Source organism: Sinohyriopsis cumingii, chromosome 18, assembly GCF_028554795.1.
Source record: "Sinohyriopsis cumingii isolate HCF-2022 chromosome 18, ASM2855479v2, whole genome shotgun sequence".
Taxonomy (NCBI): Eukaryota; Metazoa; Mollusca; class Bivalvia; order Unionida; family Unionidae; genus Sinohyriopsis; species Sinohyriopsis cumingii.
The window spans coordinates 70725640-70866438 of NC_142978.1; the positions used below are offsets into that span (position 1 = coordinate 70725640).

At 35.9% G+C, this 140799-nt stretch overlaps 1 protein-coding gene and 1 long non-coding RNA gene across 3 annotated transcripts; one reads left to right on the forward strand and one right to left on the reverse strand.

Annotated features, from left to right (window-relative positions):
- Window positions 1–1130: 1130 nt before the first annotated feature.
- Window positions 1131–16285, reverse strand: LOC149776931 (uncharacterized). 2 transcript variants are annotated; one of them, XR_016416137.1, is made up of 3 exons: window positions 16060–16285; window positions 6470–6591; window positions 1131–2182 (listed from the first exon to the last, which is right to left on the reverse strand). It is a non-coding gene; the product is annotated as an uncharacterized LOC149776931 (long non-coding RNA). The 2 variants fall into 2 exon arrangements; XR_016416138.1 differs by having other exon boundaries at window positions 6426–6591.
- A 2410-nt stretch (window positions 16286–18695) lies between these two features.
- On the forward strand, window positions 18696–91014 carry LOC149776932 (sodium/potassium-transporting ATPase subunit beta-2-like). The gene is made up of 6 exons (XM_089941653.1): window positions 18696–18760; window positions 49443–49583; window positions 53369–53479; window positions 61002–61195; window positions 72541–72642; window positions 86159–91014. Exons 2-6 carry the CDS (start codon window positions 49502–49504, stop codon window positions 86396–86398), a joined length of 729 nt encoding a protein of 242 aa, XP_089797779.1. The 5' UTR covers window positions 18696–18760; window positions 49443–49501; the 3' UTR covers window positions 86399–91014.
- The last annotated feature ends 49785 nt before the right edge of the window (window positions 91015–140799 follow it).

The following is a 140799-nucleotide window of genomic DNA, read 5'->3' on the forward strand; positions in this document are numbered from 1 at the left end:
GACCCATATTTTTAAGATTATTGTGACTTAGCTATTATTGAGATAGAAATAAGATATTCCATTCAGATTCATCCCTTCGGATCCAGCTGAAGAATATGTAAGGTGTACTTGTCTTTAATGAGCTGTCAAACGTGTTTTGTTTATTGGAAAGTCTACTAACATGCTGACCAAATTCACGTGGATTATTCTGAAGCATCAGATAAAATATAAATTCGGGGGCTTAAAATTCGTTATGTAAATTCAATGCAGCGTTAATCACCTAGTGTCATACTCCTAAATAGATTTCACCTTTTCAGTTCTACAAGTTAGAAATGTTTTAATACACACATTTTAAGCACTGTTGGAAAAAATTTCACCATCAACATAAATCTTGTGTAATTTAGCAAACTGTGATGTGGAATAATCAATCACGTATTGGACAAGTTATGGCTATGAATAAAGCAAGTTATCAAAGCTCAGGCCATTCGTAACTTGTATGCATGTCGACTATGTTCCTACTGAAACCAATTATATTCAGTACATTGGAACAAAACCTGTATTTTATATATTACAATATTTGTAGCTCTTTTCCAATTCTGAGCAGTTGATTTAGCTTGGAAAAACAATTGGTATGGATCAAAAGATGTTTACCATTATCGTCGTATGCCAAGTACCTGTTCTGAAGAATGTAAATTACAAAGGCTCTTATTTATACTTTCTGCCTTCAGTACATGAAGGATATCATTCTCAGATACAAACTTGGAACGTATTCCAGTGTATAATATTTTACAAAGGGTTTATAACATACATTCGTATTCTTTCTCCAAAATCGGTAGGGTATTCATTTCTTTTCAGAAACCAGCTGCGTTAGAATTGATTTTGTCGAAATCGATGTTTGATCTTGAACGTAAATAACTTTCTGCAGATAAGTAAGCTTATGTTGATTTTTATAAATCCATTATTAGATGTCAATACTAAGTAAAATCTTCACAACATTTGCTTCCAATCACATATAAATTGCTATAAAGACCTTATATCACATATGCAATGACTCAGCATTAATCTTTACCATACTTTATACAAGTCGTAGGACATCGTTTGAATATTTCTCAAGTTCTTAACATATATTAACGAAAGAACCAAAGTCACGATTTTAATTGAAAGTTTTATTCGAATCAATTATGGCATAAGTGCTTTGTCAAATTGTGGGACACATAACGCATTTTGAGAACAGTTTATATCTAGATGATAGCAATATCCTGAACATTCAACAGAAAAGAAACCAGCAAGGACGTTCTCAGTTCCGATGGCGCCATGGTAGCCAATTGCTCTCTGGGATAGACATCCGTTTCTCTACCTTGCACTGGTTGTGATCCCTACAAGATGAGTGTGGGAAAAAAAATAGTTTTAACAAATTCTTGAGTCAGATTCAGATTCATTATGTTCTTGTCATGAAAATGAGGGAGTCTCAAGTTGTTACACAAACAGTATTTATTCACACACGTTCTGAGTACACATCAATAAGCTTCCATGATAAATCGCGGCGCCCCCTGCCTCCAGGAGCAGTCCCTATCTAATGTTGCAGCTACTAAGGGGAGCAGTTATTAGTTAGAACTAGCAAGTAAACTACGATATGTCACATCTCCCCTCTTTTAAGATTATCTGAACATAAGATTTTGCTTATGAGTAGATAGGAAAAACAATGAATCAATTCCGCCAATATGAAAACATTAAAAAAGTAAGCAATGAATTTACTGTCTTTGTATCTGAACTGTCCACTGAAAGAATTTAACGGAATTGATTTATATAATAGGTTACTGTAAACTTGCACAGGATAGTCCTGATTCTAATACTATAGAAAAACCTAAAAGTCCAATTCTATTGAAATAATTCAGAAATGGAATACTAAACAACGCGTTGGCACATTTATAAAAGTCACTTTCTTAGACAAAATCACTGAATCTGGCTGGTTTTCGGACGACTCTCCCACTTAACGTCCGCACTGGAGTGTTTAGACTGTTGGGCCCATTGGGTACAGCTGGCTTGCTGGGGGTTGGCTGGACTGGGTCACGCTGGGTGGTACAATCATCAGATCGTGGCACGGGCTCCATGTTATTGAGAGACTTTGTGCTGGACTCCAAATGACTCCTAACAGGACACTGTGGGGACTCTGTTGCAATGTCTGTAGACGTATTTGTCTCGACTGGAAGTAGATTCTCAGGGCTCTCAAAATATTTCCAAGGAAAAAAGAATTAATCCTTTTGAAATCTAAATGATCTAAAGAAAGTTATAACTCAAAATATGGCTACAACTAAATAACTTGACATCAGTGTAAAAAGCCCAAAACTGAGAAATCTCTCTCAAAGCATCTCTATTAAAACTAACAAATGCGTAGTAATGGAAAAACCGGAATCGCGAAATCGAAAGGGGGTCACGTGATCGTGTTTATGTCACGTACACCAAAAATGATCCTGACGAAACCAATCATTTTAAAATAAAATAGAACTTGTTTATGAAAGTTGCTACAAATTCTGAAACAAGGTCAAGATTTAGATTAACACTTGGCGTTTACGAAATAATGATTCAGGTCAACTAATATTCTGGAAAAATATCATCTCCAGTGAATAAATTTACATTATAATAGCATATAATAGAATAATAAATTTAAAACTGACAAACAATTAAATTAAAATAAATATGAATTAAATCAGATATATGTAACAAAAGTAACATTTTAAATATAAAAACAATAATTGATTATATAAACGAAACAGGATCAAAAGGTGCCATGGTACTTTTCGATCAAGAAAAAGGTTTTGACCGATTAGAACACAGCTACATACAAAAAGTACTTGAAAAATTTAGCTACGGAACAAATTTCCGTAAGTGGACTGAAATCCTCTACACGGGAATAATCTCACGTGTACAGATAAATGGGAAATGCACGAAAGAATTTGATATACAAAGATCAGTGAGGCAAGGATGCCCACTGTCAATGCTAGTCTACGTAATAGCAATTGAAATTCTAAGCCACAGTATCCGAAATAACACGTAAATACAAGGTATTCAAATACCTAATCTCAAAGAAGAATTGAAAATGCTCCAACATTCTGATGATCGCACCAACTTTATAAAAGATGATAAATCTTACGTTTATTTACAGGAAGAATTTTAAAATTTCGGTAAAGCATCTGGTTCCAAAATAAATCATGACAAAACCGAAATACTAAAAAAAGTAACTGCCGCGGAAACCACCCAGGCCTACCTCCACACCTCCTGAGAGATAAAATGAAAGCTCTAGGAGTTTTCTTTGGCAAAAATAATGAACTAGAGAACTATAAACACTTAGTAAAAAGGATTAAAGACAATGCACATATCTGGGCTCTAACGCTACTATGCATCATGGAACGTACACAAGTAGCAAAAACATATCTTTACTCAAATATAAACTAGACCAATAAATCAATTGACACGAAAAATAAAAATCTGAATAAAATCGATAACGAGATAATAGACTACATAATGAGTTATAAAATGCACTACATTATTTGAGAAACATTATATAGAGCAAACAATAGAGAGGAGGCTGGAAACTGGGGATCCCCAGGCCTCTATTATTAGAGGTTTCAAATATAATTAATAGATCTTTTTAAAAGTACAACCTGAACCCAAAACAGCTTGGGAGGCATTACATATATACTGGTTTGGTTTCACAATAAGAAACAGACCGGAGATATATATGAATAACGACCTTACAAAAAAAAAAAAAACGAAGTTCCAAGACGATTTAGATATATAACAGAAATATTATTAAAGTATAGGGATAAAATAGAACTATGGCATCTAGACACAAAGATCACTTACCAATGGATAAGAGAAGACATAACTAAAAAATTAAAATATAGAGTAGAAAAGAATAACTGGGGGATAAACTGGACTCAGACTTGAGCAAATTGGGCAAAAGTATGGTCGTTACAATAAAAACAGTCTAATTTTTAAATATTTACACAACGCCTGGCTCACGGGAGAAGAAGCTGTTTGTCGTCGCATGAGTAGAACAATACCTAAATGTCCGCTATGCAAAATAGCAAACTTTACCAAACTACAAGCGATAGCCCAATGTGATGAAACTAAAAATATTTTTTTTTTAATCATAACCATGGAAATATGCAAAAAATACAAATATCATAGAAACAATATCATATATTTAGATGTAAAATATGAAAATAAGGTAATTTTAAAAATAATAGACTACATTATTAAAACTATGCTATCATGTGGTCAGGTAATAAGAATAATAAAGTAGTTGAAGGACTCATACTATACGGGGCGGGGGGAGATGGGAAGGGGGCTTCGGTTTACTGCCCATCTAAGGGTGCGTTCCGTCAAGCACGGTCTGGAGCCTCAGTTTCATCTCTCTCCTCACGGTTAAAAAATATTAAATAAAATTTTATAATGTACAAATCCACAGCCAAACATTCTATTATTGGATTTTAAAAAAATAACTTAAAATCTTAAGTTTTAATACTTATATAAATAAATTGCCTCGGAATTGCGTTTTCAATGTTAACGAACTTTATTTTAAAACATTCTAGAATTCTTTTAGCAAATGACATTAAGTTTTCAAGATTGACCGGATGCTTCTACTTCAAGCAATGTTTTGGGTTTTGTAACAATATGATCGTAAACTATTAAATCACAATTACCTCCGGATTTTGCAAACCAATACACAAACTAAAAATATGTCAATTCCTTATAATTTATAATTCAATTAAATTACAACATTAAATGTAAAGTGTTACGAGTGGGGGTGTTGAACGGGAACGAGGGGGTTTGTGAAGAGAGGCTTCGGTTTGCTACCCATTAGGGGTGTGCCACCGCCAGAGCGCGGGCTGGAGCCCTCACCTCATCCCTCAGCTCAGACATACGGCTCCGACTCCCCTTCAAAATAACTAAACTGCTGAAAAATTATAAGAACTTAGTATTCCTCTCTCTCTCTCTCTCTCTCTCTCTCTCTCTCTCTCTCACCAACACTCTTAAAATATAAAGAGTAACTCAACAGCATAGGACTAACAAAATACAAAATAGATTTTTTTTACTATTAGGAGGGAAACAGGAGACCTTCATGTGGATAAAGTACGATGCATAGACGTCGCAGGGCTATGTCATAAGGCGCTATGCGAAGTGGACAGGCCTGCGAAAGAGTTTCAGTAAAACCCACATGAAGTAAATAATACAATGCAAAAAAACACACGGGGACTAATAAGTTACCCTCTATTAACCAACTAACAAGTCTATAAAATATTTTGGAACTTCTTTTAGATTATAAATTAAATAATGGAGAGGAGGCCTAACTTGAATCAGGAGAAACACAAATAAATAAAGAAACTACGGACCCCGACTGGAATACAGCCTGTCTCATTTTGGAAATAGACCTTAATGCGAGAAACGCCACACTATAGCCACTCAGATAAAACACTAGGTTTAATTTTAATTCAAATTGTAGTAGATCGTTCATCTCGCCGAAATTCTAAATTGCAAACAATTTAAAAAATAACTAAATTTATTCCAGGACAAACAAATGAATTTGAAAACTCCATATAAAAATATATATTAAGACTACTGGGAAAAATTTGACAAATAGTTTTGCTGTCCCTACATACAGACTATATAGCATACACACACTATAGCATTGATACACATAGCATACACGGGACATAGGAGATCCTAGGCAAAGATCACTAAATATCAAGGATAGGAAATCTGAAAATGGGGATGAGACCCATGTTTCAGACTACTACCCTTTAGAAAACACTAGGAAACAATAAATACCCCGTCAAAATTTAGTTATAAACTAAAAATTTTATCAATTTTTTTTTTAAAATTTAAACAAGCGCACACATCTTGGGGGATACAAGAATACATGAAAACACTTTTTGGGGGGGTTAAGTGTGGGGGGGGGAAGGCATCTGTCTGGTGCACCCACCCACCCCCACCCCCCAAAAATTAAAAAAATTAAGCAATGCACGGTTATCGATAGTATGCAAAACTTATTATGCATAAGGAACGAATAAGTAAGTAATTTTTCAATAGTTAAACATATAATGTCATTTAGAATTTCGAATGTGACGCAGATTGGCCATACCTCAATCTTTCTGCCATCCTCCGTACCTACCTTGATGGTTGGATATATTCCCTTGGGCACGTTAATTCTTTTTGAAATACATCTGACTCCCTAACCTGTAACACATCTACTGTAAACTCATAAGTATTGCTTGGAATAATATTTAATTGTTTTGGATTCATCTGACGATTTCGCGTGGAAGCTGCTTTATTGCGTCAAACTGTTTACCTTAACACATTATCTTAGATATGAGAGAGAGACAAATAAACAAAGTAAATATTTTCCACATGGGTTCTCCTCCATTCAGCTCTATCGCCAGTACTTTTTAAGTGAGTCTGAGTTTCTTCACATCCTGTTGTAGCCTACCACATCCATCCATCTTTTCTTTTGCCGTCCACTGCTTCATTGTCCATACACTTCTGTCTGCACGATTCTTCTGATCCTTTCCACATGACCATACCACCTTAGTCTGGCCTCACGAACTTTGCCTGCGATACAATACAAGAAATGTATACGAAAAGATACAAGTTGTTGCTGTTTTAGTGTAATGAATGTAATGTCAAAGTGAAAGATTCAATTTAAGAAGACTCGTTACTTTTCAGTGGTAACGAATGTTGATACAATAGAAACAACACAAATTCCTTTAATCGGTTAATCGTCTCCTAAATTAATTGTAATATTTACCTCCTTGTAACTATTATATTTTAAAATCTTCGAGTAAATTTTTTAATTTCATTTTAATTGTATGGTACATTAAAGGCTGCGATATTTATTAATATTATTTTCCTCTTTGATATCGGTACATCAATTAATGCTGTCATTGGTTTCTTTTAAGTAACGAGTATGAAAGGAAGTTTTGGTGTAAACATGCTCACCTTTAGTTACAGTCCTTTCATGTAAACACGTTTCTTTTGATTCTTTCCTAACATTTTCTCCACTGAAACAATTTCCACGTGTTAATTCTCTAACCTAAAATTAGAATCAAAAGTATATGCCGGACATAAGGATGACAGCTGACACAGTCTGGCACAAGGGGCTTTTCATTAAACTTGCCCTATTGGGAATTACTGACAAAGTCTTCAGTGTAATTAAGGAAGCATAGTATAATATCTCTGACACTGGAACTATAAATGACACTAAATCTGAGCCTATACTTATCAGGCAAGGTTTTCGCCAAGGTGGGGTGCTTTCCATCCTTCTCTACCTGGTATATTTCAATAATATATTCAAATTTTACAATATTCCTAATTAGGAATAACCGTAGTACCTACATAAACACACACGTATATACATGCTGTCGTAGAAACAATATTGTCATAGTTTTCCTGCGTACCTCTGTAGGAATATCTGCTTGTTAGCAATTTTAACATTTTACTTGCACACTAATTCTTTGTTTCGATGTCGTAGATCTTATTTTCAAGAATAAGTATACAAAAATATCAATACTTAAAATTATATTTTATCAATCTCCACACAAAATTACAATAATAAGGAAGCAGGTCGAGCGAAAGTCCATATTTTAAATGACAGCTTGAAAAGAAGGAAATGCTCTGTCAAACTAGGATTTGAATAATTTCTTTCAGCTCTTTTTTATCTGAATATTTAATTTTATTTGTTTCTGTTTGGGGAAACAAAAACCTTTACGACGTAAACTTTACAGAATTAGGTCTCACTGGTGTTGAAATAAATAAATAAATAAATAAATAAATAATAAATAAATAAATAAATAATACTAAGAAGAAGAAGAAGAAGAAATCAATATTATTCGACGCGGTCATCATCATCATCATCAGTAGCAGCAGCAGCATACTTATCACCATCACACAACAGGAAGAAACACAAGTAAACAATGACAGTGATTTTAAATATCAGTGTGATGATATTTAAATCTTCCGAAACGATGATTCACGGTGACGCTTTCGGTAAACTAGTTATATCCTTCTCATTAGGTAGTTACTACATCCGGTAGGTAGCCGCAGGACAAACACAATATAGCATGGTTAAAACAATAAAGCATGCACAAATAACACACACGGTACATTAGATTAATTCTTGGCCACGATCACTGAGATTTAGGGGCCAAGATAAGGAAACCAGTCAAGAAACCTAGTGCGTGAAAAGGCAAGTATATGTCATAAAAATATCCTGGGAAGGAAATCAAGGGGACCAGCTCCAGAGATCTTGTGAGTGCGACCCACCATAAAATAATAAAATGCTAATAGCAAAAAACAACCCCTAAACAAAAATAAAACTTAATTTTTTTCTTCCAAATTCTTTTTGACTCTTTACAGTAAAACAAACACCTACACTAAGGGGGATACAGAAACCCATAAAAGCCTTTAAATTTTTCGGAGGGCTGTTGAAATAATCGATCGCCATAACATATGCACAAAAGAAAATGTACAACATAAATCTCATTTATATTCGTATTCCGCCTTAGTTATATCTTTTCGCGCTCTTTGAATGAAATTAATAATAGATACACCTTTTTCCCGGTAAAAACTATTCCAGGCATATATTCTTGTACAAAGACTAATACAGATTGTGTAATAATATCATATACAAGTATGTACAACACGTGACAGACAAATCACTATCCGGCATGCAGAACAAGTTAAATTTAACACTGTAACGACCTTGCACTAAACTCAGTTATTATCTCCCTTGTAATTTCTTGTTTTCTTTTTTCCATTTTTGCGTTTTCAAATAGCGTGCGAAGTGCGAAGTCACAAAAAATAATCTGTTGGTGAATATTTTGTTTTACAAAACCTTATTCATGAATCAGGATAACAATGTTTTCTGAACTTTGTTGGAAGACATAAAATTGTGTTTCTACTGCAAGTTGTAAATGAATTACAAACGTACATAGCCTAAAATACAGAAACATACAAAATGATCGCGTCTGCCTCTATTGTTTGGGTATGCATACTAGTGAACTCTATGTCAGCAACTTCGCATGAAATGATAACTTTTGTCACCATTATCTGGCATATTTCACATTTTGTGATGGGTGATTGTCTCAAAGCGCTATTGGTGTATATTGATTTGGATGTACCAAGGAAACTTAAAAAAAAAAAAAAAAAAACAATAATAAGAACTTTTCGACTAATTACTTCCCTCAGGTTATATTTACTCGTCATCATCATTCAAGTCCTTGAGATACTAATCATAAATGTCTTGTCCGTAACATCACGAATTTTAATTTTAGAAACCAGAAAATTATTTAATCATGAAATAGAAAACGCGATTTACTATTGATTGTTCGTTAACTTATTCGTATCAAATAATACATACATGCATGCATACATACATACATACGTACATACATATAAATCAAAGAATGAATACCGTGTTTTAATTCAATGATACTGATGCATACATACATACATACATACATACATACATACATATAAATCAAAGAATGAATACCGTGTTTTAATTCAATGATACTTATGCATGCATACATACATACATACATACATACATGCACATACATACATACATATATGCATACATACATACATCAAATAATACATACATACACACACACACATGCATACATATATACATACATTCATACACACACACACACACACACACATACATACATACATACATACATACATACATACATATATACATACATACATACATTAGGAAGTCATATAGATATGCATCAGATATATAATCAATCAAGATATTTAGGTACCTGATTATCATGTGTTCTGTGCTGTTTGACATTATAATATAATTTGAGTTTGACATTATAATATAATTTGAGTTTGACATTATAATAGAATATGTTATAATGTCAAACTCAAACAGCACAGAATATGTTATAATGTCAAACTCAAACAGCACAGAATATATCATAATGTCAAACTCAAACAGCACAGAATATATCATAATGTCAAACTCAAACAGCACAGAATATGTTATAATGTCAAACTCAAACAGCACAGAATATATCATAATGTCAAACTCAAACAGCACAGAATATATCATAATGTCAAACTCAAACAGCACAGAATATATCATAATGTCAAACTCAAACAGCACAGAATATATTATAATGTCAAACTCAAACAGCACAGAATATATTATAATGTCAAACCTTTTCCAGAACTTCCATCAAAATTAATGATACCGGTTTCAACACGGTTTGTTTGTTTTGGTAATTGATCGGATACAGCGTTGTAAAATCTAGTTGTGATATTTAAATACCAGAATCAATATTTTGATCACGTCCCATGAATGTCAGGTGGTAAATCAATATTATCATGTTTGACGATGACCACAGAGAGTGTTCAAAGTATCACCTGTTTTTAAAATTTCACCTTCTACCTCAATAAATGTTTCAGCGGGTAAGAAATATCTACTTGTATCCAAAACTTGCAGTTCGATTCGTCCACGCTGATTTGGCTCTCGTGCGTCATAAGAATACTACTCTCAATATAACTTGCACAGTTTGCCTGAACTATCATCGTATCTTATATAGCAAGTATTTTCTTTTAACCCTTAAACTCTAAGGCACAACAGCATACACTTCTGTGAAATAAATTATCGTCCACTAATATAATGAAATAATCTCTAATGTAACTTGTATGACAACTAACTTAGAAATTTTTTAGATGATTTCTAGTCCGTAACTGTTTTTATATCCGTACGCACTCAGACGTAAGCTGTTTTTATTAGTCTAAATAAGACTGAAATATCCTAATACTTTAAAAAGCTGGGCAACTCAAATATCACATTATAGGTTTTTCTAAAGCTGTATGCGACATCATTATTTACTTAAATTGGTAAATAGTTTAGCATGTTCCGCTTAAATCCATAGCGGCTTTTGTCTTTCTACTATCAATACTAATTTCTTGTACTATTTAATCTTTGAAAAACTATGCGTAATGTTTCTGACAATATCACGTTGTAACGGAGAATTAAAACTGTCCAACTTTCATAGCAAAATGGCAAAGTTTAACTTTCACAGAAAAATTTCAAAAATACGTTTTTGTGTGATAAATGTTGTCAAAATGATAAAACATTGATGTTTAGCTAAATCTACTGGTAAGTGAAGAGAAGATGGTTGAATTTCCCTAATGGTCGAACTTGTTAGCAATACTCCCCCCTCTAGATTAATTATTACCTCTGGACATGTGTTTTTGAATTATGTTAGTTTTTTTCAAGAGAAATTTGCGATGGTTAGTGACATGTGTTTTGTATTAAAGTGGGTGAGGAGGTTCTTGGCATTTTTTTTATATAATAATAAGATGTTGGAATACAGTATTTGATACGAAGAAAAGACCTGTGTGTTTTGTCTTAATATCTAGTATTTTATATTAAAATTTTTACAGTCTGGATTTGTAGTTGTTTTTTTTTTAAAAATCTAATGGGTGCCAACAGATTGCTGTGGTGCGTCTACTGGTCTGTTAGAGGGTTATATATATATTGGTTGGTTAGTTGGATTATAGTGGTTTTCGTTTTTTTTGAACATGTACCACTTGTTTATTCACGCACTGCGTGATTTTTAATTACACCTGGGGGAGGGAAAAGGAGCCTCATCCCCCAGGCTTTTATGTACTCACAGAGTACTTTTTAATTTAGCCACTCAGGTGTAGGACTAACTAGTCCTTAACAACCTGACTGAAAGGCTCATAAACATGAGTGGGAATAGTCACACCACACACTCATGTTTCTTAGTTGGATTGAAATGCCCCAGGTGTCAATCCAAGCAGTATGTGACGCCCGCTACGATTGGTCGGTAGCAATGACGTCACATTAGGACACCTGGTCTTGTGGCAGGTGGAAATCGTTCCACATACTGCCACGTGTACGTTGTCCGAGCGTGGTAAAGGAAGAAAGGTACTCGGAAAGCCAGCCATGGATGTCATGTACTCCCCAAAACGCCAGCACGTACTTATTCCAAATCATGTCCAGTTTTACTAACGGACAAAATATACCAATAATGTGTTAGCCACCTCTGTAATTAATCAAATCATAAGAGTTATAAATTTTGAATAAATTTTCCGAACAAGTTTGAATTTAGTGTACATAGTGTACATACTTATTGAAATTAAAAACCAATCGGTCAAGTCTAAACGACTTATAGCAGTTGAGTAACGCATGGTAAAAGAGTGTATGAGAATGTAAACGGCGGTACCAAAACAGATCAATTCAGATGTAAGATTAGTTGATCTAGGAGGGATACCAAGCCAAAATGGATCCCTATTAGATATTTACAGGCAATTTTAGTAGCCCTAAGAAGGGCTTTTTGTTTTTAGGCAAACGTTCCCCGTCTGTCCTCTGCTTCCCTGCATAGCTGGGCTGTTTTGCTTTCTTCGTTAGTTTCCCCAGGAAAGGCATTAACCATGAAGTTTAGCAATGTATTTAGCCGCCTCGGTCAGCTGGCGCAAGGAGAACTCTGAGTAAGCTTCATAATAGAACTGGCTCAAAATTCTGACTCCATAATGCCATTGTGCCGGTCGTGGTTTCTGTGTACCAAGAGAGCGCCAATTAATGTACTGGATTGCATTGACGAATCTGTCATTGTCATGTATCAGTCTTTACGCGGACGTGAATGAAAGCACTGCCATATTTCTGTTTGTGACAATTGCGTAAAGAAAAGAAGTTTCTATTCTCATCCTCTCTCTATTCCGATTTGAGCGATTTTCTAGCATTGCTATTTGGTATCCTCTTGAATCCTTGCACCCATGCCTCATATTTGTATGGTAATATCACAGATTAAAACAGACGCAAAGTGTTTGTATATGAGGACGTGTTAATAATAGCCAAAAACGTTACATTATTAATCTTTACACATTTATACACATGATATATCGAATTATAGGTTTCTCGTACTTCTAAATCGGTCAGTACAAAAAGATTTTAAACTGGAAAACAAAAATGCTTGCATTTTCATCTTAACCCTAACTCTAACCCTTTATATATGTATGTATGTATGTATGTATGTATGTATGTATGTATGTATGTGTTTTGATACAGCTAAATAAGTCACACATATCGTAAATATTGACAGATTTTGACAAATAAAATATCGATTCATAGGTTTCTCATAGTTCCAAATCGGTTTGTGACAATAAAGTTGTGTAAAAATAGAAAATAAAAGTTTGCATTTTCAACCGTATATCTATTCCGACGTTAGTTATTAAATATCAATAATTCACAGATTTCAGAAAAACTTAAGCGATTTTTATATAATAAGATATCGCTAGATGTTTTTGATGATTTTAAAAAGGTGGGAAGTATATAAAAAAATTGAGTATGTAAAATAAAAAGTTTGCAATTACTACTAAGTGTGGACTATCGCCAAGAATATATTTGTTAAAAAATAATCAATTTTTATAAATAAGATATCGGTATATATGTTTCGCATTTTATAAACGTTTGGCTGAATCAAATTTATTAATTATTGAGAATATAGATTACTCTTGAGTTGGAATGAAATTTCTAACAATACACGTTTGTTCTGTACAGGTATTATGTAATAGCACTTAGAGACACAGTCCTATCCTCCAGGGAACCTATACGAACCTCTAACCTCTAGGTGTAACGGTAAACTGAAATTCTGGTGTTTAATTATGTGGTAGACTAGTACTCTATGTATCCAAACCATAAACGCATATAGGTAGATACACAGTAACTGTGCCTAGAGAGGAATGTAATTAAGTGCTGAAAACGCATAGAAAGATACATTATAATTATTAGGAAGGTAAGCAAAGGTAAGCAAAGAGATGAGAAGAATACAAGATTGATAATCACACCCGGCTGCTCCAATTCATATCCTGTCGACGAAGGTAGTATTATCAGTACTAAAATCTGATTTCGTGTACCTTTTGGTTAAATGAACATCTTGCCATCTCACTATTTGTACCGGTAATGTTTGCACGGTTTGTTGTTCATGATTTGGTACAGTAATTTTAATTTACCAAACGCTACCCTAGATCTTAGAGGTACATGGAGAATTTGCACCATGGAGAAATCGCCTCGGGAGAAATCACTCAGTGGAGAGCTCGCACCATGGAGAAGTCGCATCAACCTATCTGAACAAGTCGCCCCATTGTGTTATATATATATATATATATATATATATATATATATATATATATATATATATATATATATATATATATATATATATATAAACACGCCACTTTTCTGCGCAAAGATACGTCATTTCTGTAAACATTGGATCACGTGTTGCAATTGGTCCAAAATCCAAATTGTATCAAGAAAGAACGATTGTCCTTTAATTTAGGTAATATTCATAAAATCTAAAACAATATCCCACATTTCTATTCTAAATGCATATGTAAATGTAATGTCTAACTGTCAACATGAAGACCCACCCAATGACCTTCTTCAACCCAGAAAAACCTATTTAATATTTATATTTTAGAATCATCCCGATAAATAAAGTATCTAAAGGATAGAAATGTTTTATTAAAATCAATCCTGCATCTTATTCCAAGTTTCTAATTTTGCAAGACTTTGTCCCACACCTACTTTATGGTCTGCTATTTAACTTGTCAACTTGCTGCTCGAGCGAGATTGTCAAGAAATTGCCGGGTGTATATTCTGGTTAAAATTTTGCAGTGATTTTTTTTGTTATTGTCATAATCCTTTTTAACACACTACATACTATTCATTGTTGTTCCTCTTCAACTTAATAACTTATTAAATTAATAAAATTCTGAACTTGTCCATTTTTTTTTTGATTTTTTTTGTTGAGGTTGTTGTAAAACTGTTTAAGTTTGCTTAGTATATCTTGCCACTTAGTGTCATTGTTAGATTGAAATTTCTAAAAATAGCTACAAACCTGACATGCTTCCTCGTTTAAAATGCTGACGGAATGAGTCTAAAGTAATTTATTCCATTTTCATAGCCCGATGCATAACCATTACATTTTTTCAAAGACATGCGCAGAACAGGCTGACATATCGTGAGTCATGAAAACACATGTGTAGTATTTCCAGAATTAGTATTATTTTGAACAGAATGTTCTGGTGACAACAGCGCATTTCAAACCGTAAGCATGTTAATACTTTATTTTAATTAATTCTTAATAAAAGTTAATTAGGACTTTCTCCGGTTTTTACACCTCACTAAGAATTCGACACAGATGATGGAGGGAGGGGGATTATGCACGTCAGTGAAGTTAGTGGACAAACAGATGGAGTGAAGCCTTCAGATAATTCACACGTATTTCAATTATTCTAACCTAGTTTTGTTTCTATTAAAAGGTATTCGGTGATATAATTAAGTTATTACTAAAATAAGATCAAAGTTTAAATTCCATTGTAAATATTGGGTCCATTTAAAATAAATAGTTAAAATAAATAGTTACAATGAAGGATCTGTTTTTGATGGATGGAGATAAAATTTATTCGGGAAATTAGGAAACTATTAAATAGTGTGATAGAGGATGTAATAAATGGGGCTGCCATGAATTTTGTACCATCTTGGAAACCAAAGATGATTATGGTGACAGTACTAAATAGCATCAACAACAGCAAACTGCAATTCTGAGATGACCGGTAATAATGGTCCGACATATACAGGGCACGCATCAACACTTGCAATCGAAAATCTCCAACCAGGTACGTCATTTCAACTTTTTTCGGCGGGGGGGGGGGGGGCAAAACTTTATTCATGCAAATATAAACGCGCTGGCTCAGGCTGAATAACAGATTAGAGAGATAGTAATAGCAGGGATGTCATTTCAATTTTTCAGCGGGGTGCAAAACTTGACGGGGTATTTAAGTTTTGTATATAGGCTACAGCAATTTTACAGCACATGCAAATTCGGTGGCATGCCCCCCTCCCCCAATGACGTCCCTGTCTCCAACCACCATAGGGCGACTTTTCCTGACACCTGGGACGAGTTCTCCCAAGGCGAGTTCTCCACTATTCGATTATAGATACATATATAGCGACCTTACCTAACCGGAAGCTACGCCAAACAGTGGAAGTCGGGGTAGACACAATACTGTGGAGTCACCCGATGAGCGGTTGTACCGGTAACAGGCGAATCGAATATCGCATTTCATGATATACAGGTTATACGCATCAAGTTCTTTAGTACAGTGAAATGGCATCTACTGTTGGAAGCACGGCTGTCGACCCAGCGGTTCCATGGTATAAAAAACCCACGTTGAGGAGTCGGTTTGAAGACACTGGTCAACAGTGAAATCATTACTGACTTGAAAAGGCCCTAATCTGTAGTATTTTGGTGTGCCGAATACGAATATAACCGTGAAAAATTTGTATTGGCTCTCGTTTTGAAGATATTCATATACCTCATTTTCTATGTTTCACTGTGTAAATTTCTCCAGTAGGACTGCAGCAACATCCGGAATAATGATGTAACATTGCATAATACCATCATGCTCACATCATCCACAGTTGATTGCATCATTTTCTGATGCAATGCAATACTAATGCCATGCGGCTGCTGAAGTAAGTTGACGTCAGCAGTGTACTATACATGTGTAGGCCTATTATACTAATGCCAGGCGGCTGCTGAAGCTGACGTAAGCAGTGTACTACATAAAGCCCAATCAGATAGGTTCAGCATTTAAAATATTTTAGACGTTGTGCGAGACAGTTCAAGCTACTGTTACATAAAACTTATTTTTTTATCCATTTACGTACAATAAAGAACAGTAATGCCTCGAAAGTGTGTTAATACCGCGGACAATTTTTGCTATATTTGTGGGGAAGTGACATTTGCCAACCAGAAGAAAAGTATCAATTCTCAAGTGAAGAAGGCATATCATCTTTACTTCGGATGCAAGGTTGGTGACCAAGACAAGCCTTGGGCTCCGCATATATGCTGTGCTACATGTACAACACAGCTTTCACAGTGGTTGAATTGCAAAAGGTCATCAATGCCGTTTGCAGTCCCAATGGTGTGGAGAGAGCCAAGCAACCACCTAAATGACTGTTACTTCTGCTTGGTTCCTCCTCTTTCCGGCGGAATAACGAAGCGAAAGAAGTCGAGAATAGTCTACCCAAACATTCCGTCTGCATTGAGACCAGTTCCACATGGTGAGGGACTTCCTATTCCAGAACCTCCAGCAGAATATTCTCTTGATTCATCCGACGAAGACAAAGGTGAGTCGACCTGTTCTTCTCCTGGTCCATCAGCATGCAGTGATCCAGATTTTCACTGTGGTGCATCATCAACCCCACACAGAATAACACAGGAAGAACTAAATGACCTGATTCGTGATTTGGACTTAACAAAGAACAAGGCAGAATTGCTAGGATCAAGACTCCAACAATGGAATCTTCTAGAAGAAGATGTCACAATTACTGCATATCGAAAGCGCCACCAGCAATTGGAGCCTTTCTTCAGAAAGGAAAGTAATCTGATATTCTGTTCCGATATTGAGGGCCTCATGAATGCTTTAAAAATCACTCATGACCCACAAGAATGGAGACTATTTGTGGACTCTTCGAAACTGAGTCTCAAGGCTGTGCTTTTGCACAATGGAAACATTCTTCCATCTATTCCAGTAGCGTATGCTGTCCACATGAAAGAGACATACGATAACTTAAGGCAGCTACTGAATTCCATTGAGTATAACAAGTACAGCTGGCACCTCTGTGGTGATTTGAAGGTAGTTGCCCTTTTAATGGGACTGCAGCAAGGATATACAAAATACATGTGTTTCTTATGCGAGTGGGATAGCCGAGCAAGGGAAATGCACTACATGAGGAAGGAATGGACTCACAGGCAGAATGTAGCCATTGGAGAGAAGAATATCCAACACCCAGCTCTGGTTGAGGCTCAGAAAATCTTGCTACCACCCCTTCACATCAAACTAGGTTTGATGAAGAACTTCGTGAAAGCCATTGACCGGACTTTGCCAGCATTCCGATACCTGCATGAAAAATTTCCTCGACTCAGCGAAGCAAAGATTAAAGAGGGAGTTTTTGTGGGTCCTCAGATTCGAGAGCTTTTCAAAGATGACCGGTTCAACAACTTGCTGGAAGGTGACGCGAAACAAGCATGGAATGCTTTTCGCCTAGTTTCTACAAACTTCCTCGGAAATGTTAGGGCAGAAAACTATAAGGAACTAGTAGAAGACACGTTGATGAAGTATAAGAAACTTGGCTGCAATATGTCTCTAAAGATTCACTTCCTTCATTCCCATTTGGATTTCTTTCCTAGCAACTGTGGTATTGTTAGTGATGAACACGGCGAACGTTTTCATCAAGATATCGCAACAATGGAACAAAGATACCAGGGAAAATGGTCCACTACAATGCTGGCTGACTACTGCTGGACACTCCTCAGAGATGCTCCCGAACAGCTGTACAAGAGACAGGCGAAGAAATCTAAGATGTAGTCAATGACTTGATTTTTTATAGGTAGGCTATTACAGTTGACCTTTTACTATTGGAATGCATTTCGTTATGTAAACATTAATTTCTTGCAGATTACAAAAAAACTAGAGCCAATTTTGCAATTTGACTGTCATATTCGTGTTCAGCACATAAAAATTGATAAGAATTGACTAATTTTATTTCAGTAACATGACTTTTGTAAAAATTTGTTGTCCAGTGAAGATTTTTCAACGTTTCTTTTCGACCCAGAGGAAAGCACAATCCTTGGAAGAACTGCTAGAAGTTGGGGTTAGTATGAACTTTTATCTTGTATGCGCCATTAACTGAGGGTATAGATAACCGTCACGGTTCGATATAGAAGCAAATATAGACCTTTTGAGTTACAGAGGCTCGTTACGAAGAAAATTCAGAGTATCAGTCAGTGGTTTGAGGGGTGGGGAGGGAGGCTCCATCTTCTCATATAGTTACAGGTTGGATCCTCCCCCACCCCTCTATTCACTAACGGATAGTCTGAATTTTCTTTATAATGAGCCAGTGAGTTCCAGAGATGACGGGCAATATCAGTCCCTAGCGACACGTGTCTTTAATGGAGACAAACGTGAGAGTCACGCAGAGTGCAAGTGCACCAAATTTGTGACATTTTCCTATGGATAGATAAAATAGTAACATTTGTTTTCACTCCCGATTTTCCTATTTATACATTTATACATGAAGTCGTCAGAGCTGTGTGTACACGTATGTCGACATTGAATCTATGCCTGGGGCATCTGAGATAGCAAGTTAGCAATGTTATTGGTCGCAAGATAGCTCTTAGTCCATAGAAACGGCGACCTCCCTTGGAAGCCTTTCTTTTATGGCTGTTTTTTTTTTAATGCACACTGGGCGCACTAAACCAACAGATCTCCGCTTTTATTCCGCTGTCAGAAAAAAAGCGGAGACCTAACTGTTGGTCTAGGGACGCAATAGTTTTGCATAGTCACTTGTCACAATTCTAGTCACTCCAATAAACTCATTGCATTTTGTTTGTCCTTATTATATCTTTTCAATGAGTATCACATCTAAAGCACTTGGCAATCATGGTAATCCTTAGACCCGCTCAAAGATTGTCACTTTTGATGGGTTTATTTACCTTGCACATTGCAGTATGATGTTTAGAATATCTATTGACACATTATCTATTTGGTTTCATGAGAACTTTGACGTCACTATGGAGTGGCAAGCTGTTCCTGTACGTTTCTAACAATTTCATGTCTGACTTTGCAGCATTTTTAAGTGCTGATTTCTGTTTGCGCACAAGGGCTGTCTTTAATCTGTGAGGGAAATCATTAATCTGTGACGGAAAAAAAACAACTGTATCAATCATCAGAAATTTTAAAAAGTTGTTTATATATATATATATAGTTCTTACAGAACTCGCTGTTGGAAGATTCATACCACATATATATTATAGTGTAGTACAGATTAAGAGTAGGTTAATGGATGGAAAAGAATATAGACTTGTCAGAAATACAACTAATACATATGGTAATTATAAGGTTAAAAGCGTATATTTAAATACAATGTGTGTATAGTTAACTTCCAGTTGATTATTGGGATTAGGGTCAGTACAGTGAACAGACGAGCGTGTCTACGAAGAGAAATTGATGGTTGATTAAATGTTAGGCTCTGGTATATATATTGTACATCCTTCGCATGTATTGGATGTCCTTAGTCAAACATGTGAATAACAGTGCTGGTATCAGTGTATTACCTTATATAATTCTTAAGGTGAGGCGATTCTTTCAAATTAGGGGGCGATTTTGTTATTACTAGTAGCAATGTTGAATACAATGAAGTTTTTTAAAAATAGTTAACGAAATTTCGATTCGGCAAACATTCCTATTCTAAGGCAATAACAAAATCAATAAAGGTTTTATTCAGCAAAGAATTATAATAGTAGAAACAGTCCATTCAAATTAATACGTAAGTATTAATTCTCGAAGGGTGCATTGCCAATGCATAACAAATGATTAACATAGATCTATAAATGAACAGAATTGAATTAATAAAAAAGGCAAGAACAAAATCAGTACCATGTAAAAATAAAATTAAAATTAATGGTAGCGTTTTTGACGATTCGCAATTTATAAATTAAAATCATATCAACAACGATTGTACACGCTTGATAATGTCACATGTTAACAATAAATTACTAAAAATTAGAAGTTATTATAAGTAATAGTATGTAACTTAAAAATATTAGTTTCATCATCGTTAGTTTTCATGAACATGCAATCTTGGAGTAAAGTCAATTTAAAATATTTTTTTATAGCATTTTGACACAATTAACTGGAATTGCATAAACTATTTCACTTACCTTAAAAGTGCTGCCTTCGAATTTTAAGCCGTTCCAACGAAAACCCAACATTAACACATAAATTTTAATTGTTCCGCTGACCAAGCTTTCAAATCAATTTTGGCCACGTTTGCACATGAACCACGAACCCAATTGAGAGAATTTGAACACTGAATTGTCTCATTTGTGCACACCTTAATGCAAACTGAACAAAGATAGTCATCCTTGACTTGTAATAAACATTAACAGACAAATTGGGTTTGGTGCAAAAAGGTTCTTTACCAGTGAATTTATAGTCGTCGAAAAAATGATTATTTAAACAATGCACCCCCTACCCCCCACCCCCCGAGAAAGAAGAAAAAAAACAAAAAACAGTGAAGATGTTCCCAAATTGATGTTGATTGTGACTCAGTTTACTGAGTAACGAGATTAATGAAGATAATTGCGTGTCAGTCCTTACAGTAGTATTGAGCACCCCTAGTTACTAATCGAGGTGCCGACTTGACAGAAGGCGGCGGCACGTTGATTCCTTAATATAGTTCTGATTGCAATTACGTTCAAGGAGAAATTTTCGTGTTTAAAAGGAATATTTTTCACAGCTGTAGTGAATGCACCTGTTTCACAGTTTAACATGAAAGTGATGGCTGCATGTTCAGTCTGTAAAATTCCTTTGATTATGACCGCAATTTATTGAATTCAATGGAGTAAAGGAGATAAAACTTGCTGTTGTAAGGTGACATGTTTCTGGATAACTGATACATATAACAAATAAAGAACGTGGTTTATTCGTTGCTATGCTAAGTGTTTTGTTTTATTGTTTTCCTGTACATTTTTAAATTATGCTCTTTAGTTTTAAAACAATAACTGTGATTAAAACTGCTATATTTTTGTTTAAGAGTCGGCATTTTCAGCCACATTTCTTTACAGGGTATTAACACGTTATGTAAATCAAAGTTAAAAACATTGATAGGCCTAGAAACAAGAAATATTTACAAAATTATGCATTAAACCAGGTCATAAAATAACAATATTTATATTTAGAGTGGTTTCCCCCGTTTTCGGTGCTTTCGGGCGTTTTTCGGCTCTTTTGGGGAGTTTTCCGACGATTTTTGTGGTTTTCCGGTCTCTGTATGAACCGTTTTTGAATTAATACATGCCCATTTGTCCCATGTTTACCCATTCCGAAACCGCCCCATCAAAAAAAAAAAAAAACGGCTCCACTTTTCATAAAATCCCACCCACCCCATTTTAAAATCGCACCATGTCAAAAACACCCTTTTAAAAATTCGCATTCACTACAAAGATTTTCAACTTTTAAAAAAAATATAAATACACTAAATATAATTTTATTTTCACATGATGCTGATTTTGTTTCTTGCCTTTTTTGTTAGTTTAGTTATGTTGATTTATATATCTAAGGTTAATTATGCTCTTTTAGTCATCGTTTTAATGATAAGTAATGCACCCGCCAGTAATTAATATTTACTTATCATTATGGATAATTAAAATGGATTGTTTTTACTATTAGTATTATAATTCATTGCTTTGAATTAAACCTTGATTGATTTTGTTCCTGCCTTTAATCAGTTTTTGAGAACTAGAATGTTTACCGAACTGAAATTTCGGTAAGTATTTGTAATATCGACCTTCTTTACATGGTGCATATATAGACCGGAAAACGCACCCCCCACCACCACCACCACCACCCCCCCCCACACAATTGAGAAAGAGATGTTTTATTTTCTTTTCGGCCGCGTTTCGCAGCAGATGAGTATCATCACATCATGTCCATTGACTGGTCAAACTTAGAACAACGATTATCATTATACATATTGTCTGTTTACATAATCGTGCATGAAATATGACACTGTATAAGATTTAAAGGTGTTTTCCGGTATCCTTTTTCGGCTGTTTCTTTCTGCAGCATAGGAAGAACGTGTTGCGTAAATCAAATTTATAAAATGTATGCTCATCGAAATATTGGCTGTTTTCAGGATCATGCATGAAATGTGACACTTCGTAAAATTTAACGGTGTTTTCTGCATATTAGGAACAACGTGCTTACGTTGATCAAATTTATAAATTTCATGATCATTGAAATAATGGCTGTTTACGAAATCGTGCATGCAGTATGACACTTTATAAAGTTGTAATTAATGCAGAGAATGAAGCACGTGGGGCCTTATTGATTGTAATGGAGGCGATTTTGTGAAACATAGGTGCGTTTGTTTTTATTATTGGCGATTTTGCAGTGGGGGTGATTTAGTGAAAAGAGGTGACGTTTTTGGCGTGGGTGGGTGGCGAGTTTTCAGTGGAGCGTTTTGACCTGTTTTTTTTAATACCAAACAAATAAAAACATTAGAATGATTTCCGATTTTAAATTTGCTATAATCAGTATGCAGGAGACTAGAAAACCGTGCACAGTGGCGTACTAAGGGTAAATGGCGCCCGGGGCGACGGTGATGACCCAAAGATATTTTGGCTCGTCAGTACCTATAGCGCCTGTGCTTTTGGTGCCCCAAGACCTCTGGCGCCCAATGTGTACACCACTCCCCGTTATTTCGCTACAGACCATGGTAGTCCTGGTAAGGAAGTCAGCGTTACACTCTAATAATCATTAACCAGTTTTTAATGCTCAGTATTCAATGTCTTTTTAGCGCTGAAATATATGCTGCCAGTATTAATGCAAGTGCTATAACGTGCATGATCCCACAATTCGATTTCATTTTTATACGTTTGAAACCTTACTGTCGTCACGATCACTTTACAGCATTTCCTGGCATCATCTTTGCATGTTTAAAAAAATGTAAATAGTTGTTAGTCATTTGAACGTTGCACAACCAGTAAATCAGTCCGGATTAGTGTAGTTCGAAAACTAATTTAGTCGTAAAAATAAAGTTATAAGCTATAAACCTTAATTTTAGAATAATATTTATTATTTTCATTTCGCCCACCCACCCCCAATTTCAGTAGCAGTGCTATAGCATTTTTTTTACGGTTTATTCTTTCAGTAATCAATGGAAAGCCTACAATTAACTGAATTGAAAAAAGTATCTTTACAAACGTATGGTCAAGATGTAGCGGTTTAAAAATAAATTCAGTTGTTCAAGGCATATATAAAATTCAGGCAAATAATGGCTATATTTTTTTTTACAGAATTGACTGTAATTAGATAATGAAACTTGAACAGTTTCTTCTTCAATGAGTACTCTCAGGATAGATATCAAACTACATCAGATAGTGAAGATAGCTAACCGAATTCAGTCTAAGCTATGTCTACCCCTGCCCCATACATTAGTTTTGAAAATTTGACAATCAATAAATAATGCACTGATTATATAACTCTTACAAGCCGTTAGTAAGCTTATTTCCTAGGAAACTGTTAAAACCTTCATTAATGAATGATCAACATTCTTTTACAAATCATGAAACAAGTAAAGAATAGTAAATTATATATATTTAATTTCAAATATGCATACACATACAATATATCTTTTAAAACTGTCGGATTAATTTTCCATTGTCTGAAAAGAAGAAAAAAATAACAGCATTTTAAAGTGTACAATTAAAATGTTAATTAGAAGGACTTGTTAGATAAAATTGTTATTCTATTTTGTTATGAATTTAATTTAGTTTGAATAAATTGATGATGATTGGACTCCAACAAATTTCAGACAAACTGTTAACCTCAAAAAGTTTATGAAATAGTAAACATATATTTAGTGAAGGAAACATTTAAACGGTGTGATATTTACTTATTCTCAGAAATCCACAAGAGAATAAAAATGTGACATACAGTGAATTGGTAAATAACTATACCAGACGATGTTCTTGGAAAACATATTAGGTATAAGTCATAGAAAGAAATAAAAAGAAAAAAATAACAAGTTACCCATTATTAAGCTTGAATTATTCCATTGACGAACTATAAGACTAACTGTGACAAGAACTTATCACAATAAATAAAGCTTGCCAGCTGAAGTGTTTTCTATATAAAAATATCTTTATAAATAGATAACAGAGCCAGCTAGAAATATGAAGGGGTTGTTATGGTTGGGGTGGGGTGCTCCCAATATTCTATTCAAATTATTATAGAAGTCCCACCTACGCTCTATTTTGTTGGAAGGTAATTTAGGGAAAGAAAGATGTAAAGCTCCGAGCCCACGGTCAGCAATGCAGGTGGTTAGATGCTTAAATATACAAAAAGGTTTAAATTCAGTGAATAAGAATTAAAAAACAAATAATCAGATGAATCAAATTTCCAATTACACTAATCCCGCTCGACACTTTAATACCCTATTGCATCACTTGATTAGCAGTGTAAGATTAATTTCCACTTGTCATTGTATTTCTACTCTTCTTTTGTTTCCTTTCTCTCTCCTATTTCTCTCCTCTTCCTTCCCAACCTTATCCAAATTCCTTCTCCACTTTCTCCAAATTCCATCTCATCATCTACTTTCTTCTCCACCGACTCCTTTTCATCCTCCTCCACATCCTTTCCACCTTCTCTCCACCGACTAGACTTCTGTCATCTTCGACTGTTTGGCTAGTCTTAGTTCCGTCTCCACCTCTTGGAGACTCAGGACTCAATTTAACGAAAGTTCTCTGTCCCCTAAAAAGCTACCTATGAAAACACAAGAACGGTAGTCTTTTTCCTTAGCCCTCTCATCTCACACTACACACAGCCTAGTATCAGATAACGGCTATTAAAATTCTTCGGTCACGCATTCGTTCACATCGAGATACCATACGTTCTTTTATGGTAAAACAAACGTCATAATACAGCACGATATCAATTACTTCTTATACATATATCAATAAATTCTATCACATCAGTACATATTCCTAATCCAGTTACACTAAACAATATCACAATAATCAGACGCATTTCTTTACCTTACACTTTTACAAACTACACAAATATTCAAATATCTATGCTCTGATATATCCATACGTCCATAGTAACTAATCTCGCACACTTCAACCATTTTCCAAATTCACAATTCAAGCATGTGTAAATTCTAACATAACGCAATGACATATTCACTAGTTTACTACGAAGTAAAACCTAACACCGAATTACAGAATTAATTCTGGCCACAAGCTAACAACCTACATAATTCCGCCTCGCATCTAATAATTCTCTACGTATGCTCAAGCCCATTTCTCAAATACGAATGTAAATGAAACACTACAAAGGTAATTCTACATCCTAAATGATGCTAGTAATTAAGTTTACATACTACAGATAATTACAATTATAATACCGTAATATTCTGCAAAAATCGAGCAAATAACTTACTGACTTTTTTAAGCTTTGTCTCTCCTTATAATTTACCTCTATGTTTTGCCGCCAAATTACTTTTTTTAAATTTGGGGCACGAGACAGATCCCCTCCCCCACTTGCCGAAAAAAAAGAAAAGGTGTTTTATGTATGATTGTTTCCCCCATAAGTGTGTTTGTTTGTTTCTTTTTATTAAAATAGAATTTTGATCAAACATTTATTTAAAGTTAAATTTTTGATGGGGTATTTCTAGTCCCTAGTGTTTTCTATAGGGTTGTTCATCTGAGCCAGGTTTCATTCACCTAGCTCGAAATCACCTTCCCCTAAAAAGTTTTCATTGACCTATATCTATTTAGCCGCCAAATTACGAGTCGCTGTCTTGAGTAACCCTATTGCTTAGCAATCTGTCCAGGCGAATACTGACTCATTCTAAAGATTCATAAGGTATCATTCGTGTCTGAATTCTATCACGTACTCTATCTCAGATTTTGATTAGATATCTCTGTGGACCGATCCAGTCAAACTTAGCGGACATTGGTCCTCTCGCTGTCTGTCCACGTGGGGACGGATAAGAACACGTCTCGTTCACCCGTGGACTTTCCTTTTGATCATGGAGCCAACATTTAACATATAGGTGTGATATAGGCAAGTCTTTGTCAAATGATGCAAGCAGTCTCCTTCGCCAACTCAAGTTTCCACTATCTGGCTGGTCATGGTAACATTGCGTACGAGTTTAACACTAGCCTGCGGAAATCTTTAGATATCAAACACATGGCCGCAGTATTATTTCCAAGACAGCAGATTATAGCATATACATGGCTTTATAGCCGGGGCCTAGCAAACGTGACACCAGAGCATACATTTTTCTATTTTTGTTTTAATTTGAGAAATGTAGAGTTTCTAGATCAAACAAAAAGACTCGATATAAAGGATAACAATTTTGCTGATAGATGTGCACTTTTGTTTTGCATGGATAACATACATATAAATTTATCAGATTTTTAAAGTACTGTAAAGAAAACAACAATGCTATGTGACATGCAATTCAACTTAGATTAGGAAACTGAGAAAGATGAAAAGGTATTTTTAAAAATCATTCAGTGTTTTCTCGTAGCTAATTAGATATTTGATGCTGTTTTGGGTTTTAAATATCCAATCTAAATAAACTAATCAATAAAACATTTGAAAATGAAATAACCAATTTGATTAATGCTGCCACTTCTGATTAAACATATATGAGATAATTATATATAAAATGAAGGTATCATGCATTTAGCTGTTGACATTGTTATGAAGTCACCTCTTCTGTAATCCTTCAGTAAATTAAAAACATTTTAAAATACAACCTTTCACCGGGGAAGGGGGATAATGACACTATACTAATTACTTTTTCTTGCATCAATGAGAAATGTTGATTAACCCTTACAGCAGTGATTCTCAAACTGTGTGCCGCGGCACACTAGTGTGCCGCGAGAGATTTGCAGGTGTGCCGTGGGAGTTTTGAAAAATATTTAAAATTGCTAGCGTTTCGAAACCTTGAACATATCGAAAAATTAAATGGTAAATCAAGGTCGCAAAAGTTTTTTTAAAAAAGTAACATATAAAAACGCAATCTCTGTCAGTCTGTCATTCATTGGTTCCTTTCGTAACGCGAGACTTGTGCGAGATCTCATCCCCGAAATTCTGGACACACTGAGAGACCTACAATCGGCACTGCAGCATTACTTCCCATCACATGCAAGCGATGAATATGGATGGGTGATCAATCCATTCGGAAACAGCGAAACTACAAATCTTACAACCGAAGAAGAAGAACAGCTCATTGATTTAAAAAACGATACATTTTTTCAGTCAACATTTCCCGAAATAAGCTTGGATGAGTTTTGGATCTCAATCAAGAAAACATATCCTGCAATCGGTTCAAAAGCAATCAAAGTAATTCTGCCATTTGTATCTTCGTGGTTTTGTGGGTTTGGATTTTCAACATTGACTGAAATCAAATCGAAAGAGAGAGAGAGAGACTTCTTAAAATCGACGATGAAATGCGTGCTTCTTTGTCAACTTTGGAGCCTCGCTTCAATCTGATTTGCTCTCGAAAGCAGGCACATCCTTCACATTAAATTTAAAATTAAATATATATGTAAAAATAAATAAGTTTTTCACCACTAAAATTGTTAAATATTTTCAGGTATGCCGTGAAAATTTTTAGATCTTTTTCGTGCGCTGCAAGACAAAAAAGTTTGAGAAACACTGCCTTACAGCATAGTCCTACCTGCACAAAATCTATTTTCCCACGAATGACAACTGAAACAGATTTCGTATCTTTTATTCTCCAACACTCGAGGCAAAAGAACTGTGTTTACAAAATGAAATTTGAATTTTGGCCAGGTCTCACATGCTTGCTGACGTGAGCCAAACATTTCCTTGTTGCCAGTGGTCAAACAGTTACGTTGTAAAACCTATGAAGGCAAAGGTATCATGATATTTAGATCACATTCTTCCGGTGCCTAATGGTTAGAGCGTCCGCCTCAGATGCGTGAGCAAGGTTCGATCCTCGGCCGAGTCATAACAAAGACTTATAAAAATGGTACTCACAGCTGCTTTGCTTCAGCATTAAAAGGTTAGTGTTAAGTATGGTAGGTCTAGTGTCAGGATAATGTGACTGGGTGGGACATCACGATAAGTGTTTGCGGCATGATGTCCCAGTGCTAGACATCACTATAAACTGACACTGTAGACGTCGTAGCGATATGACAGAAAATTGTTAAAGCCACGTTAAAAAATCCAAATCACATAACGCACGCGCACACACGTACACACACACACACACAAACTTGATTACATTCTAATTAAACCTACTCTGTATTCAGGTCATGGTTATTTTAGTTGACAAGGACATTGTATCAAACAGTGCAGTAGTCCGACCCAATAACGACTGATTCAAGGCATATAATGCTGGAAATGTGAATATTTGTTATAGATATAATACATCAGATACCTTTGTACCTGTTTTCATTAATAGTCACAAGTGTCATGAGCTTTATGTACTATGGTTTTAATTTCTCGTGCTCAAGTAACCAATCTCTTCTAGGCTTTATTTAGAAATTTGAGTCTGCATTTATTCCTTCTTGTACACTACCCTGGAAATAAACGCAGCAACGTATCGATTAAGATTTCATCTTCTCTTTTTATGTGTTCTATCGATGATAACAGTTAATAAAAATCAGTATGACATTTCTGTCAGTGATTGAAATGGATAATGCATTATATTTACTTACGCTTGTGATGTGCCCCTTTTCTCCTAATATGAACCTTAATTGTCTTTTATATTTATTTTTTTTTTGAGTCTTTTTATGCGCACAACGTTCATCATGGTGGGAATGTTCTGGCACCAAAGATGATAAACAGGTCATTTTCAAATAGGTAGTCAAAAATCAACCCTGGAGATAATCCTTCCATCCTTACACTTCAACATGTGATTAAGATGGCCAAAGTTACAACTTCACAAATTCCTACAACACTGTTAAGCTCATGGCTTTAATTACCATAAACTTATATAAGAACTCGAAAGGCTTTTCGTGTGTGTGTGTATGTGCGAGAAATAAATGGAAATGGATGAAATAATAATGTATTTTTCTTTGTTTATCTAAATCATGGCTTTCATGATCCATGTTTGCTTGGGAACTGCTATTTAGTGATGAATTATATTCTGTTGTCACTGTACTCGCTTATATGGTGATTCTAACTGCAGACTACACAGATCCAGATCGTTGACGCATTATATTCCGGCAGATCTGGGTCTGTCAAGTTTTGTTAGGATTAATCAGTAGAACAAACAGCATGAACCCTAATCTGAATGCACATTATGCTATGGCAGAGCTGGATCTTTGTTGTTTGTAGTTTGACTCGACTTCTAAGTAAGTATGTGCGATCGAGAATGAGACGAGTAATTGTCACGTGAGGCCAAACTTCACACTGCTAGGTACAAAGAGTTCTTACGAACATACTACTGTATTATGCCTAGTTAGGCTGAATCCAGATTTAATGTCCAGGTAATTCTATACAAGCCGTAAGGAGTACAAGACCCCCACGAACGAGACAAAACTTAGTGAGGCTATCTTTAGGGATATTGAAATAATAGCAGTTGTTGGTTGAAAAATGTAGTGCTTGTCAATATAAACGTATATTGTTGTTAAGTTTGGTGAATGCATTTATCAGGCAGTGCCAATATAAAATAAGGAAGACCCATGTAGAATTTACAGATACATACTATTTATAGGCACAATATGGCATTAAACCTTTATTGTATTTTGTTGGCGAAATATGCATCTTCCTTTGCCACGGGTTTAAAAAATATCAGCAATGTAATCATGTCCGTACAAATGCACATCGGCATGAACGGCGTTTGGGGGTGGCAAGTGGGGCAACCGCCCCAGGCCCCGCTCTTGAGGGATTTCCGCGCTTCAGGCCTAAGGTCGTCCTTATGAGTTTGTCAAGCTATATTCTCCGCCAAATCGCGAAAGTTGATCTAGTCTAGACATGATCAGTGTGTGCAATAGCATACCAATCGAGATACCGATACCCTGGCCCCGCGCGGTCATGGTCGGCCATAGGCCCCGCGTACTCCTAACGCCGCCTCTGCACACCGGGATTCGAAATTCTCATAGTAATGCTTTTTTTCCCCCCATTTCAATAATTCATTTCCCAACTAACCAACCTGATTAAAATTGTAATTTTTTTATAACAAGTTATATCGTAGAACAGATTCCCAATTCTTCAACTTCATCTTCTAATTTCTCGTTTATTCTCCAATTCAAAACACATAATAGATTCAATCTTTTATTTCTCATTAGTTTTGTCGGTACGCGATGCATATTTTTCATAATTTTTTTTTATATACAATTGTTTGAAATCATATTGTACACTTAATCTATTGACATTTTCCTATCCGATTTCACTTGACTTTCTTCCACATTTCTTTTGTCTTACGTTGTTGTGTTTTTTCTTCGTTGCTATAGCAATCCTTGACGTGCATCATCTGTTGCTGTTTTTGCAGGGAAATCGTTATATTTAGTGAATTTATTGTTTTCCAGCTTATGACGTGTTTGGTTTTAATAGAAGTAACTAATTTAACCAATCTCTATCTGTGTGATGGAAATATGGACATGGCTTAGACATTACATACCATTTAGGTATTGTAAAAGTACCTACCATCTATCTATATTTAACATTTTAACTATTAGTTTTTGCCACAAACTGTCACTAATAGGAACTAGTTAGTAGCGACATAAAAGCACAGAGAGTGACACGTTGGTCTTATTATCACTCTATGACCCTAACTGCATGAACTTTTTAGACACAAAAGTAAAGTGCATGTACCATGATAAAAAATAATTATAATAACAAATAGCAAGTTGAGTGCAGGGCCGTAGGGAACGATTATGGGCCCTGTGGTAAGAAACACCCTGGTCTTTCTTAGTTCTTGCTGAAACAAAATGTTTCCTTTATAAAATTAAAATGTGTTGTTCGGCCCGGGCCCCCTTATCCCCGGTCTGAGTGTTTTGCTCATTATAGCAAATCTATTGCTCATGATGACTTGGATATAAGTTTGGAGTGTATTATGTTAATGTTTATCATCCATTCTTCTGGTACCAATTTGGTTTCCACACAGTAACTTCTTTTCTCCAACATCTGACCAATCTTTGATGGATGGCTTGCACCTGGGATAAGGGAAAGGTCTTCCGATTTTTAGGTTCAAAAGGTCATGGTCATTGTAACTGAAAGAAGAAAAGTGCTTTCAGCACAACAACCGGAGCTCTTCATCATCTGTCGTTCCCAAACTTTGTCGATGGCTTGCACCTAGTGTAATGAAGAACTCGGTTGATATTCGGAGAAAAAAAAAGATCAAAGGTCCAAGTCACTGATTTACAAAGTAATTGGTTTTTGCACAATAGCATTAATTTTACATTACGTTTCTCTCAACCTTTGTAGTTGGCTTGCATTTATCGTGAGGAAAAGGCGATTTATTAGGAAGTCAAAAGCTGAATCATCAAGGTTTCTTACTGAAAGAAGCAAGATGGTTTCTGTATGATAACATTAGACAGACACTTTGCCTAAACTTTGTGAATTGCTTGCTATTAGGACGATATAAGTTTCGCTGACTGAAAGAAGAAAATTGTCCTCATCCAGAAAATGTCTATCTTCTACTTCAAGGACTATCAAACTTGGCACGGCAAATGTGACATTCATAGTACTCTTGTATATCTATTTAGTCGCAGACTATTGTAATGCATTCAAAATTCAGCTCAAAAACGTATAATGAGATAAATTTTATAATGAATTTGAGAAACAATTATGGCTGTACGTGATATGAAAAATGTGCACGTGAGAAAAACATGAAAAGGGTTTGAGAAAACAAGGCAACTAAAGGGCAAGAAATAACAATGTTCGATTGTGGGACATTTGTGAAAAGCTGATAAATGCAGAGATGCATAGATTGATGCTGTACAGTATGTGTACCTCAATATCATTGATGAGTATATCGTCTCTTTCACATCCTCCCAAAATAGCTAACACTTATTATTGATGCTAATACTGAAATACTACAAGGTATATAAATAATAAGATTTTTAATATTGGTGAAAAATAAGAATCTGATCAAGATGTTATACTGTTACAACTCGATGTTTTTAAACTCTTAACAGACAAGAGCAAAAACCAACATGTTGATGTGTGTAAGTAGTCTTGAACGTGCTAATGTACCAGTACTTTGGGGTGTGATGATGTGCTAACAGCCTTTGATGTATCATACTAATATAATCCATATCTATCCTGGCCTGAATTCACAATAATTCCAAATTAATTTTTTTCTCCAAAAAGAATATTATTGATAAGCACTTTGTATTTGCAGTGAATACTAATTTGAATAATTTGATCACAACAATAGACTGATTATGTCCCAAGAAAAAGGCAAGAATAAATAATCCCTATGTACACAAGTTTATTTACCCCAGTACGAAAAGAAACCTTTTTCTGGATGCATGCTTAGGCTGGTGACCTTAAATGTCACGAGCCCGTAACTCAGATTCCACAAGCTTGGACTAATTTCCTTACGTAAAAACAAATTGTCATTTTTTATATCATTTGCCACACAACATTGCAACTGCTGCAGTTCAAAAATGAAACGATAAAAACTTAACCCTATTATATTTGTGTTTGTTTGGATCCCCCAAAAGTTACCACAAAGCAATGTTTTTCTCCAGTTCCTAAGGTCATCCTTTGTCTAATTACTCTCACTCATGTCCTTCTTACTCAGTGGATCAAGAGTGTTTATCCTTATTAGCATCTGAAGCGTGTGTTGATTCATCCAGTTTCTGTTTACAGTTTTCTTTTTCATATATGCCACTATTATGTTTTTCCAGTAATCTGTTATGAATATTTGATTTAATTATACATTATTTAATATATATTTATTTCAATTTATTTGTTTGTCAGTTTTAAACTTTATTATGTTTTATTACATGATATTGTAATGTAAATTTATTCACTAGAGATGATACTTTTTTCAGAAAATAGTTTGACCTTGACTGTTAGTTTATAAATACCAGATGTTGATCTAAATCCTGACCTTATTTCAACTTTTTTTTAGCAACCACGTAAACAAGTTCTATTTTAGTTTACAGTGATTGGTTGTTGTCGAGGTTATGATGGGACTTCGTGCTTAAGATGTAAACAATTTTATTTATTTTTTTATTTCTTAGAGTGAAATGATTGGTTTTCGTCAGGGTCACACTGGATAGACGTGATCTGTAACAAGTACTAATTTCTATACTTCCAGAACATGATCACGTGATCCCATTGTTTACGTTTAAAAGACATATAACCTATGTTTTAGAGATTTATTCTCAGTAGAAGCTGGGCTGTTAAACTAAGTTGTATGCTGTGCTGTTTTGGAGCTATTTTAAATTACTTGGATTCAGAAGGATTATTTCAGTTATTTTTCTGGAAAATACATGTGCTCATGGGAGATTTCTTAATCAAAGACAGTTCTTATAAGAACTTTATTTTGATTTCCAAAACCAGCGTGATAATTCATGTTTCTAGAAGGAACTGTAGATTACAGATTGCAGCATTCGTCATCGTCTTCATCTTGGATTCTTCGTCGGGATTCGAACTTGAAATCAGTAGAACATTTTGTTAATTAGGACATAAAAAATTGTATTCCTATATTATTTTAGATTTGATTCTATAAAACCGTAAGTTCGTATTTTTTCACTTTTACAGAATTTTTCCAGGGAAATAAATTATTGTATTTTTCAAAGCTTTTTGTTTTCACTCTTTCTTGTGTTACTGTTTACTCGAGCCTAAACACGTTACACACGAAACCAATGTTTCATTACATTTGTGTCAGCATGAGCAAACAACAGCTGAATTGTCATTTTTTTTTATATAAAAAAAATTAAACTTTAACTTGAAACAGTTGAATAATGTAATTAAATAAGAACATACAAATTTCCAAGAGGTTTTGCAGTAATATTTTCTTTTTTTACTTTTTATCTCAACGCAGCCAAAGGACGGTCAAATTTTTATCAAGGGCCCAAGAACCAGCATAACCACGTTCATTACTTATAATTCCTCACAAAAATCTCACGTTTGCCCCAAATTATCCAATTATCCAAATTACAACAATAAAGAAATCAATTACCGTATATAATCGCGTAACAGCCGAATAATTCAGGAAAAAAAAAGGCCTTGAAGAAGGGTGGGGGGAGTCAGCTTATCCGCGGGCCAGTTTCTAAACTTCACCTTTTTGTTAACCACTGTAATGGCTGTAAATCTTGGGACACGAAAAAAATAATTTGTTCCATGTCCTAAGATATAGGCATGTAAAATAAAATAACGTGACCAGACAATTATTAGACTATTATACAATACTATGATTGATTTTGCTATTATTTTCTGATTTCTTCCACACGAAATTAAATAAAGGTAAATACAGACTTCATTATTCGCTGGCCGGTTGCGTTTACTCGGGAGACCAGGCTGTACAGTACTTACACAGTGCAAAGCGTGCATAGCATCACTTAAATCCTTATTTATTCACAAACATATTAGATACAGATTTTGCTTTATTCATTGTTTCTACCGAACTGCGTTCTTCCCGATAACATTTCAGCTAGTCCTTAATAGCCGTTTCATTTACGTTGAATGACGTACTCGCGAGTTACTCATTTTCAGTGATATAAGTGATCCTACAAATGGAGGTAATATTTTTAAAAAGGTACCCACGTTTAATTATATAAGGCGCATAACTTGCATAATTTACATGTTCACGAAGAGTGGTAATAATAAAATCTAAAATTCTCATAGAGATCGACTAAGATCATCATCAATCAATTTTAGTTTTGTATTTTGGCTGAACAAACATCATAACTTTCTACACAATGGATGTTTCGGAGTCTCCTATGTTGATAGTCGGCAAATTTGTCTTTCGTTTTGCAATAGCAGTACAGGCTAGTTAATCATTAAAACCCTGAAACTGGCTTGTGTTAAGAGGGAATTTTGACCGGCAACTATACCAGTACATTGATGTGTAATTGCCTTTTTATTCCATAATATTAGCATGATTACCGTAATTTTGTAAGCCATATGAACTTTTTAAAAGCCATGTAGGGAGACTGAATATAAAAAATAGAGATTGGGACCTAAAATCTGGATCTTTTTTCACTAAATATTGATCGATCTTCCTGCTCCAATATGCATGAAATTTGCAAACAGACTCGCCGTTTCTCCCTGTGAAGCGCCCTATTTTCCCCCAGGACGAGCCTTTTTTGTCATATTCTGGCCAGCTGCGGCCAAACTGCAAAATAGTTAAAGATTAGTCTTAAATAAACAAGCAAGAAAGCCAGCGCGACCAATTAAAAGTTAATCCTTATCGATGCAACTGTTTTATGAAAACGACTGGCCCTCCGTCGTAATTTAAAGAAACCATGTTCTACACCAGGGGTCTGAAACACGCGGCCTGCGGGCCCGCCAATCCGTATCCTGTAGACCGCAAAATGATTCGGTTGTCTAAATCGTAAGCTAAGACTGAAGCCAGCTCGTAAGCTATATCAAAACCGCAAGAAAATCTACCGGAGGAAAAGCTCCCAGAAAACAATTGGCAACCAAGGCAGCTCACTAACTCTCAAGATAGATGTACAGAATCGATGGAATTATATACGTTAGTATAATACCATAAACAAGAATTCACACAAAAATACAGAAGAAGAAAACAGAGAGTGAATACTACTCACGAGCAAGGTAAACGAGAAAACATGGCGGAGGCTCACAATGCAATAAGGAAACTATAAATCTTAAGAAGAATTGAGACTGAAGAAGGGCCATATCTTGAATGCAAGTATCAGGAAGGTACCCAGGAATTAGATATGAGACACATACAGAGAGAAAGAGTACCTACTACGTCCACAGTAATAATAGCCCTAAAAATTAGGAATCCGGACATTTTAGAACAAATTTAATCCATCAACAGGAAAGGATATGAGGGATACATAATACGACCAAGAGAGAAATTGCCGGTATTACAGTCTGGATAAATAAGTATTTCGGGAGAGACTGTAATAGTTAAAAACCTATCACCAATTCTAAAAAAGATCAAGAAACAGACAGGAGAACTCCATTTATCGGATATCCCCATGGAAATACCACTGGAAGAAACTGTCGCCTGTTTCGAAAAAAAAGTCGGTATAAGGATAGAAAAATCTAGACTGGCAACGGTTCCAGGATTCTCCATATACAACGGAATGAGAATACTGGAAATTGAAAAAACAAAACTGAGAGGGATCAAAAGAGCCTTCTACTTACATGGTGTTCTGACAAAAGCTTGGTATAAGGGATGTATATACTACCGAAGTGCAACAGATGTGGGGAGACAGGGCACACCCCACATAAATGCCCCAAACCCCCGGTGGAAAACCAGTTAACGAACACAGAACAAGTATACACAACTACGATGGAAATCTTCCCGACTATAAGGCAACAAGAACAAAAACAACAACAAGGGGAAACACAACAACACCAACAGGATCAGGAACATCAACACCTAGGACAAAAAACAACAACAACAAGAACAAAAACAACAACAAGGAAAACCACAACAACAACAACAACAAAAACACAAAGTGACCAGAACGCCAACACCATGTAGAAAAACAACAAAGGCAACAAAATGGACAAAAGAAATTCCAACAACAGCAACAAAAACAAGAGACAGCGTTTAAAACAAGAAAAGCAAGAAACTAAGATCTTAAAACAACAGGAAAAACAAAAACACCAGTTAGTACAAAAACAAACCCAGCAACAACAACAGAAGGCACAACAACAAGTAGCAGGAAAACAAGTAGACGTACTCCAAAATAAACATACAGCGCAAATTATGAGGAAGAGAAACATACAACAAGGAAAATTGCAAACAAAACCAGAGCAGAGTAGCCAAAATACCAAAACAAAGGAAACGATGCAAAATGAGATAGAAAGATATCTGGAAGCTAACATGAACGAAAATTTTAGAGAAACATACAAGGGAACAAAACCAGAGCAAAGTAGCCAAAAGACAAAAACAACGGGGGAAAAAAAACACAAAAGAGGGAAACAATGCAAAATGAGATAGAAATATATCTGGAAGGTTATGACGATTGTCCGGAAGTAATTCGGATAACCAGGAAACCATAACGCAAACATCAAAAGATCCAGAGCCAACAACACCGCAAGAAGAAGAATTAAACAGAGACAGACGTAGAAGGATAGCATTAAAGAGACAAAAGAGAGAAGATGCAAAAAGGAACGAAACCTACATTCTGGAAGACGACGAATACTTTGAATAGAATTTTCATATTATTCAAATAATAAAAAAATACAATACGTATACAACAATAAATAAATATTAAAAATAAAAATAAATAAACAAAATTTAAATAAATAAAAAAATAAATCAATACTAAATATATATGTATACAAATAGTATAACATGAAACTTGTATAAAAGTGGAAACATATAAATAAAGAGAAAAATATAGCACATATAACCACAAGTAGGGCAGGAGGGCCTCCCTAAATGGTCTGAGAAGATCAACCAGGGAGAGCACCCTCCCCCCCCAAAAAAAAAAATTAAATAAAATAAAATAAAAAGCAAAATGATTGGCGTCATAAGGTGTCATGAGAGATAACAAAGCTGGTGCGGCCCGCGGGCCATCAGAAATGCCCTCATGCGGCCCTCAGGATGACTTGAGTTTTAGACCCCTGTTCTACACTATTGTGTGTTATGCAATGAATAGCAATTGATTGGCAAATAAAGGATTCCCAATTTTGTTGAACTAAAGGTACCAAAATATGCAGCTTCATTGTAGCGTACATGTGGCAATTATTTTTCTCCTTGTTGTATATCCGACCTTTATTTATTATTGTCAACTCGTAAAGCATTTAGTATTGTTTACTATAAAACATGTATTATGAATTAGTTTTTTGATGACACATTTGCTGCGTGGTATGTATTTTCATTCCTTTTAATTTAACGATGGTAGTTAACATTGGTTTATACGGTATAAAAATGCCAGGTCTTCACTCGTGTAACTTTCTTTTGTGGGAATGGAGCTATACCATATGTAGTTACTGCATTGGTAGTGATCGTTCTTGGGACTGAAATTAACTGTGGACGATTATTTGGTTCTGATTTCTTGTTGTTTGTTCTGGTTTTTTTTTTTTTGTATTGTTGTAGAGGTAAAAAAAAAATCATCAATTTACGTGAATAATTTTAACTTAACATTCTATTTAGTGAAGACGCGAATTCTTTCTAGTAAAGTAATTATTTCGTCACAACAATAATTCACAGGTGATACAACAGAACATGTAGGACTTTCTTGTTTAGAAGAAATGAAAATCGAAGACATAATGGAATAATCGGGAGTTCTCTGCAAAAACTGGAAGATATTATGAAATCGGGAGGTAGGTGTGGAGCGACCCCAAAAATTGGGAGTTTTTTCTCTCCTCCCGGCGTGAAAGTTGACAGGTATGGTGTAAGGTCGCTTACATCAAGGCAAACTACAACTCAGCTTTTACGGTATTAGCATAATTTTCGAAACATTATTTCTGAAACTTCATTATTATATTTTGGAGATATCATTAAAGTTTAGCGCAATGGTGCCCATGATTCGACTGCAAGGGATGTACTTAATTCAGCGCGTAATCAAACCTACAATGTACATGCGGTGGCCTCATTATGTAAATACGTTCAGTAGCCTAATTGCGAGCGTTTAATCGAACCGTATAATAATTGTTCGTTCTGCGGTCATACTGGGATTACATTTTAACGAGTTAGGTGTTTAAAATTTCAAAGCAAAGTAAAAATGTAATTACCAGTGCACTGATATAAAATGTCCAATGCAATAAAACAATAATTGAATCAAAAGGGAGACTCTTGGGTAGTGTTACAGCAACTCTCGATTGTTAAATTCTAGTCATCTTTCGATCAAATTATACACAAATCTAAATTAGGCAGAAACAATAAGAAAAAAGAAAATTAAATTACTTTTCAAACAAGTTTATACCATTTCTTTTTAATAATCATGCACGCCAACCTCGAGATAAGTATACATGTAATTTTTGTTTAAAATATAAGTTTGCCCAAATAAATGCTTTTTGAACTTACCTCGTGCATACCGTTCCGGTTGCCTAGTGGTTAGAGCGTCCGCCTCGGAAGCGGGAGGTCGTGGGTTCGAACCCCGGTCGGGTCATACCAAAGACTTACAAAAATGGTACTAACAGCTGCTCGCTAGGCGCTCAGCATTAAGAGGTTAGTGTTAGGACTGGTCGGCTTGGTGTCAGGATAATGCGACTGGGTAGGACATGTCTGTGGCATGATGCCCCAGTGCTAGACATCACTTTAAACTGCCACACTGCAGACATAGTAGCGATATGACTGAAAAATTGTTAAAGCTACGTTGAACATCCTAATCAACACACATACCTCGTGCATCTTGAGATGTCTCGGAGTGGTGGGTCGGCTTATACGCGGGTCATGCACTTTTTATATCTGTTCAGTTTGGGGGTCGGCTTATACGTGAACGGGCTAATACGCGAGTATATACTGTAACAACTTCTTTATACACTCTTACCTCAGCCACATTACGTGACCAAGCATCATTGCACCTGTTGTACCTGGTCAGTTCCGATACCCATAAGACTGGCTCTGACTGGTTCTGGCACACAAATATACAAAATGGTATTTTAGAATCACATGCATGTTAAATCCACGTGAGCACTAGTTATAGTGACCCAGGAAATATGTTCCCTGTTCGAAGATCACATATTTCATTTAAAATACAAAATTTACAGCTTTCGATAGAAATTAAGTGCTAAGTTGATGGTCTTCATATGGGTAATGATGAATCATACTAATCATTTATTAATAGTAGTCTTCCAACATCTTGGAAATAAATTGCAGCATTTCATCAGCAAATCAAAACTTTCTCGGGCAAATTAGAGTTCTTTTAACAGCTGGAAGGACACCACACCTCGGACCACGGAACCGGCCCGATCTAAAATTATAGCATCCACGGGCTTCTGGTTAATGGAATTTTTTTTAGCACTGACCCCTCTGTTTGACCTAGGTTGGAATTACTATTTTCTGAAAATACTCAGTCACACAATGGAAAATTCCATTCTAAAAGTTTATACAGTAAGAATCAGGAATATAAACATATTTACCATTAATATTGATGCAAACAGTTAATTCACAAAGGGAAATATTTAGTCATGTATTCTGTTGTTTACAAAATAAATGTAACTGGTCAACAACACAAAGAACTTGATTTTGGAGAAGGTCAATGCAAAATTCATATGCATATAACGTAATCGTTTAGAAAAGCCAACAAATAATACAAATTAAATATACATAACACTAGTCGAAACAGTTTCATCAATTCTGGCACTGTTCAAAAACTATGTTATGGATTGCTTGGTTTAATGCATGGAGGCCAGTACATCTTGTGGAGGAAAAACTTGGGAAGACCCTAGAAAGAACCAAAAACCCACCAGAAGATATAACCAATCTTTTATATTGTGCACGTAATGGCCGAGCAAAGACTCAAACCCATGGCAATAGAAGTGAGTTGTGAGTCATCTGAATTTTAAGGTGAGTACCTGAAACCATTTAGCACCCAGGGCCCTACTATGTTATGGAGAATAAGTTGTACAAATTCTAATGACAAAACATTTAAATCTGAGTTTATAAAGCGAATATGAATTACTGATCAATAAAATCTAGTGAAAGCGAAAGAAGTCTTAGTCTAAGAATCAGAGCTTAAAACTACTATAGGAGTTTGAGTGAAGACAGCATGCTCAAAATATAGAAAGCTTAAAGTTAAAACAGAAAGTTGTAGAGAAACAGACCATGTGGAAATGAAAAGGTTAATAAAACCCGCAAGCTTCAGGATGAAAATAAAAAGCTACAAATCGCTCTTTTTCACCTCAGATTTTTTCAGAATCCAGATTATGTCACCATCTGAGTTAGTAACTAAATCTGGACAGGTTTCTAACCTGAGTTCCTATTCATGTCCCAGGATCATACTCATTCCTGAACAGGATGCCTCGGATTCTGGATCTGGTGCTTACCGACACATACAGCATGAGGAGGTAGCCTTCCAGGGCTTTTGATATCACTAGGAAATTGCTCTTCAATTCAGGTACATAGAAAAGCAAGTCATTCAAGCCCAGAATTTAAAATAAATTTCAATTTTAGCCAGAAGAGCTAGTACCTGGAATTTTTTTTTATTCCTGTTGAAACTGCCCCAATCCTTCACAAGTTTATGATTCAAATGAAACTTATTGATAACTAGCCATCAGACTGATGAAAGTATGAAAACTACTAAATTACTAATTCATCAGGAAATTATCAAGCCTTGGGCTAGTGTACTAATGTTAATTTTAAACCCTGTCAATTGTTGCATTGGCCTTAAAGGGATGTATCAGTCTCATAAAGCATGATTTTCGCTGTTGGTCATGGCATACATCAGGTGTAGAGGAGGACCTTGTGCCCCTTCTGTTGCATTGGAAGTCTCTAACCTTTTCAGATTGGATTTGTGAGAAAGCTGCCAGTGGCTTCCCATGTGTATGTGGTTCTTACCGGGGTCTTTCCAGGTTCTTCCTCTACCAGTGAGTCTACTGAACCCATATATAGTCTCTTGTGCTGAAAAACAGCAGCAACCTTGTCAGATAGACAGCTTTGGAGGGGACCATTCACATGAAAAGGTAGAGAAAAATATACTGGCAGACAGGCAGTTCAGACAGCAATGGCCAGTCATCACAGAATGATCACTGCATCAGCCAGTCGTCACAGAGTGGTCTCTGCATCAGCCAGTACCTTTTCAACTGTAGGGTAGACCACTTATATAACTGTTCGCAAGAAGGTTTAATAACATAATTCTAGGAATTGCACAATGCAATCATCCAGCAAATAATGGTAGAGAGATAAGTAATATAAACAAAGTAAGTTGGTTCCTCAGATGCAGAGCAAACTGTGGCATCTTTCAACAAGAGCATCCTGAAGAAGCTTGAATATCTATCTGAAACTTTAAGATGTCATTGAATAATAAATGTTGAATTACAAACTGAACTGGCTTCTGTTTTACTTTAAGCGTGACCAGTTTAATTAAGACAGAATCACAAAAATTATTGTGGTGATCTTGTGGGTTAAAAATAAAAATTTCTGATTTATTTGCAAATGGCATTGTAATTGAAATTTTTGTTTATCAGACCATTGCCAATATATTAGTGGTGGCCTGGTTACCCCAATTGTAACATGGCGGCAATATTTCTTGAAGTTTCATCCTAGAGTTTATGTGATTCTGTGATGGACAGATACATAGACAAAGAGGTATATCACAGTCCTAAATATGTACTTAAGTCTGGGGAAGATTACATAGCAATAAAAACCTGTTGCCTGTCATTGGTTCAGTGACCAAAAACCAAGTTATATGAAGGATGTTGGTGTTTGTTGTGCATTATATCAAGGGGCCATGCATGCCAAAATGTATAAATTAAATTTGCTCTGCTGCAGAATTTGAATGGTTTGGTTTCGTGGGGTTTAGTGCCACATTTCAGCACATGAAAGGCTATACATGGTAGCCAGTGTATTTGGTGGAAGTAGAAGTCGGGATAAACAATTGATCCATGGGTAGCTATTAGCAAACATTCTTACATACCCATGCTGGTCAAGACGAGATTCGAACTCATCTGGACAGAGTTGAGATTTGTGAGTGATCTGTAAAGGTGAGTGCCTTAAAAAATTCAGTCACCCAGGACATTCAGAATGTAAAAGGTAATCATAGTTTTCACATCGCTTCTTGATCTGACATTTCAACTGATGCAGTTAGCAGCAATAGGTCAAAAGAAAAAAGCTTTAACCTGACCACCCTTAAAGTTTACCTAATTTGTAATGCTGACCCTAATTATTAGTCTATAATAATTTTCCATGAAATAATTGTCATGATGGGGGTTGGGGGCTGCAGCAAGTGTGCTTGCCATCACATTACATAAATGCAAACATTTATAGGAAAAGAAACTGATACAATCATGAATCACAAATATCAGAACAATAGATTCGTACATTGAAGATAAACTATTCATTTATAATACATGTAAGGTATAACATTAAAACTATCATTTAGCATGAAATTTTGCAATAAGATGAGAGAAGAAATTAAACTACGATCTCTTTATGAGGACTCCGTATCCATTTTGATGAATTGCTTACAACAGCATGATTCCCAACACACCCTATAATAATATATATGATGAGCTACCTGTATCTGTGATGAATCCATATCTATTTTGATGAATTGCTTACAAAGGCAAGATTAAAATCGCATCATAAAAATTGTTTATGATGAATTGCCTATAAGGCACACCATATAAGTCACTTTGAACCTTTTCTTTGGAGTTTTATATAATTATGTTTGGTATGGTATCCTGGAATAACTTTCAGATCTCGCACAAAGAAAAATTGTCATTATAATTTCAGGTATGGTAGTAATTTTGGATCTACCTATGGTGAGGACAGAAATGTAGGTCAGTGATGCTTAATTTGTGTTGGCTACACTCCAATATCTGGAACAACGTCCCAAACGGAATTTCAAAATGCGAACTCTTATAATGTTTTCTGTACGTTATTGTGGACTTGAGAGTGGATGACATTTAAGTGTGACCAATGCAAATGATTTCTGTTTTTTCTTTTACAGATGACATTTTTTGTTTCTTTTCTTTATTATTTTAGACTTCCTTACCAGTCTGTTGTAATGACTGTGACCAGAACTCACAGCTAAGTGTCTTTTTAATGTTAATTTTTATTGGTTTTGAACTAACTATGCTCATTTTAACGTTTAGTCCACTTAGCTGTTCTGGTAATTTAGGTAATAGCCTTTTGTATGGCATCTGTAGCACAAATTTCTTATTGCTGCTTTTCCTTAACCACTGGGACAGTTTCCACTGGGACAGTTTCCACAAAATGTAATGAAACATTCATTGAGTAGGATTTACAATGAGAGTGTATATTGATAGCTTACAACTGTGTAGAAGAATCCATAATTTGTAAAGTACTGTACATGTATATGTATATGTAAAATCCATGAATTCAAGTATTGATAACATGTTAGAAAAATTATGTATCATTCTCATCCTGTTAAAAAAAATCGTATGGAAGCTTTTCTAGTCCTCATGTAATATAAATCCCATTGTCAACAAACACAAATCACTAAATAATCAGATATTCTTTGTTGCCAGTAGCTTAGATTTTGGTCAGCTGGAGACAGCTATTATCTTGCCGAGGTTACCAAGGGGACAAGGTTGTTAATAGGGAAAGGAAACATGTGAACAAACTAAAAACGTTTAATAAACGTCTATGGTTTCAAAAGATTTGACATTTAATTTGCATTTTATGCAGTCTTTTGTAGCGATTGTATACATAAACATTTTTCCTGTTAAGCAGAAACTTTCACTACACAACAAAAGTATTCCAATCACTTTGGAAAAGGCAAAATTCAGTCAGATTCCATTGCTTTTATTTAAGTTTGGTGCAGACTTCCTTTGATGAACGGTACTTTCTTTTTATTGAAGAATGTACCTCCAGGCATGCTTTGATAATAGGTGCACATGTATTGATGTCACCGCTAAATTCAAACTTTTGGGGACCAAACAACTGCTGGTTTGCTATTGCGGCGGTAACATCAAATAAATGTAGGACATTAATTGACACTGTTTTTTTTGTTTTATTTGCTTAGTATTTATACATAACAATAAGAGTTTAAAAAGTAATCAATTTACAACAAAACTATTTTTTGTGCATTTTTTTATGAAAAAAAAAACAAGATAAAACAAAAACAACAGAAGAAGCAAAAAAGATGGTCATGTGGTCGATTGCAGTCATTCCTACTCCCCATTAAGAGGTTGATCAAGGGTAGCTAATCCGGTAGCATGATTGTCTCAGTGTATCTCATGCATACAATACCCAGGCCAGGTGTCTACCTAAGCGGATTATGATGTAAAAATGTGCTTTTAAAATGAGCAAAGGATTTGTTCATGTTGCAATAGATAGATTCCAGTGTATTATGCATCCAAGTTTATGTCATCCTGTCATGGTGCATTTGAGTTTCTCCACTCCAAACCCAAGATTAAACAACCAAAAATTGTTGTAAAAAATAATCACCAAATGGAGTATATTGTCACCAGTAAGAAGAAAAAAAAATCACAGTTTGCAATATTGGTGAAGCCCAGCGCCATCTCTGAATACATACGTGGTTGTTCCAAATCAGCCAGGTAGATAGATATAGCAGATATAGTTAGTTTTTACTTTATATCTGTTTGTCTTGTATTGTGTGACCTTATTACAGTGTGAAGGGAGATAACACCAGTATAGTTGTTTAGGCTTTACCTGACTGATACTGGCAACTGACCATAGCACAATTGCAAACATTACTCATTTCTTGTTTTTGATGAAAAAGTAGTTGTGACTGATTGACAGTTAAATAAATGATTTATCCATCTGTTCAGCTTTAAAGGAATGTCGATATCTTTTAGCAGTTATGATAAGGTAATCTAGGTACTATAGGCATTTACAATTTATTGCAAAGTATAGATTTCTGCTGTATTCTTTTGATGTCATATAGCCAAAATATATAATGTAATTAAGAAAGGCATGTGATGAACCCACAAATGTTGCTGAGTAAATACAGTTATCAGATTCAGGCATTGTTTTTAAGTCATTCAGTTCTGGCTAATATTGAATTTGAAGATTCAAATTCATAAACAATCAAATCCCTTTAAAGATGTATGGGCGTAGAGCACCTCAGTGCGGAGTAGAATGTAGATGTTAGTTAATATTGTCTCCTTCAGTCATAGCTTTATACCAATCTTATCTCAGATCTAAATATTGGAAATAAAATATTAAATTTTTTCCACTGTTCTCAGGTCTTTTCATTGATGTGATAATTTGATTAAGATTTATGTGATGTGATTTTGATTTTTAAGGTATCTTTAACATATTTTCAGTCATATCGCTACAATGTCTGCAGTTTGGCAGTTTATAGTGATGTCTAGCACTGGGGCATCATGCCGCAGACATGTAGCATGATCTCCCACCCAGTCACATTATCCTGACACCAGGCTGACCAGTCCTAACACTAACCTCTTAATGCTGAATGCCAAGCGAGGCAGCTGTTAGTACCATTTTTGCAAGTCTGGTATAACTCGGCCAAGGATTGAACCCATGAAATCCCGCATCTGAGGCAGATGCTCTAACCACTAGGCACCGGAGCGGTTAATTTGATTAAGAAAGTATACAGAAAAATGTAAGTCAAATACAGATTCCAAGCAAAATCTGGATAAGAAACATTAACCACAGCTAAAATATATGCAGACTGTGATAAAGGTAGATGCAGTTTGTGTACAGAAAATATAAATTAAAAATCACTACAAATAATACCTTTTAAATCTTGTAATGTGTAAGGAGATCTGCATGTTGTTTGGTTTTGTTTAATGCTTAACGAGACATCAATTAACACGAGTTGGTTACTTATTGCAAATGGAATAATTCATTTGAAATACATAACCAAACCAAGCATGGAGACAGTATTTATGATTTGCATGTGTATCTGTTCATTTGCCCTACCTGTGGTGACTAAAGTGAATTGTGAGAGGAATTGAGTTGGAAGTTATTGGCAACGTAAGTTACGTGAAACTGCACCTACTGAACAACACTTTGGTTTGAAAAAAAGATGCATAATTGTTCAGTAAATTTGTATACAAGCTGGAAGATACGTTATTATGTCTATACCAGTTTTTGTTCCACATAATAATGTTGCTGTCCAGCATTTATAGTTCTCAGATTCTATGGATGGCTTGCACTTGGAATTAGAAAGAAGCCTATCCATTTGGGTGGCAAAGGGCAAGGCCGCCAACTGAAAGACACAAATATATTCTGTACAAGAATTCAAGCTCTCTACATTGAGTAGTTACCAAACAGGGGTGAGGAAAAACTTTTTTGAAATATTGGTCTAAAAGTCAAGGTTAATGAAATGAAAGATTTGTTGTTGTAGCATTTAACGCCATTTTTCAGCACAAGATAGGCTATACATGGCAGCCAGTACAGGAAGAACCATGGAAAAGAACCACCAATCCATGAGAAGCTACTGGCAAACTTTCTCACAGAGTAACCCACATTGGCTGAACCTGAGACTCAAACCCATGCAGAGGTGAGGTGGCAGTGATCCCTAATGGTGAACGCTTTAGACCACTTGGCCACTCAGGGCCCTGACTGAAAGAAAGAAAAAATCTTTGCTAAATAACATTAGTTTACATCTCAGGCCTGGAGCAAACTTCAACAAGTTGCAGTGACTTAATGGTTAGTGTGCTGGACTTGGGACCAAAAATATGTGGGTTTGAATCCTACCATTGGACCAGCTTGGGTCAGCTACCGAGCTTGAATTGTCCTTTTCGGTAAAATACTTAACCCCAATTGCCTTGGCACTAAATAACCTACTTGTGCTGATTTGCCCTAAATCACAAACAAAATGAATCTATACTTTGTGGATGTCTCATGCCTAGGTTAGAGAAGAAAATTTTTGATTTTGGGTAAGTAGGGTGAAAGCTCAGATCCCTGGCAGAAAGATTTCTTTTTAACAAAAGTTTTAGTTCTTGATAATAAACTTTCAAAAAGTTTCCAGATGACTTGCACATTTTGTAAGCGAGAAGCCAGTTAGTTTTTGGGTCAAAAGGTTAAAGGTCAGGGTCAAGGACTAAAGGAAGAAAACTGTTTCTTGCAAGGAAGATTAATTCTAGGGCATGTGTCAGGACTAGAGTTTCTGTAGGGCTTGAACTTAAGGTATGGAAGAGACCTGTTGATTTAGGGTAATAGAATAAGAAGTTGAAAGTTCAAGGGCAATGTAGCTAAAATAAAAATGGGTTTTGCAATGTAAAGTTTTTCAGAGTATGTTCTTGACCAAACTGTATGGGAGGCTAGGTTAGTGCAATAAAGTTCATGGTCATATTAAATCCAATAAGTAAATAATGACCTGTAAATAATGAACAGCTTTAGCTTTTGTTGAAGATGACATGCTTGGACCAGAAGTTTCCAGATCATACAATAATGTCCAGTATCAACCATACATTCGTAGTGTCTTCACAGATGTATTAAACTTGTGGCAGATGAGCAATGTAGCATTAATAGTATTCTTGTTCTGTATGGTTGTAAGATAAGTCCCAGAGCCTGGCACAGCCTCTTGTCATACCTGTATCGTATTATCAGGAAGTTTTGCTCTTTAACCACAACATACCCTCCGACCCTTTGGTAAGGTCAAGGTAATTTGAATCTTGTTTAATATTTTAGTTTTGAGGTTTTTGAATAGCATGGTCATAAGGCCAAAACCACCAGAGTGAAAGCTGCCATACTTATATTGTAGAACCCTTAAGATGTACATTTTCACATTCATGCAAGGCCAGGGTGATCTGAAGGTAAACCATAATGTATATCTCTGTACAAGGCAGGGAAGTGGTAAGTCATAAAATTCATGGAGTTTATTGTTTGCTAGTGACTCTGAAGTCTCTATGACAAAAGTAAATATATGTAATTGGTGTTGTGTCTAATTCATTGAAAGTTGTTTTCTCCAGATTTTCATTATGAAAAGTTGAAATTAATATTATATGTTTAAAATCATTTGGCAGAAGGTACTGAAATTTCATCTTAGTTGGAACATATATTTTTATTTGCAGATAATTATTAAGTGCTGATTATTCTTTTTCTGTTACAGGTCAGATTTGTCTTTTCTACCTGGTCTTTTACTTATGTCTGGCAGGATTTTTTGCTTCCATGATGGTGGTGTTTTATTACACCCTGGACTGGAATGTTCCACGCCTGAGAGGTGCAGATTCCATACTAAGACAAGGTCCAGGTAACAGTTGTTAAATATGTTTCCTAATTCCATAAACTCCAAGTTTATCAAAATAAATTATCTAACTCTGCCTGACAAAACCTTGAGCGTGCCAATGAAATGCAGCATTTTCATCTGAAGTTCTTAAAGACAGTACATTTTTTATTTTTGTAGGCCTGGCATCCTTGTGACGGTCTTCTGCTTTCTTGCTTTGATAGCTTATATATACACCAAATACAGTATTAGTCACAAAGCTCTGAGACTACGAAGTATGAAGAGGGTAATAAATTTATTTAGAGATTTGCCTGAAAACCTAGTGCTATGAGATTACATTGGAACCTGTATATAGGGGACAGTCAATGACATGACAGAATTATATAAAAGGTCAGGACTCATGGTTTGTTTAACCTGTATATAGGGAACAGTCAGTGACATGACAGAATTATATAAAAGGTCAGGACTCATGGTGTGTTTAACCTGTTTATAGGGGACAGTCAATGACATGACATAATTATATAAAAGGTCAGGACTCATGGTGTGTTTTACCTGTATATAGGGGACAGTTGCAGAAAACAACTTTTCATGTTTTATTTTATTATATGATTTCTCTTACTTTTCATTAAAAAAAAGAGGAAAAGTCATGAACTCTAAATCATTATAGAATGTTGACAGAATGGGATGGCTCTCTCTCTCTCTTTCTCTCTCTCTCTCTCTCTCTCTCTCGGAAAACAATAATTATATACATTTTAAGTGTTTATTTAGTATAAAAAGAACTGCCAATGATTTGTTTCTTCTGGCAGCAGATAATAGTAATAATAAATTATAATAATGATACTATTTCACACTATTCACAACAACACTTAGAGTAATAACAAAAGGGACACATAATATACATGATGATAAACAAAAGCTTCAGAATAATGGAGTTTTATCAATAATGGCTGCTTTTTCTCCCATTTTGGTTGTTGTTGTAGGGTTTAACGCCATTTTTCAGCACACAATAGGCTATACATGGCAGCCAGTATTAATGGTGGAGGAAGAACCCAGGAAAGAACCACCGACCCACTTGAAGCTACTGGCAAGCTTTCTCACATACCCATACTGGCCAAATTCAAGACTCGAACCTACGCAGACAGAGGTGAGATGGCAGTGATCCGTAATGGAGAGCGCTTTAGACCACTCGGTCACTCGCCCCCCCCCCCCATTTTGGTAAAACAAAAAAAAACATTATCTGAGCATTGATATTGTATGAAAATTTATAATAAGAGGGAATAAAATCATATTCATTTACATCTTGTATCTGTAATGATGAAGTTGTTTATTATTATTATTATTATTATTATTATTATTAACTATAGGTTTTGATATTTACCACATTAAAAAAGGTTAAATTTGGTAATATTAAATATAACAAAATGTAATTGCTGGAAATTAAATAATCCACATTGTTAAATTAGCTGAGGTCATCTTTAGCATAAAATTATTTCTTTTATATTTTCTATCTGAAATTGTTTAAAAGTTATTTGCGGTTCATATGCATATAATATGCAGTGAACAAAAATACTGTGTGGTTGTTCTTACCTTATGGGCAAGTACAATTGTATATCCTTTTCTAATGTACAAGTTTTTGATGTCATCAGCCTCCCACTGCTCTTCAAATTTTGGCAATGCAGTATTGACGAGTAACATATTACTGGTATAAAAATGTTGATCTTTTGGGGTAAAAGTAATTACAATGCTATAGACTATTTACCTGTTGCTATAAACATAGAGTCCCACTCCACTCTGATGTCCTGCAAGTAATATGTGTCCCTAAAAGCTTAGGATGGTTGATGCATATGATCCTGTGATGCAGAGAACATTCGGTGTTTGAATGCCTTCTAGTTTATACTTAAGGGAAGAGGGAATGTCCATCCCAGGAAGGTATGTAATTTAGTACAATAGTAAGAGATAAATATTACATCAATGAAATTGAAACAATACCGAAAGATGGGACAGTTCCATTTAAGTACTGATTATGGAAGGAGAGATGATTGCTGTTGCCAAGAGAATGAATAAAAAGCCCATAATCTAAAGATTGCTTCGAGTTGAGAGATCTAGTAAGGACCTTGATGAGTTTTAGAGGTCAGTTTCTAAAAATGGATTAGAGCTAGCCATTAGGATCAAATATTACTTGATGCTATTTTTAGTTGAACATATTGCCTTTGCAGCATCTTACCACATTCAGAGAGCTTCAGATGTGTGCTTTCCAACTTGACAAAGGGTGTTCATATTTCATTACACCTTACTGAAAATATATTGTTCTAACATACAGAAATATACTACCTGCATTACTGAAGAGGTCTCTATAGAGTTGGCAGGTCCGGATTTACACCAAAACACTTTTGATAATATTGCACTACTCCATAATGAAAATCGCTATGTTGTTACCTTTGTAACGGCCATCTTGAATGCCTTATTATGTTTACTTTTAAATGGAAGGTCTTATCTATGATAGATTTTCATCAGATGACTTTTTGGGCTTTCTGGTTGGTCCTAAATGAAAATGTTTCAATCATACAGACAATATGGCTGTAAGAGTAGCCATCTTGAAAATCTTGTTACTGCTGTAGCCTAATCTCCATCATTGGTAGGCATGAATTGTTGAGAGACAGGGTGTAATTCCAAACAACTCTCCATCATTGGTAGGCGTGAATTGTTGAGAGACAGGGTGTAATTCCAAACAACTCTCCATCATTGGTAGGCGTGAATTGTTGAGAGACAGGGTGTAATTCCAAACAACTCTCCATCTTTGGTAGGCGTGAATTGTTGAGAGACAGGGTGTAATTCCAAACAACTCTCCATCATTGGTAGGCGTGAATTGTTGAGAGACAGGGTGTAATTCCAAATAACTCTCCATCATTGGTAGGCGTGAATTGTTGAGAGACAGGGTGCAATTCCAAACAACTCTCCATCATTGGTGGGCGTGAATTGTTGAGAGACGGGGTGTAATTCCAAACAACTCTCCATCATTGGTAGGCGTGAATTGTTGAGAGACAGGGTGCAATTCCAAACAACTCTCCATCATTGGTGGGCGTGAATTGTTGAGAGACAGGGAGTAATTCTAAATAACTCTCCATCATTGGTAGACGTAAATTGTTGAGAGACAGGGTGTAATTCCAAACAACTCTCCATCATTGGTGGGCGTGAATTGTTGAGAGACAGGGTGTAATTCCAAACAACTCTCCATCATTGGTGGGCATGAATTGTTGAGAGACAGGGTGTAATTCCAAACAACTCTCCATCATTGGTGGGTGTAATTCCAAATAACTCTCCATCATTGGTAGGTGTGAATTGTTGAGAGACAGGGTGTAATTCCAAATAACTCTCCATCATTGGTAGGTATGAATTGTTGAGAGACAGGGTGTAATTCTAAATAACTCTCCATCATTGGTAGGCATGAATTGTTGAGAGACAGGGTGTAATTCTAAATAACTCTCCATCATTGGTAGGCGTGAATTGTTGAGAGACAGGGTGTAATTCCAAATAACTTTCCATCATTGGTAGGCGTGAATTTTTGAGAGACAGGGTGTAATTCCAAATAACTCTCCATCATTGGTAGGCGTGAATTGTTGAGAGACAGGGTGTAATTCCAAATAACTCTCCATCATTGGTAGGCGTGAATTGTTGAGAGACAGGGTGTAATTCCAAATAACTTTCCATTCATTGGTAGGCGTGAATTGTTGAGAGACAGGGTGTAATTCCAAATAACTTTCCATTCATTTGTTTTTATTGCCCTGTTCAGTTTTTGATGCTTGTGATTTCAGGACTAGGGATGCGGCCTTTAGCTGATGTTGGTACCACTCTCATTCGCCTCAACAAGGCCAAACCTTCATCTTTTCAACATCATCAAGACAATGTACAGGGATTTCTAGCTTGTAAGTAATACAACAGCTTGCTATGGTGCATTTAATTATAATAATAATAATGAGGAATTTGTATAGCGCCTAATATTTAGAAGCTCTAAGTGCTTTGCAAACACTGGACAACACATATATAATGATATGACTGCAAAAACAAACACAATGAAATTAGAAAACAGAAAACATGTTAAAAATATTTAAGGCAAGGAAACATTATTTTGTCTTTAAGCCTGTTCTTAAATGGATACCCTAGATTTATTGTCTTTAAATGGCCTTATGATACCCAATATTGGAATGAAAATGTATTAAGACAGTTTATACCTCATAAATAAAATTATTGGTTGATTGTCAGGATATAATATCCAGTATTTATGTTTAAAATTATTCATACTAGTAGAATGTGAGAACTTGACACTTATAGCCCATGGTTTCATAGTTCAGCCTCTTCTGACAATCGTATACTCATTATTCCCACTATGAAAACAAAGTCATATGGACAGCATTCTTTCGCATACCAGACCCAGCAATGTGGAATGAATTACCCACTGAACTTAGACACAAAGACACGGTGATCCCATTCAAGAGTGCTCTTAAAACTCACTTATTTCGACAGCAAGAACACACTTAAAGACCTAATAATGTTTCCTACCTTAAATATTTTCAGCATGCTTTTTATGTTTTCTAATTTCATGGTGTTTGTTTTTGTAATCATATCATTATATATGTTTTTTGTTATAGGTGTTGTCTAATGTTGTAAAGCGCTTAGAGCTTCTAAAGATTAGGCGCTATACAAAGTCCTCATTATTACTATTATTGTATTCACATTTACAGCAAGACCCTTTAGTATTCAAGGTGTTTTATTTTCAGTATGAGTTACATCATATTTTTATGAGTTAGATATGCAAAAGAATGATGTTAACATTTTATGATTATCATCTTGTCCGACTTTGTTATTATTGCCCCAGATTGCCAGTATTGTCAAGACTGTATGACTTTATTAGTAATTGTAGTGACAAAGCAATGATGCCAGCATGTATTTATAAACATATGCAGTTACTTTTCAGAAGACGAAAGTCAGTAACTAGCATCTGAAAGAAAAATTCCAACTGTCTCAATTTCTACAAACCTTTGGACTCAATGATCCATTGTGGTCAAACCTTAATTCTAGAGAGCTATGCATGGGCTCGATAAAAAGGAAGGCTGCTGATTGCTCAGTAGAACTGTAACATTTGCAGTCATTATTCCAACTTGATGTCAACCAAACAGCTGTATCCCTGAAATCTGCAGTATAAATAGATCAGAAGATATATAGGCATGATTGAGGCACTTAAAATACTCTTTTCATATGTTATTTAGCAACATTGTTCTTGTGAAAAGTTTTTGCATTCTTTGACATGACAATGTATCAATATAGCTTCTGTCTTGAAAGAAATGGTAACCAGCAGCAACTGAAACATTGCCTGACCAAATGAAAAAGTATATAAATTTTACATTTCTCTGCCTCTTTCCTTCTAAGAGGTCTGCATCATAAACATCAGACAGTTTACTGAATTGGAATCTTTTTCCACATTAAAACAAATCTGAAGTTACTGAAAGTGTTGCCATTATTGCAAACACTTTTACGAAATTGAGGGCTTAGCATACATCCACAATACAAAATATTCAGAGTAATTTCCATTTTAGTATCATTTGTTTATGTAAAAATAAGTCAATTTCTTTGCAACATGTTCCAGAGTGACAAGTAGGAAGATTTGGAAGTTATTTATAGCTCACACATGCCAAATGTTAATATGGTAAGGATGCTGAACTTTGGCACTTGTTAAGGAATGAAAATGCATTCAGCTTTATTCTCAGGATGCGATTCTGCATCTACTCGATCCAGGAATGAGTATGTAGTAATGTTTTACTCAGCGCACCCAAGTACCAGGACAGGACAGATTAGTGGATAAGTGCTTCTCCCAAGCCCTGCTTCTACAACTGGTGCACTGTTAAGAATTACTAGCATAACCATCAATTGTTGCTAAGAGTTGTGACTTATAAGGCAAGAAATTCTTTACATATGTTTTTTACCCCCATAATCCTTTACCTAAAAAGTTAAGGAAATTTTACACACTTTGTTTTGGTCGTAAGTAGATGACCTGAGGAATATTCTTGCCTTCACAGAAGTGTTTTAGTCTATAGCTTATGTGGTGGCATTTTCCCCGTCCTGTCATTCGTCATAAGCACATGTTTGTTATCACTGCTACAGATAATTGCCTCGAAACTTCATAAGTATAATTTGAAGGTTTTGTTGGCTTTATTGAAAATGGTGCTGCTCGAAAATACTGGGTGGTTGGTACAATAATCATGTTTAAATCTTGTTATTGTTATGTATATTTAATTTAATAATTTGCTTGTTAGTTTTAATTTTTTTATTCCATTACATGCTATTGTAATGTAACTTTATTTACTGGATTTGACATTGTCCAGAAATTCAGTTCAGTTCTGTTTGACCTGTTATTTTTTATATTATTGATAAACAACTGATAATAGAAACATTGAATCTAGTTCCTAATCTTGTTTTAAAATCAGTGATAGTTTTAGTAAACAACTTGAAATAGTTTCTTTATTCTCTATTGAGCTAATTAACCAAATTATTATTCAGGTAAACATGTTGATTTGGGTCAGGGTTTTGGAGATTCCAAAGGAAATTCAATAGGTTATTATGTTTTAACTAAACAAAGATCATTCTAGAAAGTTATATTCCATTAGGTAATGGTTGTTTTTAGAAAATGCTAATGTGCCTCGAGGTCAAGCAGAGAACTATGTTATGTTAAGTTGTTTTTTATTGTGTCCATTTTGGGCTGAGTTTTTATTTTCTTCAAATTATTGAATTTCAAGTGATTATTTTCCCTGGGAATATATAAGTGCTCCTACAGAACTTTTGGATAAAGACATTTACTGGAAGTTATACTGAATTCAAAATTGAAAAAATATTTTCTGTGATTCAACAAGAAACTGTTGACCCATCCATATTTTGAAGGTTACAACAGATGTCACTGCCTTCCATTTTAGATTCCATTGTGACTCAAACTCAGTTTCATTTAGGACAGTTTATTACTAATACTTATATTTTTTTAATTCTTAGACTATTTTTGTATTTATTTTGAAATACTGTAGGTTATTTTTCCCATTTTTTTTTCACTTTTATTCTAGGGAAATAACTTACTTTGTTAAATTTTACAAAACTTGTTGTCTTCACTCTTTTCTGTTACTTATTTTAAGAGGCTCAGCATAGACTCGTATCATTATCATTACTCCTTCTTAGTGGATAATTATATTGTTATTTTCTTTTTGGTGGATGGTCATATCAACATGGCGTATTCGCCAAAAGAATTCCTGCAATATGTTGTTGGTCCTAATTGAAAATAGTGCCAGACTGACCTCCAGGATGACAGCCTTAGTGGTCATCTTGAAAATCTTGCTATGGCTATCTGCTCCTTCAGAATGGAATATTATATTGATATTTGGTCAGCAAAAGACTTCTGATGGTTTCTAGTTGCTCCATAAAAAAGGTCTGGAAATAATATAACTAAAGTCAATGTCCAGCACATTATTATTGTGTTGGTAACCTTTGCCTTGTTCAAATACATGTGAAGATGGTGGTTCTAATTCAAGGGCAAAATTCCCTTCCGAAATATATGGGTGAAATGCGTCTGTCCCCCACAACAGCACTAGGCATTCCTTTTCAATTACGGAGTAGTTTTGCTCCTAGGCTGCAAATTTCTTTTAACATATGTAATGGGCAACTTTACTCCCTCTTGCTTTGCAGCAACACTATTAATCATTGGTTGATCACATCAGAGCTCATTGTTCAGCTTGGCAACTTTAGGATTGGTGCACTGATTAATTTATCTTAAGAGCATTAAAATATCTTTCATGGCATCAGTCCTAAGAAACATTATTGGATTGCCTTTTCTTGGTTAAAGTCTGTCAGAAGACTAGCTATAGCTGTAAAACTCAGAACAAATTTCCTGTAAAACTCCATCAAACTAAGGAATGATCAAATCTTTTTCATGGTTTCTGGCCTAAAATCATCTCTGATCTCCTCAGTTTTGTTTGGGTGGGGTTTTAACTAATATGACCAGCTTACTTGATGACCTAGTCGTTCCTATTAAGAATATGGTATACTACTCCAGGCAGGGCCAGCGCTACCATATAGGTAAACTAGGCAGCCGCCTAGGACGCTGATTTCAAGGGGCGTATTTTTTAAACAAAATTATTGTTTATAAATTCTGAAATTGATATTTTCCGGGGGGTGGGTGGTTGGCACCAGAATCTAACCTTGCCTAGGGCGCCAGATAGTCTGGCCGGGTCTGGCGCCAGCCCTGACTCCAGGATAGTGTGGTGAGATTGGCCTAGTGTAGTTTGCCCAACAGGTTGATATGTACTTCTCATATCATTAAGAATACTTTGTTCTCCATGTCTTTGAAGAAATTGGGCAAAAGATGCATGCACAACACACTAGCATTGAACAAACTGAAGGGCATAACTTTAAACTGGTATAGAACTTTGTGAGTTTCCAGTACTAGCTGTTAATGTGCTGTCATTGTCGTCGATGGACACTTGCCAATATCTGTTGGTGAGATCCAACTTTGAAATGTATTGGTGCCCTGCCAATTTTTTAAAAAATCCTTCGTCATCTGGCATCGGTTCATCATCAAACATGGTGATTTTATTCAGTCGATGAAAATGGGGAGTTTGAGGGTTCAATCACTCCCAGGTCAAGCATTTTACTAATAATGCTTCATTATGAATCATCTTCTGTATATTAATGGATTCTGGATATTTTTTTAATTCTGACTGGCTCTGAGGTTCTTAAGTTTTTTTCATGTTTATTAACCCAGTATGGTTTGTTCTGTCTATGAATATATCTCAATACATACTCAAAATCTTCAGGTATCCAGACAGGCACAATCCTTATCTATTTGTTATTATCCCCCACATTCTTGGGGCACTCTAGGGGATATTTTATACTGGGGTCTAATTTTAGTTCATAACTTGACTTTTCTTTGATTAAACACTAGACTCATGGTGAGAACAATTGGGACCTGAATTTCTGAGGGACTACCAGTTGGACGAACTTAGTACTATCTGACTTAGTAAATTCCATATTCAGGAGTCCTTCCTTTTTAAATTTATTGAACTTTAGAGCTTCTTCAACTTTTACAGTGCTTCATGATATCGACTACAACTTTCATTGTGGTTGTACTCAAGGGAGCATCATCTCCTTGCTAATGCATAAATTCATTTGCAAGGAATCAGTAATGGCTTCTGGAACTTTAAATGTTGAGCAGCTGTTTCCCCATCTGTACCTGTGACCTAGTTTTGGCCGCTTGTATAATGGGAGATCGAAAATATGACTTAGTTGGAAGTCTTGATACCTCAACATTTCCAAATGTGAAGTCATGTATGGGATTGTCCATACACAATATTTTTGATGGTTCGGGTCATGAAATTTGTCTCAATTTCTATTATTGCAATGGGAAAGTGATTAATTGTTGGATTTCAGAACATACATGGGTATTTCCAACCATGCATTTTTGGTCATCCCAAGCAAGACTCTATATTACCATGACACCTGTACACACATTGTTATGAAAGACTGTAACCTCTTGAGAATTGGTGGCACCTCAAGCTGTTGGTACTCTTGCCGTTAGGAAAATGAAAGTGCCAGATGATTGAATGAGATCACAACCGATCTTCGCATGTGCCATGGATTCATATACCATATTTGCTTTTTTAGTTTCCAAAACTCATCATGCTTGTCACAGGTACCACTACTAATCAGACAAACCTCTTTCATTTTGGACAGTTGGGCAAGATATGGCCCCACACTTTACATGTGTAACATTGCTTATCCTTGTGATTTGCACTTTTACTTGATTGAAAAATAATTTGCCTAAATTGTAGTCATATCAAAGATATTTGTGAAGGATATCTCCCTTTAGAAAAATGAACAACTCCTTATCACAAGAGGTTAACAACTTTTCTGTATATAATTAAATTGTCTGTATGACCCTCAAATGTATTTTTTCTATCTTCAACCCCTCCATTGTAAATAATCTCCAGTCCTGATCACTATAAACTCGGTGGTTGTTTTGTCTCTCTTGAGTTTACATTGCTTACATTTTTTGCATAATCCTTGCAAACTGAGGCTCCTATGTCTTAACGAGTGCCCTTCTATTTGTGTCATAATTTAGCGTTATGTTGGAGACACAAGCATGTAGCCAGTTCTTTTTTACCTTTTATTCATGTGTTGAGATAGAGAGATTTAATATCCTTCCTCCACTTCTGGACACTGGCACATAAACTGTGTAAATACCTGTTCATAATATCTTTATTGTCCTCAAAAATGTGGGCCGTGTTGGGTCTCTTGAGCTGGAATTTTGCTCCCTCTCTCTTAGCTTGTGATAATTCAGATTTTCTTGAAAGCTCCTTATCCTTATTCTTGTGTTCTAACTAGGTGATTTCTAACTTTGCTTTTAAGTTTAGCCAATATTCTGTTATTGGTCAAGGAGAAATTAATAATACATTGTCATTTACATGCATTTTAGAAGTGTATGTGTGATTTGGAATTTTTAACATAGCTTTAACTATTTTTCAGTCATATCACTACGATGTCTGTAATGTAACAGTTCATAGTGATGTATAGCACTGGGGCATCATGCCGCAGATATGTAGCATGATGTCCCACCATGTCACATTATCCTGACAGCAGGCTAACCAGTCCTAACACTAACCTCCTAATGCTGAGTGCCAAGTTCAGGCAACTGTTAGTACCATTTTTATAAATCTTTGGTATGACTCGGCAGAAATCAAACCCACAACCTCCCACATTCAAGGCAGATGCTCTAACCACTAGGCCACTGGAGCAATCCATTTCTGAAGACGAGAATAAATTCTGTTGGAAATATTCACTGAAATTTTTTTATTCATGACAGTTTCCAAAATGTGTTATATTTATTGTGAAATGACAGCATTAACATTTATATGTTTTGTTGCACATTAGTTACTCGAGGCTGCACTGTTGCAACACTCTTTAAACCATTGAAGGAAGAACAGTAAAACAAAACATGTCTTGTTCTATCATCATTCTTAAATTAGCTAATTAAAATAGGGCATACAGTATATTGTTACAATTTTACTGACTCCAAAACAAGAGAACAGAACAGGATGGATCATACGTGTAAAATGTTGCTTCCCCTACTATGGTTTAAAATATGCAAATTTTAAGGGAACTGTATTTAATGGACAAAAAGGTATTGTGATATATATATATATATATATATATATATATATATATTTTTCCAAGCCTGTTGCTATGTGTACCATGCAGAAATGTGGTTATGCATAGCAAAAACAAAATTGAAAGAAAGTCACTTAAATAAAAATGTAGCAAGAAGTTGTAGAATCGAAATGTAATGTCTCAACACTAGCTTGTTTGTTACAGTATTATGGAATTTGTCCTAACTCAAGCAGCAATTGTGTATTACAGTCTATGAAAATGACATGCAGCGTTCTGAAACTGGTTCATTGATTGACTGTGAATCAGTCGATGGGTTTCGCAATCCAGAGGACTGGGACAAAGCCTGCCGATTTGATGTCTTGCAGTTAGGTGCTGACTGCATCAAGCAGCAGGGATTCGGATTAGAAGATGGACTGCCTTGCGTTCTCTTGAAGATAAACAAGGTAAGAGGAACATACCTTGGGTATGTGGAACCCATACTCTCAGAATTTTGGGGCTTTTATTACTAACATTAATAGGAATAACCTAATTATTCCCCTGCAGGGGTGTATAGGATGGAGTCACCAGCACAGTAGCACACTTTGCGTTGATCCGTTCTTTCATTCATCTTCCTTCATCAGCACAGAATCTTTTACGTACTATCAATCCTTCAGTTTTGGCAGATTGCCATAACACAGGTCAAACATTATGATCATTAACTGAAGATGCACATAACAAATCTCGGCTTCCACAATTTTTGTTAAGAGTTTTTGCCCAAGTTTGTCTTGTTGCCTAAGGCAGTGTCTGCCAGTCTTTGTAGCACAACTACTCTGTTAAAACATAGCAATTATTGTGTAAATCACTCGATCTCGATCTTTGTCAAATCAATATATTTCTGCATTTTTAGGAGTTATTGTCCTGTTGTACATGGCACCTGATGTTATGTACGGTTTAATATATTTTAACAACTCGAGTACATGGTTCCCACGCTACCAGAACTCTGGATAAAGTTGGGAGAAATGATATTTTTTTCCCAACCATGAAAAGTCCTTGAATTTTGCAAATATTGACAAAAGTCGGGAAAACCCTGGGAATTTTTCTCCACAACTTCACTTTTTGTTTCACAGAGAGCTTGATATCTGTATTTTTTTATATGGAAGGTATGAAAACCAGTCTAGCATCACAAGAGGCCAGTATGGTAGTGCTAAAGCATAGCTGCTTAGCGGATGGGCTAGCAAATTTAAACGTTGTTAAATCGAGTTATACCTGCATAACCCCGAGTGGCCGAGTGGTCTAAAGCGCTCACCGTTACGGATCACTGCCATCTCACCTCTGTCCGCATCGGTTCGAGTCTCGGATTCGGCTAATGTGGTTATGTGAAAAAGCTTGCCAGTAGCTCCTCGTGGGTCGGTGGTTCTTTCCGGGGTTTTTCCGGGTTCTTCCTCCACCATTAATACTGGCCGCCATGATTGGCCTATCTTGTGCTGAAAAGTGGCGTTAAACCCTACAACAACAACAACAACTACAACAACAACAACAATACCTGCATAAAATCGACTACCTGTCAACTTGTATTTTTATAAAGTGCATTTGCACATATCATTAATCTTGGAGATAATTTATAATCACCATTTATTGTTTACATTCCCTTCATGTTGGAAAGTCGTACCTCTGTTTCCAATGCAAATAATAGTAACTGTAGTGTCAGTTTTTGTAATATGACGCTTGGACAAAGGAAAAGTAATTTGACACAATATGTAAATCATGTAACAATGATTTGTTTAAATATTTATCATCTGGGTAAAGATTTTTGATGCCCAGTGTGTACATGACAGGATTGTAAACTGTTATCACTTACCTTCTATTTTGCGAGAGAAATAGGCAATTGTATCCATTTTTCTCCAGGATTAAGGTAAGACTCGTGTATGTTCATAATTTTTTGTCACCAGTGTGATGAAACCGTTCATCATCAATGTTGACTTTTTGTATAATTTATTGTGAAATAATTGCTATTTTTGTCGTTTGAAATCGGGCGCCATTTTTACTACTGTGTGTATTGGGCGCTCGGCTTTCCACTAGGAGGCGCTCAGGTTAATCTTTCCGAATTCTTCCATATTTAGTCATATTCATGAAAACTTTGTCATGAATTTCCCGAGTTTGTCCCCAAAACCTATAAATAGGGGTGAGATCCGCCGTTTTGGCAGTTATGGTTCTACTGGATTCCGGTAAAGGTCTCAAGACCAAGCAAAAAGTCTCAACTGATAATTTCAAGCCTTAAAAGCAAGGTAGACTAGTTACTACCGACACATTAAATTTAGTACTCATAATGACTACTATAAAGTTTCTCTGAAATTGTTTCAACGTTTATTTCTTCGTTATATCAGATAAAAACTCCCACAGAGGGATTTAGCTGACGACATTGTCACTGTGTCGTCATGAACACAGCCGTCTGCTATCCATTGGAAATTTAATATTCCGATTGGCATTATCGAATTTCCTATTCAGTTTAATGTAACTTTTTGAAAACACAAATTTCCATCCATTTTGTAGTGGTTGTGTCATTTAGTTGTCGAAATAATATACCCGACACAACGACACACTGTGTCACTCAAAACAACACACATTGTCGCATTCACAGGGGCTCATTACAAAGAAAATCAAGGAATGGGGGTTCTAACCTGTAATAATATAACACAAGGGAAGACACCGGTCCACACCCCTCGGCAGTTCCAACACTGCTATTTTATCCTAATTGCGTCTGTTAATTTCCAACTTAGGCCAGTCGTAATCAAGAATAGTTCAATTTTCAAAACAGCTCGACACACTTCGTTCAATTTGTGATATAATGGAGAAAATGCAATAATTGTTCACCGATCTTGACGTCTGGACATCAACCCTACTCACAGTGCAATTTTGCATTCGGACAATCTTGGATTTCACCATTGACCGAAAGGTAAGTTTGTTCGGATAGTCATCATTTGATAAGGTACTTATCAAAATAATTTTTTGATGAGTTTTTGTTTTCGCCTGTGTAGGGCAGAATCTTGTGGATGCAATTCACATGCTTGTAAGGCATGTCCCTGCCACCGTCAAAGATGCCAGTTTCTTCTGAATACCAATTGTCCAATTTTGACTAAATTGGGCACAATATTTCCTATCTTGACGAACTTGTCAATGTGCATAAATGATGTCAGTTAACGTCAGTTATGGCTGCAATCACCAAAAACAGTTAGATCCCTTTAAAGGGTAAACAGAATTGGATCAGATTTGACAGAAAGCATTCTAACTGGCAGTTCCTGTACAAAAGAATCAGTCAGTTATGACCGCCATTACTAAAAGCGTAAAAACTGCCAATTGAGAGAAAAATAGCAGAACAATTAAACGACTTGTCTTCCAAAACTGCTCACTAAATTTTAACTAAATGAAATGCAAAACATCCTGGCATTGACCTTTTTTCAAATTTGTTTAAATGATGCCAGTGCACCAAACCAAGTTATACCACTAATAATATAGCATCTAAAAAAATTAAAACTGTAATGACATTTAATTTAAGAAAATGAAATTTGACCAAACGTGACAAATAGATTTCTGACATGAAGGATTTTTAAAGTTTACGCTATGAAATAGATCTCTGGTTGCTAAAAACAGAAAGACCTTTGAGCATCATTTCAGCATCCCTGAACATAACGCATACATTCAAATTTGTTCAAATGATGCCAGTCCAACATCAGATATTGATGTGGTTACTAAAGAGAGGTGCAATTGGTGGCCACTTGATAGAAGGTGCTTGCCTTTACAAATCACTTCCATATCTAACCTCTGTTCACATGAGTTTGTATCTTCGCGCATCCATTGCGAATTTGCAGATTAATTGTGCATGAAAGGTATGTCTACAAAGAGGAATAGATCGTTGATTAGCCTTAAATTTTTGATGATGTTAGTAAGACTTTTTCTTGATGAGGATAGCCAAGGGCAATTGAATTAATGCTTTTGGATCATTAATATACATATGGCATGCAAGAATATTACTCTTGAGTGGATATACAACAGGTACTATAATGATGCAGAAGAACAGAATGCAAGAAATGTATAGGTGCTATCAGTGAAAGCATCAGAGCAAAAAACAATTAAGGAAATTTATGAGTGCTATAAGAAATTTTATGTTATTAGATTCTACTGCATAGGGCATGGCCCAGCTCTGTTTGGTGGAGTGCTTTAACGTGATGGGTCAGTTTAGCTCATTTGGGCTGACAATGCATTAGAAGTTATTTTATTCTAGTTTGCAAATGATTTTGATGATGCCAATAATAATAACCTGTTTTATCTGAGAAGGCACGATTTAAAACTTCAAGATACCATAGTCACAAAATGGACTCTGTGATGCTAAATATCCATCTATCCTTAAAATCATTGTAACACCTGATGCAGAGGAGATAAGACTGCCATGGGATACCAAAAATATGGATATGTCTGAACTCTGTCTTTCCACAAATCAAAAAAAAAGCCTGTGTATATGTACATAAATCTCCATGACATTGGGACGTAATAAGTACAAAGTAGTCTTCCTTGGAAAATATGAACTCTGCAACAGAACTTGCCATTAAAAAATATGTAAAACTTTTACATGGTCTTATATCAAGGTTTAGGCGCTCGGCCATGCCTATAATGTAGCATTCAAGTAACGTCACAAAATCAACTTTTCCAACCCTGTGGATCTGTATAGGAATACTATCAGGCATGAAGAAAAATAAACTGGCAGCATGAACACAGGTGCTTGCACAAACAAATAAAACAAAATAAATGAAGAAATAAATGAAATAATAACTAGGATTGAAGAGATTGCAGTTTCTGATCCTGAAAAAATACAAAAATTAGAACAAGACATTGATGGAATTTTTAATTAGAGACACATTTTCCATTGCATAAGCATGCCTACCATACCTCAGCTCATATGAACATTGAATATACCAAGTCTTACGTGAAATGCTGACATACTTGAATTATTGAGACCCATAAGTGTACTGATTCCAGAACCACCATCAGTTGCCACTGTCACTGCCATTGCAAAAACATCAACAATTACTAATACAATAACAGTACAACATTTAAAACAAGTTGCAAGTGAGCATAATATCCAGATACCAAGAGGTCAAGAGGTACATGAAAAAGCGACATCCATTTGATACTAGGTTAGTATGAAGAAAATCATCATCTTCTTGCATCTGCTGTTGATACTTTAGCAGCTGAGTATGTTCTTGCAAAACTACAGTAATCAAAAGTACCTGAATTTAAATTTTATTCTAGTAGACTAAGTGGTGAATTAGAAACTCTCGTGGCAATCATCCCATCCACATACGATTTAGGTAAAGAGGCTCAACAAGTTTTAATAAATATTATTCCTGGAATCGTAGTTGCATTACAAAATTTTGGTCGCTTTGGCGTTAAGCAGACATTATCCATTGCACACATTGGGTTTACAAGAATGGATTGAAAAGCCAGCATCTTGGATTCAGAATGGTGCCTGCATAATCTTAAATGGCAAAGACAACAGTGCCATCAGAAATGAAATTGACAAAGCAATTGAAAAGATGGCCAAAACATTGGAGAAATACACTAATGCAGGATAAGGATGGACTTTCAAAAGATGTGGCAAAGTCGTCAAGGTACATTACTCACCGTATCAATTTTTTCATCATCATGGATTTATTTACAGAGCAATACCAGTGTTGGTACCTCCAAGGTCAGTTATAAACATGAAAGTCTTTGTCAATTGTTGTTTTGAATGGACAATTTTATCAGCGTTATATCTGATTAATACCTGCGTCAAAAATACCAGCATCACGTGGGTGAAGTTAACTTTGGTGATATTGAATTTCCAGTGCAGGTTACGAAAGCCACACTAAAAATTTGAAACACTCAATCCAGGTATAGTTGCTAATGTGTTCCATTATGATGAAGTATTTTATCCACTTGCATTATCTCTATAGACAGCATGAATGAACTCAGATTGATTTTTCGCTGTTGATTGAAATGAAAGAATCAGAATCAGTGTTGTGCTACATATGGATAAAGAATCTTGCTCAGATACTTAACTGACACAGCAAGCACACATGGAATAAATATCCATTTGGATGCTGTATGCACGTCCTTAAGATTCAGCAGCCATGAGTTTCACTGTAGTGGTATCAGTGAAAAACAGCAGTGAATAATTATTACAGAACCTGGTTAAAAAAATATCATTAAAATTACTGCAGTGCAGCAAAAGATGAAAGTCTGTTATATAAATATGCAGACTTTGAATGTCATAATGTTTCAGTGGCAGACACGAATGCATCCAGTTCTGCTTCCAAAGACACATGTACGTCTGATCTCGATTGAACAGAGCTAACCAGTGAACAAATCCCACATGAGTTGTATTATGTAGCAGCTAGGTGTGGTGAAGAAACTAGAGTGTCTGGTACATGGTTGTTCCCATATCAAAGCGCGATTATTGATGAGTCCAGACATAAATATACTCTATGCAACAAACTGGTACCAGGCTGTAGGATGAAATTCAATTATGTACTGCACTTGCTACATCTCAGCTGTATATGCGATTGGATATATGCATGTAACCAGGATTCATCGAGTGCTTGGATTTTGCCAGCAAAGCTTGGATGACACTGTATATTCAGTTGAATATGGACCCAAGGACTAAGACCACCAAAATCTTTGAAAACTTTTTCATTGTCATGAATATTGCCTCCTTTGGAAAAACCATAGAGAATCTTTGCAGATGAATTCGTGTAGATCTTGTCTGTGATAGTGAACAAGACAAATTTGAAAGGCTTGTTGCTGACTCGGCAGTGAATTCAGAAAAATCTTTGATGGTGGACTTACTGCTACTCACAGGAAAAAATGAAAACTAATGCTTACAAATCTATCTGTGTTGGATAGTCCATGGTGGACTTGTCGAAGCTGCTCATGTTGAGTTTTACTTTGACCAGATCAAACTGATTTACTAGGATTGGGTCAAGATGCTGTAGACCAGCAATGACTTGCTACTGGTGATGTGTATGTGAACAGTTTGGTCAATGAATATGATATACCACTCCCTCGATAACTCGCGCCCTGATAACTCGTGAACCCACTTATAATGTGGGTCAGGTGTGGATCCCATTTTTTAAAAACTAGAAAATACCAAAAAAAAGGATCCCTATTTCTTAAAACTTTAAAAATCGTGATCAAAATTGGTAACTGAAACTGTGATATATTGCTTGTTTTATAGTCGAAAACAGTAGATAGAACATCAGAATTTCTGTCAACATTTTGAAATTATCATCTTTTAATAAGAAGTCATATAAGTGGCTAAAAAAAATTTCCAAACACATTCTTAGTACACCATATTTAAAAGTATTCAAGGAAATTTCGATCAATGAAAATGTCACGCCTAGTGTAGGCAGTACATTAATACTTAAATATCAATTAAATAATTTTTGTTAGTGAAATTTGTATTTTAATTCTATCTTTTAGTTCCTCTTAAGTGTAATCATCATAAATGCAATGTGTATTTAAACGTAAAATGTGTCAATCTACTGTAACAGCTATGTCCACAAGCGTTTCTCCGAGAACCTAATTAAGTGCCAACTGTGTTTTGATAACTGACTTGCGGAAGTATTTGTTGTAGTATTGCACTGAATTAAAAGCTGGCCTCCTATGTATTATCACATTAATTATGTCTTTTGAATTAAATAAAGGAGGTGGATTACAAGAAAAGTTAAAAGGCATGCAAATCCTACAAACTTAAAATCTAGCGGCTTTGGTCGTATGTCAAAGCTAGCAAGGCAACCAAGCTAAAGAATACTTTGTAAAATAAAGAGTTTGGTATCACAGATATGGACCATTATGGGCAAACGAGTTTCAGAGAATTCCTGAACTGGCACTAAGAGATATCCTCAAGGATGATAAGAAGCTTCACTATTATTTCCAATGAAATCACGACATGAGTAATGTACTAATTGAACAAATCAAAATAACTGTCACTTGTTTTTGCAGACAAAAAGGAATCTTGTTTGGTTGTGTATCAACAGTTAGTCAAGTTCCCTGCTAACAAACTCCTGATTTGGCAGGATACTATAACAAAACAAAAAGCAGTGATATCAAACACAGGTGTTATCGCGTACACATGATGGTTGTTCAAACCAGTTGAAATGATCTTTCACATGTTGAACATTTTGAAAATAAATGTTATTTATACAGAATAATGAACAACCTCATTTGAAAAAGCAAGTTCTTAACAATTATTATCGACATGATTGTAAGACGAGGACTCAGTCATTAAACAGCCCAGTCCCCTAACTCCCCCCCCTTGCGGTTTTCTCGATGTTTAAGTGGATTTTTTCAATTTTTGTAGGTCCCTTGTAACTCGCGTCCTCGCTTATAGTGCGGTCAGTGTTTGTGGACCCCATTGTGCATGAGTTATCGAGGTTTAGAGGTGTACTAGCAAGTATCAGAAAGAACATCCATTGCTTAATAACACCAATGAAATGTTGTTGCTAAGTTTGAAGACAAATAATTGGGTGAACTAATTGAAGAGTATGTGGGACTGCGTTGCTGCAAGTTTATTGCAGTTGGCATAATATCCAATCACAACCATTTGGTTGTATAACTGTCATACAATTAAAATTTGCAATTGTATTATTAATAGAACTATGATGAACCTGCGGTCCTACCAGTGTGAAAAAATAAAGTGGAACAACAGCTGTGAGATGAAATTAGCAAGAGAACTGCGCTGATCATAAAATACAAACACGTGTGTTTGGTCATAGATATTATTATGTAGTCTTGCTGCAGCAGTGCCTGTTGGTCTTGGTGTGACTGGAATCATTGCAACAACAGCCATAGTGAGAGTTATATCTATAGTAACAGTGTCTCTAGTGGCGTTAGCAAATTAATTTAAATGCGACTTAATACAAAATTTGTTGCAGTGACATAGAGCAGTCTGAACACGACAAGTAAATTGTATTTAGTTGCAATCCTGAGGATAAAATAACCAGTGGGGCTGAATTTGAGATTGTCCTGGCAGAAATAGAAAATCACAGACAATAATGAGCAAAAATAAGAATCGGTGCAGATTTACAAAAAGTAAACCACAAATAAAAACACGCAGAGGCCTATTTTATTGATCGAAAATGGTAGCTGCTGCTCCTACAAAATATTCCTTCACTGTATGCCTGTGTTATATCGATCGGTACCACATGTTATCCCACAAAACCAACCCAAATTAAAAATAAAATAACCTATAAATGACCTCTTAAAAAATACAGTGTCTACTCAATATAATTTTAGCAGGTTTTACTGAAAGTCTCCTGTTATACATGTCTTTCAGTTTTGTACAACTGATCCGTCTTCAAATATGTACACAGTTATAAAAGCAGAAAAATCTAATAATGAATTCTCAGTACCGGTTCAATAGAATTGGACCCAATTGGAAAGAAAACTCCATGATAACACTATGGTATAAAGGTATGTCTAATTTCTCCACATAATGCCAATCTGCCATCACAAATGGCCTCTTTTATTCAAACAATAGAAAACCTTAGTATGAAGGTCTTTCTGATGCCTTCAAATTATGTTAATCTGTCATCAGATATTACTGAAAATAGAAAACCTCTGACTAACTTATCAAAATCTTCTAGAATTTGACAACATTTGATGGAAAGTGTTATGTTGTGAAGATCTTTCAGGTTTGTTTAAACGATGATGATAGATCATCAATTTATCCTTGATACTAAAAACAGAAGAACCTTAAATGACTTGTTCTCAAAACCTATTCAAAAGAGTTTGACTAAATTTGACAGAAAGAGTGTTTTGGTGTAAAGAGCCTTCAGTTTTATGCACATTATGTTGACCCTGTGTCAAATATAGTCACAACTATTTAAAATCGAAAAATGTAAAAATATTTTATTAAAACACTGCTCAACATAATTTGACCAAAATGTTCAGAAAACATCTTAGCATGAAACCTTTAAATGATTTCACCAAAACTGTTGACTATAACTTGATCCAGTCCAATTATGACATTTTGCTTATTAAAACCATGAAAGTCATCTATAATGGGGACTGTGTAGAATCACAGATTATTGTATTAATGAAGCTTACCCTTTTGAAGCAAAATTTAAAATTAAAATTCTATTTTTTGAATACAGGATGCATATAGTTCCATGAAGCCAGTTTTATAAGTTAGTAAAAATTGGTGTTTTGGGGTTAGTTTTGAACAATATGTAGTACAGCGTACAAGTTGAAGAGAAAGTGCAAAATGGAAATCGAGCAAAAGCAACACTCTTGGTAGATAAAATAGGTTGTGGATGAGGTTAGTTTAGAAAAAACTAGACCTGTCCAGTATTGTCATTGAATTTGATGTATTGTATCCCATGACATTATTCACTGACCATTTCGAGACTGAATAAATTTGCGGTGTTGTGTCCTTTGACTTTATTGCCCATTTTGGGAAGGCATATGCTGTATCGTGGCTGTTATGTGAAATACCTTCAATTTCTTTCGACAGAAACTGCTAACCTTCAGTATGATACTTTATTTTCATTGTCCAACAAAGTAACCAAAGCCACTCAATACTTTAAAATGGTATTGTCATGATAAGGTACCTAAAAAATATATTGTTTTTAATGTGATTATATGTAAGTATTATTTCATGGTATTTCATATATAATGGTAGATTGTCATTTAGTCACATATTATTTTTATATTTGTGCATGAGAGGATTTACAAGTACACTAAGTACACTATATCTGAGCAGTTATATTACCAAATTAAGAGTTTTTAAAAGTTTTAAGTTGACGACAGCAAGGAGGAAAGTAAGAATTTGAGCATAATGAATAACGCTGGAAAATGATTTGTTGATGCAGGCAACATAAGTGACAATTGTATTGAAAATAATATTATGTTCATATGATCTAACATGCATAAGGTTATTTACAAAATTACTTTAACATAGTATGTGATAAACTACTTAGTTGAAATTCAGACCTGAATGTAAATTTGTAACCATCAAACCAAAAACAATCCATTTGGTAGCTGAGACCACCATAATATACATGTAACAGAAAGAACCGTGACATTTCTTTAAAAGTTGTTTTTAAATGTATACAAATTACCAATGATACAAAGACATGAAAGAAATGTGACACTTGAATAATTTTTATAGAAAAGGTGTGAAACCTTCATCATACAATGTTACTGCTGATAAATTCATATGAAGCTGCAACAAGTTATGCTGTTGTTGTATGGTTTAATGCCATTTTTCAGCACAAGATAGGCTATTCATGGTGGCCAGTATAAATGGTGGAGGAGGAACTTTAGAAGGCACTTAATTTAATTAGTGTACTTTCTCAATATAGAGAGAATTTTTTACTCCAGAAATGTCAGAAAATCTTGTTTGGAATCTATGTTGTTTTAAAAAGTTATATTATGTTCACCAAGTGGGACTTTTGACAGGATTTGATACTAAAACCTAAACAATATCCATCATGAAATATAAATGGTGTGGGGTTACAAAATAAGTCCAGACCATTTGCAGTTAAAATTGTATGTGTGCAGGAGACATTGAAAAGGTGCCTTTTGGTTTTTACCACTATCTCACCTCACCTCATTCACACACAATTTCCTTTATGTCTGGGAGAGCCTTGATGCAAGATCATGCTTCAATATAAGTCACTTAAGTCTTTTAAAGCCTAGCTATTTACCCAACAGACATTCCCTTAGGCCTCAGATAATATAAAACTCTACCACTGCATCATTTTCTGTATTTCAGGTCTACGACTGGATTCCTGAACTTTACACAAATGACACAGTACCAGATGAGATCCGTGACAACTGGGCTGAAAACCATATCACTGTTCAATGTGAAGGAGAGGTAATATTGATACTTGTGTGTCAATACAATGTCTGTGGAGGACTCGTATAGTGTTATGATCCATGCCTTTCCATACAGCCACTGCCCATGTCAGACATGTTAGTCAAAAATTGTTTCCAAACAGTAACATTAAAAGGCCTTGATGGACTGAAATAAAGTATAGCTTAAGTAATATCAACCTGGATACTTGATTGTAAAGCTAAGAAAAATGTATGTGTTCCCATGAGTCAGTCGACCATTCCTTTTTCTCACTGCCAACCCTAGCACCATTTCCCCATGGTAACATATATATATATATATATATATATATATATATATATATATATATATATATATATATATATATATAGTGTGACCCTGCTATAGCAAAGTAGTTGGAAGCCATAGAACCTGACCATCTTATAGACTGAACTGTGTTATAAGCAGCCAGGTCAGGTAGCTGAAGAAAATGATGCATGTACCTCAAACAACTTGCGGCGGGGATGGGTAGGTAATAAATGCAGGCTGTAAAATATGTGCTTCATCAGCACAGCTACCATCTTAAATCGATGCATATTAAATGAGAAATACATCTGTAGTGAAAACAGAGACGGCAAATATAATAGTTTACTTTATTTAGAGAACCACAAATTGGTACATATAAGTGAATACTGTTTTTAAATACATGTCTAATATATAGCATGAATAGAGTATCAACACTGTGTACTCGCCCGTGAATCTCATCATATACATTGAATCCACAATACAAGCGATTCCATCGAAAATGTGCACACACACACACACACATTTAAAATATTCAATAATTTTGTCACAGGTCATATTGGTCTGAATTCAGTGGAAAAACATAGCACAATGATGTAATGAATGACGAAGAACATTTACTTTTCAGTATGTAAGTTTGATACTGACTTCCTTTGAAGAAAAGTTCTTTGTTTTTATTGAAGATTGATGAAAGGTGCATTTGTTATTGAAGTCACCGCTAAAGGACAGCTTTGGAGAACCGAATAAATGCCCATTTCTTATTGTGGCGGCAACATCAAATAATTCTATTGCATGATTGAGACTGATCTTTTTCCATTTGCTGAGTACATTTTCATAACAATCAGTGCTTCGGTGGTAATCTGTTTCCTTTGAAATTTCAGCAAACTATTTTATCTGGGTATATTTTTGAAAAGGAATCGGCTGTCATTTGGTCTATTCAAGTTACTTTTCCACCCTGCCTATTGAAAAACCAATAAGTAAAATGTGTTTTTTTCTCTCTAACATTTGTGGTAGCAACATGATGCTGCCTTCCATGCATGTGTCAGAAATTTAACAAAGGATCAACAAATGATAGAGATGCAGGTGTTCTGTATTCTGATATGATGACATGGATTATTACAGAAAATGTGAGTGTTCTGAAGAATTTAATTCTGAGTGAAAAAAAGAGGAATTTTACTTACCATCCACATACAAATGTCAGTCTGTGTAAATATTTTAATTACTAGTAAGTGACCAAAAATCCAACGAAAGATAGAATACAAGATAATGCCTTGTCCGGTTGATCTCTGTTACCAGAAATTTCAAAAACAAAAAAGCGGATATTTCACAACATATAGTACTCATGCTAGATATCAAGATAAGCAGATTATGATATAACAATGCACTGTTTAGATGGTTTGTCAGTATGGACAAAGAAATTGTTTATGTAACAATAGATAAATTTCAGTGTGTTTTATATTCAGTTTGTGGCTTCCTTTCATGGGGCCTCTGAATTTCTCCACTCCAAACCAATGGTTGTATATACAATTTTAACACATTAACCCCTGGAGCTTTTCGTCATTTTTGCCTAAAAATCGAGTAGGAAACACATTTTGAAAGCTATTTCTGAATAGACTCGAAAACACCTAATTCCCGGTCATCTTTCAATAACATACTGCCTAGTGGTGTCAGAAACATCGATTTTCATTGGCTATTTGACTCGCACATGAGCAGAAGGGTAAATATTGGACTTCTTTTTTTTTGTTGCTAAACAGAGCCATTATTTTTGTATGGAGACCACTCTTTATTCCAAATGCCCACTTTATCCTACTTTTTGCAAAGTCTCATCTGTCAGTTTGCAGTTCATACCGGCCTGCTTTAGATCTGAGACCAAAAAGTATAAAATCCGGACACAAAATCAGATTCCGACCATGGGCAAATTTTGGGTAAAAAAAAGTCGGGTCCAAAAAATGTGGTTTTTCTATTTTACTTTGTAATGCAACTAGATATTCCTGATTATTTGGTATCATTGTAGAGCTACATCCGTCTACCTTTCTATAATACCACCCACTTTAGTGTATCATGCATGACCATGACGCTACAGAGATCGACAGTAGGCTACTACCTCCTGCCCTGTAAAGTCATTGCTAGGGGTTAATGTGTTAAACAGCCAACAATGTGGCTAATATAAAAAAAATTGCCAGATGGTATATTTTACAGCCAATAGGGAAAAAAAGTCCAAGTTTGTGACATTGGCAAAGCCCTAGGGGATCCCAGAATAAACTTTTTTACATGTTATTTTTCATACTTTTAAGAAGAAAAAACTACTTTTTAGTGTACAAGAAAAATACACAGAAAATTTCAGGAGCCACATCATGAACGTGTTGTATTTATCTTATGCGTTCTCTTCCCCAAAATGATAATAAACTTTTTACGTTAGTTTTGTACTTTTAAGAAAGAATTTTTTTTATGTACAAGAAAAATACATGTACATGAAATTTTGGGAGCCACACCATGACCGTGTTATATCCAAATTCATGTTTTAACGATATATACGGTGGGGGGGGGGTAATACAAGCGGGTGCGAAAAAGCATGCTTCATTGGCACAATTACCATTTTAGATCAGTGTATATTAAATGAGAAAAACATTTGCACTGATAACAGAAATTGCATATATAATATATTACTTTATTCAGAGAATCATGCATCGGTACATACACGTGTATAGTTTATATATGCATGCCTAATCTATAGCATGAATAGAGTATCAACACCGCGTACTCACCAGCAAATATCATAACATACATTGAATCCACAATACAAGTATTTCCATAAAAAATATCCACACACAGATGTAAAATATTCAATAATTTTGTCACAGATCATTATGTGACTGAATTAAATGGAAAAAAATGACAAAAATTACATAACGGGTGTACGTAAAGAATGATGAAACAGTACGTCCGAAGGTTAATTAACGGTGTCTATATAAATTTCATACCACTAAATTTCTCATCTGTCAATTGTAATACGTTATTATTGTTTGAAAAAGTCAATTATATTTCTCAGCTGAAGAATTCAAACATAGTTGATATCTTGCGTCTCCATCCATCTCAAAGCACACTCTAAACCTTTGACTGCTTCTGTTGCTAATGGTGGATCATCCTCAGGTGTGGTGTCCTCGCTGTCATCATCAGAAGCATCACCATCGTCAGCATCACAATTGGTGTTATTGAACTTAATATTTTTAATAATTTCCACATCCGAAACGTGGTCTGCAACTGGGCAGTTATTATCAAAATTGAGCCATTCATCAACACTTTCACGTGACTACATCAGCTCCCCAAATGCCCTCTCAGCCTTGAAGACATCATTCTCAGAAAATCCATCAAATACACTATTGTCATCATCACTGATGTTGCCTCTGTTTTCCTGTGTAATAGTAAATGCTACCCCAAGTCCTTTCTCCCAGCTGTTCTCAATGCAGCTTGGCGTAATGGCATCCCAAGATTTGCCACCAAGGTACATTACTTCGTTTAGATTTAAACTTTTTAGTGTTGCCTGGACTGAGGTTTCATTGCAAACAATCTTTTTCACAAGTTCTCTTCAATAATTCATTTCAAAAACATATTATGCCCTAGTCCAGAGGCTGAATCCTGGAAGTTGTATTCTTTGGGAGGAAGCTAGCTTTTATTTTCCTGTCCTTACTAACCAGGATGTCTGCAGGTGGGTGTGCGGGGCAGTTGTCCAATAATAACAATGCCTTTGGCTCCATCTTCAGATTTCTAAGGTGGGATCAAACTGCTGGTATTATTTCATTTTGAAACCATTTTTCAAACAAAGCAGCTGTCATTCATGCGTTTTTTGTGGCATCATACGAAAATGGTAGGGTCTTCACATTCAAATGATGGATGCACATAGGAGATTTGAATTTTCCAATACATAGTGGTTTAAGTTTGTGTCATCCCATTTTATTGACACAAAACAGCAACGTTAATTGCTCCTTTATTTTCTTAAACCCTTCATGTTTTTCACAGCTAGGATGGTGTCAGGCATCATTTTGTAGCACAATCCAGTTTCATTACAATTGTAAATCTGCTCTGGGGAATATCCACCTTCCTCTGTTATTTCCCTCAATTCATCTGCATCAGAATCTGAAGAGCGAATTTCTCCATGTGACTAATCCAATGTCGTTTCTTAAAACAGTTTAGCCATCCATTGCTTGCTTTGAAACTGGAATCTTGCTTGCCCATGTAAGTCGGTGTGTAATTTTTCGGCTTGTGCCTTTAAAATTGGTCCTGAAATAGGCACTCCTTCAGCTCTAGTCTGGACAAACCACTGATACAGGGCTGCATCAAGATGGGTGTCTCCTGCTAGTCTTGCTTTTTTCCTCATCATTCTCTCACTTTCATGCATATCCACAACCATCTCTCTTAATTTTGCTTCTTCCCTTCTTCCATCCTCGAACTGTTGATTCATTCATTCACACCTAAATCTTTAGCTACTTGTGATTGTTTAACACCAGACTTAATCCTGTCCAATGCTTCAATCTTTTCTTTAACAGTAAAAGCTTTACATTTCCGTTTCCCATTTTCCATTCAAAATGTATACTAATTAACACTTTTACTCCTACTGGTTTGAAAGACTACAGCAAAATTAGAATAACTGTCATTAAACAATGGGGGTATATTTGTAGGAAATGGACGACATTATTTACTAGTCAACAGCTTGCATAAAACAACACCGCCAAGCCACGCGCACATGTTGGCGGCTTTTGTTTCTTTGATGTTTTATAAATCGTTGCCCCCTAATTTGAACAAGTTTAGCTTGGCAGTTGACTTTGATGATGAGCAATGTACTTAATTTAATTGATTAAGAATTCTTGCAAGAATCTTTTATAATAATGATAATAATGAGGACTTTGTATGGCGCCTAATCTTTAGAAGCTCTAAGCGCTTTACAACATTAGACAACACCTATAAGATAAAAAACATATAATAATATTATTACAAAAACAAACACCTTGAAATTAGAAAAACATTTTAAAAAAATAAAAAACATGTTGAGAATATTTCAGGTAGGAAACATTATTAGGTCTTTAAGTTTGTTCTTGCAGTTGAAATAAGTGAGTTTTGAGAGCCCTCTTAAATGTGATCACTGTGTCTTTGTGTCTCAGTTCAATGGGCAATTCATTCCGTGTTGCTGGGCCCTTGTATGCAAAAGAACGCTGCCCATATGACTTTGTTTTCATAGTGGGAATAATGAGTATACAATTGTCAGAAGAGGAGCGTAAGTATCTTGCTGGTGTGTACACATGGGTGAGGTCAGATAGGTATGTTGGACTAGAGTCCGACAGTGAAACGTAGCACAGAGAACAAATTTTGTGTTTGATTCTGGATCAAATGGATAGCCAGTATAGGGTACAGAGCAGCAGGGAGGTGTATTCTGATTGGGGTACTCTAAGTATGATCCGAGCAGCTGTGTTTTGAACTTTTTGAAGTTTCTGGAGCAGATAATGAGATGAACCAGACAGAACTGAGTTACAATAGTCCAGTCTTGAAAGTACTGATGAACACACAAGTTTTTTAGTGGCATCAACTGAAAGATATTTGTGAACTGAGCTGATACGTCTCAGCTCAAGATATGCAGCCTTGCATATGTTCATGACATGTTGGTGCAATGTGAGAGTACTGTCCAGAGTAACACCTAGGTTTCATACTGATTGTGTGAATTTAATGTTGGCGTTGCTGATATTTATTGTTTGAGATAAAGGATGTGAATGAGAAAGTCTTTTTGTTGTGATCAGAGTGGCCTCAGTTTTATCATCATTCATATGCAGCTTGTTACATGTCATCCATGATTTCACATCAGAAATGCACCTCTCTACACCTTGGATGGTAGCATCAGCTTCAGTTGGGTGGCTAGATTATAATTTGTGTGTCATCAGCGTACAATTGGTGAGACACTGGATGATGATCTATGACACTTGAAAGCGACTGAGTGTACAGAATGAAGAGAACAGGTCCAAGAACAGACCCCAGTGGAACACCACAACATAGATCAACTGGGCTGGAGTGTATTCCATTTGCAGATACAATTTGTGTCCTGTTGACCAAGTAGGACTTGAACCAAAGTAAGGCTGTATCATGAATGCCAAATACATGCTGGAGATGGTGAAGTAATATATCATGGTCTATTGTGTCAAATGCTGTGGACAAATCAAGGAGGGTGAGGACTGTAATCTTTCCACTATCCAATGCAGAGAGAATATCATTAACTACTTTTAGAAGAGTAGTTTCAGTACTGTGGCAAGGGCGATATGCAGATTGTACATTGCTAAAAAGACTGTTTGAATTTAGGTGAGATACATGCTGGGATAGAACAACCTTTTCTAGGATTTCTGATATGAATGGAAGATTAGAAACTGGGCAGTAGTTCTTTAAATCGTTATGGTCTAGTGTTGGTTTCTTGCTAAAAAGACTGTTTGAATTTAGGTGAGATACATGCTGGGATAGAACAACCTTTTCTAGGATTTTTGATATGAATGGAAGATTAGAAACTGGGCGGTAGTTCTTTAAATCGTTATGGTCTAGTGTTGGTTTCTTCAGCAGAGGCTTTACAATGGCAGTTTTGAAAAATTATGGGAATTCCGCTGATGAGAGAGAGATATTAATAACATCAGTTAGTGAAGGCAATACTGGATCTAAGCACTCAAGCAGCAGTGATGTTGGAATTGGATCATGTTCACATGACTTTGATGCACTCTTCATCACGATTGTAAGTACGAAATCCATAGACTGAGACAGGTTCAAATGCTGCTAATGGTTGCCGCTGAAATTCTGTATCCCAACTGTATGGTGACGACAAGTCAATTGAAATTGTGGTGTCAAGCTTATCTCTAATGGTTTGTACTTTGTCACGGAAGAAATTTGCAAACATGTCCGGAAGGTCGACTGGAGAGAAGGTAGTGGATGCAGCCAGATTGTTCTGTATTTATGAATTCCGAAGATTGGTTAATCCAAAATCACTGCAGTATGATTGCATGCCATTGCATGCCATCATTAAAACCATCACTATCACTGTGGGGGAGAGGTACATCTAAATTGATATAGATTGCATGCCATCATTAAAATCATCACTGTGTGGGACAGGTACATCTAAATTGATATAGATTGCATGCCATCATTAAAATCATCACTGGGTGGGACAGGTACATCTAAATTGATATAGATTGCATGCCATCATTAAAATCATCACTGTGTGGGACAGGCACATCTAAATTGATATAGATTGCATGCAATCATTAAAATCATCACTGTGTGGGACAGGTACATCTAAATTGATAGAATGATTAACAGACCTATATCTATCAACATTCTCCTTTGACATATTTATATGGCAGAGTTGTTTCCCTTATATCCCCTCCCAGGATCATTAATGATATAATTAAAGCCACTTCCTTTCATTCCCATTGAATAATGACCATAATACTTAACCTGAAGAGGATTTATGAGGTATAGGCAAGAGAGCTGAAAACTGCTTTCATATTGTACTTCTGTCATACCTTAATTTAAGTTTTGACTGAGTAGACGAAAGATTAGTTCTTGCTATTTTACAAGCTTTGATAAAATCAGAGATATAATCAAGAAGAATAATCTCTGAATCTTTGGTTGAAAGACTTTTCTCATGTAATAATTTTAATGTTCCCGGACAGTATGTCCAAAAACTAGTTCAAAAGATTAATAAGTAATGAGTATTTTTTTAATGACATTGTTGATCACTGTGCCATGATTCACTAACAGCAAACAACAGCAAATTCATCCCAGTCTTTTCCTGTATCAGAGCTATATGGATGCAATCATATTATGCTGGTCTGATGAAACCTTTCATTAGCCCCTTAACTTTCCAGTTGATAGTCAGATGAATTAAGTTGTTGGATGCCTAATTCATCCAACATTTATTGGAAAATTCCAGGCAAACTTTGATCCTTGATCAAACTGAACTGATTCAGGAAAGCCAAAAAATCTTAAAAAAATTCAAAGCCTTTACTTTGGTTTTAGTTTTAATATTCCTCATAGGAATTGCCTCTGGAACTCTTGTGGATACACACATTATGGTCAACTAACATTGGTTTCCTGACTTAGCCATAGGTGAGAAACATACACAGTTGATGATTATTGTGCTAAATGGGTTGTCAGATACAGGAATATGTTGCAGAAAAGGCTGAGGTATTGTCTGGTTTAGTTTTTCCATGACAAGATCTACAGTATTGAAACACGTCACTTTTAATTTTCAGCCAATACAAATGATTCAAGATCTTGCGATAAGTCTTGTTGACTCCTACACAACCAGTCAAGAGAGGTTCATGAGAAAACCAAGAATTTCCTGTCTATACAACTTATGAACAACAGTCTGAAAGCTCACTGACCAATCGTGACCAGCGAGTACATTGTCTATATGTTTTCATAAGGATGCATTTTTTCCCAAAAGACTGACGGGCATTTGTGTTGCTTCAGTTTTTGATATTAGTTCTCTGAAACAAACAGGAGGTCTTGGGACCTCATTCCTGTTTGATAATGAATGATTGTCTGTTTTTTTCCTTATTAGAATAAAGACAACAAATGGTAAATGGTATCACTGTGATTAATACCTCTTGATTGACCAATACCAGGAGCAAAAGTGACCTCATCAAAATACTGCCCAGTAAGTACATCAGGCAAAGGAATAATTTCTTGAACAATATCATTCTCAAGAGCTCTTTAGTTGGTAACTGCACAAACAGGATATAAATCAGGGATTTCATTTTCAGTAGGATCAACTTTTGGATCCAAACAAGGCTTGTCAGTTACAAGTTGATTAACTGCAATGATATCTCCCGCTAGGTCATTACCTGGTAATAAAGGAATACCATCAAATAGTAAAAAAGTCACTGTTCCAACTGTCATGGGTCCTGAGACCAAGTCTGATGACACATCACACAACAGAGAGGAACATTCCTCATACCTCTCAACCTCCCAGACAGAATTGGGCCTTTATTGAGATTTGAAAGTTTGTTTTGAGTTAGAAAAAGGAGGTCAGTAAATGTAACCCAAGAAAGCAACATAGTACATTTGAGAATATAAAATTTCAGTTTCTTTGGAGCATTTAATACATTTACAAAACAAATTTTTTTTGTAGACTTAGCTTTGTAAAGTATCAGAAATACACATGGTGTTATGTCGATGGATGTCAACAATGACTTAATGCTGGTATGCTGTTTGCAGCATGTGTAAAGAAAAAATATCTGCCTCATTGCATCTGTGCTTCACAAAGTCAGACTGTGTCAAACAGAATTTCAGAAATTTAGTTTTGCAGGACTTTGTTTGCTTCCTTAACTGAATCACAGCTACATTTTAACATTTTGCCCTCAAAAAAGAATCATGCTAGTCCCCCAGTACAGGAAGTCTAGCCAGCATGGGGTTTTGACCAGAAGGCGTTTTATGAATGTCTGCTTGCTACTAAATGAAGTGGTGTAACCAAGACATCCAATGAGGAGGACAAATCACCCACATTGATAACCTTTATGTTATTCCACCTGATATGGATGGACATTTCAACATCGGGTTTTCGCTACAATACTTCTCATATCTAGTTTATCATAACAAATATGGTACAGATATCACATACAGTATGGCCAAAACAGCAACTTCAGTCAAACCACTTATCTCGACCTCGGTTATCTCGAGAATCCATGTATGAGTGTTTTGGTTCGGTCCAGAAAAAAAAGCCTTCTTTGTTATGCTAAGTATTTAACACTTATCTTGATCCCTGTTTAGTCGATAACCTCGTTATGTTGGGGATAAGTTTTGGTCAGAAATAACATGTGGCCCCCCTAATTCAACAAAATGCATCTATTATCAGTACCTCGTAATGGCAGTGATGGAAAAAGTCGGTACAAAACCAAATTTTACTGGTACAAATGCTAATCTACCAATCTCATTAATGCAGGGTTTATCACTTCTTGCATAGAGTGGAGAAAATTATCTTGTAAACAATACTTTAAGGAAACTGAATGAATGTGTTTCTGGCCTATATATAAGCTGCCTTCAAAATAGACATTATCACATGTCAACACCACAATATAGTTCGTTCCAAACAGCATTGTGAATGTGATCTTATCTGTAACTAGGAAAATTATCAGGTTAACATCATTAAATGTAGCTATAAATACCAAATTTGTTTTACACAGTATATTTAAAACAAATTTGGTATTAGTTAAAGTGTTTCCATGCTTGGTGCGAATTTAAGCCTTCACCTTCATCATAGCTAGGTCACGTGACTCACATTAATCTACAAATAGAAACCTGCAAAATTCCAAACTAAGCTGGTCCCCCCCCCCCTTTAAGCCCCCAACATTTTGTTATTAATTTGTTTTGAACAAGAGTAAATAAAAACACCAAGGGTATTTTTTTTACAAAATTCCACAGCGCCCAGTAATGAGTATATTTTTTAATGAAATTGTTGAACACTGTGTCAGGATTGTATTCTTCAACACAAACGGAATAAAGCAGAAAACGACTGATGTAATTAACCTCTATGAAACAGAAAGAGGAGTGCTTTCATTTGTATCGTTTTTATCTTGAATATCAAAGTCTTGCTGACCATCAAAGATATTAGCCGACTCTCCTTTGGGGCTACAGCTGTATAAATGGAATAAGTTGGCTTCTAACTGTATGAATCGAATAAGTTGTCTTCATACAGAATTTGATATTGAGACAGATAACTTTAAAGACTTGAAACACATTTTACAGTTTGTTGGTATATGAATACCGACAGCCTCATCTTTTTCCGGTACAGAGGCAAATTTTATCAGTGAAAACCGGTTTATACAGGGGTAAAGAAACCACTGATGATCAACAAAATTGAATGATTGTCATGCACAATATTGGTCAGTTACATTTTGCTGCTAGTCAACTCTAAGAAAAGACAATACTTAAAAAAAAAGTATAGTCCTACACGTACATGTACTTAAGTTGGCCTAGATTTTGGACAGCATGAGAAAATCAGGCTACCAAAGGGATGAGGCTATTCACAGGGAAATAAAAACAACTTTAAACCATTGACATTGTTGCAGTAACTTAAGTGTTGTAAAAATGTGTGACTTGTTACTTAATCTTATTTAAAAGACCTCCAGTCTTCTTTTTTGTGCAACCAGGCATGACTGACTTATTATTTTTATTGTGCATTAGAAATGTCATTTGTTTTTAGAAACAAAACTCTTCATTTTTTTATGCTTCTGATGCATAATCATTGTTCTGCAGTAGATATGTCAACTAAACCCTGATATCTCGGGACCCGGTTATGACAATGATTTTGACATCCTCGACATAGTCGAGATAACCAGGTTTGACTGTACATATATTGAAAAACTTTATGTTGTTGTTCCTCCTGAATGGAAAGTCATATCTTATGGTGTTTAGCTCAGCAGTTGTTAAATAAAAACTGCCACTCTTTAAAATCTTATCATTGTGCTTCCTATATGGAAAGCAATAGCAACATTGGGTTTCCACCAGAGGACATTTTATGCTAATTGGTCATAAATGTAATTGGTGCCAATCTAACAGACAATATGGCAGCCTTTGCAGCCATCTTGAAACTCTTGTTACTGTTGCTTCTTCTAAATGAAAAGTCATATCAGCATGGAGTTTCGCCAGAAGAATAATTGTGATTCATAGTTATTTGGGAATAATAATTCTGTTGCTTGTACCTCAGATATGGCCATCACAATGAACTTAGTGAAAGTCTCTTCCTTAATTCAGCTGAATGGATAGCCATATTAACATGGAATTTCTCCAAAAGTCTTCAGATTGTGTCAAATTTGCCCTAAATTAAAATGGGGCCAATCTTGCATCCATTGTAATAGCTACAATTTTTATCTTCAATTTCAGGAATTCAGTTCCAGAAAGTAGAGCATCCATCCCTTAAAAAGACTCTTGTTTTACCATGGACACTAATTTGCTATCAATGTCACTGTCACTATTAAAATAGACAAGTTTGAAAGTACATCTTCTAAAGAAACCACGTTTTGGAATTTGATCAAATTTAACAAGCATTCTTGTATGAACCTCTTTAGGTTGTGTCTGTGAAGTAGGACTTTCATAAAATAAGGTCACAATTACAAAGAAAAGAAAAGCTTTTTACCAACATCTTCTAGAAAACCAGTCCAAAGAATTTGACCAAACATCATGACATGAGGGGCTTGTAATTTTGCACAGACGATGTCTATCTGCTATGAAATAAAGCCACAATATCTTAAGTCAGAAAAACATTTAAACAACTTTTTGTGCTCATCAAACATATTCACTTTGACAACAAACCTCATTTTATGTATATCTATATTTTGTGCTTAAAGTTTTTCCGCGATTTTAAATTGTACTTTAAGATAATGGTAATTTGTAAACATGTTTATGTAGGATTTGGGTTCCGAATATTCTAGAAATTAAATTGTTTACAGTTTAATGGAATTTTCAAATTAAAAATGATTCTCATCTAGGGAATTCCAGAACATTCTATTGCCTATGAATAAATAGACTTTGGAAATAAATTAATACATTCATGTTTCATATCAGTCCTTGGGAATCTATGATCCTATGATCAGAGTTTGCATTTGTGATAAGAATATTAGTTTGAGAGAAATTACTTATTTCATTCATTTGAATCACTAAAGTACTCTTTGACTGGATTAAGACATTATTTTGGGGTTATTGAGAAATCATTTAACAACATCTTTGATTAGATCATTGCGATCCACTAGGACATTAAAAACTATTGGAGTTAAATCAGAATATTCTATACTTTTGGACTTTAATAGGACATCTAGGATTATTTGGGATTAAATTTATAAAACTATGTTCCTTAACTTTGCATTTTATAAATTTGAAAAGTAAATGGCTTGATTTTACTTAAATTCTTGGTTTCACTTTTTCTGTTACTTAGTTTAAGACCTACAGTTGTAACAGTCCTATCACAAAAATTTAGCTGTATAGGACACTAAAATTGGTGTAGAGATGGGAAAAACAGAAATAAAACTTGAAATGGTTCTTTTCTTAACACAGCATAATAATATCAGAAGAGATGTCTATGGAAAGCATCCTGATTACCACACGGATTTCTTTGCCAACTGCTTTCTTCATTTCGCTGTTAGGCAGGTGTCAGCCATGTGAGTGATCTTGTGCCAGCTTGGGATTCTTGTATTTATTTCTATGTTAAGTTGATCTGTTCTTGTATTTACTCTAGAATCCTGCAGACAAGGACAATATTGGACCGATCGCATACTACCCACCGTATGGTTTCCATGTCAAGTACTTCCCCTTCCGTAACCAGCAAGGCTACCGTTCACCTCTCGTCTTTGTCAGATTCGATGAACCGGTAACTGGTGTTATCATTATGGTCACCTGCAAAATCTATGCCAGAAATATTTATCACGATGCCAATGAGAAAACTGGTCAGATACATTTTGAATTTATCGTTGATTAATGATTGATTAATGATATTTGTATTTCCTTACATAATGCCATTACAGTTTACTAATCCTTTACATGAAACATTTATTGTATTTAAAATTTCTTTTCTGCTTCTTTGTATTTTTTTATGTCTTCTTTACACCAGAATAAACATAAACAACATGAATGTGTTTGGTCTCTACGAATACGAGTGGTATTGTATTAAGATGTGATTACTTGTGTTGTGAAGACTCATTTGGACAATGAGTACATGATGAGTATTGCATACATGTGTTTTCATCCATATTTATGATGAATTTTATCACAATTTTTATAATTTTGATTTATCACTAAAAGAAGAGACTTTATATTTCCTGGAATAGATGCTTAACATTTGGGTTTATTTTGAAACATATATTTTGGTGTCATTTTCCAAATCTTTGTGGAAATTTGTCTTACAAGTTAAGTTCTATAATTGTGTATATTGTATAAACTGTAATTGCTGGTACAGTAAAACAGATTATATTCAGATATGTGCATGTTGTTTCTTTTCTGACAATTGAACATTTTCTGGTGTTGTTATTCCAGAAAATGCCCATCCATTTCTGTACATGAGATGTTTCTTTTATTGGTTAATCAGATTTCTAGCTATTCTTTGCCAGAATAGTCCTTCCCTTTAAATGAATTTTGTTTAAAACATCTTTGTGCATACTTCTGTAATTTAAAATAGGCACTGTGACTGTGACTGTGTCCACATTGAGCACATTCTGTCCCTGAGTGCTACAGTAGAGCTGGTGACCAGCTTGCTGTCATCACAATTTTGTTTTTAATTACAGCTTAAAATTTAGTGCAATTTGCATAACCTTTATTAAGAAGAAAAAGCGCCATTAAAGAAACTGCTTTTGCCAAATATTGATGGTTTCATTATTCATCCTTTTACTACTGGTTCCTTCAGTACTTTCACTCTTCTATGGAATCATATAGCATTCTTGTAACTGGATAATTTTTAGAATGAATGGGATATCAGTATTAGGTCATTTTTATTATGGAAGTAAACATTTGGAATACAAACTTTCATGTTTTGACTATTCCTCTTATAGAATGGATTTACATCTTAAATCCTTGAAACTGTTGTCAATCTTGACACAAGTCTTACAGATTTGATGTAAGAAACCAAAAATAACCAACCATAATTAACTAGTGAATGTATTCTTGTTTGTCTCTGTAGATAATACATTGTAATACAGATTCCCTTTATAGGTTCCTTGAAAATATCTACTCTTCTCTACTCTTATATAATGTTAAGACATCTGTTATAGTTTTTGTTGAATCATTGTTCAGGACATACCATTTATGTTTAAAATTTTGGTTAGCTCTTTAGTTGTAAATCAGAATGGGATGGCCTACTGTCTGTCATCTGTCTCTTTGCACAAAATTCTTATGGCGACCCCTCTGAAACTATTTCAAGGAGTGACATAAATCTTTGTACACACATTCATCCCGCAGTGTTGTTTGTCCTAAATGAAATGGTGCTGCTCAAATAACAATATGGCCATGATGGTAACAGTTACCATCTTGAAATTTAAGTTATAGCCTCCCATCCTACTTAAACATTTATGTCTACATGAAGTTTTCACTGTAAGACTTTGGATGATGTCTGGTTGGTCCTGAACAAAGATGGTGCCAATCTTAAATCTTAGAAGCATTCTTATACCTTTCCATTCTGAACTAAAAGTTGAATTGACATAAACCTTTGCCAGAAGACTTCTCATTCTAGTTTCTTATTTGATTATGATTCTTGATCAGCCATATTTGATGTAAGGTTCGCACTGAAAGGGTAGAGGAGAACATTTATACGTTTGAGCCCATCATGACTGTTTATAAATAATATCTAGAAGACCCAATTTTTTTGCCAGGTTTCACATGAAATAGTGTCAGGAATCACACAAGTATGTTCTAAAAGATTTGCAGTTCATGCATGCAAGAACAAGCAATTACAAGTTTACATGTTATTATAAATTTGGAATATGGATATATATTAAATTATTTTCTTTTTCATATTTTTTTTTCAAGATTCTTTTTATGTTTGGGATAATTTTAGGTAACTTTGCCTTCATATACCAGCCTGAAAAAAAATATTCACATCCATCGTATTTACTGAGGATATATATTTTATCAAGTTGATTTTGTTTTCGTGCATTGGGTTTGAGCCCATCATTATTTGATTCCAATTTGGTAGATTTAGCCTAATATTGAGCTTTGAATTATACATTGTCAGTTTGTTGATAGAATTAACTTGTTATACAAGTTTCAAAGTTGTCATTTATGTAAATGTCATATTAGACATAATACCTGTACATACCTTTATAAACACCCACACCTCATTTTGGTCTACACATTTAAGAAATACATGTATCTCTTGCTGAGAGCAGATTTTTCTATCACAGCTGTTGTACCATTATGCTTCTTTTGTGTTTCCTTTCCAATTAACTATGTGGGCTAATTTTGCTTCAAAAACATGCCTAATATATGTAAACATATTTCACAGACAGTGCACCTCAAAATAGGAGAGCTTCCAACATTGACAAAGGGAGCTGTCTTCTTGTATGTAGATACGTGCAATAGGGAAATTGTTTATGCTATTATATATTTATATATATATATATATATATATATATATATATATATATATATATATATATATATATATATATATATATATATATAATTGACAGTTTGTAATCCTTGACCAAAATTTGCGATATTATTTTTGAGATCATTATTGTTATTATTATTGCAGTTTTTGTGTTTTTATGATGGCAAAAAGGTATATTAATTTACTGCATGCCAACATTAACACAATGGACATATTATATTCGAGATGAGGAGCCCCTTTTTGAAATTTTTTACATGTTATGCATTAACTTTCTGAGGCTTCTTTGCGTTTGATTTATTATTTTTATAGATACGGTGCACATGAAAATGTTGCTCCATGAGGTATATCAAACCAACACATGCAGGTGGAAGTTGATAACTATAAATCAGCATTAATTATTGTTAAGTTTTGTTATTTACATTTCTGTGTTTGATAACGATGAATTAAGGCAAGTGATGGACAAGCAAATAATGAAGTGACACAGAAGCAATATTATGAGCCTTCATAGCTGATAATATTATTACGGAGATTTCACAATGCAAAAAGAACCAGAATTTCAGTTGAAACACTGCCTGAGGTGAAATAAAAGACTGAAAATGGAGACATCTGTACATTTTGTTTTCAAGGAAGGAACAAGAATAAGATATTTTTTTCAAAGCTGACAGTTCACCATAAATCTGAAAGGGTAAGAAATAATAATCTTACATTGTGGATGGAGAAGTCTCCATATTCTGAAAGGGTAAGAAATAAATTTAAATTGAGGGTGAAACATTCTCCTTAAATGGTAAGTTTATAGGTCAGAATCTCTTGAGTTGGCCATTTGAGCTTTTAGATATTGAGATGAGGTACTATTGTCTGTGGTGAACAGCTTGTGCAAATAAATTCAGGTTTATCATTTAGGTGTGAACATGATTGCATTTATTTCAGTGTATTAAAAAATGCATATTCCACACATTTGTTAAATATATATTTCTAATTCCCTATCAGCTCCTCATAGTTATTGTATGTTCTAAATTTGACTTCTTGTTGCTCAGAATTGTATATTGTACCAAATTTCAATTATTGGATGCATAATTTTGACTAATTTTGCAAAGTACTTTAGATTTTGATGTCATATGTTCGGAATGCTTGATAGGTTTTGTATGTTCTACTCTGCAAAGAATCCCTGAATGTTGTTGAACATTTACTATTTTGTTCAATTAGAATCGCAGAAAGCTATAACAAGAAATTCCATATGCAGCCTTGATGATAAACAAAATGGCATATTAATTACAGTTAAATGAAGAGAAGATGTGAGATATTCTTCCAAACCTCTGACATACCATCTACTAGTAATTACTTCATTAGTATCTTATTGTAATAATATACATTTGATATTTGAAACGTTAGGAATGAATCCAAACCTATGTCATACTATATACGTTCTCTGCCTCAGTATTTTGTGTTTGTGACAGTACACATTTTACAGTTGTAAAGTTTAGGCATGCCATGTTAAGTTAAGACAAAACTCTAAATCTAATCGTAGATGACAATTGTTAGACTTTCTGGTTACTGTCGTTGATCATAGTTCAGTGCAGTACTTAAAACAATGCATCGTTTACACAGAAAATGCCATAAAGGTAATTGTTTCCATATTTTATGCCAAAATTTTGTATGAATTTTTAAAGCCGTTTTCTGTTGAGAGGTAAAGGCAATAAAAGACTTATGAGGATATTGATATATGCATATGGTAATAAAAATACCATGATTATCTCACTAATTTTATTCATCTAATGAATCGTGTTTAATGAACCATATTACCAGAATCATCTATGCCTTCAGTATTCTTAATTCCTTGATTATAAAAATGTCTGAAATTAGGAAAGAATTAAAATGTAACAAATGCTAAATGAAAAGAATATGATTTGAAAACTTAAGATTAAAGAATGAATGTAGTTGCAAGTCAGTGTTCCAGTATTAACATTTATATCAAAAATAAAAGTGTTGATGATAAAGTATTGTCAGTTACTTTTATTTGTATTGTCCATACATACATACATACATACATACATACATACATACATACATACATACATATATGCAATCAGATTTGTATAATTGGAAGTAAAGATTTTCTTTGTAAATAAGTCTTATTTTTTATTTTGGACTTTGATTTCCGTTCATCCTTTTTTATGTTCAGGAAACATCTTTGAAGACTTTTCATATGTTGTCTGTTTCTCACATGGATTCATTGGGCATGGTCATCTTTCCTATAGATCAATTATAAAATATAGTCTGATTTTACAAGTCACATACCAAAGTCTTAAAAATATACTGTAAACATGATATCATACCTCATGATTTTCGACTGTTTTGCCAAGTTCTGACAAGTGTGCTTGTCATTGTGGGGTTTTGTTTGTCTTTCCAACGTTTACCATTCCCATAGAGGACTATATTATCCGATCATGCCAAGATCTCCCACGTTTACCATTCCCATAGAGGACTCTATTGTCCGATCATGCCAAGGTCTCCCACGTTTACCATTCCCATAGAGGACTCTATTGTCCGATCATGCCAAGGTCTCCCACGTTTACCATTCCCATAGAGGACTATATTGTCCGACCATGCCAAGATCTCCCACGTTTACCATTCCCATAGAGGACTCTATTGTCCGATCATGCCAAGGTCTCCCACGTTTACCATTCCCATAGAGGACTCTATTGTCCGATCATGCCAAGGTCTCCCACGTTTACCATTCCCATAGAGGACTATATTGTCCGACCATGCCAAGGTCTCCCACGTTTACCATTCCCATAGAGGACTATATTGTCTGATCATGCCAAGGTCTCCCACGTTTACCATTCCCATAGAGGACTAGATTGTCCAACCATGCCAAGGTCTCCCACGTTTACCATTCCCATAGAGGACTATATTGTCTGATCATGCCAAGGTCTCCCACATTTACCATTCCCATAGAGGACTATATTGTCTGATCATGCCAAGGTCTCCCACATTTACCATTCCCATAGAGGACTATATTGTCCGACCATGCCAAGGTCTCCCACGTTTACCATTCCCATAGAGGACTATATTGTCTGATCATGCCAAGGTCTCCCACGTTTACCATTCCCATAGAGGACTAGATTGTCCAACCATGCCAAGGTCTCCCATATGATAATATTAGATCTCTATAATGTTAAAATTCCCACTGGACCCAAAATGTCCCTTCTTCCTGATACTGTATTTGCCAAATGCTACCATAAGGCTCATAGTATTCCCAAAACTGATATAAGAACTTCATACCATCCCCTACACAGTTATTTTAAAGATATGTAAAATCTTTGCCATCCAGTATTTGCTTTAATGTTCGATTTCCATGAGATAGAATTCAATGAAAGCTGAAATTAAGTGACTTTCACAATTTGGTAGGACCATCTCGTGCCAAACGTGATGCAGATTTGCCAAGGTTACAATTCACGAATGCAGTAAATGCAAATCAATTACACATCTATTCTCAATAGTTAAGTTGGACAGCATGGAACTTCTGAAAATTTAATATTATCCCTTTGTCAATGTTCACTCCATTAATCCACACAAAAATACGCTAAGCAAAGTTTGTTTCCTTTCTCAGGATGTAAATAGTCACTAACTTTGCAAAATACACAATTTCAAGTATTTTATTTAGATGAATTTGTAAAATGTCACGGTCCTAAATTGTAAAACTTTAAGAACTTCTTTTTCTTGATGTACTATTGCAACTGTTGACTACTTTGGCGTATATTTTGGGTGGTGGAAGAATCTATACAAGTCGATCGATTTTTAAATCCAATATTTATTACTGAAAACAAGGCAATGCTTCGCTTGTTAAGTAAAAGCAATTTGTAATTTTGTACTATCGGTCTTGACAATGAAATATTTACTCTTGCTCTAATAAGTTCTTTCCTTTCAGATTTCATACTGAGATACTAAAATATAAGTGGGAGAAAAATTATATGCCACCATGGCAATATCACATCATTTTTTATTTTTCTGGTATTTCCTCTCTTTGCCTCTCCTCCCCTTCTCCCAAATTGGGATGAACGGATTTTCAAATGTGTCAAGACAGCCGACAGTCTTAGTATCCATTTATGTGATCAATTTGGAGAAGCCATAACAAATGCCGAAAAAAAAGCTCCAGACAAAAATGTCAGGCATTTAGTATTATTTGTTTAGTTTTCCACCCCATTCATGCACATTATGAGTGACTGAACTGGCATGAACTGTTGCTATCCGGTATTCCGTCATCCATAATCGAATATATACTTGTTTATACTAAGGCACATGTGAACACTTTGTGAGGAAAATATATTGCTTAATATAACTACAGTAGTAATTTAAGCAGTGATTTATCGTCACAAGAATAACAGTGTTTGAAAATGACAGAGAAATCGGACATAAGTAATACTCAAAATTTTGTTTTTGCGACTGTTATCAAATTTTACTGCAAGCTTGCCAAGGCCAACAATTCGTGCTTGAATGTAGAACTAAACAGAATGAAGAACCAAAGTAAAGTAAACTAATATCAGGCTTGTGAGACCCTATGGAAAATACATTATCAACATAATTGATGTATTATGGGACTTTCTGGGCACTATACTTGGATAGGACATTTTCGGGCCAATGGGGTATTTTAGTCTTACGGACTTCACTAGGGACCTTATAGGAATGTGATATTATAATTTAGACAACTTTGGTGTCCTGTGTAATTTGAACGTGATTTGATGGTATGGTCATCTAACAATCATTGCATCTGATCATGTTTCAAGGGTGACTTGTCGGCCCATTGCATACTCAATATAGGCCTATATGGGAGTCAATCCATAGCAATATCGGTCAACCGCACAGTTAGTCCATGCAGAATTATTTATAAAATCATTAGTCTTGATTACGAACTAGGTTTGTATTTTTAAAAATAGTTTTTTATTAAGAGCTTTTTAATAAAATCTAGTTATTTTATGGAACACGCTGTTGCAAAATAATACTAAAAACATTTTCTTCAAAAACATTATTTTTTACTATCCTTGACTTTTGATCTTGTGTGGATTCGTAACAAATATTATTATTAAACAAATAAATTTGAATTATAAAATTGACTTACGATCACTAATTGATTAATTAAACTGGTTTCGTAAACTTTACAGATGTGATTAACCGTAATATGTAAACAACCAATAATGTTACCTGTTGTAAAATGCACAAGTTGTTGAAATACTAGATATAACATTGTTATAAAATCATAAATGGGAGAAAAACCGTGACATTCACATTCTCTTGTATGAGGATGTTTTAAGTAAAAAATAGGAATCGGTCTTTTATCTTTGAATCATAAAACAGTTAATTTGGAATACGCTTTCTCGCAGTACAAGCAGTAAGCATTTTTGTCCCATTTCCGAGCTCCTACTTCACTTTGAAGTTGTCATCACATGAATTGACGAGAGACTTTTGCAGCTCGCAAATTCAGCATGTTTTTTTTATTTGCCTGTGAATCTTATATTTCAGTGGCAGTGCGCTGTTTTGGGGGAGTTCGCATTCGTTTGGGGCAATGCAACATATGAATAGTGCAGACTTATACCAATTTCTGCATCTGTTTCCTTATCATTGAAGTTGTCATTCTGTGAACCCTCAAAATGTGATTCATTTCGTTCTAAATCAGACTCATCGGATGCCTCGCTTTCTTTTGATGGCTTGTACTCACTTTCAGAGCTGTAATACAGATCTAAATCTTCTTTATCAGAGGATGATACAGTGATCTCCCCAGTGGAAACTACATAGTTATTTTTTTAACGTTCGCGTTCTCCGTGTCGTTTCGAGCCATAGTAAGCATTGTGGTATTTTCTTCTAGGTGTCCAAGTCCGTGTCAGTCCTGGTTACATCAATTGGGTCGTCGTTTGCGGTATCAATGCTCAAGCATTTGCACCGCTGATTCAAACTACAAAGGAAATCGTCGAATGTGTCGACGATATTAAGAAGGACACAAGAGCAACCGTGGAGCTGTTGGCTGCGCTAACTGGACCAAAAATACAACCAGGTAAAATTCGTAAGAAAGATTAACACATAAAGAATATCAAAAAACAACAATAGCAACTGCAGAGACAATTATAAACTTGCCAGCGGCGATGAGTGAAGTCAAAGAAGACGGTGAAATTGGAGAAGCTATTTGTATTCTCGCAAAAAGGTAACCGTATTTATGATGAAGGCCTTAGCGATACAGTTGCCAAAATACCAAAACGTACCACCCAAAAACAAGCCGCAGATGCAAACATCGGTTTATTAGTTTAACAACGTAAATCTTGAGGGGGATGTGTGTGTGTGTGTGTGTGTGTGAGATTTGGTTTTTTTAATGTAGCTTTAACACCTTTTCAGTCTTATCGCTACTATGTCTGCAGTGTGGCAGTTTATAGTGGTGTCGAGCACTGAGACATCGTGCCGCAGACATGTAGCCAGTTTATAGTGGTGTCAAGCAATGGGGTATCATGCCGCAGACATGTAGCATTATGTCCCACCCAGTCACATTATCCTGACACCAGGCCGAACAGTCCTAACACTAACCTCTTAATGCTGAGCGCCAAGCGAGGCAGCTATTAGTACCATTTTTATAAGTCTTTGGTATGACCCCGCTGGGGTTCGAACCCGTGACCTCTGGCATTCGAGGTTGATGCTTAACCATTTAGACCACCAGAACTGTCTAGCTCGTGATGTGATTTTTTGAAAATCCTATACGTGCCGCTCTTCGTAGACCTCCCAACTGGAAAGATTACATTATAAAATTACCATCAAAGACACATGATAAATACGTGAGCACAGAATGGCCTAAAATGGTATTTAGGGAGTTTACTGGAAAGAAACAAGCTACCGGTGAAAGTCGTAATCACTTTGTAAGAATGTATAATGTATTTGCGATCGGAACGTAAGGTAACAATTCATTGAGAGAATATATGACACTCTTTTGTACTTCAACCAGCAATGCGATTACAACAAGAATTGTCAAGACAGCAAGCACAGCAACAATAAATCTACGACGCGCAGCATGTGCACACAAAGAATTGGCCGAGGCTCTGGAGAAACAATCATATACTTATCTGGAACAACAAAATCGAGTAGCACATGTACCCCAAAACGAATAGCAGCAAATTGAAGGAACACGTTCAATTTTAAACCAGCCATAAACGTGTATTACCAACTGCGAAAACCCTTGAAGAACGACAATTTGGTACAGATCAACAGTTTCGAAAGTGAATAGCGCAACAACCTGAAACTCAGTTTAGCACAAAGGAAGAACAATCCGAATAGATAAAAGGACCAAAAATAAAGTGCTGCCAGCAACTACCGAAACAAGGAAAAGGTCTCGGTGGACTATATGACCATAACGAGAAACATATCGCGTGTTGATGTATGCAATTGTTGAAGATATCACTGATGTATATTTTCGACACCAGTGATAAGTTCTGAGGCTACTTTGCGCACAAATCAATGATACGATACAACTTGTTGTTTTTGTACAACCCAAAGCGTTACCTCAGTGCTCACAATCTCATCAACGAAACCAAAATTCACTGGGAAGTTTTCTTGCAGAATCGAAGGGACTGCACATCAAATCGCACCTGACATAGGAATACCTCGACGACGCAGATCAGTATAACTTGTGACGCCATCAGAGGAAGCTACGAAAGCAAGTCTGCAACAACAGGCATAGCCTGTCAGGGTTCGAGATCGACTACGGCCATGAGTGACTCGAGCACCAACAAAAGCTGTTTCACTACCATAAACAGTAACAATGCCGGCTGCGACTGGTAAAACCATTAATGAAGTCGCTCAACAACGACGTCAGAGTCAGTGATTTAAAATCTGGCAATGGAAAGTGGCTTACGATTAAGAACGTGGGTGACAATGGCGGCCTTGCTGGTCACTGCTCTGCGTCACTGTATGAATCTTGCTTAGGCCACTTCACTTTCATGGATTATTAATGCCACTAATAAACTGGTTACAGAATATGTGCAGCTTACTTGCTAAAGTGGGCAAAAGTCATTGGGAATAGAGTCTGTGAAGCAAATAAGGAATAGAAAAGGCAAAACCCTATTTTGATACTACTCAATGTCAAGAGCCTTTGCATTTTGCTTAGAAAGAGAGCGCGTTGATTTTAAATTAAAATCGCTAGTAGTAATCACACAATCTTGAATAAGTCTTTCACTTTTCATGCTGCCGTAATTTATCAAGAACTGATCGCTGGAGCAAATTGTGGTATTCATTATTTTGTCATATCTTCTGTGAAACTGCTGGGTTTAGCTTATAAACTTAAGTCTGTAAGTTGTTATTAGTATTAGTATTATTATTAGTAGTAGTAGAAGTAGTAGTAGTAAATAAGATAAATACAGATACGTAAACTTTGCCCATTTTCCAACTCGTCAAAGATTTTGTTCTACGGGCACACTATGAAATTTGTTAGAAATCCTTTTTTGGATTTATGCAACCATGATCTTTCTAAACCAGTTAAGCCAGTTCTATGTTATAAAGCGTGATTGTTCCAAACACATTGTGCCAGTCATTTAATTTAATGCTCTAGACAAACTCAAGACAAATGAAAAAAATCGTGTAATACTTGTTCAAGTTATGATGGAAGCAAGAAACTGTAAACGATTATAGTATAAGCCACACGGGCCATGTAGGCATTCAACACCGACTATTTCAATAATAGGAATCATTTTATAAAATATGATTCTTCATACCTTTAAGTGGCAAATATTCACTTCATTTGGATTCATATACATCCATATTCCTTTGGAAGGTCATTATTTAAATGCTTTGAGACGTGCATACGGCAAAATCGATGTTAAAATACATAGACATTTTTTAACCTAAAGATGGGATACAGTACAATCCGGATTAAATGTCGTTCGTTGTGATGTCACAATGAAAGCTACGCATATTGATAAACAAATTCGTACTACCCTCGACTGTGCTCGTATTTTAACCCAAGTTTAGTACATGGCCACCATTGTAAACGCCCTTAGCGATAAATAATTTTCGTCTGGAAGTTTCTTGGTGACAGTTAACGCGTAGAGCATTTAACAGTCAAGATTGAATAGACTTTGGTTAAAGAAAATTAGTGTTAAATTTTAAGAGAATAATTTATATTTATTTTGAAATGAGTAAATGCGCGTACATGACCCATTTGACTTGTACTATAAGTAAGGATGAACTGACAGACGAAAATAGTAAACAATTACTTAAGCTTAAAGGTAAGTACAGCTAAAATTGTAATTCGCTCCATATTTCCAGTTAATTTAATAACTAACCTAGTGCAGCATTCACTCTGTAAATAATTCCGCCATCTAACTCAATCATGAGGGTATCGTCATCATGGTTTACAGCTTTGACTTACCCAGGACACGTCTTACAGTCCTTCCATTTTGAATACACGCGCTGACCGTTCCGCCATTTCTGACGAGAAAAAATATTGTGTGTTTATAATTGACTTAGTCGTACCGTACACAAATGTATCTGAACAACTAGGATGGCATGTCTTTTTTATGTCCAAATATGGTATGAAACTAACACAAACACATATTAATTTAATATACGAATAATACATAAATTTGGCACAGATAATATTCAGTTCACTCATGATATGAAAATCGCCAAAGTCATTTTGGAAGAACAAATTCTTGAAAGGGGGGGGGGGGGGCTAGCGGGTTTTGTACTATTTTTCTTTTTTGACGGTAAAATGCCAGGTTTTGAGGCGAGATAAATGTGACGAAAAAAGTGTTACATTGTAGAGTAGAGGAGATAAACAACAACAAAAAACGAGAAGAAAGGTCAAGACAAAATAAAACAATCCAACAATTAACCTGATTTGAAAACTAAATTGTGTCAAATATATGTTATTATTATTCGATTCAAACTTGTATCGTTACCTATCAGATAGCAGTGGCAAATACAGCAACAAGCAGTTTTCAAAAGATGAAACAGTGAAGAAAAGTTGTATCGTTAAATATTTAGAAAATAATATGGTTCACTGGAGTATTAGACAGTAATGGGCAAATTATTGTGCTGATAAGCTTTTCTTGAACTTAACTTCATTGTTTGATAAGCGTGATTATTTTGTATCCATCCTATATTACTGATTATACACAATTACACATACTTCACTGTTGATTTTGATATCAGTCTTTTCATTTCCATCTTTGTTGTACCTTAGTACTCAAGTGCGTCTTATGCACTTTCTTCATCTCTAATAAACTGTATTTTGTTTTTCTATTTAATCCACCAACTTTCTCTGTAAAATTTGTAGCATTTCATAACTATTGGTGCATCAGATTTGTTCCATCTACTTTGTATGTGGTGCGTGCACATCAGACAACGCGCCAAAAGGATCGAAGTCTTTTTGATTTAGATAATGTTTCAGCTCTCTCATATCTTATCTACTGTCATTTATTTAAAATTACACCAAACTGTATATTTTTTTCAGGAAAATAAAATTGTTGTGGTAATTAACACACTTTAAAAGCTAGAATTATATACTGTCAAAAATTTGGGATTGATCTCTTATGAAAGCTTTAAGTTCAAACGAAACAAAGGCCTAAAGTTTGTTTCATGGACTTAAAGAAATTGTTTAGGCCTTTGCAGTATCTGCGTTTGCAGGTCATGAAGTTCTACAATCAAAATTCGATAAATCTCTGATCACAAGTGATTTTTCTTTCTGTCCTTTTGAAAACAACCTTCATGTCATAAACCATTTTGAGCATAATACTATTCGGTCTTGAAAGTTATTTCTTAAGTACATTTCTACCCGACCCAAAGGCCTGAAAATTCGTATGCAGATTTTGAATTACTCACATAATAAGTTATGCAATTTCGCAAAACTTGACGACAATAATGTTCTGAAATTCTAGCAGTGTTTTTGCAAAGTCTCAGACTTTTGCACTAAAGTTAGTTTTCTGTTTTTTATTGCGAAGCAATCTCCGTGTAAACGGATGCATAATAAACGAAACTCACCAAAACGGGCCTTTCACATTCCTGTCTTCGTGTTTTAACCATGGCTCAGTTCCGACAGGATGAAGAAAAAACGCAATAAATGCTTTGGAAAGTGAAATCAGTGTTTTAACCGTACAATATCCGAATACTTAAGCCATTGCTTATGACGTATCTGAAGGTAAATTATATTAAAACGTTGTATTGCAAAATACTAGGGTAGACTGAAACATTTAAAGCTGCAAGATCTGCAACTGCTATATTTACACGATTTCACATTTACAATACGTTTGCAATTTATTACCAGGGAAAACTATATTTTATACAGATCATCAGTGATATTTTATAAAGACTTGTGTCATTCCTAAGGTACTTATTGACAAGAAGACTGTCATGTAGAACCTCACTCATTTTTGTTGGCATATCATACAGACGCTTATCGATATTTCATCATCTGCGTTGTAAATACCTTAGTATTAAATTACTTTCAATTTATACGCAGTCTTTTAAAATTAGAAGTGCCACGGAATTGAACTACACTTCGAGCTTTCGGTTTATTCTAGTTTGTAATCACTTGTAAGATCGTTGGTGTTGAGTAAACTATGATGAAAAATTGGCTATTCGGTGCCCTACTTAACTGCTAAAGCTATTCACTGGTGTCAGTGGTAGCTGACGCTGTTTTAATCAAGTACAGAAAGACAGAATAAAGAAAGCAAGAAATGGACAAGAGAAAATAAAAAGCGAAATGGAACAGTAAATCGAAAAAGACTCGGTTAGGAAACATTATTGCTCGATATATCATATAGAAACAGAGAAAAGATTGCTAGGGCAAACATAAAAGAATCCAATAAGGACAAACACATCATGTTACATACTTTAATTTGTCTACAAGGCATTTTCGTTCCACGTCGTAATAAAGAATGGTGATTTTAGACGTTATTCAAAATTTACATGGGCGAGGGGGGTGCCTTTTTCTCTCGTCATTCGCTCGTAATAAGTTTTAGCATTAAACAGAAAGCAAAAAAGCAGACACTTATAGCCTTTATAAATTCACAACCAGCGCAGATTAAACTTTATAGCGTTATTTTTGTCAAGTAAACTGAAACCTCTCTACTCCACAACCGAAATAAATCTCAATCATAAATTAAAATTTTACACTAAATAAAATTCCATAAAACCGAAACTCATTCCAAAGAAGGAAACGTACTTAGCTGCTAAACGCGTGACACGTGCTGGTCTAGATTGTTTACAGTTAGGAATTACTTTAGTAAGCGTATCAGTGATAAGATCTGCCAAGGGCACGCGTGGTTAGAACAACACTTGACGGATCAGCGCCGACTAAGAGCTAATTTGAAGTCATTCATCAGAGAGAGAGAGAGAGAGAGAGAGAGAGAGCTTTCAAAATGAGTGTGTAATAATTAAAGCTAGTAGATAAACTATTAAAGTGTGGGTTTATCAGCTTATTATACAAGTGTGCTTGATGCATTTTTTTGCACAAAAGGGTATAATGAAAGATTTGTCTTTTTTATCTTTTTATTAAAATCAACATTCACGATTAATAAATCCTGGGCATTTAATTAAAAAAATATAATAATAGGAACAAAATAGGGATACAATTGTAATTTAGAATTGAAAGATGTTTTTGTTTTAATAGTAGAGAGGATTAGATTAATTGGGGTGGGAGTAGGATTATATTAAAGAAGGAACAGTTTTGGGACCCCTCCAAGAATGTCTGATCTTTAAGGGATCCAGGTAGTAGCATACAGTAAGTTCGGTTTTGATGAGTTTCACTATATATTTAACTAAACGAAATGATGCAATTGCATGTGTGTCAAAGGTATACAAAGAAATTCAGTTTTAAATAGTTTCAAACAGTAAAATAAAATGCCTGCCTTTCCTTTTTGTTCGGCGTGGATTCAATTGCACTACTTCTTGCTTTCTGTCTCTCTTGTTCCAACTAAAGACTCAGTGTCTTCGTGATAGGGTTAAATACTATTAACTAATACAGTTGTGTAATTTTTAAAACAAAGGGTGCATCATAAAAGGGAAGATATTGAAGAGACGTGTTGGAACTGACTGCAGAGACAAAGACTATATCCAACTAAACTAAAACTGTTCTAAAAGCGTAAAGATGAAATGGCTATCAGAAGGATATATCATGATGTTTTATTACCATGCGTTTAAATTAAAATAGTTTCATGTGAATTTGGAACTTCTATGGCAATAATTACATTTTTTATTTTAAAAAAAATATGATACTAGAAAATTTAATATCTGAATTTTGTGTACTATTCATGTTTAACATTATTTGACTGTTCTGTTCTCTCTCTCTCTCTCTCTCTCTCTCTCAAAAATGCTGACCGTACATATATATTTTAACAATTAAATGAATGCGAAAATGCTTACATAAATTACAGTCACGCGTTCACCGTAGAATTGCTAATGAAGGAATTTTTTAATGACTGCACATAATATGTTATATCTGCCAATACCTATGTGAGCAATAATATAATGCTCTACCGTGCTACACATATCAATACGAACAAAAACGTAATGGTATTCCATATAATGGAGTTAGCTGATGACCAATCAAAGGGACATAACCTCTCAAGACATTTAAGGATTTCTTCATAGCAACGTATTGAATCATTTCTTTGATTGGAAAATTATGCGTAGAAAATTAACACATCGTAAATTATTTCATTTAGCAGACAACAAAAGCAACAAACATTTGCTATTCAATGCAGGGTACTTAACGCTGTATGACAATCCAGAGATAAATGTGCAGGTACCCCTAAACTACATTGATGGCTTGAAGGCCTAAACCTTTGTCGAATGAAAAGAAGAATAAGCAAATTTTATCTTTGCCAAATCTGATTTAAAAAAAAGAGTGGGCGCTTAGGAACCAGTGACAGGTCTGAAATATTTCAAATTAAAGGAAGCCTTAATTCTGAGGAAGAGATGAAGGTCATGGTGAAATTTCATGGATATGTATCAAGCCAGTATTTAGACTTCTGTGCCGTGGTCAAGGATACGACTTGGATTAAAATTCCTGCAGAACATAAGGCAAATAATACTGTATCCCTTTCCTTTTGAAGCAGAGTACCTACTCTTATCAGAATTTAACAGTTCAGACATAGCTTAGAATGTTCTGCACCTCGGTGCAAAATAAATTCAAGATTAGATTTCCCTTACCTTGACCATCAAGTAAACGAGTTATTTCACATTCAGAAAATCTTTGAAAACACATAGAAGCTGCAGTCTTCAAAGGCCCGCTTACTCTGCAAACAAATATGATTCAGCATGGAGTTACGGGGTTTGTACTGTTCTTACTGAACTCCATCTTTTGATTCACAGCTATTCCACCTGTGGATTTATAACATTGGGAAAGGCACAATCTTCGAATATGTTTTTATTGCAATTGCAGCAGAGTTTGATTTGGAAACGTTCCGTACCATCTGATATGAAAATGAGTATTATATGTCAACAATGTTTAGATTTTGCAATGTTTAAATCCATAAACAATTTTCCAGCGTGTAGCTCATATTGAACAAGCTGGGCAAAACTAGGCAGTTCACAGATCGAAGCTTTGTTTATAATCATATGTTGCACGCATCAAGATAAGTATTGCAATTCTATGCATAACTGGATGTACACAGGAGACACGTGCACTTTGACATTTGACCTCATTAATTGGTACTTATATAACCCCTTTGCACTCTAAATTAGCTCCAGAACTTCAGAAACTTCATTGAAAACTTTTGGACTTCTGTTGTGGTTCGAGGGTAGAACATTATATTAAATAGCAACGCACTATGTTTTGCACAACTTTAAAAATCTTTGCATTAAGACGGTTGTTGGAAATTTTGGAAAAGCTGGTTTCGTCCAATAGAAGTCTTTGACTTTGTTTAAACATTTCTTGGCTTTCGTCCAGTAGCACTTGACTGAATTTGAGTCAAAACGTGAAGTTAAATTATTAATAAAATACATCTAGCTTTTTGCATTCATACAATTAGCTTATTTATATCCTTGCCTCCGAAATAAAGCAATAAAGAAAGATGTAAAGAAAATGGAACGAAATTAGTTAAATCCAATGATAGATAACATGAGTAGTAGTTAAAAGGGGATAGGTTCTAATGTTATAGTTACATGGTAATTTATGTTTCATCCTTTTGTATTTGTATCTATGAATAATCTGAAAAAGAGAGCAATACATTTAGACAAATTAATTTCCGTATGGAAAGAATGCTGCACGAGATCTGTTCGAAGTATTTCAGAAGTCTACATAACTGTACAAACCATGAAAATACTGATACATTGAAGGGTTAGTACAGAAAATGACGTAGATTGTCCAGTCCTCTCAGATCATTAACAACTTGCAGGTAAAACTCCAACATGCTTCGACCATGTCCTTTGTAGGCACCGCTTTTGTTCCTGGAAGCATTCATTTTCATGGGAGAAATGACTTACATGTTGATTTGTTTCCTGCAGTATTTACTTTACCGAATTGGCAATCATAGTGAAGATTTGCTCCCTTTCGAATTACATTAAGACGTGGAAGTTATGTTTATCAATAGGAGACGGGGCTAAAGCCACCACAAGATAAATATATACGGATGACTAAACAGTATTTCAAGTATTCTCTTTTAGAATCCAGGTTTAGCACTCGGCCCTTTTCGTTTTATTTGGTGTATATTTGTAATCTCTATAATCGATTTTATTTACCTTGCTTTCTGCTTGAGGAATCCTGAATGACTAAACACTTAGGTGATAACTGATTACTAGATGATAATTGATTATTAGGTCGACATGCAATCATGAATGGTTACCGTTTACCCAAAGACCTGGGTTCGAATCTCCGTGGGGTATGACTTACAAAGCTTTTAACCTGTATCATAATAATATTTATTTGTATTTATACAAATTATGTTAGTATTATCGAGTATTCTCCTTTATAATCCGTGAATAGCACTTTCCATTTTGGTATATGCACTTTCCGTTCCTTATATATATATATATATATATATATATATATATATATATATATATATATACACTTTGTTTTAAGGGCAATGGAGTTATTTTCAAAATCAAGAAAATTGGATACTTTTTCATAATGTATTTTCTCAAAACAATGGCGTTGGAGATATGCAATGATTCTAACGTTAATTATATTCACGAATCTGACCCAATGATAAACGCGGAAGGGATCTGAGCTGAACACTACGCAGATATCCATCACGGTATGCTATTACAATACATACATACATACATACATACATACATACATACATACATACATACATACATACATACATACATGGAGGGAAACCGACACGGACATATGTACACAAAAACAGACAGACATATAACACAATACAGTCAAACCTGCCGCAAGTGTCACGTACGAGGGTTGATTGAAAAATTCGATGACACTATGAATAAATGCAAAATTAAACAAACTGCAAAGTTCAAACTTCTCCATATGAAATATCAAACAAAATGTTGCCAACATGCTTCATCTTGTTTTATAAATATGACACACCTTTTTAGGTAACATAGGCTGACTCTGAGCGGTTTAAAGTAAACGTATCCAGTTTCGCATTGGCTTATTTCTAAGTATGAATAAATGACGAATATCCCAGCCAGACTGTACTGTATTATAGGAATGACATCGGAAGAAAAACGGTGTATCGTTTCATTACCTTGGTAAAGCGAAAATAAAATCAAAAGAGATGAGTAAAGTACTTCCAGAAGAGTGTTTCATGATGTTTCACAGAGTTGCAGATGTGACGCAAGAGATCTGGGAGGAAACCCATCACTTGGTGATATTTACAAAAGCTGGGAATTTAAAAGAAGACACTGATGAGACCAGAAAAGGCTTTGTGAAACTATAATAGTCTTAGTGAAATTGAATACAGACTATGCCGCTTGGCTTCTTGGTTTGTTTAAATGCCACTTTCCAAGTTAAACCTAGCATAATTTAGGATGCAAAACTGCAAAAATTTGGACTTTGATGTGGAGCGATCTAAAAAGATTCAAGAAGAGGCAACATAGTTTAGTACAGTTGGAAAAATCATCTCAGAATTGCAAAACAGTGTCATCGATGTTAAATAGATTACTTGGAATTTAATACGCGAAGTCTACGAATCCTTAATCAACCCTCGTATGTTCTGCAAACGTCTGTTTCAAAGAATAGTTCTATAACATCCCATTAAAGTTTTGAAGAAATGAATCTTTATGAAGCAAGCAGGTGTATTCAGGGACGAAATTTCACACTTCTAAAATATTATTTAAAAAAAAAATTGATAAACTGTATATCATTTATAACAATATAATCATATATATGACTGTCTCTATTTTATTTTATTATTTCACTTCTAAAAGGTAACTGCTCGAATCAGGTTCTACTGTACAGATATATTTGAATGCATATACATGTAGCTTTGATCAACCTAAACAAAATGTTCGACTCATTTGCAAAGAATGCTGTTATTCGTTATATAATAATAATAATAATAATAACAATAATAAAAATGAGAACTTTGTATAGCGCCTAATCTTTAGAAGCTCTACACGCTTTACAACATTAGACAACACCTATAAGATAAAAAACATATAATGATATGATTACAAAAACAAACACCATGAAATTAGAAAACATAAAAAACATGCTGAAAATATTTAAGGTAGGAAACATTATTAGGTCTTTAAGTTTGTTCTTGCAGTCAAAATAAGTGAGTTTTGAGAGCACTCTTGAATGGGATCACTGTCTTTGTGTCTAAGTTCAGTGGGCAATTCATTCCACGTTGCTGTGCCCTGGTATGCAAAAGAACGCTGTCTATATGACTTTGTTTTCATAGTGGGAATAATGAGTATACGATTGTCAGAAGAGGAGCGTAAGTATCTTGCTGGTGTGTACATTTGGGTGAGGTCGGATAGGCATGTTAGAGTAAAGTCCGTCAATGAAACGTAAGCACAGAGAACAAATTTTGTCTTTGATTCTGGATCGAATGGATAGCCAGTGTAGGGTACAGAGCAGCGGGGAGGTGTGCTCTGATCGTGGTACTCTAAGTATGATCCGAGCAGCTGTGTTTCAAACTTTTTGAAGTTTCTGGAGTAGATATAGAGATGAACCAGACATAATTGAGTTACAATAGTCCAATCTAACTAAAGTACTAATTAACACACAAGTGTTTTAGTGGCATCAACTGAAATATATTTGCGAATGGAGCTGATGCGTCTCAGCTCAAGATATGCAGCTTTGCATATGTTCATGACATGTTGGTGCAATGTAAGAATACTGTCCAGAGTAATACCTACGTTTCGTACTGATTGTGTGAATTTAATGTTGGTGTTGCTGATATTTATTGTTTCAGGTAAAGGATGTGAATGAGAAAGTCTTTGTGTTGTGATCAGAATGGCCTCAGTTCTATCATCATTCATCTGCAGCTTGCTACATATCATCCATGATTTCACATCAGAAATGCACCTCTCTACACCTTGGATGGTAGCATCAGCTTCAGCTGGGTGGCTACATTTGTATATTTGGGTGTCATCAGCGTACAATTGGTGAGACACTGGATCAAGATCTATGACACTTGAGAGCGGCTGAGTGTATAGAATGAAGAGAACAGGTCCAAGAACAGAGCCATCTGGAACACCACAACATAGATACAATGGGCTGGAGTGTATTCCATTTGCAGAAACAATTTGTGTCCTGTTGACCAAGTAGGACTTGAACTAAAGTAAGGCTGTATCATGCATGCCAAATACATGCTGGAGACGGTGAAGTAATATATCATGGTCTATTGTGTCAAATGCTGCAGACATATCAAGGAGGATGAGGACTGTAATCTTTCCGTTATCCAACGCAGATAGAATGTCATTAACTACTTTTAGAAGAGTAGTTTCAGTACTGTGGCAAGGGCGATATGCAGATTGTACATTGCTAAAAAGACTGTTTTAATTCAGATGAGATACAAGCTGGGATAGAACAACCTTTTCTAAGATTTTTTATATGAATGGGATATTAGAAACTGGGCGGTAGTTCTTTAAATCGTTATGGTCTAGTGTTGGTTTCTTCAGCAGAGGCTTTACAATGGCAGTTATGAAAAATGATGGGAATTCCACTGATGAGAGAGAGGTATTAATAACATCAGTTAGTGAAGGCAATACTGGATCTAAGCACTCAAGCAGCAGTGATGTTGGAATTGGATTAAGTTCACATGACTTTGGTGCACTCTTCGTCAGGATTGTACGTACGAAATTCATAGAGACAGGTTCAAATGCTGCTAATGGTTGCCACTCAAATTCTGTATCCCAACTGTATGGTGACGACGAGTCATTTGAAATTGTGGTGTCAAGCCTATCTCTAATGGTTTGTACTTTGTCACGGAAGAAATTTGCAAACATGTCCGGAAGGTCGACTGGAGAGAAGGTAGTTGGAAGTGGTGTAGATTTGTTCCTTGATATTAGCTTGTTAGTAATCTCGAAGAGCTCTTTGCAGCTGGAACTTTCCATGATCTTAGTACTGTAGTGGGCTGATTTCGCTGCATGGACTACATCTGTGACATTATTCTTAGCGGTTTCATAGATTTGCTTATGAATAGTGAGTCTGTTGGAAAGCCAAAGCCTCTCAGCTTTACGGTGGTCTCTTTTAGTAGTGCGAAGCTGGTCCCTAACACTGCTATACCATGGAGAACACTTTTGAATTGATACTCTGCACTTGGTAGCTGGGACATGTTTGTCGAGCAATAAACGCAGGCAGTTATCAAGTTGTTCTGCCGTAGGAGGTAAGCAAGTTGTTAGGTTTGCTTGGATGTCATGCATTAGTTTAGTTCTATTTATCATATGGAGGTTTCTCTTAGTAGCAGATAAAGGTGGAGGGTTAGGGACTGATACGTCAAGATGGCATATAATGCAGAGGTGATCTGATGCAAGTTCATGGGATACCAAGGAAGACCGTAGAATGTTATCATCAGATCTATGAAGAATCCAGTCTAAAATGTGACCATGTTTATGGGTGGGTTGGTTAACTGACTGTTTGAGGTTGAAAACATTAATGGAATCTAGGAGTTTTGATGTGTTCGGGTTTCCAGGACAGTCAAAGTGAAAGCTGAAATCTCCAAGAGTAATCAGGTTGCAACCTATCGAATTTCCATATTCCAGGAGATTCGGAAACTGCTCCAGAAAGAGAGATTCAGTCAGCTTGTTTTTTCTACTAGGAGGAAGGCGGTATAGGCAGAAAAAAATGGACTGACCTTTGCTCCAGTGTGAGTGTGGTTTGCACTAGTTCAAACGATGTGTGGTCGAAACTGAATGTTGTGGTGTGGTTAAGACGTTTGATTATGGAGTTCTTTGTGATGACAGCAATTCCACCTCCACGCGAGTTACGGGAGAACGACTTGATGGAGTAACTAGTGGGTGTTAGATCCGCACACTTCGGCTCATCGCCTGATGTTTTTAGTTATGTTTCTGTCAGGAAAAAGACGTCAGTATTCTGGTCGTTGATAAAATTAACTACTTCTGTACGCTTTTCCTGTGGTCCTACTCCTATTTGAATAATGCAATACGCACAGGTATCTCTTGGATAGTTGACACAAAGGTTGACGAATTAATAGGGATTTGAATTTTGTTATCTAAACTAACGGTCGAATTTTTAAATTGTTGAGCCGGAAAGAGCATAATGGAGATAACTGGTAATTTTCTTCCTGTTCTACTGTCAGCTTTGAAACAACGTTTATTTTTTCGCTTCTGTTTACATTTAGGTAATAATGTATGTAGTCCCAGTTCGTTTAGTCTAGAGCACAATGTAGTGTGGGGAGCCAAGGAGTGGTCATTTAAAGCAATTATTGAGGGTCCATCATAGCATAAACGGGTTGACTGGCGAGTATCACGTGATGGCGGTTTGTTCAAAAACAAACGAAGTTGTAGCAGTGGAGCAAGACAGCTGAGAAAAAGTCTAACTGTTCTCGTTTTCAAAACAAGGAGATGAAAAAACACATACGAACTGGAGAGCCATTACATAATGAACACAATAACGTAGACGAAGACAGGCAACAAGCAAAAATATCATAAAACGGCACACAAAAACGGAACAGCTGCTTCAAGCCGGTTAAGCGATAGCGGCCATCTCAGTTCTGCTGGGTTTTTTTTTAAGTTAGTCACTGAATACAGACTTGAGTGTGCGGTAGCCTCACAGGAATAAATCTTTATCAGACCAATAGAAAATACTCCCGATAATAAACTACTTTAAATTTGCACCCTCCTTCATAGTAAAAAACAACAACAGTAAAGCATCCTTTTATTTGGATGCTACAACTAGATTTTGTTTTCCTTGTTCAGCGTGGATTCATATTACAGTAGTTATTCTCGTTCTCTGCTAGTACCGCGCTATGCTCACTTATTTCTTTCATTTGGAAAATTGCTTTCTTTTTCAGCGGATTTAATTCAGTTTGCTTTACTCCTTTCAATTGCAAAAAACAAAAAAGATTTAAAATCACGGTTTTACACAACGTAACTATTATTATTCAAACAGAAACAAATCATAATTCCTATATGTACAACGATATATACACCGAGAACATTTAAATACACGTGTAGTTTGGTGTATTTCGGTTTTTCAGTGTACTTCGGTTTTTCAGTATAATTTGTTCCCATGCACTCAAGCCTATATGGTTCAGTTTGTTCAAATCATTTTTAACATTTATTTATGTCTCATGTCCATGGCTGAAATGAAAGTGAAAGTAATGACTTCCTGAAGTTTATCAAAATTTAAACAAAACATGATCATCGACTACACATTGTTTCTCACAAAAAAAAAAATTATGAACGTTTTAGCTATTGCTGGTGATGAAAAAACAGCTTGAGAAACTGAAGGTTGCCTTCAAGAACCCAATCATAGAGTATATATCCCTATGCCTGGTTGTGGGTAATCCAGACAACACACATTTTAACAAGCCAGTTAAGGTACAGCTGCCATTTAATCCACTGGTTCCATCCGGAAACAGCCAGTCTCTAATGGTGAGACTAAATCATGATGACCAAGCTGTTGTATTCAGTGTGAAACTGAAAAACGGAACACACTCGTGTGAAGTGAACAGTATCAGCACGTAAGGAATTGATATCAACGTGTGTCTAACTAATTTCAATCAATATCAAGTTAGTGTGTCTAATTGATTCAGACATGATACTAGATACCAGAGGAGCACATAAGCATACAATACATCTATTTATGTAAAATAATCGCCTTTCTATTCATTCAAAATGCATGTTCATCAAATCTGCTATACCCATTATCCGACGTCATTCACACTCATTCTCACTCACAACTCTCTGCTTGCTTAAAATCGATGAGTATTTTTATCCGAATTTTTTAAGAGGAAATATATTTACAATCATATGAATTTTACTCATAATTACAACATATATTTTAGGTATGGACAGTTCTAGAAAATTAGATTAACAGCAAGAGGGGCGGGTACACCAAAAAGGTCGTCGCCACACTTATTTTGGTCTGCCCACCCCCTCCTGATGCTAGATTAATGACAGTCCTTCTTGACTAAGGCTCATTTCATCGGCTATATTGATTGTCTTGAAGAGATTCAAAATAATTCTAACATAAAGCTGCTGTTTCGGAAAGTAAACATTTGAGAAATAAAACTGAACATTAAGTAAAACTTTTCGTATTCTTAATTCAAATGAAAAGATTAGATGTATTGTATTCGTTTAATTTTGATCATGTTTGACACAAAGAAATTGTACGCGACAAGGTGGACTAATTAATTAAATAGCTAATATAACAGTACTATAATTTCGATTGAAAGAAGGCGTATGAGGACTAACAAGAAAATAATTATAGACAAAATTCTGACAAGTCAATTGGACAAAATTAATAGCCCCAAAAACCAGAAATATATTTGTAACGAACCAGTCAGAGTTCAGTTTTAGTGATTTTTCTATCGCATAGAACATTAGCGTCATAACATGGTTATATCAAATGAAAACTAGAACAACGATAAATTAGATTTAGGCATTACTTTATCCTGCATATCAAGGTAGCTGCATAAGTGAATCAGTGTAACGTAATATAATCTTAAATATTTATAAAACTATATTTTTACATGTTTAGAAAAGGACAACAGAAACATTTCGTACTTTTGTATGACTGATGTACCAAACACAAAGCAAAACAAAGAGTTATTGTTTAACTTTTGTTTTAAATGTTAATAATGACCATCAAACGTCTTTGTACATTTGTATGTCGTTTGTGGGTTTTTTGTTTGTTTTTTTTTGCCGGGGGATTTTAAGCAGTTCGTTGTCTGATTGTATTCCAAGTAAATACTTTCCTTTTCGTTCTCGGTTAATAATTTTCTGTTGCTATTCCTCTGGGACCGTGGCCTGATTTAAGTGTTAAGGGTAATTCCTGTTCTGCAATACAAAAATTCAAATTAATATTCTCTCTCTCTATCTCTCTCTCTCTCTCTCGAAATAGAAGTGAAATGTAATTTGAATGTCTTCTGTTTATACATTGCGAAATTGAAAGGATTATATATTAATGCAAATTCACCTATATTAGTTTACAGAAAGAGTGAACGCAATTGTAGAGATTTAGTATAGAACTTTCACAATAAAATATCTCCCTGATTATTATTATTATTATTAGCAACAGCAGCAGCAGTATTTAAGATGCTTATTTCGCTTAGTTGCAGCATTGTGCAAACTAAGCAACCGGTCAGGGACGACAAATCATCAATGAATGCGCTTCAGGACGAATTTCTGTATGTGGTAGGAGAGGCAAAATGATGCATACTATTGACTTTTATGAATAGACCAAAGTGTCTGATAAGAACCGAAATAATTGAAATAGAAGCTAAAGGAAAGGTAAAAGAAACGATGTGGAAGCACGGTTTTCGAAGTTTAGACGAAGGGTCTGAAGTGATTACCCTCCGTAAAGGTCAGCGGATACGAATTGATTTGAGAGGTCGAATTCAAAGACCGCAGGCTCGAAAATATTTTGGACTGTTTGTTGTCTTTCAGCCATATCTAGACACCAAATGCATGGAGTTTACGTTCCAGATCAATAACCAAATGGGAGCAGCTCTACGTGGCGAAATCCGGTATTGTTCGGACAGCTTCGACAAAAGAGTGCTTCATACTCTGCATTTTGATCCTTCGAGACTGTTCGCTGACAAGCATATTTCGAATCCAAACTCATTTTCTTTATGCCGTTCAAACACAGCCCCCAGCCTCCACTGGAATCCGATTAGACCTCATCAGGCAGCAGACATTGGTGGTCGAGGAAATCCTTTGACTCCGAGAACGCAAACGGAGGTGGGAGCCAACAGAAATCCGGTTACCACTCCTCGTCACTAATATTTAGACCCGCAAAGCCAAGGAATACCACCGACTTCTCGACACAACTCTGGTTAAAGCTTCTGTGGAAATCATCCAAATACAATCATCAAGGTCCGACCAAATCCTGCTGCACATAAATTGAAAACTAAGAATTAAATAGGAATAAAAAAGGATTATTTGCAAAACTATTGGCTTTTTGTCGGGGGGGGGGGGGTGTCTGACATTTTGCCACCAATCTAGTCCTGATAATTTCCTACTGATCAGGAATGATACGGGATGCATATTGATAAAAGCCATATTTGAAGTCTGAGAATCAACTCTGTTTTCAGAAGAATGTGAACATAAACAGGGCCGGCCTCAAGCCGATTGGACCGATTTGGCCTAATTAGGGCCCCGCGCTCACAGGGGCCGCGCGCGTTCGTAACATTGAAAAATATATCTATCAAGAGAAAGTAATTTTAAAGCGATGGAAGAAAATTTCAATATTATATAAAACTTGTTTAAAAGTTTTTTTTCCAAATACCGTGCTTACAGGAGGCCCCGCGCGTTTGCTAAGACCGTTACTGGCTATAAACCCTTTTCCCAACTGACAGAACTTTATTCAATCACGGCATTTCCTTGTTTTGATCTAAGGAGTTATCGGCAAAACTTGATGAGACTCATGCTGAAAGCATCACCTTTATGATAAACCGGCGACAAACGTAAATATTATCATAATACTATAAAAACGCGTGTAACTGAAAAGACATATACTTAATCTGCATGACCTAATATCACATTTTGTAAGCCAATGTCTTGTATAGAGTAGTTTTGTATACGTAACCTTGATATAATCTAAACTATTGAAACGCGGTAGGTTTGTGTACGTGATTAATAATATTTGAATGGCATCCGGCTTGCGACGAAATATCATAATAAAGGAGAATTTGAATATTCTATCAGAAGAGATGCTAAAAGCCGATAATTCAACATGTAAACTAGTCCAAGTCACGGAAGCGTGAACTATATTTTAGGGCCTTACATGGTTACGATCAATAATCCTTTATTCATTGATCTGTGCCTATTTATTTTTTAATGAGTGGTGTTTCTTATAGGGATCCATATGATCAAGTTCCGTGCTTGCTTGGATGAACCGTTTCTCATAAATTAGTAGATAACATGTATCTGTTGAGAAGTAGGCGTAGTTGACTCATTAAAACATGTAACAACGAATTTGTGCAGTTATCTTCCCTGGGTTACCGCATACATATACATATGAAACCTCTCTCAGGTCAATATAGGACTCACGGTACTAATTCAGTTCCCAGAGTAAACCTAGGCAAACACCTGTTATTGAAGCATGTGCTTTTAATGGCACAACAAGAGTCAGGTGCTGATTTCAGTAATGAATTTTCCAAACTCAGGTCTATATAGGGACTGAAATTCTATCAATAAAACAATGTCTCTGTTTTTATTTCACTTACAACTAAGATTAGCTCCCAAAGACTCTTTTAACTCAAATCTAGCTTTCATTATCAACCAGTCCTGGCCAGCCAAACCTATATATATATATATATATATATATATATATATATATATATATATATATATATATATATATATACTCTCTATTTATAGACTGGTTCCCATTCATCCATATCATTGGTACAGTGAGACTGGGGTCGAGTAATCAGCCCCACTACCGTATTGATAATGACTGGTGATTTACGGACTAATATCTCCTATTCATTATGATTTACACAAATCGACATCGGTGTACATTTTATACACTTACTAGTATTTCTCGCAGCTATTGAGCTACATTCGGCTTAAGGATTCTTTTGGAGATATGTATATACAATTTCCGAATAAAATTATATGTTTGGCGACTTGTAAATCCACGTGGAACAGCATAACCCTCTGTCCTGTTGCCATTTTCAATATCGCGCTATATATGGCTGCTACCAAATACCGGTAAGGGTCTAAACCGGACGAAGGTGTGTTCAGGAAATATGTGTATGCAGCAAAATGTGCACATTTAAAAAAAGCTGACATCAAACCCATATATTGTCTATCAGTATTAACACATATTTGGAGGTTTGATTTACCGTGAGTCCAATACGCACCTATTATAGTACTTATTTGCCTTGAAGTAATGTATAGGCGATGCGATTGTTTTTCCCCGTTGTTATAAATGACCAGCGTTTTCCAACTTTCGTGAAGTTTATCCCTCCGACTGCATCATCCTTGTCCGTTCATTTCACGACAACACGTGGGGCACGATAAACTTTGACAGCATCGAGATCAGTATGGAGCAAAACAGGGTTGCATCTTAGGTCCAACACTACGGCTTCTTCTCAATATTTCTTAACTATGCCTTCGATACGTAAATCGAATGAGAGGTGCGTGGTATTTCCAGTAAAGTAAATTGGTTCACCATGGTATTTGTTTCTGTCGTTCATACCAGAGTACTTTTTCGCTGTACCGCTTCTTAAGTAATTTCCATCAGTAAGGAATGTACGGAACTTCCTGAGTAATCTTTTTACAAATGTTATTTTATGTTAACAATATGTTTTTATTTTTCATTTCAAAAGAAGTAAAAGTAGTTTTACCTCGTTTTTAGAAAACATTTGTATTTGTCACAAATTAATTTTGAATATTACCAATATAATTACTGTTATGATCTTTTCATCACATTTTGACACGTGCCACTTATGACAACGTGATAGAAAAATTCGAAGTTATGAAAAATATTTGGGCCAAATCCAACTTTTTTAACAAAAATTCGGATTAATATTTTTAAATTTCATTTTTTTTCTTTATTTGATAGCGTGGGCTGATGTGTTAAGTACATGTATTCACTTGTAAGACTGCAACTGATTCGAAGATTTTGAGGGGAGCAATTGCTTTCTCCTTGAATTTTAATTTCTCAATTCCACTAAATATGTTCTCGTTTGTTGAGTAAGAGTGTTTTATGTTTTCATGTCTATTGGCCCTGTCTGATAAATATATTGTTATGGTGTTCGCATCCCAATCAAAGTTTCCATGTCTATAATATCAATTTTGTAGGTGGTCAAATGTAGGCTTCAGTGTCAACACTTCCTATTTTTGTCAGTATATTCTCTAATGTCAGCACGATGTCTATCACAAGCGTATCAGCTCTAACTTAAGCTTAATCATCCCATTGTAGTTACAATTTGTCGATTATAATTTATACATCAATGAACATACACATTGCAAAAACAGCTGTTATAAAGAACTGACAATTTCATTTTCGTTAAGTGAGGGGGAGGCTGCGATTTTCTTTTGAGCTGAGATATTTTATTTCCATCTATCTCAAGAAAATTAATTTTTTCCAGTAATGTAATGGTTATAATATAGTGCTATTTGGCTATAAATCATAGCTTGGTATTTTTGCAGCCATTGACAGACGGACGCATTTTAGAATTAAGAGTAGCAGCCTCAGCCTCAGAACATTAACTTGTTGGTCCCTAATATGGAATTACGTCACAATTAATACTTCCAGTTCAGTACCCACGAATGTAGTTCTAGTCTATTTTTAGAACATTTTTTCCTCTCTCATTTTGGTGGTGATAGGAGAGTTTTATTTATGCATTTTTGGTAGGGATTTAAAGGTAACTGTTTATTCTTGATAATATGAGCTCAGGGTATTGTTGTCTCTGTGTATTTCGGCGACAGTGCACAGTGAGTAATAAGGCCTTGGTGATGATCCGGAAGTGAAATCTGTGTTCTGTTTACATGCTGCTATGTTGACAGTCCAGCATCTCAAAAAAGAGCAGGTCAACATTTGACAAGAACTTCACCGTGAAGTCATCTTTTAAGGTATTTTAGATTAACATATGATTTGCATTGATTGTCACACAGTGGAAAGGTCAGTACTGGGAAACAAATGTAGAGAACATATAGTAAAATTAATTGTGTTCTATGTCCATATAATGGCTCTATAGCGTGAATTGTATCGCGCTATCTTCAGAAATACCGCGGTATTCCTGCTCTAGATGGAGTGTGCCTATACACAAGGTCCGAAGGAAAGTTGCACAAATTCACCATTCAGAAAGCCAGGATCAATCGACGGCACAATCCTGTTCAGAGAACTTCTGTTCGCAGACGATAACGCTCTAGTCATTTCCAGAACCATATGGACTGTCTTTCTTATGGATAAATCATGTTCTCCTTGAACGTCAGCATTTAAAAAAAAGGTCATCATGGCACAAGGCGTCGCATTGCAGCCGCCGATCACGTTCGATATCATTCAGTTGAGATGGTCAGCAAGTTCTGCTACCCATGCTCTACAGTCACCGACAACCTATATCTTGACGAAGCGATCAACGCCCGTTACGATGCCACCACCTTAGGCAAACTCACAAAACGTGCATGGGATAACATAACATTAAGACTAAAAGGTCTGCGTCATCATGCTCCTGCTATATGGCAGCGACGCATGAAATACCAAAAGTTGTCAAGGGAACAAACGTATCCGTTTTCATCTCAGCATGCATCGCAACTTCGATATTTCTAGGAAGGGCAAGATCATCAACGCTTACGTCCTTGCTCAAACCAATCTCCCTAACACCATGTGTACTCGTTAAACATAGACGGCTGTGATGGCTTAGACACGTGCACATGATCCAAGATGGATGTATCCCAAAGAACATATTTTACAGAAAAGTTTACAATGTCAGGAGAGACGAGCAGGACGCCCAAAATTCCATTTTTGTTTTAATCAACACTTTCGTGTGACCCTCTTAGCCAACTAAGTTTTTTCTGACTCACTAGCAAATATGAAAAGTAAGGATATTAAAAAGATTAAACTGAATGTATTATTTTGAGTTGAAACTATTTTCAAAACACTTTAGAGGGTTTTAATGTTTGAAGTGCTTTATTTATTTATTTGTTTATTTAACTGTTTATTTATTTATTTTTTTATTTTGTTGCGTTTTATTAAAACTAAATGTACTATATATAACTGAAACTATTGTCAAATCACTCTACAGTGTTTTGATGCTGGGACGTATTTTCAAACTCCAACACCGTAAATACATGATGTACGCTCATATTCCTACATGGTGATTAAAATCATGTACAAATAAATTTAGATTCGATATAGAAAAGTTGGTAGCACCCCGATGCTACTTGTTTCAAGCTTTGGTTCTGATCTGTGTTCCAAATTCACTTATCGAGAACTTATTACGTGCGACAAACAATCAAGTAAATATTAATTCTTAAAATTCGTTTGTTCATCTTCACTGTTGTGACAAAGAACTACATGTATATAAAAATATGTACTAACGGTTATTTGATTTACACTGAATAATTTAAAAACCGTATTACCAAAGGAGCAGCGAATCAGACTTTTAATGTACCTATTTATTAATTCATAAAGTTCACTTATTATAGAAAGAGTGCATCTTGACTTTATGAGACATGTGTATATTTCAGTATTGAGAATAATCACCCATCTTTTCATGCTTTATGATGAACCATGCAAATTGCATTTGGGGAAATATAAAGATTCGTATGTACAGCATTTTGTCCCTATTCTATTTTCAGAGTAGATTGGTAGAACTTGGAAAGTATCGTGGAAATTCCAATTCTATTCTTGAAGTAACATCTTGTTATACTATTTAGGCATTGTTTTGTTTATATAACACTATAGTAGCTCTTCCAATAAACTCAACTACACTTTCTGTACAGTGATATTGGTTTTATCTAAAATGAAAGTGATATGAATTTTTTTATTCACCCATGTTTATATATCTTTCCATTTTCAGTTGTTTCACCTTTCCAACATGTAAGCTTACAAAAAGTTAAATCAGTTTCAAATATAATCTTTTCAAATCCATTTTCTTTACATACGCCGCAAGAGGTGTGTGTGTGTGTGTGTGTGTGTTTGTGTATGTGGGGGGGGGATTTTTATTGTAGCTTTTTAAAAAAATCAGTCATCGCTACGATGTCTGCAGTGTGGCAGTTTGTAGTTTATAGATGTATATATGAAATATCAGTGTATCTTTTAGACGATAGGGTATCTAATTCCTAACAATTAATATAGCTAAACTAAAGTGAGCTATATAAGGCTATTCGTTTCTTTTACACCATAACACGTTTATGTGTACATGAACATAATTTTCAAATAACGAACTAACTGCATTGTTTTCCCACGTCGGATATATTTTCACTTCAATCAGCCATTTATGCTCTGTTTGAATGAACGCATTTGAAGCACATTACTTCCATATGCTATCACTCCTCGCAACGGTGAACTGGGACAAAGTAGATAATATATGTGAGCTTACTCACATTACACTCTAGACGTATTTTGCAATATGATCTTAAACAATGAATTCTTTTTTTTTCTCCTCTAGTGATATTAAACTTCTTTATGAATTAGTAAACATAGTCTTCAGATTGTTTCTGTACATAACGGAACTAACCAAATCTGTATCTCATATTTTCAACATACTGACCCAGTGTACCTTATCGTTTACTGAGTAATCTTATACCCTAAAATGAAATACTTCGATCGATGTTCGACCTACAATATATCGTATACACTCGCTTATAAGACGAATCCAAATGCAAAACGTTCAGACCCAGATCTGCGGCATAATGTTCCGGCAGATCTGGATCTGTGAGCTTGTTAGGACTATCAGTAGAACAAACAACATAGACCACGATCTGCATTTGCGTTACGCTATAGATCACAATCTTTATTGTTTGCAGTTTGACTCGACTTATAAGCGAGTACAAACGGTATATATATATATTTGCACTACGGAACTGAAATCGATATATTCCTGTGTCAAATGCATAACACTTTCTCTGAGTTTTTTGGTTCATACGGCGCTACACTGTGAAAAGTGGTTGTTAGCTATCATCACAGCGTTTCAGCACAGGTATGTTTACTTATCTATGGTATCGACTTGTACGTTATATTTAAATGAACTGATTTTATAATTTTAAAACTGCGTGCAAACTTTAGATTTTGTACATGTATTTTTGTTTAATTTAAGGGTGGGGGAAATGAAAGTTTCATTCAAATAGGGTTCTACGTAGACAGAATGTATGTTGTATTCATTGAATACAGTTACTGAAACAAAATAATTAAAGTTACTTACGGATCTAGGCCAAGGAAGTTAGTAACGAATCCTGTTCAACCACAGAGAGCTATAGAGCTTGTATAAATGCCACATAAGGAATGCCCGACTACAGTCGAACCTTAAGCGTTCTAAAAGTTTAAATGAGTTTTTTTTTTTTTTACAGTTTATTATTAAACCTGGAGAGGGTTACGCAGACTGATTGATTTTTAAATTTTTGCTGGAAATGGAACTACAATTTCCGGTACTATCTGGCGACACAAAAACGAATTGGGCGTGCGTTTTAGTATAGTGTACTAAATTAAAAATATGGAAAGTTAATAACAGTTACACAAAATTTCTCAAATTTTTTGCTCAGAATGAGATTTTGCATTATCTTCCTTTTGGATATTTCCGACAATGCTTGGATTTTGTTAGACGTATATATAATGAAAAATATCACTTTAGTTTCAAAATTGTATACTTTTTAATCCAATTGTTCCTGTAACACTAGTTCAGTGGAGGAAAAACTATCTTTTCCAAATCAAGTAAAAGGAAAATTGTTGAAAAAATCTCATTTTGAGGAAGAGCACTTGTGATATTCAGTGAAATTAAGACCAGAACTGGATGAGGAAACTTGTGTTCTTTTTAAGGAGTTTAACAAGGCTGCAATGTTTGGTTCACATGCTTTCCCAGTACAGAGAAGACAGTTTTGATATTTCTATGAACTATCTAACATGTTTTCTCTGTATCAAGAAGACAGTTTTGATATTTCTATGAACTATCTAACCTGCTTTCTCTATATCAAGAAGACAGTTTTGATATTTCTATGAACTATCTAACCTGCTTTCTCTGTATCAAGAAGACAGTTTTGATATTTCTATGAACTATCCAACCTGCTTTCTCTGTATCAAGAAGACAGTTTTGATATTTCTATGAACTATCTAACCTGTTTTCTCTGTATCAAGAAGACAGTTTTGATATTTCTATGAACTGTTCAACCTGTTTTCTCTGTATCAAGAAGACAGTTTCGACATTTCTACATAAACGTTCTTTCAAATGATACAGTATCCCACTTTTATACGGGCATGCCCACTTCATACAGGCCACAAACGACAGTGGTAGTGTGGATATTGTATTAATGAAACAAAAGAGCTGGTGTCGTCACTACTAGAAAACGGTATCACCTCTCCCCTTCCCTTCCAACTTGATAGTATAATTTAACATTATAACACATGACAATACACACACACACACACACACACACATATATATATATATATATATATATATATATATATATATATATATATATATATATATATATATATATATATATATATATATATATATATATGAAACACTGTTTTCTAGTTATGACCCTACATTATACGGAAAAGCTGTGTCCCCAACAAGGATAGTTGCCAATGGTCATTGTGCAATGCGCTTTCAACTGGACCTAGGCAGACACTGCACCTAAAGATGAAAAGCTGGTATTGCCACACACAAAAACAGACTGAATCCATTAGTTACTCCATGATTTCATTACTAGTGTTTATACTGAATATACATAACACCCTCCCTCCCGTCGAAGGGAATTCCTTCATCCTTCTATACTTGCGTATTCTGTCCCTCATATTAGCTGAAAACAAATTATCTGAAATGAAGAAATATCATACCCCCATCACCGAAAATGAAATAGTTTGTCACTAATTCACAAAGTAAAAGCGAAATTGAAAGGTTCAAAAACTGTTGCAACAAGGTCCTCCTTGAACAGAAATCTATTTAAGGTCCTCAAGGATATCAACGTTTAATTATTCCGCAGGGAGGTGGGGTGGCGCTCGCGCGCGTGTGTGTGTGATTAGGATTTTTAACGTAGCTTTAACAATTTTTCAGTCATATCGCTACGATGTCTGCAGTGTGGCAGTTTATAGCGATGTCTAGCACTGGGGCATCATGCCGCAGACACGTAGCATGATGTCCCACCCAGTCACATTACCCTGACACCATGCCGACCAGTCCTAACACTAACCTCGCTGAGCGCCAAGCGAGGTAGCTGTTAATACCATTTTGTAAGTCTTTGGTTTGACTCGACCGGGGTTCGAACCCACGACCTCCTGCTTCCGAGGCGGACGCTCTAACCACTAGGTCACCGGAGCGGTCTAGGGTGGGTGGGGGTGGCAAAATTTTTAATTCTACTATATATATATATATATATATATATATATATATATATATATATATATATATATATATATATATATATATATATATATATCACCTCAAGATATTTTTTCTTGTTTTCAGCAATCAGAGCGAGAATATTTTTAAGCTATCTGCTGGTCTGAAATTTCAAAGAGTAAAATTATGTGGTTATTTTTTAATGAATGTACGAGATCAACATTTATTTATTTGTTGCTGTAATTGGTCTATATGGTGATGCTGGTGGTAGGGGAAGGGGCTTTCTTAAGGACTGCAGGGGAGATTAGCGTTTGTAATGCAAGCTGTGTAATCCTCTTGAAATAAATTATTATTATTATTATTATTACGGGACTCTAATTTCGATCATGAGTGGTTTTTCTTGCTTTTCATCTTTATGATTTAAGAATGAAATTCTAAGCGAATTATTCCTACCACGTACTGCCAAACACTTATACAAAAAGTTATTCGAAGAATTTATTATATTAAAGGACTGACCATTAAATGGATTAGGGTGAATTGGTGTTTCTTTTGAACCAGGATGATTAATTTTCTTTTACCTCAAGATAATTAATTTCTTTTCACCTAATGTAATGGATTGAATTAGTTCCTTTTATTTCCACAGATAAGAGCAGGACTATTTTTACAACATATATGGGGGGTTGACATTTTTAAACAAATCCTACTCCCACCCCAAGTTGCTACTCGAAAATGAAGTATTCTGTGGATAAGAAATTTCAGAGGACATTTCAGGAAAACAATAGATGCCACAAAGAAGTCACATGAATACAGTTCAATATGAATGATACCTTTACCTATGACCTGGTAATTATTCGATTTGAGAAATATCCTCTCAATGCCGATTGCCGATAATCGAATAAATATTCACTAACATCTAACAGAAATATATAAACGTAGATGCAAAAAAGAGCACATACCATATGGAGAAGGAATATTATCACAGAGGTGACAAATTTGATGCGACCGGTGTTCCATCTTGGGCGAGTCGATGTGACCTTTTCCCACCCCAGACTCACAGTGTCCACCTAAATTTAAAAAATCCATATATTGGCCATTATAGGGGACCAACGTAAGTCAGCGAAGGTGCAACAATACAGCAGGCACTTTCACAGATTTCTCCCTGCCCAGGAAATTAGCCCCGATCCATAACTTAGAAACTGTTCGTAGCCCTACGTAGAAGCACACGCACTTATTTGATACAAGAGTTCATCTGTACAGTCAGCGTAGATTCCTGGGTCTTCCCATACTCCTGTTTTGTCTTAACATGGAAACTATTAGGATCTTCACCAAAAAGGAGTTGTGGTGAATTAGTGGTTAACGAGCTGGACATATTAACAGACACTTGCGGGTTTCAATCCCAACATCTTTTCAGACTGGATCCTCATTAAAATGTCTTGATCATTCAAGCATATATTCGAAGCTTGATCAAAATCATATCAAAATGTGAGTTGGAGAGTGGTAGCAACCTCGCCCAATTATATGCAAAATCATGCCATTAATATGCGAGGATCTTGCTTTGTATCGAACACATCCAACATCTTGAAGATAGATGCCCATATTCAAGTCTGATTAAAAGCTGAATAGGATTTTGGCTCATTCCAGAGTGTTACTATATCAGCGAATCAGGTGCAGCCTCATATCATTAGTGTGCATGGATATCATTAATCAGTGCAATACTGGTCTAATGTCTTCACTTCCAGGATGATATCCATGTTCTCAAACTCTAACCCGACCTGCTGAAAATATTTTCTCTTGTCCACTAAGGCCGGTAATTTTCGGTTTCCTTAAAATAGTTTTTTTTTGCCAGGACTTTATCCATGTAGTCGTGGTCTTTTTTGTGGGCGTAGTCATCGTCTTTTTGCCAAAATGACACCATTTGATGAAACCGGTTTTCACGATGAGAATACGCTCTCCTCCACTGTTTCGCCCGCACACCTGAAATTTCCAGATGGACATCGCCATGGGCAACTGCACCTGGATCCAAAAAATACAAGCAGCTCCAGTGCCATCCACGAGATGATTAGAAAACACAAAATAGGCTCCGAAAGACGCAGTGTACTCCGACAACGTTGAGATGGTTATTCCAGATCGGCTATCGATATTTGCAGTGAGTAAAGGAATGTGCCCGGAGTTGTTTCTGATGCACTGCATCATGCAGCGCGTGTCAGTGTACATTTTCGTAGCCACTTCATTCACTGACATTGGTGGATAATCCGTCACGAAGATATTAGCTCCGGACGCCATATCGGTTTCCTGCGAGGGTTATTTAGTCCCTCCAAACTGCGAATACGAGATTGCTTGGTTGTTGTCCGTGATCGGCCACGTCGTGGGGAGTCCGTATAACTTTTGTTCCTCCATCGATGTCAATTTGTACAGGCTTATCTTTGTATTATTGACGTCTACCAGCCACGCATAATCGGCGTTGTTGATTCGAAATCCCTCCACAGTCTGAACGACGATCGGTGGGTAATTTCCTCTGGCCTCCATGTTGACGATCAGGGAAAGATCCAGGTGCCAAAGCGGTAAATCATGCTCTCACTCGTGTTGAGTCTGGTGTATACTACAATGGGTCTCGAATTATGTGATGTGGTTCCGGATAGTGGCTACGTCATAGAGAGATCGCACGTGACCTGTACAGGTGCGGATAGGTTTCAGATATCACCCCACTTTCTTTTCTTTCTATTTTACAGCGAGGGTCACCTCGAGATCCGTCGCCAACACGGCCTGAGAAACACCAGAGCTTGTTCTGTGGGAACTGGAGGACGGTACATAATTTTACCTCCCATGTAAATATTTCCTGTCATCTCTCCTGTGGTGAGCGATAATTTTTGTCTGCGTTAGCCTAGACACGTGCGACGCCCGAGCGGCGTTAGCGTCAGGCAGAAGATAACTCAAGTCTTCGAGATTCGTTTTTCATGTTTAGATTACCCTGCAAGTAATCTTCGACACGATTGACATTTTTCCAATCCAGTTCCTTATCTGAGGCAGCATAGGAGCTGCCGGACCCGATGAGCGTATCAAAGGAAGTGTAGAACATGATTGATATAAAAAATAAACGTTATTAATATACACACCGCGACGAAGACAGAAAAGCACCAACGCCATATTTTGCTGACAGATTGCCATTACATTATCGGGGGTGAGGTGGGATGGTGGGGACTATGCTCAATTACGATCACGTGGTCAATTACACGTTAAATCCGCACCAAGACAATACAGAATGCTGTCCGAGTTCGACGAGTGGATGAAAACATACGGGAAGCCACAATGTGGTCGAGTGATCAGCGACGAGCCACAACGTGGTAACGTTTTTACAGTCACTGAGCCAGACGAGATCCAGCCGGTGGAGGAACTGGATTCGGACACGGACAAGATCATGGTGTCTAACGATATTAAGATCAACCACGAGAACATGTCGAAGATCTGCGAGTATTATTTATTGTCGCGAAACAAGAACTTCAAGAGCTTTACCTGACCCAGTCGTACTACAATGTGCCCAAGTACTTCTGACGCAACATGGGATGTTCTGTGTTGTTTTTCAGACTGGACAACCGGGACATCGACTAGAACGTGCGTAACCACTGCAATGACATCATCGTGAGAGGGTTCAAGCACGGTTTCATGGCGTTTCATTACGACGCGGAAACGGTCCCTGAATGAAACCGTAAAGGATTTGACGAATTTTATTTTTAGCTGAAGTGTAATGATATCTAAATCAATTTTACATTTTTGTATCGCCTCCGTCCGTATAACAACATGTCATTTGAACAAATAACCAGTAAACCACAGCGCGAGTACGTACTCAAAACATTTGTCGACCAGCGGACGGCGTTGCGGCAGGGGTCATCGATGATAAGCTCAGTAAACAGATGTTTCAGGGTGATGTCGCTCAGGAGTTGTTCAAAACAGTCATTGCACCGAACGGCAGTTCAGCGTCAAGACATAATAGGTCAAGATTCATTCACCAAAGCTATTAGCGATGCCGGGGAGGTACAGAAATCAGCTAACGATGCTCAAGTAGTCTTATGGGGTTGTTCTGGCAAAAAAAAACTTTTTTGAACTTGACGACAACATACTTCTACCCCTCCATGGCCCCCTCAAGTTAGTCTAAATAACTACGAAAACAACTTTGTTGAGGCAACAGCATCTATTTCATAATAGTTTACTCGTCCAGGACATGCCTTTGAATCGTCGCCGTCGTCAAACAAAATAGGGTTTGATATAAAACACCCCTTATATAAGACTACTCATATATTTCAGACAAAATTGCTAGAGACTGCTAGTAATCTTTATATCAGATATTTCACCCAAAATTACTCTAACATTCACACAAAATTCCAGTCCGCTATTAATAACTCACCGTGGCATGCAGGTCAAACTTCTGATAAATTGAATGCGCTATTAATAACTCGATGAGATTTTATTTAAAAAAATCTATTTACACACACACTCTAAGGGGATTAGTTTCTGCTTCATATAGTTATATATCTAAATTTCATCTATATATCTGTAAGAGCTCGGTAGCTGTGTGGTTAAGGTGTACGGAAAAACGTTGGAATCGACTAGTAGACACTACTTCATGTGGTCGTACCCAGAAAAATGCGATAGACATATTGTCTTGCCTTCTGCGACAAAAGCTATTATAATTGGGGGAGCGCATGCGAGCATTGAAAAGACGTGATTTACTTAAACGGTAATTCTAAAATTATGTATCAAACTAATTTCCAGGTGCAACACGCCTGGCACCTCCGAACCTCAAAGCGCTCGGAGTTCTCTTAGCGATTCAGCTGATTTTTCAAAATTGAAAATCAGCCTGGACAGCCCTCAGAATCTCTAAAATTTAGCGATTTACCAGGGGGTATGTTTACGCCCAATGGAAAAACAAATATAATAATTACCCAAGATGAGAAATATTTAACGTCATTCAAACTGCTCTTCAGGTACTCCCTTTTTGCCGTATTGTGTTACAGTCTGGTGGCTCGTACTGTGATTTATATTTCACACAAAATGTTTACTATACCTAACATTCACACAACATTTTACTATCCTTAGTTTTGCTAACCATAAAAGTTACTGAGTACTATCTTTCGTATTACGCAACTCTGTTCGAAATCATATCTACGAGCAAATTGTCTTCGACTCGCATTCCTTCTGAGATAAGCTCGAAGTTGATAAGGAATTTTATTATAAGTCGCTATTGCTATTTTACATGAAGTATTTTTATTCTCATATTTTGGCTGGATCTTTTTATGTATTGTTGATAATGCAATACCTATTCCTGACACTATTAAGAGAAATGGGTTTGCGGTTCCGCCGGCTGTAGTAATTCCAGCAGTTGTTAGTAATACTGGAATATAATTCATCGCGTTTATTATTCTGCTGTTATATTTTCTGGCACGTCTGATACAGTAAAGTTTTTTAGGATAGTACCTGTAGTATCTGATTAGCTGGTCTCTATCATTGTCTGAGAGATTAGATGATATGTGATTGAAGTCTATTAGTTCTTCTTTTTTTTGTCATTATGAATCTTTGCTAACAAATTTTAACTCCCAAAAGTAAACGTTTTCTCATCAGCAGCTTTATTAACCAGATCTCGAAATTTTTCTATTAACAGGATCATAAAGAAAATTTGTACATTCGTCATATATCTCAGATGATGTATCTTTATACCTAACATCATCCAAAAATTTCTATGGATCACAGTAAGTGGAGGATCAAAAATCGTTGGTATTTTGGTGACATCATTCACATTAGTTTTGTAAAGGTCTTTTACATAATTAATATAACCCAATACTTCTGTTAGATCTTTAAATTTGATATTATTACGTGCCATATGTTGTGCAATAATTGCTAATGCAGTTGCAAAAGACAAAAGTCCATGTTTATTGTCCAAGTTGATGTCTTCTGCGGGTAAGTTTAGATATCAAACAATCAAAAACCTTTATTGTTTTATGTTTTCTTTCTGTCAGAGGCTTTCTAGATTGCTTTTTATAGTCTTTTAATGAATTTATTTGTCAAGATCACGATCAAATATATCATAATTAACAGGTTTAATAATATTAGCAATACTTGATATGTCATCGAGAGTTTCATAAAATGATCTCGTTCAGCATCGCTATAAGACTCAATCTTTTGACTCGATTATATTTACTGATATCAGTGCCGCATTTATTTGCTCAGAAGAATATTTTTTGTGGTCGCTGTTTGTCAGAGAATCTACTAATATGAGATATGATGTCGCTAACCGATTGGCGTCATCATGATTATCTGCTATCTCGAACAACGTTTTTATATCAGGATAGTCCATATCCAACTCACGAAATATTCTACGTTTAGCAAAACTATCTCTCATCCTACGATTTTTTGTCAGTCGATGATTTTATTTCTGCTAATTCGTCAAGTTCTTCATGAACGTTTTTTTTTTTAATTCATTCTTGTTCTTGTTTCCTACCATCATGAGATTTCGCTTTTATAAGGTCAGATCTGTTGACAGTCATATAATTTTCCTTGTTAATCTCAAGCAATGCATTTGTCAACATATACTCAACTCGTAATCGATGTTCCTCGCAATAGTTTGGATGACAATACTTGCTAATGATATCAAAGTCTCTGAGAGCATTTCTTTAGCTGTGGACCTCGAATTCCAGCAACTCTGACAAAATTGTCTTCGTTTTCTTGTAGATCAGGTGATCTGAGTGTTAAACCTTTCATTCTAGCGATTTCATTAACTGCTTGAGCTTCTCTAGTGCTTTCGGGGTCTAGCTGATCAGCGTCAGCTATTTCTTTTTTTTGTTTGTTTGTTTCAGGATCAAATATGGTGTTGTTGAACTCTTTTGCGACTCTGATCGACGGAGGATGAAATGACATTTACAAATCAGATCACATTAAAGTGGATCGCATGGCGATCTATGTTAGCACACTAAACCTACACTAAATCGCAACGCTTGGTCGTCGAGCACAACTGAAACATTGTTAAACTAGGAAAAGAACTTTCTGCGTTGACAACATATATCCGAAAGTAAATATACTTGTTACCCGTGTTGGCATCAGCGATAGTAAACTTTTGACTCAATGAGCTATAAACACCCGTTGCGCTCTGCAATACTGTCCATGTCGGTCCCTATAATCTCCAGTTGTACATGTGGCCGACACCAGCATTTGATCGTCCTTCTAAATGAAACTTCCAATTTGCAACGCAGGGCAACGAATTTTGATCCAAACATTACTTGTTTCTCGATTTGTTGTCCACTCGGGACCTCCATATATATGACGCTGTTAAATGAAAAATCAAAATTCGGATTATTTCCAGGATATTGGTTTAACACCGTTGCAGCAAAACCCCAACGATTATCTGTTGAATCAACAAGGTGTGGAATATAACCGACGTTACTGCGACCTCGTTTTGTGCTGCCAACAACACTATCAACATTAAGTTTATTTTCAAGATCAGATACAGCAAAAGGAACGTATACGTATGTTGACGTTGTTTTATTTGCTACCATGTCGATGGCTCCTGTGATTGTACCTCCGGTTTATTTAACGTAAAGATTATCAGCTGATGTAAATGCGATAGCAAGAGAACTATTTGCTACCGCGTAAACGTACAGCTTATTTGTCAAATCAAATGCAGCTATTGGATTATAAGTCGTTGTTATCTTGTTGGACCCCATGTTTAGCGTGCCTGTCATTGTGTCTCCGGATTTTGCTACTCGTAGTGCAGTATAACTGGTTATCATATGATCGATATAATTCTTGTTTGTTAGATCTGATGTTGTTGTTGGAAACGCAGTAGATGTTATCTTATTGACGCCCATCTCTAACGTACCTGTCATTGATCCTCCGGCGAGTTTCAGGTACTCTGTCAATGATCTTCTCGGCTAATCATAAGATAGTGCATATTATTCTTCACTCGGAGGAACGTCTGTTGGTAGTCCTGTTATCTTACCACCGTTAATAAATGAAATAGTACCTGGTACAAAATCACCAGAATTGTTTATTTTTAAATTTGCCACCGTATTTAGTTAATTATAGCTTACCGCTTGTGTGATATCAGCGTCGTTTAGCGGATATGATGTGCTAACGTTTGTTATTTTATTATTGCTCATGTTGATGCTGTCGGTCATTGTTTCGCCGGAAAGTGAAAGTTTTTTCAGATATAGCTGTGGTTAGTTGATTATAATTAACTGCTTGTGTGTTATTGACGTTCACAGGAGGATATGTTGTTTCTATATCTAACACTCGTTGTCCTGACAAGGTATGGTTGCCGGTCATTATGTAACCGGATCTCTTGAGATAATATGTTTGATCAACATCTGTTTTTGTTGCAGTTGTTTCAGCAGATGAACCACTTACTGACATACCAAATTGTGTGTAGTAGCTCAAGTTATTGTAATTGCTGCTGACAAAATTTTGTGCATATGTTATATGACGAGCATAATACACTTTGACACGGAACGAGTAATAAAAAATAAACACAATCTTTAGCTACCGGATTGTCATTGCCTGATAGTTGGACGTACTGGATCTGGCAAAACAAACTTGCTAATGAATATGTTACTCAACGACATATTCAGCTACGATCGAGTGTACATTTATACGATCAATGCCCAGCACGACAAATATGTAAGAGTTTAATGTTTTTCTGAGTTTATCGTAGTATAAACTGCCAGTTGCCGACTCACACGGCAAATAACGCCCGAAGGGCGTTATGTAAGCTGTGTGAGTCGGCAACTGACAGTTTATACCACGATGAACTCAAAAAAACAACGTTAAACTCTTATAATTGAAATTTTAATTATTTGTTATGTTATTTTGTTTGCATCATTAAAAAAAACAGAAATCTTAATTGAGCGTAGTGATACATGTTTGTGGTTTTTCTGTTACGTAGCTATTTATAGCACTTGGGATGTCCAGCTTGATCGCAATAAGGTCATCATAATACCAGTCCTTCAACCAATGGAAGCCAATTTTTTTCAATTATTTTTTGTTTGTTTGTTAGAATTTTTTTTTTTTTTTAATGCTTGCTTCAGGTCTGCCTTAACTGGCGGTGTTTATCGTATGCTGTACACGTGACTCTATTTATAGAAGTGGAAAAGTAGTTCTCCTTACAGTTCATACAGAAATGAACGCACTTCGTTTTGATCACGTGGTAAAATTCTGACCAATGGAAATGTTACTTTTCTGTACCAGCTACTGGCATTGCAATTATGCGTAGTTGAACGAGTACAAAGAAAAACTAAAGAATGAACTTGGTGTTGGTGAAAATTTATTTGCTATAAGATCACCTGAAGTACTTGTTCATGTTGCCGAGCTAGACTCGGACGAACATAAGATAAATGTATTTGATGACATCCCGTTAAGCAATGCTTAAATGGACAAGATCAAATCTTATTTTTCATTGTCAAGAAACCGAAGATGTAATGCAATTTATCTTGCCCAGTGCTTTGATGACGTTGATCGTTTTATCAGAAGAAATACGGGTTGGTTTATACTGTTTAACGGACTGGACAATATTGACATGCAAAGCATATCACGAGAACAATGTGGTGATGTTTCCAGAGATAAATTTGTTGAGCTTTATTAAATTTGTTGAGCTTTATTATGAGGCAGCGCAGGTAAATCATACCAAGCACATGTTTCGACGAGGAATTTACAAGTTCTTGGACTGTAAAGAAGTATAAAATTAATGTGTTATTCACAATAATGGACATGGCGCGGATAAATCTTCTAAAGAAATATGTGGCAACATGAGCTGCGTGTACCAAAGAAGTTGAGCAAGAACGTGCTGAACAACAACAAACCGCAAAAGAAATTGTTAGCCTGTTTAATCCTATCACCGAACCTGTACTTGGCAAGAAACCAGATGTTGATAAAGTATCACCAGAAGATCTAGAAAAACTAAAAGAAAAAAGATTTGCAAAGACTAGTCGAAGAAGGACAACAGAAAATTACTGAGGATATTATTGAACAAATTGGTGGCTCGGTTAAAGCTTTTGTTGCTTCTAAACAGGCAGGTAATGTCCGTGTGGAAATCGATAACGAAATAGTAGATATTTTAAATCATTTACTGCCAAGTGATCTGCTCAAGCGCGATCATTACAAGATGTTGTACAATAATCTGATCGGGCAGTAATTTACAATGGAAATGCATGTGTCTTACACTTCTGCCATTGTTGATGAATCACCTTACTAGAATATGATGCCTCTCGACGATACCACGTTTTTGTTCGATTCTCGATCATAAGTTCGACTCTGCAGTACAACCCTCCTCTGGAATTAGACCCGAATGCGTCTCACACAATTTCGCTGATCTCCGCTGAGATACGGAACAGCTTTTTTTATCGTCACCGCGAACACTAAACAGTTTTCATACTGGATAACCTCAACATCGCCACGTCAAACGATTAATCGCTGCGAAAATTTCCAGGTTAATCACTGCGAACGGGCACATCGTCGCAAAAACCAAAATCGAGCCTAATTACTCCACGCTGCGCAACAGAATCACCTATCTGGCGGTTATCGTGAGGGATTTGAAATCTCCAACTCAATCGGAGCCATCCTGTGTTTGAGCGTTGACACTGTATTATAGTCGAGCAACGGAGTTGCCAGCGGTGTGTACGAGATAAATTTGCCAGTGAACATCACGAACGTGACCAGTAACCTCATCAACTGCTCGATCGCCCAAGGGTCACTCTCTTCGTTCGGTTCAGCTTCCAACATAATTTATTCCATGGAGATTAACGTGGCCCTGGGATCGTTGATGTTGGCCGAATCCTTTCATTTATTATCTGATCGTGAACATATGCGCAATCTCGGAAATTACCATATGGCTCACAGATCAGTCCGGAAACACCGTGGCCAACAACAACGAGAGAATGCGTATTATCTGCATATGAGGCGGAAGACGCGGGCGGGCAACGGAATTGCCAGAACAGTGCTGAATTAAAGTATAAAACATAAGACGAAATAGAGCACGACGCAAAATCGTGGGTGGATTTTTATCCACGTTGTTTGCTTTGATTAGATCGGTTTTACCTGGAATCGCTGCGAAAGTTGCTTCCACTGCTTTCAAATCTGCCGAAGCTGGAGAGACCGGAGCTGCAGTAGCGGCTAAAACAACTGTGGTAGAGATAATTGTATGAAAGATAACGGTTCAGGCTTCTGTGACTCCCGAATCGCTAACAGCACTTGCGACTGTGGCACAGGCAGCACCAGCTTCGCGGAGGACCTCTCCGGCGATGAAGTCGTCAATAGTGTCTTTGTAGCCACAAACCCAGCACGCAATCGAAAAACAAACGCGAAAAAACTGTCAATGAGTGCTCAGTCAGAACAGATTTTGTTTGACCTCGATAGGAAAGTTTCCAACGTTTATGTGCCAGGAGCCGGTCGCGTCATACTTAGATATGACCTGAAAAGATTCTGGTAAAAAAATGTCTTACATTTTTTACCACGATGTGATAATTATTAACCCCGATGTCATTTCGAAAAATACAAAGCATTTTTAACTCCGGTGTTATTTTGTTATCACTGTGCTATTTAATCACCGGTGTGTTTTAATTATACTGCCATAGTATAAAAATCATTTTTTTTTACATTTACGCCCGATTGGCTGAGGCTGAACGATGACAGAACCATCGACTACTTGAAGATCCAATACGAGTATGTCGAACACCAGGACAAGAACATCACTAACCTCAACGCAATTACCCATCGACATCGCGACCAGGATGTGTACTGGCTTCCATACAATCCATAAATGAAGGTCCGTCCAGACTATTGCAAACCCTGCAGCAGATGATGCGTCCAAAACTCAGATTACGGTGCAGAACAACGGATGGTCACTATTCAGGTATGCATAGTATCATTTACACAATCAGGCCGTCGAAGAGATAACTGAATACTTACTACAAGAAAGCACGATCCTGAATCTGTTCATGTTGAGCGATGACTACATGAGATCGTATGTCACCAGCATGTGGTGGAACAGAGATACTGGCACTGGGGCTGCAGTGAGTAACGATTTTAGAACTGCTGAGGAGATCATACCACATGACACTTTGGGAAACAATGCTAATATGACTGGGGCTATATTGAGGAATAATTTTTTCTTTGCTAAAGAAACTAATTTCAATAAGGGTTTGTTGTTACGCGCGGAGAAGCATCATCGATTCTTGTATGGAAATGCTGCTTCCTCTGCGCAGTATTTTTGGAGTGTGCCGCACTATCCGCACAGTATTCAGAGGTGTCAAACACACTCTGATCCTGGAAAGAGATTCTTCCACGCAGTACATACACAAAATGGCTGAAGTGGCCGATCGTCAGTTTATTATGATATGGCTCGCGTTGTGGATGCCAAAATCACCCACTCGACGTACCAGGCGCTCGAGTTAGAGACCACTCTGGAAGATTCACCAAACAATTTACTTCGAGCAAAACCTGATTTACATTCAGCAGTTTTCAGCTTCGCAGTTGACCAAGTTGTGGAGACTGGCTACTAATCCGGGCAGCGAGACTCCGAGGCACGTGTTCGTGGCATTTCAACTAGCGACACGGCGTGAAAACCAGGAGATAAACCAAAAAGTGTTTGATCATCTTAATTTATCTCCAATTTACGTGCACGTCAATTGCAGGCAGTATCCAGAACAAAGAGCTCGAGTGTAATTTTGCTCCGCCACAAGAAATTAGACACGCGCTTATATGAGCTCATGAGGCCGTGCATAAGTACCAGAACATGGACATGGGCAAACAGCTGTCATTGGAGGATTTCATAGGGCTGTATCTTATTTTCCATTTCGATGTGTCCAAGTATTCAGAACGCCTCAAAGATTCTTCAGCCGGTATCGAGATCATGTGGACTATTGCCAGTCTAGGTGGGGATTACGTGTGTTATGCTCTGGTAACGTCAGACCGATTCATGACTCTGGACGTACTCAACGGAAAGATGAACTTGGTGGTCTAATAGACTTTCTTTTGGTGTAATAGCGTAGCTATTCAAAGAGATCACCGGTCGTGTATCAACGAAGTTGTTCAGAAAGACGCATGTGGTATGTCTGAAAAGAAAAATGAATAAACCATTTTTATACAGCATACACAGGAAAAGCAAAAGACGAGGCAACAGAGCTACAACCACACATGGTGGTCATATTGCCAGCGCGATAGTTCCCTTTGTCAAAGAGTTTACTCCAAAATTGCTGAGCAGTGTATTACTTCCCAGTGGTCTCTCATCAGCGTCAGGAACAGTCTCTGGAGTGGCTTACAAGGCGGTGGTGGACAATGAATTGGTCCACAGAAGTGTCACCCGAAACAGTGTTTCCCGCCAGGAAGACGCCATTCTGACCTCCTTTAATGGTCATCGTAACAGAAAACGTAACAAGACAAAATAATAGCACATGTTGCAATATAAAAAGCAATGTCTTACACGCAAGTAGGATTAAAACAGTCGTCCCAGAAACAGAAAAACGTGGCGCGATCGAGAAAATCCGTATCGGTTAAGCTGAGCTTGACTGTAATATTAGGGCCTGATCAGCTCACGTTCACCCATCGTCAAGTTCCTTAGATCGCTAAACATGCTGAGGCCAGAAAAGATGTCGTGCTGAAAATTATCTGCCTCTCAGTTGGCTAATCATGGAGGATTTATATATCTCTATTGTTGGCAGGCATCACTGGGACGTTACTTCGCTCTTTCTTAGACACTGAAAGAGGAATTCAGCTTCCTGGAACTAAACGTGGGAGGGAAATTGCCCGAAACAACAGCTGGACGAAAACGATCAGCCTCTGCCAGGCCAGGAGCCTTCTAACGGCGTGAATGCCATGGCGCTGAAACACGATATTTGTTAACGGGATCACCCCGACGACAAAGCTGGATGCAATAAAGTTATGCTGTGGAATCTGAAGATACTCAAACCAAAATTTTTTGGGAACATGTTGCCTGTGCACTAATGCGTGGCATCATAGGAACCAAATATAAGCTTGGTGTTGGTGTACGTAGTACAATCGGTGCGAAAGCGCCCAGTATGACGTCAGGAGTCGGCGTCAACAACAACGTGGGTGTACATGGTGTGTAAGGCACACTGATACCAGGCATGAAAGCGATGGCGTCGAAGGTGCTCGCTGGTGAGCTGCACAAACATGTTCGTCACCGTTTCCACGTCCTAAGGTCATTACTGTAACGGTTGATGATATCTGGTCGGCGGATCTCGTGGACATGAAAGATTACAGCTCTCACAACGATGATTTCAAATATCTTTTGACTGTCATGGATGTGTTAGGAAATACGCATGGGTGGTTCCTCTGAAAAACAAAATCGGAACCTCTGTTGTTGAGGCGCTGAAGACCGTGGTGAACGCAGGCCAAAACAAGATTGTGAGTTGATCATGGCAGTGAATTTTACAACAAAGCCGTCTCGGATTCATACAAAAAATTAATGTGGACTTGTATAGCGCCTAAAATCAGGCCAAATCCGCTGTCGTGGAGCGGTTTAACAGGTCTTTGAAAAACCTCATGTGGAAGAGATTTACCAGGGATAATACCAACCGGTACTTAGATTTTATGCCAGAAATTTTAATCCAATACAATCACAGTAAACATAGAAGGATCAACTTAAGTATATCAGGTCAGCGAGTGCTAGACCTTGAAACAACATATTGACCTATCAACGCCGATAACTCACAAGCAGTAAGCCTTGCACAACTTAGCGCGGTCAGTAATAGTAAGTAATCGTTAAGAGGTGGGAAAATGACTGGTAATTTAAGCATGTCAGGTCAGTGAGTGTTAGACCTTGAAACAACATATTCAAGTTTTACATACTTATCTCTATTATGGTATCCAAACGCAGAAATATTAAATAATTGGTCTGGGTCTTTGATAGCAGCAATACCTTCGGGCGTGAGTTTATCTATGATGTTTATTCTGACTCTTAGCAGAGGCTGTGGTTGAACTTCAGGGTGTGGTTCAGGAGGTTGCTGGGGTGATGGTTGAGATGCTTGAAGACGGCCAGCAATATCAACAGGCAATGTCGCAAGTGCTTTTAGAGCCGCCTCAGTTGAGATAACAGTTTTCTTGGTTGGTTCTACAATTGGTTTAAATAACTGTTCTATACCTTCTGCAAATTCCACCTGATACTCCTGTCGCGCTTGTAGTTGCTGCTTGACAGAATCACGGACTGGAATATATTTTTTAATTGCCTCTAATCGCTCTCGAGCTAATCTAGCTGTGCGAGATTCCATTATTGATATAATAATGATTTCATTACTCATACATTCACATTACAACAGCAGAGAGGGTACGAACACAAATGAGTGTCATGGTGGGTAAACAAAACATATACAAATTTGGAAAAACACGAACGACAAAGATAGAGTAACAAAATAAACTAACCCAAGTAGAGACACTCTTGGTTTTGGTTAGAGGCTTCGGTTTGACGTTACTTCGCTTATATTTTTCATTTTTTTCGTATGAAGTTTTATTTTTCGAAAATGGACTTTCAAGCAAGTGATCTGTTCACCCTCTTTCTTTCATGTACTTAAGTGGCTGATTTTTTTTGGGTGGGGTGGGTGGTGGTGGTGGATTTTGTATATGTGGTAATTGTACATGATCTAAGCACACAGCTAAAAATCAACCTGAATTAGTCTAAACCCTCTTTAGCAGTTATTAAAATGAGGACACGAACTTTGCAAGACTAGACAATACCAGCTTCTGAAAGTGCAGTGAATGAATTACCAAATATACAGAATGTTAAAAAAAATTATCCGCTCTTTCTTGTACAATTTGCCTCTGAACTCCTGGAAGCGAAAATGACAAAGCGGAGCTGGCAGTTCTTTTTTTTATTTTTTTAAACTGTACATCTTACGTAAGGCCAAATTGTATACTCCATAACCCATATTACACACATCAATCATACACAAAAAATAAATAAATAAAGGGAATCAAAAGCTCTTTGAACAATACCTAAGATATACAAGGTCTTTTTAAATTGCCAGAATAACCAGTGAAGAAAACCGAGAATATTCTGTTTCTTTAAAAATCTAACCCTTACAAAGTACGAAACTGTAGAGATTCACCTTAATCTAATGATCACTCTGTTAGGTTCACGTTAGTCCACGAAGTAGGTAGGGGTACTATAGTTTGATAATACAAAGCCCTTTGTTTGTACCCCCTACCGATTTAAATAATGGAAACTTCAATGTGATAAAAGGTGCAAGGAACTTAGACAATTCATTCATTGATTCATAGTTTCTAACTGACTCTGAGCAGAGTGGCCCTAACACCGATATCTTATGCGCGTTTCATGCTTAATGGAAGTTTTCAGAGTAATAGACGGAATTGCTCGGATCCATTTCCTGTTTCTGGACAAGTCCATTTTCAGCAATGGGATGTATCACGACTACAGATGTACATACATAAGTCGTCTGCTTCCGATATTTACAATGTCGAATCAAGCAAAGGAAAATAATGACAACTACAAATTTGCTTTTCATGTGGATTTAACAAGCGGTTTAATTTCTACGTTCATGTATGCAGAGGGATATAATTCCAAACTCTCAACGTTATGTAATTTGCGCAATTATTCAGCATTTGTCGAACAGGATGAACTACGTCATTATGTTGTTTGATGGAAATAAACTAGCTTATAGTGTGCGCAATATGGCGCCGTGTTAGTATGGAAAGTCCGTTAAGCATGAAATGGTGCAGAGGATGCCATCATTATTGCCAACCTGGTCACATTCAGGTTCGAAATTATAAATCAATGATTCAATTGACTTAGTTCTGTGCACTTTTTATCACATTAAACGTTCTCTTTTTTTAAATCGGTAGGGGGTACAAACAAACGGGGATGTAGAGTCAGACTAATATTAGTACTAAGCAGGGTCGTCTTTTCACCTAAATTGTCTTACGCTCGCATTTATATGGATAAAGCAATACAATATTTGTTTGTCATTTGTATTATCATCTCCTTAATCCCACTCATCATATAAATGAGAATATTCATAAAAGAAAAACTGCTGCGCAAGAATAGCATAAGATTAAATTTGTCCATTCAACTCTACCTGTTCCGTCATTGTTTTCTATTTATAGCAATGCAATATGACCCATTTCCAAGGAAACAGACAGGTATCTTAACTTTGAAACAATTAGGTGGCAGACACAGTATATGGATAATCAAAGGTAGCGGACCAGTCTGTATTTTTTTTAAAATGTAAATGTGCCAAATGTTCAACGAAGCGGAACATGGCGGTGTCTTGTGGACGAAAATTATTCGAACATGTGGGTCTTTTTAAACTTAAAAACATGTTACTCATAAATTGGACAAAATCAACACTGCTTTACAAGTTTAAAAAGAAGAATATGAGAGCTATGTAATACAGCACTCAGACAGGCCAACAAGCACTGGGGCTCGTATCGTTGCTTAAAATTGACCTGTCATACATGTACTATTTATAATAACACAAGAGAGGAAACTTCTCTCCTTTCTCGCGTGACCTATTTAAGAATAAACGCTGTTATTTCTAGCCACATATCGCGTAGCGTAATAAATTTGGTACCGATGTTTAGCTCAGGCATTCGACTGTGTATCTCTATCAAAAGTTTGACTGAATATCATACATTTAAGGAATGCCAAATCATTTTCCCACGGTACCGCTGGACATATACCTGATCTAGACCAACAAGTTGTTCTCCACCTTTTGGTTTTTGACTGGTGGTGTAGTGTTAAAGTTTGACCCTCGTTGAATTCTGACCCTCTGGGTCTGCTTTTAACGTTGAAAGTTGACCCAGGGTCAGTTCTTAACGCTGAATTTTGATTTTCACAGTCGTTGAAAGCTGATCGCAGCGTTGAATTTTGATCAGATTTCCGGGTCATTTTTTTAACGGATATTGTTTTAAGTTATGCATACATGGGTTTATGAATCGTCAAGAAGGAAATGCTTAGTATGTATAAAATCAACAAAAGCAATGTAATGCAGTACATGTAGTAATGAAATTATGAATATAGTTATCTTCCATATTTGAAATGGATATAATGTAATTTTGTTTGTACTTCGCCTGCTGCGTTCCATCAAACAATTAATGACCCTCTTCGAGCCTTAACCAAACAAAATCAACCATGGGAATGGAGTGAAAAACGATAAAGCGTTTGAAAATCTC

What these genes read in the sequence shown, in the direction of transcription:
- LOC149776932 (XM_089941653.1), top strand. Translation starts at nt 49,502, where the DNA reads ATGATGGTGGTGTTTTATTACACCCTGGACTGGAATGTTCCACGCCTG. An exon ending in TGTACAGGGATTTCTAGCTT is followed by an intron (nt 53,480 to 61,001) that starts GTAAGTAATACA and finishes TGTGTATTACAG; the next exon opens with TCTATGAAAATGACATGCAG. An exon ending in CTGTTCAATGTGAAGGAGAG is followed by an intron (nt 72,643 to 86,158) that starts GTAATATTGATA and finishes TATTTACTCTAG; the next exon opens with AATCCTGCAGACAAGGACAA.